A 144,179-nucleotide genomic window follows, 5' to 3' on the forward strand; every position below is an offset into this window, starting at 1 on the left:
TTACACATCCGTTTTAAGAAATTGAAGGAGGATGTTACCATCACCCATTCATCAGGCGAGATCAAGATCTCCCCTGATGAACGGGTGAGACCTTATGGGGCCCGGTAGTCAGGGCATTAAAAAACCGGAGAAAGCAACGTGTCGCCTGTATACCAGGTGAGATAAAGCTGTTGCCCTATGAACGGGCAACACCTTTCTCTCACCTGTTCATCGGGCGGCATTTTTGTCTCACTCGGTCAATGGGAAACACGTTGCTTTGACCAAATTAATTTAATTTGCAGCAGAATAGCGTATGTACGGCACAATTTTTTTGTCGAATCGTCCAGTGCCATTAGATGTTTGCGTGACATTTTGGATACCCGGATTTGACAGAAACGAAAAGTTGAGCACAGTGATTTTAATGGGAACTATGATATACACGGGCGTTACATGTACAGTACACGATCATTATAACCTAAACCAGTACCGCGTCTAAACCTAACATGCCTTAGGGAATGTAAACAACAATATTACAACATCTGATCTACTGAGTGTAACATGGGACTTTCCCTTCCTCGCTGCTTCCGATCCTAGCTCACATGCCTCCGCCATCATGCAGTTACCTTCCTCCCTCATCTTCTACTACTGTTCCTGGATACGCTTGCGCGTAGCCTCCCTCCTCTCATCGGTTTCCATCTCATGGAAACGTCTCTAAGCAGCACGATGCATTGTGAAGGAGGGACACATCCACGTCGGATTGCTTAATATCCAGCCACTGTAAGAAGTCATATAGTGGTGGCGGCAACTACAATGAAGAACAAAATATTAAGTGGTAAATCTTAATTGTTTCTGGAGTAGTTTGGCCTGATGTTATTACCTAGCGATAGGAGCCAACATTGGTGCTTCCCTAAGGTGGATCATACTTGTAGTTGCAGCACATGAAGAACCTCCTTCCATAGGTGTAGGAGAACTTGGAGGACTTCGTCACCCTACAAAGGTCTCCACACCAGCACATAGGCACTTTTACCCCCATCAGGCGTAGTATACAGCATGTATTTTTTGGGGGAATGGATCGAATGCTATTTTTGTCCAAGTTGTGGAGGTTGAGGCTACTAGTTTGGTTCTACATGTGGGTAGGAGATTTGTGTTTGTGCATGAACTAAGTCTACGTAAATCGGCACTCGAAAACAATTGATTCTACAATAAGGTGTGGTCTTATTATCTGAAAATGCTACTTCTAAAAAGCCTAGCTCTGAAAAGCCTAATTCTAAAAAACCTACATCTAAAAAGGCTACGTCTGAAAAGGCTAGTGCTGAAAATGCTACTTCTGAAAAGCCTGTATCTGAAAAGGCTAGTTCTAATAAGGAAAGTAATGAGAATGCAAATTATGAAAATGTTTGGTCTGAAAATGGAATACATGTTTAGTAATGTGACTAGTTGCAGTATTAGCCATCAATTTTATTATCACGGTTGGATATGTGCAGCTAACACAAGGTTGACAGTAATATTACATTGATGTGGATAGGAAAAAGTCTTCTACTGGGTGAACCAGGGATGTCTCCCCCTTTGTTGACGTGCTGCTTTGCGCTGAGCCTCTTCTTGCCGGCGTAGGAGTGCTTCACACCTTTTTAGGTGTTCCTCATGCCTGGGAAGTCCGGCCTCTTGCCTCCTTAGAATGTCCTATCAGAAATGATTTTCCTCCTCACACCTCTGAAGTTCCACGATCTGTCGCTTATGTTCTTGTTCTCAGTGTTGACGTTCTTGTTGCTACTCGTACTATGCCTCCAGTCACAGCTGTGCTTCCTCCATCCTAATCTCATACTCACATTTTGTTTCAACTTCTCTTATGTAGCCCCCACAGTATGGAGGCCTGACAAGGTCAATCCATTCCTTGAAATGACAAGGCTTAGGATAACAAAGCCAGAGTTAGAAGTGATGTACTAAAATTATAATTATGAGGTGTGGATGAAGGCAGAGAGAGAGAGAGATGCACCATGAAATCGTTGTCAAGCTCCGGACACATAAAGAACCTCTTACCAAAAGTCTGGACCTCGAAGGACATCGACATTTGAGCTTGATCGCCACATCTACATAATGGACACTCTTGCCATTGTGGCACTCCCATAGGGTGGTTCGTCCAGGAATCCATGACGACCTGCTTCGAGGTGGCAAAAAAAGACCGTTATTATCACAGTCTGAAAAATTTATGTCTTAAAATGGAGTACATGTTTTATTATCACGGTTGCATGTGTGTGAGTAACACAAGTATTACATCGCGGTAAAATGATGTATGCTGCTTTAACACATCTATAAAAGGCTCATGTCTCTAGAAAATGAAGCCACATTGATCGATGGAGGGTAGGGTGGGAGGGGGCGAGGAAGAAGGGGGTAGGAAGGCCAGCGGTGAGATGGGAGGGTTCGTTTGGTCCAACTGATTCATCCAAGTCACCTAAAGATTTACAAGCACTCGAATGAGCAGTGGCCTAAGTGCTCCTATAGCTACAATTGCATCATTTAGATGTATGATGGGAGCTTCCATGAGGGGTGTCGATTCTTCCGATATCCTCTTGGTAGGGTGAGAACTATATCACCATGACCATTTGTGTCATTTTTTGAAATTATACATTGTGACCTTCACACTTATGCAGGCCTCCAATGACAACCCCAACAACTTCTAGTACACGAGATGGGTCGATCCTCATCTTGTGCAGCATATCCAAGATTACGTGCACCACCCGCAAGATCAAATCTTTGACTTACAGAGGGAGTTTGATAATATGCTAAGTCCTCCTGTAATATAGCTAGAGGACACTTCTGTATGCATCGATCCGTTGTGCACCTACCTGTGCCACAATAGGGATGGTCCTCCTCCTCCCCCGTTGTTGGCGCAAGAGATCATCTTGCGCTAACAAGTACGGCAAGAGTTTCTTATAAGGAGGAAACTCAAGCTTGGGGATGAAGTTTGAGAGGAAGGGACAACGAAAATGTATTGATAGGAGGTAGTATTAGTCTAGGATGAGTATCACTATGAGTCTTTGTGTTTGTGTGTATCTCTCCTGTGCCCCTCCCCAAATGACTAAGGCCCTCTATTTATAGGGTTGTACGTAGCTTGGTGTACAAGTTATCACCATGTATAAATATCTAGGACCTGGCCAAATTACATGGTTTTATCCTGGATAACTACTTTTAACCCTACATAGAAGATAAATATCTACCATAGTAATTATTGCGGTACAAGCAACCCTACGGGGTGAGTTGGTCGCCAATTGCAGCCCGTCAGGATGTAACACCCTAATTTTCATTTTTTGCCAATTTATAAAATTTGCTAGAATTTATTTTGAGCTTAAACAATTTCAATAGGTTAAATGCTATTTTATAAAAAGGAGATCTAATTTGACATAGGAAATATTTGTATATTTTGCATTCATGTTGTTTTTAGGCACATAGGTTCTCTTCTGTTTCATTGGTTTTTATTTGATGGCTTTAGGTTTGAATTTGAGTGCTTAGTTTAAATTCAATAGCTTTTGGAATTGAAATCAAATAAAAAAACAAAAAACAAAACCCATCCTCGGCCGCCCTTCCCTTCTCTCTTCTCTCCCTCTGGCCCAGCCCGCCAGCCTGTTTTTTTCCAGCCCGCTCCTCTCTCTCCCTTGCCTAGCCTAGCCTGAGCCGAGCCGGCCTGCTCCTGCTTTTCCACCCTTTCCTTCGTGTGTGCTGCATTCCGGCCCATTCCCACGTGCGTCAGCAGCTCTCGCGCCGCGCTCGCGCCCTCACCAGCCTGCCTGTGTGCCGCCCACACCTAAGACGCTTAGCTGCTTCCCATCTTCGCTCGAGATGCCGATGTGTGGGGCCCGCCTGTTAGCTTCGTCATCTCTGAGTCGAACTCGACCGGCCACCACGTCCGAGTTGATCTCCACCGTCGCCTAAGAGAGTCCTAGTCCTCCCCAAGCCCTCTTGAGCCGCCTATAAAGATCCCCGTGACCCCCTCAATCTATTCCCGTCCCAAATCTCGCCGAGTTCCGGCGCAATCGCTGAGATCCATAGCTTTTTGCCACTGCCGCCATTGTCGTCTCGGTCGAGCTTGCCGACCCGACGTTTCTAGAGCCCCATCGCCCCAGCCGAAGCCATCGGAAGAACGGTCTGCCTTCGTTGATTGTGTTGGAGCCTTCGCCATCACCGATTGACCGCCTGAGCATCGCCGTCGACAAAGATTCGAGCCGCTCCGCCGCCTCTCCCACCGCTGGCCCTCTTTGCATGCGTCGCCGCCCTCTGTAAGGCACCCATCCGTTTCCCTGTGAGTGTGTCATCATGTTCCACCGCTCGTCATCGAGATCCGACGTCGGCGACGAGGTTTCAACCGTCCTCCGGTGAGTGTGCTGCCGCTTTCCCCTCGGTGCCGCCGTGAACTCCCTCTCCAGCCGTCCCCTTTGATCTCAGCCGTCGGATCCATCATCATCGGTCTATATTAGATCATCAAAATACCTGCTCGCTAGCCAATCAGAAACTGCCATGTGTCCACATAGATCCCAGCCAGCAAATAAGTCTGACGTGGCCGCCATGCCACCTTACCGCATCAGCAAAATAGTCCAGTCATCGTGTTGAGTCAGCTTTTCAGTTTATAAAATAATTCCTTTCTGTTTATGACATCAACATGACATCATAAATATTCTTTTCCAGTACAAAAAATAATTCTAGAAAATAGCTCTTTTGCAATTATACCCTTGTACTTTTCTATAATTACCTAAAAGCCTATGTCTTTTTACATATTAATCCCTAGACTTTCCTAAAATTACAAATAGGTCCCTCTATTTTTACAAAAGGCCCTAAACTTTCTATTTTATTTAAAATAAGCCATTTTGTTTTTCAGATTTAACCTTAAAATTGTTTTTGCCATATCTTTTTCATCATAGCTCCTTTTTCAGCGATTCTTGTGCCGTTAGATTCGTTTTTTAGTGGTCTTTCTTTCTAGATGGATTTTGTCTTTTTGTTCTAATCTTTTGTGCTCTGTTATTAGTGTATTTTGTTTATGTGCTTTGCTGATAATTGTGCGATTAGTCAACAACATCCCAAATCAACTTGAAGAACATCAAGGCTAGGAGCAAGAGTACATTGAGTAGCAGCAAGGAGAAGGCGAGTGTCCTTGATCATCTTGAACCTATGTTTTAAATGTTTTAGTTTACAAAATTATATGCAATGTCTATCAACTTGATGGGTAGTCAACTATATTTGGGTTTACCTAGTTCTTCCTTTACATTCAGCCTAAGTGGTAGTTGATATGAGTCTCTTGGATAGAATTGCTTAGCCATTCTTTTGTGATGTTGAAAAGTGTCATATACATGTTTAGTGAATATATGCAATGGTGATGATAAACTTGTTTTAGTATCATGGAACCCTAGGACTTGAACAAAGAGTTGGTTTGATAATGGTGGTTTATGTGGTGGGCTTGTGGATATGTTCCAAGCAGTATTGTTAGGTTTTGTTGGTTGGTTATCTCCTTGTTTGATAGTCTTTGCCCAAGTGTCACATATAAGGACTGGTTCGTGGAGCGACAATCCAAGAATTACCATACCAACGATGAGGATGATATGGGTAAGGCTTAGCATATTGGTTAGACACCTGGCTGGCATTCGTTGGAGTGCTAGGACCTAATCAATGGACAATGCTTCGTAGTGATCTCCTGGCGGCACACCACTACGTGTGTTAAGTGTGTCATGAACATGGCAACATGGAAATCATGACTTGTGGATAAAGTTGGACAACCTCTCCAGAGTGTAAAACTGTTATAAAGCCGTGCCCACGGTTATGGGAGACATAGATCCTCACATGATTAGTTGGTTTTGTTCATGGTCTTGTTGGTACAGAAGTTACTGGATGGTGATAGTGTAGGGATGGTTACCTTTGGGTGGATAGTTGTTGGATGGTTTGGGTTACATACACTTAACAACTGCTTAATGTTTTTAATTACATTACTATTTTATTTACTCGCATTTACACAAACATACCTTGTGTTAGCTTATTCTTGTTATAAGCTTGCATGTCATTACTTTACCACACTTACTGAGTACTCCATGTGCTCACCCTTCCTATCTTTCCTAATACATATGCTGCTCAGTGGAAGACGTTGAAGATTACCAAGATGATGACCTGGAGTTCTAGGAGCGTGTCTTCCGGTCAATGCCTGTGGAGTGCTTAGTCGCCGATTCTTTCATCTCTACCGTCATTTAGATGTTGTCATTTAGTTATTTGAGTTGTTTGGGTGAAGTCTTTAATGTATTAGTTGAACGGTTGTAAGTTAAAGTATTGCTTTTGTTACTTCACCTGTGATGTCTTTATATGTGTTAAACTTCTTGGATACACATAATCCGCACTTGGTTTTGTCTGTTAAAACCAGGTGTGACAGAGGTGGTATCAGAGCTAGGTTGACTGTAGGACCACAAGCCTACTTAGAATGGTCGTTCTGAGGTTTTTCTAGTCCGTCTAAACCCATAGAATTTTTCTTAGCCCTCATACTTGCCTCTTGCTATCCTTAAGGATAGTTCTTATATCATATCTTCTCCTTTATAGATGGTTCGCCAGCTGCTCACCACTTGCAAGTCAACTGGAGGACGTCCACCCATTCTTCAACGTGTTCCAACTGAAGAGGAGATTGATGATCCCACTTTCCGCAACATGGATCCTGTTCCCGACGTCTACGAGAGTGACAGTCTTCACATTGGACACCTTCCTCGCCTGTTGTGGGGAATACTTTCTGGACTTGGACATATGCAGAAGCCGATCTACAGGAGAATTAAGAAGCAATACTCTGGATATGTGGAATGGAAGATAGAAGTCACCATCTATGACTACGAGCAAAGCGAAGATGAAGGAGTGGACGTTCGTCGAGTTGTGGGCATTCACACAGCAATGACCCCAAGAGCAACCTTCACTGCCTGTATTCGAGATGCAGCACGTCAAGCCATATCCCGTGTTCAAGACCAATACAACAGCAAGATGGTCTTCTCTCCTTATGCATATTGGTCTAAACTGGACTAGACTAGTCTTTATATGTGGGACCTGAACAAATAAGCATCCAACATATAACATGACATAATAGATTATTCAAATTGTATACAAATATATGGACAAATCACAACCTATCATGTTACAATCTTGCACATAGTGACAATCTCAGTAATAAAATAGTAAAGTACAATGTTGTGCACATGAATATCTATCACACCATGAACTACAACATAAGCCGACGAAGCCGATGATCGACTACAACGAGGATGTTTCCCATCTGCACCAGACCCGGAAGGACCTGCTTCCACAGGGTTCACACTTGGGAGGCCAACGATGCATTTCTTGTAAGTGTGTCCTGTTCCGTTGCACTTGCTGCACCATTTCATGCGACGTCCAGCTTCTGCATCATCCATGTCATTATAGAGCCTCGTAGTCCTGCACCATCCCTTCTTCTGCTTCATCTTGTCGGGATCAGGGATCCGATTCCATCATGAAAGAACCATAAATCCCAAAAACATAGACCACATAGTTCCAGGTGTCGAACATAGCTTCCTTTTTTAAGTGGTCAGAGATGTACCTCCGGGTCCTCATCCCCGTCACAGCACACGCGGTAATCACATGGGAGCATGGCTTCTATAGTAGCATCGGCTTGTAGCAAGTGCAAACACACCTATCAACGAAGATGGTGCACTCTTGGATAACTCTCTCACGTTTGCCCCCCTCCCTTCCTTTGTCCCTGCATAGAATTTCGTATATGTGTTGTGCAGTTCCCATGATTTTCACCCGGTGCATCTTTACCTTCTCTGTCTTCTCTTCCATGTACTTGGTCATCTTCATCCCATAAATCAGATGAGCATCATTTAGCAGTGTGTGCACCATTGTATAGTGGTCCCTAAAATACTTGCAGGTCCCTTGAAGTATGAACTCTACATTCCCCACCAGCAGCAACCCCCACACACATTTCATCACCCAGTTGTAAACCTCTGCTAAATTTGTAATCTTAATGTCGTACATAGCCCCATTTGTGCCGTAGAGAAGAGCCCACTTCTCCTTCGACTCATTCTCAATCCACTCGCTAAATGACCTAGTAGATGTCATATTCTTCCGCGTGATACCAGCTTCATTGTCCATTGGCAGAGACTCAAGAGGTACTGGTTCAACCTCCAGTCCCCTCCTAGGCCCCTTTGCACGCCTATGTGTTTGCTTCTTCGTCAGTTCATCCACTGTGTTCCAAAGAGCATCAAACTTTCGCTGCTGGTTCTGACCGCACAGCCTCTTGAACATGTTCATGAGGTTCTTGTTCTTAAATTGGCAGAAAAAGTTTGCACCTAAATATCTCGTGCACCACCTACTCTGCAGATCTGGCCACACAGGTCCAATCAAGTCATTAGCTGTTCCATTTTGTAGTTCCAGAATTGTTGCGAGCATCCGATCATGCTGGTCATGTATAAGGCACACATTCCAACTACTGGTATTCTCATTCTCCACAAATGCAAAGGCCAACGATAGAACTTGGTTGTTCCCATAAACCCCAATAGCAGTCAGGATCTGTCCCGTGTACATGTCGGTAAGGAAAGTGTCGTCGATACACAGGATAGGCCAACAATGCTTGAAAGCTTTTGATACATGCTCCTAATGCGAAGGAGCATCGCTTCAGGGCATACTTGCCAGGTTTGGACAACAATGCGTACTAGTCAATGTCATAATACGTCCCCGGGTTCCTTCGAGCAATGTTCTGCAACAAGTGTGAAAGATTGTCATATGACACTCCGTAGATCTCGAACCTCATCTCAATTGCCTTCCTCTTCGCCCTCCATGCCTTGTTGTAGATGATAGTATACTTGTATTCCTCCTCAATTTATCTAATTATAGACGCTAGTTTGTAGTTCAGGTTGTCCACAATCTGGGCGTACATCATATTGGCGACAAAGGTTGAGGTGGTGTTCATGTGGCTGGGCTCAAGTTTCTCCATCATGCAGGTGTGTTCGACCACAATTGATACCTTCTAGTACTTAACCCACATCCCCTTGAAGCCGTGCATCCGCCACGCGCAACCTTTATTGACGCACTTGACACCATATTCCTTCTTACTTGGCTTAACAACATAAAACTACAAACTTAATATAATTAGCGATGAATACCAATAAAAATCAGTATGAAACATTAAATTCAAATTGGACAAACCTTGGGATCCAGCGCTCGTCAATCCTCATGAGCTCATCCGGCATACGAGATCGTAGTACCAGGAGCTCCTCAACCTGCACCGCGATGCGGTACGAACTATGCCTAACGTCGAGCTAAGGGTCAAGCAACTCTAGATGTGCCATACCTGTATGTTCACAAGTTATTTACATTTTTATATGCAAAACAAACACAAAGTAAGAAGTGTCAACCAGTGTAGACCTAGTCTAAATTAGACTAGACTAGTCTTTATTTGTAGGAACTGAACAAATAAATGTCCAACATATAACATGATATAATAGATTGTTAAAATTGTACACAAATATGTGAACAAAGCACAACCTATCGCGTTATAACCTCATACATAGTGACAGTATCAGTTCTAAAACAATAAAGTACAATGTTGTGCACATGAATATTCATCACACTACGAATTACAATATTAACTGATCTCAATGAGCCGACGAAGCCAACGATCGATGACAGAGGGCGTTTCCAATCTGCACCAGACCCAGAAGGACCTAATTCCATGGGGTTCACACATGGGAGGCCAACGGTGCATTTCTTGTAGGTGTGTCCTGTTCTGTTGTATTTGCTGCACTATTTCATGTGATGCCCAGCTTCTACATTATCCATGTCATTACGGAGCCTCGCAGTCTTGCGTCATCCCTTCTTCTGCTTTATCTTGTCAGGATCTGGGATGAACAAACAATTGGGCCCCGGTTCCTTCATGGAAGAACCATAAATTCCGAAACCATAGACCTAATGGTTCCAGGTGTCGAAAAGAGCTTCCTTCTTGAAGTAGTCAGAGACGTACCTCTGGGTCCTCATCCCCATCACAGCACACACGGAAATTACATGGGAAAAAGGCTTCTATAGTAGCATCAGCTTCTAGCAGGTATAAACACACATGTCAACGAAGATGGTGCACTCTTGGATAACTCTCTTACATTTGTCTCCTCTCCTTCCTTTGTCACTGAATAGAATTTCATGAAATACTTACACGTCCCTTGAAGTATGAACTCTACAATCCCCACCAGCGATAATCCCTCACACCTTTCATCACCTAGTTGTAAACCTCTGCCAAATTTGTAGTCATAATTCCATACCTAGCCCCTTTTGTGTCATAGGGTAGAGTCCACTTCTCATTCGGCTCATTCTCGATCCACTCTCTAAACGACCTAGTAGATAACCCAGTCCTCCGCGTTATGCCACCTTCCTTTTCTTTTTTTAGGGACTTAACAAGTACTAGTTCATCCTTCGGTCCCCTCCCAGGCCTCCCTTCACTCTGATGTGTTTGCTTCTTCGTCAACTCATCCAGTGTATTTCAAAGAGCATCAAACTTTCACTGCTGGTTCTGATCGCACAACCTCTTGAACATGTTCATGAGGTTCTTATTATTGAATTGCCAGAAGAAGTTTGCACCCAAATGCCTCATGCACCATCTACTATGCAGATCTAACCAAACAGGTCCAATAAAGCCATTGACCATTCCATTTTGTAGTTCCAGAATGTCGTGAGCATCCCAGCATACCGGTCACGTATAAGGCATATGTTTGGATGAGCACCAACAATTATCATCCTCACATGGTACAGGAACCAATACCAACTGCTGGTGTTCTCACTCTCCACAAATGTAAAGGGCAACGGTAGAACTTGGTTGTTCCCATCAACTCCAATAGCAGTCAGGATCTGTCCCGTATACTTATCGGTAAGCCAAGTGTCGTCAATGCACAGGATAGGCCGACAATACTTAAAAGTTTTGATACATGCTCCTAATGCAAAGAAGCATCACTTCAGGACATACTTGCCAGGTTTGGACAACAATGTGTACTTGTCAATATTGTAATACGTCCCTGGGTTCCTTCGAGCAATGGTCTGCAGCAAGTGTGAAAGATTGTCATATAACGCTTCGTGGGTCTCGAACCTCATCTCAATTGACTTTCTCTTCCCCCTCCATGCCTTGTTGTAGCTGATAGTATACTTGTATTCCTCCTCCATTTGTATGATTATAGACCCTAGTTCGTAGTTCAGGTTGTCCACAATTTGGGTGTACATCACATTGGCGACAAAGGCTGAGCTGATGTTCATATGGCTGGGCTCAAGTTTGTCCATCTTGCAGGTGTGTTCGACCACAATCAATACCTCCCAGTACTCAACCCACTTCCCCTTGAAGCCGTGCATCCGCCACACGCAACCCTCATTGACGCACTTGACATCATATTGCTTCTTGCTTGACTTGACAACATAAAACTATCTTCGAAGCGATGTCACCCATTGATTCATAGCATCATTCATGGCCTGACTGGTAGGGTACCTAGCACCCCGTGTCACCTCATTCTGCGTATACTCTCAGGCCATTTGATTCCCCTCATTCACCATAAGGTTGTTGAAGTTGGGATTGTTCCAATCAGTGGGAATCGAAGCACTATCCTCATCATCCTACATGTCATGCTTAGAAGATTCATCGGCCTAAATATCATCTCGCTCCATCTATTCAATTAGAGAAGGAATTTGTTCCACCTCGTCTGACTCACTGGTTGGTTCAGTCGGATAATTCGATGAATGTGCACAACCCGAATCGACATCCTCATCACCCTCCTCCTCCGCGTACCCCTCACCATGTATCTCCCCAACTGTCTCCTTATTCTTCCATTGCATAAGCAACATAGGAGGCTAACCTCTGTGCACAACATCATGTAGGTACCTCTTCCACACTTCATCTTTCCAGAGCGGGTACACCTCCCAGTACACTCCATCTCTCACTCGGTTGCCCAAAATGCTAATGGTCAGCTCTTGAACCTCGAGGTCTATTTTGAAACCCCGTATCAACTAGGCGTACAAGTGTCTGACACTCTTCTGCATAGGTTTGAAGATACCCTTGTTCATTGACTGAAATACGGATAGTACTACCCCTTCCGGACGATATACTATTTCACTGTCCTCATAAAAAATTCTAAACTACCACATATCTGACATACCTGACAACCATCGACAAAACCCTAACATTATTATGATAGAACAGCAATAACTATATAAAACTACATTTACAATGAAAAATTTATTGCAAACATAGCCTAACATGTAATTTATACTGCAACATAATAATTCCGAGTCATTACATCAAACACCTCTAAATCCTACATCTTGCACATCAATAATGACTAAAATATGTCTAAATCCTATATCTAATACATAATATATGTCTAAATACTACATTTAATTGCTACAATATACGTACAAATATGATCTGGTTGCTAAATTATATTTAACCATTATTTTAAAACTAGATTTACATTCTAACCTATGTCAAAATATAGCACTAGTATCTATCCTACCAGATTTGTAGAAAAATCAGAGAAAAAACATACATTTTTACTGTGACGGGGCTTCACCGCAAAATTTCCTCTCTCCTCCTCTCTCCTCCCCTCTCCTCTCGGTTCGGTTAGAATGATTTGGCCACTGACGTCGGCAAGCAAGGCCGGCGTGGCCGAAATATATACCCAAAAGATTTCGCCTACTGAACATGCAAGACCTTTTGGGTGGGCCCGTGCGGTGTCGCACAGATGAAGTTCTCGCCCAGTGAACGGGCGATACGTTGCTTCTGTGGGTATTTAATGCACTAAATTATCAGGGCCCATAAGATCTCACCCATTCATCAAACGAGATCTTGTTCTCTTTCGATGAACGGGCGACGGTAGCCTGTATTTGTTATTTTTTTTAAACAGACATGTAATCTTCAAAATATTAAAGAAAAAAATATATAAAAAAATCGTGCCACGAGAGCTACAGGCCTGCTGCTCCAGATGGAACGGCCGAAGTTTTGAGTCATTTCGTGGTATCTAGGGGTGGAAATGGATGGTAGGAAATCCGAATTATCCGATTCCGTATCTGTTAAAATACGAATATGGATATCCGTATCCGTATTCGTTTCTGAAATGGATACTAAAATGGATATATCCGAATTCGTTTCCGAGATTCGGATTCAAATGCGGATATCCGAATTCGAGATATATCCGATTCGTATCCGTATCCGCCAACCAGGGAACCAAATTTTGCTAAAGTTTTAGAAATTTCAGATATGAACGAAATTCCAACCCAATCAAATTGGAACAAATTTTAGTCAAATTTCATCAAATTTCAGTTAAATTTGATCAAAAATTTAAATTTCCAACATGAATTTTGAACAAAATTTCTAAAATTCCGGCCCAATCAAATTAGAACAAATTTCAGTCAAAATTTTTAAAAAATTTAAATTTCCGACTTGAATTTCAAAGATCGAATAGATATCCGAATGCAGATTCGTATTCGAACTAACCGATTCGTATTCGAACTATCCGATTCGTATTCTTATTCGAGGATACCCGAATCCGTATTCGCATTCAGATTAAAATATGGTAAATCATACTATCCGAATTCGATTCCATACATATTCGATCCGTTTCTATCCCTAGTGGTATCAATGGAACAGAAGGATTTGCCATTTGGAATCACGGGATAACGTACGAGCCCAGTTGGCACCAGTGAGCACCACTTCAGCAGGTGGCGGGAAAACGATGTGGTCAAGCAGCACGAATCGTTTCGTGGCCTGAAGCCGCAGCACAGGCGGAGCTGAGTGGTGTTCTCCGTCGGACCGCTGAAGGGCCAAAAGCCAATCATTTTTCTGCGCCGTTCGTACTACGGTATAGTATACGTACTCCAGCGGTCTCTAAAAAATAAAATAGTCCAACACATTGATGGTTGCACCATAAAATTTGCCACCACCACCTAATGCTTAACAGCTTAAGCATAGCTGGATGGACAATCAGCGTGAGCAGACATCGACTTCGATAGACGTGACAAAGTATTTGTCAATATTCTACTACAGCTGCCACAATTATTGTCCTTATTTCTATATAACTATGGTAGTTAGCGTATCACACGCTACTAGCTGGTATTATACTCCTTCCATGACCTTTCTGCCCTTCAAAGGTCGTGAAAATAAATAATGTCTCTCTCTAACATGTGCTAAGGCTGAGTACGATCCGGCATAATTATTATCACATGCTACAAGTATCAATAATGATGACCTCTCTCTCATCGAAGTCGTGAAAAACAAAAATGGCTCTAAAAGACCGTGAGTCTGATCCGGGCATCTCGCTGACAACAATTTAAACATAAATTGAGAAACGGTTGCTCATTGTTTACCTCAGTTGGCACAGTTTCTTTTCTTTTCTTTTTTTTTTTGATGGTCAAAGAGGGGAAGAGGGGAGAGCATCTCCACATGATTTCGTATTAGGAAGCCACAGCTGGCACAATTATCATCCTGATTTGTATTATAACCACATTGTTAGTAGTATACGTGATGACTTGTCCGTCATCGAAGTTGTAAAAAATAGTAAGAGATGCGGAAGGGGAATTTCAAAAGAACTTTTCCAGGTCATCCAGGGAACATGAGCCGTGGTGTAGGGTTCGATTGGGCTGAATTTGGATCAATATACTACCAGTGAGCAATAACAAACAGTATGCGGCTCCCTGAACATTGAGTTTTACACAATCATTGATCAGCATTTAACTAGTTTTGCCTGACCTTGACATCTCCTTCAATAATCTGTACGATGGTCAGGTACCAGCTGGAGGAGACGCGCTAATTCCTCGAGCGTTACTCCGCAGCCTTTGACGGGTAATCCTCGGCCGTAATGGTTCCAGGACCAGGAGTTCCACTTCGTTTTGATATGTGAATCCTATCCTGCAGTGCCTCTTTCACGTAGCTTGATTGTGCACAATAACAGAACCTAGTACTTACGTGTACTTATGTACGTACTTGCGTATCAGATGCATGTCACAGGAACTGGCGTTTCTTTATGTTCGTGCTGGCGTGTTGCTCAACCATCACGGAGCGGCTAAATAATGATCTGGTCAAGAGGCAGCGCGTTGCCACGGGCCGCCGCGGCCATGGACGGGCAGGCCCATATGCTACCATTCGTGTGCCAATAGTCTCACGGCCCGAAGCCGCAGCCCAGGTGGAGGGAAGTCGTGTTGCTCCGTCTATCCAAGCGCGCTCCGTCTATCCAAGCTTTCGCGTAAGGGCTGTTCTCGCAGGCGTAGACTACACATGGAGTCAAATTTAATTATGCGAAATTAACCATGTAACCAATGAAAAGCAAGGTGAGCTAGTGCCAGTAGGCAGTAGAGCTGGATGGATATTGGGCAATGTGTCAGTCGGCATTGACTTTGGTAGATGAGACAAAAAACGGTATTTACTTCACCTGGCACAACTATTGTCGTGATTTGTACTATTATAACTATAGTAGTTAGCCTATCACAAACTACTTGTATTATATGTGATGACTGATGACCTCTATGCTCTCGAAGTCGTGACAAAAAATAATGCCTCTAACCTGAGCTATCCAAACTTACTCTACGTAGGAAGGCTCGTATGCCATAGTTTCCTCGTTCTTTAGATGCTATCCAATTTATGGTGAATCTATACGTATATATCCATATACATATACACATATCCATATACGTATAGGTATATCTATACGCACACATGAGTGGGACCTATTGCTACAGTAGCTGCAGTAACCAAACCCCCTAGCGCGTCGATTCTTGGCCCTTTAATATATATTATAGATGAATGTTTAACATATTCACTTAATTATAGAGAAAGCAATAGAACTTTGATGCATGTTGATAAAAAGTTAAAATGTGCCTTGGCTTATATGTAATACGGATAGTCTGGTGCTTGTACTGTAATGAGCATTATACCATCCAATGTTCACGATGTTTCTGAGATGTGCCATTTCTGCGGGGATTTTGATTTCTACTGACTTGTAATGGGTTTACATGGTGTTGGAGATACTTGTTTGCTTGTCTGATGATGTGCAGGTGATGGATGCAACTTGACGGTCGACGGTGGGATATTCAGGGCCAAGCCGGGTGCTTGGTGTCGGACGACTGTGGAGGCCGGACGGAGTCAATTGTGGTCCTAGCTGTACACGAGAAAGTCAAGCAAAGCACGAGAATATTGATAAAGATGGCGTTTTGACAAAGTCAAGCGAAAAAGATGCTGGTGAAAGTGACAAGGCGACCCGAGTGATCGGGAGTGGGAGAGACTTACCGACGGTCAAGATCGCGAGACGGAGTACACGCGTCGACATTGGAGCGCTTGCTTAAGGTGTAAGCAAGTGACGGTGAGTCACATTTTGAGAAGCGTGCAAGGCGGTTTTGCGGTTTGACCTCAAAACCGTGAAAGAACGAAGTGCACATGTTATCATCGTGGAGCTCGCGTGAAGGCAAAGTTAAGTCATGAAGGTGCCACGGCCGTTCAATGGTTGAGCTAAAAGATAAACTAAAATTCCCCGGTGATAGGTAGGATTGTATTGCCAGGGAGGGGTATTTGGGAAATAAGGAAACTTAAGGGTCAAGCTACCTCTCTAGGCCTATAAATAAAGAGGTAGAGCACTGTAGAGAGGTTGAGCCAGCCATTAGAGAGTTGTGTGGTTGAGTTTTTGGAGAGGGAAAAATGAGTGATTAGCTTATGTGTAGGTGAGAGCTTTTGTAAGCAAAATACTCTTGTAATTTGTCGAAAAGAGGGCTATCCTCCAGAAATGAAGAGACTTTTTATTCCGATGCTTGTGTTCATCTCTTTATAGTTTTCTTCTATTGGCTTCGTTGCTCCGTTTGAATTTTTCCTTTTTGTTTGAGATTTTCGTTTTGGTTTTTAGGCTTAAATTTTTCCTCCATGTGAAGTTGTTCTTATTGTTGCTAGAGGCATAAAATTCCATACCAATATATACAAGTGGGTCTTGAATTCCTTTGCATCTAGATCATCGACTTGGAAAACTTCTTTTCTTGTGATCTTTCTTTAGTTCTTAAAGTTGCAATCTTTTGTGGCAATAATTCATGGACTGAGTTTTAATGGAACCTAGAGTTCACTTACAACCATGAGAGCTCTGATCTCCTTTGTGTTTTGATTGCAACTTGTTTCTCCCTATGTTGCTTCCGCTTCAATTTTTGAGGTGCGTTGGGTGATCTAAATAGGAGAAAGCCATCCAATTCGAAAGAATTTGGTAAGACGCTTATTCAACCCCCTCTAGTCGTCATTCTCGATCCAACAAGTGGTATGAGAGCAGGTTTTGATTACCAGTTGACCTTAACCGGCTTTGTGATCCGTTGGCAACAATGGAGAGACATGGAAAGATCCCTCTTTTTGAAGGTCGAGACTTTTTGTACTGGAAGGTACACATGGAGACTTATCTTCTAAGCTAAGGAAGTGCAATATGGGAGATTGCAGACTCCAACTATGAGATTTCTACTGCTCGTACTACTTAGGTTCAAATCGAACAATATGAAGCCAACAATAAGGTTAGAAATATATTATTCACAAGCCTGAGTCGTAATGAGTTTGACAGAGTACAACACCTCCGTACTGCTCCAGAGATTTGGACTACTCTTAGTGTCTTTTATGAGGGTACTAACCAAATCAAGGCTCGGCGCTAAAGCACGTACAACCAAAAATATCAGATGTTCGTGCAAGGCCCCAGAGAATTTTTAGATGCTATATTTGCTAGATTTGATGGAATAGTTAGCAACCTTAGATCCACTGGTGTTTTGCCTTACTCTGACCATGAGAGGGCAATCAAGCTTCTCTATGCTCTCAATTGTAGCATATGGGAAGTTAAGATCTTGAGCATTGAGGAATTATCCAGTTATAACACATTGATGTGTGATGAACTTTTCAGCAAACTCAAATCCACTGAGATAGCCAACGTGGCTAGAATAGGCCTAGGAAACCCCCTGTCTCAGAACATGGCGTTGGTTTCAGGAACTAGTGGTGGTAGTTCAACTGGAGTTGGTTTTTCTTGTGCTAACCCTTCATCGAGGGATTTTTCTTTGTTTTCTTTGTTTTCTATCAAAGAGGAGCAAGTGGATTTTCTTGATGATAATGATTTGGCCTTGATTGTGAAGAAGTTCATCCACTTTTGCAACAATAGAAGGGATCGGAGGAGATGTGGCTTTTGTGCTTGTTATGAGTGTGGATTGCCCAAAGCTCAAGAAGAAGGAGGATTGCAGCCATGACCACAACAAGCACAAGAAGCCCTTCTTCACGAATCGCAACAAGATAGCTAAGAAGGTGGCGAAGGCAGCATCTCGAGCTTTCATGGTGGTGCTCAGTGACATTGACACTTTCTCAAGCAAGGAGGAGAGCTCAGATGAGGAGGAGCCATCCGTTAAGAACAAGAGAAAGAACAATGACTTCACTGGCCTTTATTTCATGGTGGATGTCAACAACAGCGACACCGAGCTTGATCCTTCTGAGGTATCACCTTCCTATGACCAGCTGTCTATTCAGGTTGATACCTTGAATGATGCCCTTGTTAGCTAGGATAAATTACTTAAGAGGGTTGTTCGTGAAGTTAAGGAACTCAAGTCTAGGCTAGAATGTTCATCTTTTGAGCTTGAGTTTCTTATGTTTAGGGCAAAAGATAAGGATTGTGATAGTTGCCTTGTGGTCTGAGCGAGCTTGTGGAGCTTCAGACTTTGCATGCTCAAGTCACCAGCTGGCTTGACACTGCTGAGGAGAAGCTCCTTGAACAGGAGTCTAGACCTATTCTCTTGGGCAGTTGTAAGAATTGTCCTTTGTATCAAGGAGCAGTCTAGATTGGAGAATGCTAAGTATTATAAGGATGTGTAGCCAAACTGTTCTACCTGCATCATCCTTAAGGACAAGCTCACCTGGGTAAGAGGGCAAGTTTAGAAGCTCATTGCTGAGAATGAGTACCTCCTTTCTCTTATGGACAAGTGATCAGAAGGCAAGGGAAAAATGTCTTTCTCTTGTGGAGAAGTGCTCAGAAGGCAAGGGTAAAATGGATTTGATCTTGGCCAAGATCAAGATGTGTACTGTTAAGGCTGGGTTGGCTTTGGGTTTAAGCTTTGAAAGAATTGCTTACTCTAGTTCTGGCAAGACTGTTTTCACTATACCCACTACCCTAGAATCTGAGCAAGCCAAGATCAACACTACACAAACCATGACAAAAAAGAAGAAACTCACACCATAACCCACCAATAAGAAACCCACACCACCACTCAAAAGAGGTCCACAACCAAAGATGAGAGCCCCTGTGAGAGAACCTAGAGTCATCGGCAGTCCATCTCATGAGAGACGCTACCACTACACCTACTGCTAGAGAGGGTCACCTAGTTGGGTTTTGCTTTCGCTGTAAGAGGGATGAGCAATGTGAGTGGGAGTGGAGTACTCGGGATATGTACCACCCCTCTTTTGGTGTACATGAGCCTTTTTCTCGCTTCTACTCATGAGCTTTCGGTGCTCTTCAGTTTCCCCATAGGGTTGGTGCCCGACGTGGACTTTACCATGATTCATATGGTTTTGGTTCAAATTTAAGAGGCTTTGAGTCACAACATTTTGGCGGATCATGTTTTCCTCATCGTGGTTCTCACCCTCAGCACGCTAGTGTTGATTTGCATGCACATGCTTTTATTGCTTCAGGGCGGATGACCCAGTACTGGATTCCCAAGAGGTTTCTATCTAACCACAGTACTAAGCCATCCATCTATTATTCCTTTCATATGTAGATGGCGAGTAGAGGCCTGGAGAACAAGTGGCTCAACGACTCTGGTTGTTCACGCCATATGACCGGAGATGCATCATGGTTCTCTAGCCTCACCCCAATGAAGCGACACCAGTACATCATTTTCGGGGATGACAGGAAAGGTAGAGTGAAGGCCAAAGGTATAGTAAAGGTGAATGAGAGTTTTACTCTCAATGATGTGGCTTTGGTGGAGCATCTGGGATACAATTTGCTTTCTGTATCTCAGTTATTGGATAAGGACTTGGAAGTGCATTTCAAACATAATACTTCACGAGTTCTTGATTCCCTAGACGTTTTGATTTGTTGGATTTCTCAAGTTGGGAGAATTTTTGGAGGTGATTTTTCTAATTCTCGTGGTTCTTGTCAGTGTTTAATTGTTCAACCTTCTTCTAAGTTTTGGATGTTGCATAGAAGGCTAGGGCATATGAGCTTTGATTTGCTTTCTAGTTTGAGTACCCTAAAATTGATCCGAGGATTGCACAAGCTCAAGTTTGAGAAGAACCTTGTTTGTGCTCCTTGCCGCTTCTCACCCACTAGTTAATCTGGTGATGACTGAACGATCAGGAGAACTTCTCCATATGAACATTGTTGGTCCATCCTGAGTTTGTTCAGCATGTGGGAAGTGGTATATACTTGTCATTGTTGATGACTACTCTCACTACTCTTAGATCTACTTTGTTGTGAGTAAGGATGAAGTGTTGTCACACTTTCGGAGCTTAGCTTTGAGATTGTTCAAGAAACTCCCTAAAGCATTAAAAGCTATTTGCAGTGATAATTGCACCAAATTTAAGAACTATCTCTTTGATGTTTTCTGTCTTGAATATGGCACTAAGCATTAATTTTTTACCCCATGTGTTCCCCAGTAGAATGGCGTGATTGAGAGGAAGAATTGGACTTTTGTGGAGATGACTAGGACGATGCTCGATGAGCATAGGACGCCTAGAAAGTTTTAGGCCGAGGCTATTAGCACAGCTTGTTACATCTCCAATCGGATTTCCTTGCGCTCAATTTACTATTAGACATGGCAATAATTTCCTACTTGTTCAGATATACGTGGATGATATCATTTTTGGTGGCTCTTTTCATGCACTTGTGGCCAAGTTTGCAGAAACTATGAGCAGAGAATTTGAGATGTCTATGATGGGTGAGCTCAACTTCTTCATTGGGCTTCAAATCAAGCAATTTATCCTGTGGTATCGATGGCATAAATACCACCTCTAATCCACGTTGGAGCTCCACTAAGGATATGCTCCCAGACGGTATCCGATCACAGCTCTTGAGCCACCAAGGTCTCAAGCCGGATGAGCCACCAAGCTACCAAGGCAAGGTGTCACTACTAGCCTATCTTCCAATCATTTTTCGCCGTGATCACTTTGGAGCTTGAGCCAGAAAGCCAAGGGTCTCCACGTCCCTACACAATCGCCTTGCCGCCACTCCACACCTAGTCGAAGGGTCAACAAGCTTGTCGGTAAGTCACCAAGGTTCTAAGGTGTCGGCGTACCTCTTGGTACAAGTTAGGATCACTCATTGATCTCCTCTCAAAGTCGTAGCACCTAGCTGCAACTCTCTCTAGGCCTATAAGCACTAATCACTCTATAATCTTGTGCTTAATCACCTTTGATGATCACTTTAAACACTTTGGTGGCTTGGATGTCTTCTCAAGTATCTATGTGTTTCTCTGGACTCTAGTAGCATGCCACGCCTTCAAATGGCTGAGTGGAGGGGTATATATAGCCTCAAACTCGCGCGCTAGTCATTAATCCAACGGCTCAGAAAAATTGTTAACACCGGATAATCTGGTGAGAACAGTAGTACTAACACCTGATCATCCGGTCAGTATATCTTCAGAAACTAGCCGTTGGAACCCACTCAGAGTTATCCTGAACACTAGACACTCTGGTGTATACTTCATCTTCATTATCAGACTATCCTGAGCTGGACTGCGCCACTTCTTCTCTGTGCAAAACAATCCGATGTAATCCTCTGGTGCACTTCCTATTGACACTGGACCATCCGGTCAATTTATCTGTGTTCTTCAACACTTGGAATTACCTCCGCAAGAAATGCTCCGGTGAATTCTCAGGTGCACTAACTTCCCATCATCGGACCTTCCGGTCTGTTGTTCTCTGATCTTCAACACTCCTCTCTTCAAGAATTTCTCCGGTGTATATCCGATGGCTTCTTTAGTTCTGCTCTTCTCTATAGATAAAGCTCCGGTGCAACACCTTGCTGAGCACCTGACTATCCGGTGAAGTTTTCAGCCTTGTTTCCCCCTTTGTCAGAGATGCTCCAGTGAGTTAAAATTCTTCTTCACCGAACCATCCGGTGAGTACATTTTTCCTGGGACTTGTCCAATTCAGTCCAACTTTGTCCCGGCTGCAGTGGCTTTTCATGTAATGCATCCATGAGACCTACTAACATATATTCTTGACAAATATGTCAGTCCCAATGACTATGTTATCATTAATCACCAAAATCACAATCATGACCTAAAAGGACCATTTTCGCTATAGATGGCCACCTCGACCGCGCTTGACCCAGATGAAGACAGAGATGCGGTGGATCAGCAAGAGTACAGGAGCATGATTGGCTTCCTCCTGTACCTAACAGTGACAAGACCTAACATCCACTTCGTCGTCTGCTTGTGTGCCCACTTCCAAGCATCACCAAGGACATCTCATCGCCAAGCGGTGAAACGCATACTGAGATATCATAAACACACCCTTGAGTATGGTCTCTGATTTTTTGCTTCCCTTTTGCTTTCTCTTCATGGTTTTTCGGATATGGATTTTGCTAGTTGTAGAATTGACAAGAAAAGTACCTCTGGTACTTATCATTTTTTGGGTACCTCTCTTATTTGTTGATCTTCTCACAAGCAGTCTAGTGTTGCAAAGTCAACCGCTGAAGCTGAATATGTTGCTGCCGCTAGCTGTTGTTCTCAGATTTCATGGATTGTTGCTACCTTGAGAGATTTTAGGTTAGACTTCAAGAGTATATCACTTTTGTGTGACAACATCAGTGCTATAAGCTTAGCCAATGACGTAGTCCAATACTTCAAAATCAAACACATAGATGTAAGATTCCACTTCTTGAGAGACCACAATGAAAAGGGAGATATTGACCTAAGATACATTGACCCCCAACACCAGCTAGCTGATATCTTCACCAAGCCTCTTGATGCAATGAAGATTTTCCAATTTAAGGGAGAGCTTAGAGTGTACCATTCTTATGGCATTGTGTGAGAGACAGTTGCCTTTGTACATACTTTATCTTATTTTTGTTGCATTTGCATTGCATCTCATCTTGTACGATAATCAAGGTAGTTGAGCTTTGACTTGTATGCCTTTCTCATTTTCCTTTGCTAGACTTGAATTTGGACTAAGTTGAGTAGTCGTGCAGAGCAAACTCTTAACCTTAGGCTCCTCTTGATACTTTGACATGAAACATTTCAACCAAGCTAGCTTTTCTAAAGATGAAATTTGGCAATTTTATAAATCATGTAGACTATGAAGTGCACAATTCTTGATCACTATGTTCGTAATTGCTTTGGCTTAGTCAATGCTTGTGTTAAGACTAGTTTGATGAATATCTTGCTCTAGACTTCTTAGTTTAAGACAGTGGATTGGGGAATATTGCACTATATTTTCTGTCTTTGTCAAATGTTTAGCTCATGATAGAACCTTAGGGAACATGTGTTCCTTGTGTCGTAAAGACACTACTTGATTTGATCTAAGTAAAAACTTGATAGTTTGTGCAATTTGAATTCCATTAAGCAATCAAGTTTTTGTACTAAAATGTGTCCAATACGGTTTGTCTTGATGATTTATGTGGTTTGTCAAAGAAGTATACTCATGGTTGCTAAATTCAACTTGAGGATAAAATGAATTACAAAGAAATGCACCTAAATGATCAATTTTGTTTTAATCATTTTATCTAACTAAGTCTTGATTTTATATGTGAGCGTTTGCAAAGCCCACTATCATGAATGCTTGTTTGCCTAGTTTGAGATTGAAGTTGGCAGCTCTTAATGCTTGTATTGCCTCGGCATGAGTGGATGCTTATGTGGTGGTCACATTTAACATGATTTGGCTATGTGAACCTAAATGCGCCAACAATTCTTCAGGTTTAGCTTGTGTAGCTTCATGTTTTTGTGACACTGTATCTTTTAAGCCTTTGTGCGATTGTGAGCTCCACATTCTACTCTCCATAGCCCTTCTAATGCTTTTAGCTTTTGCAAATATTTTATGGTATACTTGTGAAAGCTCACTAGGATTACATGTTCATGCACTGCATAATATTTTTATCCTTGATGTTTGCATTGCCAAAGGAGGAGAACATGTGCACTAAATCACAAAGAAGAAGAATTCTGAAATCTGTGCATTAATCAAGGGGGAGCATTTGAGCTTTTATTGTGCTTTGAGTTTTTCGGCTTTGCTTTGCCTCTCTTCGGGCTTTTGCAATCCTTCTAATGCCAAGTGGTATTTTCTGCTCCTTTTTGAGTCTTTACTCACTTGGATGAGCTTCTCTCGTTGGATTTTACCAAACTAAAATCTTTGTGCTTTGAGAGTTATCAATGCACTCATCAAGGGGGAGATTGAGAAATCAAGTTGAAATATGTCTTGATTTATATGTGATGAGTGATTGACAAGATTATATCCTTGGTCTGATGAGTTTTGGGTTGCATGAGCATGTCTATATGTTGCAAATATAATCATGTCTGACCAAAGGTGCAAAGGGAATGGAGTTTGTGTTTTTGTCTCTGAGTCCAGCGAAATTGTACTCACTGGATGGTCCGGTGTGTAAGAAATTGTATACACTGGATAGTCCGGTGCTCAGAGGCAGCGCACACCAGAACTTTTCTATACAAAGGCCAAACATGTATTGTGCACTGGATGGTCCAGTGTTTAGGGGATGTAAACATCGAAACATTTTTCTAGAGAGGTATGTTTTTGGTGCCAGGTGGAGTTCGACCTACCAGATGGTCTGGCATTGGAGCTCAATACACACTAGACTGTTTTTCCAGAGAAGGTGCAAAATGGGTCTGGTGGAGTTACATATACCAAATGGTTCGATGTTTGAATGGGATGATCATCGAAGCAATTTTTCAGAGGAATTTTAGAACATAAAGGGTTGTACATACCGGATGGTCTGGTGCTTGTACTGTTGTGAACACCGGACCATCCGGTGTTCACGATGTTTCTGAGATGTGCTATTTCTACAGGGATTTTGATTTCTATGACTTGTAATGGGTTTACATGGTGTTGGAGATATTTGTTGGCTTGTCTGATGGTGTGCATGTAATAGATGCAACTTTGCGGTCGACGGCACGATGATCGGGGCCAAGTAGGGTGCTTGATGTTGGACGATCGAGAAGACCAAGCGGAGTCAAAGATGGTCCTAGCTGTACACGTGAAAGTCAAACAAAGTGCGAGAAGATTGATGAAGACGGCGTGTTGACAAAGTAAGCAAAGGGGATGTTAGTGCAAGTGACAACATATGTCTATAATTTTAATATGTAGACTAAAGTATTACGAACCTAACGAAATTTGTTCAATTTTTTTGAGTTTTAGATATTTTTCTTTGCATTTAGATTATTTCAGCCATATTATTAAAATAACTAATATTCATTTTGGCATTTTTTTTAATTTCCTGAAAATGAAAATTACATTTGTACATATAGATATATGTATCCGTATATATATACATATACGCATCCATATATATACATATACATATACGCATCTGTATCCATATACCTATATGTATACACATATGTATCTATATATGTATATGTATATCTATACGCATACATGAGTGAGACTCATTGCTACAATGCCGATTCTTAGCACTTTAATATATGTTATAGATTAGGTTGTTTTTCCCTTAAAAGCACCTTGAACATATATCTATTTCAGTCATGATGTCAATAAGAGTAACCAACTATGACACTACTTGAGAAGACATAAAAAATTACTATAACTCCGGCATAAACTAGCTGTAGCAGATAGGTATGTATGAACAAAATTGCAAGTGTTGGCAGAGCTGAAGGCGCACGAATTTTCTTACCTGACCCTGGGCACACAAACCTATGGAAGAAAATGGTAAACGAAAAAAAAAATCGGGTGTTGAAGGATCCTAAAATACCCATGGCGAGAATTAGAAATTCTGTAGGCACATCTGTGGTTGCCTCGCACTTAACAACATATTAATGACCAAATTGTCTCGTTGATTAGAGTATACTCTAGTTTTCCATGAGTTGCGGTATGTCCATCCAGCTAAGCAAATTAGCTGGATCGAGATGAGTAGCTAGGCTCCATCCTTTATTATTTATTGACCCATAATAATTACTCTATTTTGTAATATTTGTCTACAGCCTATCATGCATACTAACGAAGTACTCCTCTGATTGCAAATGTAGGTCATTTTAGCCTTAACAACTATTTTCTAAATATAAATCATTCTCGAACTTCTATATATTTTTTCTCTTTTGTTCCATTCTTACCCTTGTTTAATAAATACTACCACTCTCACAAATAAATACGTTATCTTTTCTAATACAGAATAAATAAAGGATAATAAGATCATTTGATCTACTTTTTAAATTTCTATGCACAAATCTAAAACGACCTATATTTGTAATTAGAGGGAGTACTAATTTAAAAAAAATGGTAGTATAAAAAGACCATGCATAACCCTATTAAATAGCATAACACAACTATTTTTCTCTTCTAAAATATTTAACTAGAGACAGAGAGTGAAAAAAACCACAATAACTACTCTCTTGGTTTCCTCTACAGACAAATATTTTGAAACGTATACTGCTGAAGCTATGGATAAACATTTTATGAAATGAAGTAATAAATTAACAGTAGGATTGAATATGCAGCAAAACAGCTTGGCTGGAAGCGAGGCAATCCACAATCATGCAAGCCGCAAACTAATTTTATTTGGACAAGCTAACTCTTCGCCTTCCCACAACGTTCGCTGAGTAGACTAGTAGTCTAGTCTACCACGCCAGGCGGCCCTGCTGCTCCTGCTGGCGTTCAAGAATGGTCGGCTTTGCTGCTCGATCGGTTGCATGCTTTCCCCGGTTAGCATAGCACCGCCCAATTAAGGTCTCACTACCACTTGAAGTTGCTTCAGCAAGGTACGTCCTGAGTAGTAGTATGTACCCATTCTCATTTCCTCATTTTTCAGAGAGAATTTTAAGCAACGCCATTGGGAATGTACCAATTCTGGCTTCTGCTCCTAAATCCTATTCAAGCCCTACACCAGCAGGGGGGCGGCCGGGAGCGACGCGAAGCTGTCCCCATGGACCCTGCAGCTGCCGAGGAGGACGCCAAGATCGTGCTGCAGCTTCCGAGCAGCCGTAGGAGATAGATCATCGCTCCCGCAGCTTCCAAGGAGGGGGAGGAGGAGGAAGAGGCGGAGATCAAGAAAGTATTAAGGTGTCCGGTTTCCCTTCATGAGAGGAGCTCTGAGCTGCTGGCCTTCATCGCGTCACATGGCGCACCTTGGCCTTCATTGAGATGGAGCTGAGACACATTGTCGTGTCATTGAAATCGAGGCTGCCGCCATTGTAGGATAATCATGTTGACAAAAGCATATTGAGCTGTCTGGACAACTTGTTTAGGTTGTCCAGAAATACCGATGATTTGCTTCAACTAGTTCATCCCTGCAGCAAAGAGCCGCACGCTACTTCCGCCGTAGGAGTTCAAACTGGTCTTTCTTTGAGATGACACGATTTTACAGTCTCGCCGAACATCCCTGCAGGCATAGCCATCTTCTTCCCGCTAGTTCCAACATTGGGCTGCCACCCCAAGCAGCCGAGGCGGGTGGCCTCCCTATTGTTGGCATCGACCGCCCTACAAAGAAGCTCCTCAGGTGGCTCACGCCCCTAGAGGAGACGGACAAGAGCCTCAGAGTCATGTCCATCGTTGGACCTGCCGGGATGGGCAAGACGACACTTGCCTTGGAGCTCCGCAAACTGCTCAGCTGCCAAACAAGCATGGGGCACTACTATTTCCAGTGCAATGTTATGGCCCAGGCGTCCCGGAATGCCGATAGAAATGAGCTTCTTCTTCGAGACATCCTCTCGCAAATTTCAGATCCGGCACCAGCACGTGCATCTGACCAACCACAACCTATGACATTGGAGTTGCTAGTTCTCTGTGTTTCGGAACGCCTGCAAGATAAGAGGTACTACTAATTAGTTGAGATACCAATTTGATCATTCTCGATATCACTGTGAGCTAACTTAATCTTTTCCACAATGCTCCTCACCAGATACGTCATCCTAATTGATGATATGTACATGAGGCGAGAATCAGAATGGGAAAAAATCAAGGGCGCATTTCCTGATAATAATATTGGTAGCCGAATTTTGATTACAACACGCTTTCCAAGTATAGCGTGGTTATGCTGCTCTGATTCTGGTGGACTTGTGCACGTGATGAAGCCTCTGAATAAGGTAGATTCCGAAAGGCTGCTTCTATTGAAAGCTTTTGGTTCTGTGGATGTTTGCCTACCAGACAATGTGAAGATATTTGTTGATAAAATCTTGATGAGATGTGAAGGTGTACCATTGTTCATAACTGGCATGGCAGACTGGTTGAAACAACAATTGCAGGAGCAGCAGCACCAACAAGAAGAAGAGGAGGAGGACGAGGAGCATAAGAAAATTGCAATTTATAGCGAGGAACAAGTCCCCGAGATACCAAAACAGATCGAACATGCACTATCCTCTACTTTTGATGACATTCCGTATGAGTTGAGGTCACTATCGTTGTATATGAGCATGTTTCCATATGGGTACAAGTTTGAGAAGGATCGGCCCATCATGAGATGGTTGTGTGAAGACCTTACAGATGATTGGGACGAGTGGCGTAATGTTGCAGATAAGGAAGAAGCAGAGAGGTACTTCTCCCAGCTAGTCGATAGGAATGTCATCACCTTGGTAGCAGAAAATTGTAAAAGCAATCCGGATGAAGCAGAGGCCTGCCAATGGCATGTGAATCATTTTATGCAGCAGTTCCTTGCCTCCAAATCAGCAGAGACAGGTTTTGCTTTCACCAGTGCAACAGGCCATGGCAACAAAACTAGGATACCACGGAGGCTAGCCCTCCACCATCCAGATCCCTGCCTCCCATCACTGTTTGAAACAATTGATTTTTCTCAAACTCGTTCGTTAGCTGTGTCTGGTGCAGTCAGCAGAATCGCTCTCGACAAGTTTAATTTAGTGGTGCTAGATCTCGAAGGTTGGGAGAATTTGAAGGATGAGGACCTACTGCAGGTATGCAGAAGCAAAATGTTCTTTTTGCAGTATTTGAGCGTTAGGAATACTCGAGTCAGCAAGCTCCCACATGAGATCAAGGAGCTGTGCAGTCTGATGATGTTGGATCTAAGAGGCACACGGATACGGCAGTTGCCAAAGCAAATTGTGGGGCTACGCTCTACTTTGCGTGCTCTGCTCCTTGGTAGTGAAGGGATGATTAATCCCATTGAACCAGCAACAACGGTGCCACACGACGTACAGCATTTGCATATGCTATCGACACTAGCCACCATCGATTTGAGTGAACACCCTGCAAGCTTCGTCGAGGCTCTCGGTGCTATGGAGAACTTGAGGGTGCTTGCAATAACATGGTCCTTTCACCAGTGCACTGACGGAGCCTACCGTAAAGCATTACTGTCATCCATCAAAAAGTGGAAATGGCTCAAGTCTCTGACCATCCACTGTGGACTCGGGTGCTCCATGGAATTCCTGGGCGTCCTGTCTGATCCGCCTCAGAATCTTGAGAAGTTCAAGGTGACAGCGGGAAGATTTGCAACTGTTCCCAAATGGATCAGAAAGTTCAAATTTCTATCTTTCGTGCAAATCACCGTATGCAGACCAGAGACAGGTGATCTGAAGATACTCAGACACTTGCTCAACTTGCAGTGCTTAGTACTAGGCTTGGACTTCATTCCCAGAGAAGATATAGTGATTGAAAGTGTGGGGTTCCGTGAGCTTCAGAGGTTCTCTGTGGACTGCCCAGTGCCATGGCTCACTTTTAGAACAGGAGCTATGCGGAAGCTCACATATCTTCAACTGAAATTCTGTGCATGCCCAGCGAGCAGCCAGACTAGTGTTCCTTCAGGTATCGGCAGCCTCCAAAGTCTTATGGAGGTAGCCTTGTGCTACAACGTAAGGTACACCAACAGCACCAACGTCAAGGTGACAGTGAAGGCAATGAGAGAAGCGGTTGCGGAGCACGATAACCAGATCGACCTTTTCATCAATGGTGTCCAAAACTACGATGTTCAAGCAGCTGACGAGGACACAGAGAGTGCAATCAGAACTCAAAGTGGAATCGATGCTGGAACCGAAGATGATGCTCAAGCAATTGATGTGGAGACAGGGAGGACAACAACAGAGATTCAGAGTGAGATTGAAATTGAAGCTAAGGCCGGAAGCGACGCCTAGCTCAAGACAAGGTAATCAATAGCTGTTGGTTGGAATGCTGCATATGAATAACATCAGTTTTGCGGAACTTTTCATACCCGTCGTTTTGCAGGTGCAATGATCTCCCCTGGAGTGTCGTCAAATCCAAGAAGGAAACATATGCTCTACTTCAGCTCAGCGGAGGATGTACAAGAACAAGAGTTACAGCCTGCCAGCCTGGCAATTGATATTACAGGATGGTATATCTACTTCTGCATTGCTGTTGTCTGCATGTGATCTGTATGTCATGTCAGAGGATGTATCTGTTTCGCCATTGCCGTGCTATTATGCTACTTTTTTAAGACTGTCACCTAGTGTATCGGGTCGGGTTTATATTGCTGTTTGCAGTTTCGTTTACATTGTTGTTTGTACCTTGCAAGGCCTGTGTGGAAATCAGGAACACTTCCAATTCCTTTGTGTTGTGGAAACCATAAGTTCCACGCAGGACCCTAAGACTCCAATATGGTGTTTGTGTTGTGGATTTGCACGTAATGTAAGAGACTTGACATGTAATGCATGCATTTGGGTTATTTGTTATATAGATGCATGCATTTGGGCATGTCATACAAAATGTTATATATATGTTAATCCGAAAGGTCGATAATCCTTCGCCTCCAATAGTTATGCAAAACTTAGTGATGAGCCTCACATAAAACAATCTCCCATGATAACTAATGAACCCATAAAAAGATCATAGTGAGATAAAAGATTTGATATTCGATCTCTAATAAAATAGAGTTTATGAGCCTTAATGACGTCTGAAGTGGAAATAAGTTTAATGTCCTAATACTTTATATGGATATATCTTATTGACTAGTAGAAAATAGGGATACACTATTTTCTTCAATTTTGACATGAAGGGTCTTAGTGATACTTCTATTATGTTTTGTGCATAAATATTCACCAATATAGGCCCAAAAGTAGTATTAAATTTATCTCAAAAGCCATATATTGATAGAGTGTTAAGAGAAATAATGCACATAACTGATATGTCATGTCTACTCCTATTATGAAGGGCAATAAGTTTCCTTCATGCTTCCGCTATAAGTATTGTATGCTTATGTTTGTGTGCACCCTTTTTTTTTTAACTTTTTTACCGGGATACTTGGTAGACATTAATTAAATCTAGATTTGTACCACTGGAAAGCCGCTAAGAAAGATTTGCATTATATGCAGGGCACTAAACATTACATGCTCACATATCAGAAGTTTGATAACCTTGAGATTGTTGGTTATTCAGACATTGACTTGCAAGGTATATTAATTCTAAGAAATCCATGTCAGTTTACATCTTCACCCTTGCAATAGGAGCATATCGTGGAAACGCTCTAGACAATCTTTTAGGCATTATTAATGATGCAAGCTGAGTTGTGGCATGTGATAAAGCTATTGGATAGTCTGTATGGTATAGAAACTTTATTCCCAGACTTGGAGTGGCACAAAGTATTTGTAAGCCACTACCATTATTCCACATAATGCTTTTTTTCCTTTAGAGTAACAACAAGTCAAATGGTGATGTCAAACACATTGACATTTGATATCATGTTGTGAAAGATTGAATCCAAGATCAAATAATTGATGTTCAGCATAGAAGTACTAAGTATCATGTTCAACATATAAGTATTAAGAATCATGTTCAGCTAAGGCTTGTCTCAAAATTAATGCCAGGATGAGACTAATTGTAACCCTATCATTCAGGGACAAATTGTGTTGGTGGAAGAAAAATGTCTTCCATGAACGAGGTGCGGCGAGAGCCTCTTCTAGATAGGAGACTCAAACTTGGAGAAGAAGACGAGAGACAGGATAACACCAAATGTATTGATCGTAAAAAGATTGGTCCCTTGGCCTGATAGCCATGGTTTGGTATTTATAGTGCTCTCTGAGGTGTAGCATACAAGTTGCTTCTATGTAACAAGGAACTAGGACCGACCGAATTACAAGGCCCGGACGTAGGTAAAAGTACTTTTATCCTTGCCCAGAAGATATTATCTACCACGGCAGATACATGGACATCTAGTGGCGGCAACCTTGATCGTTCGTTGATGCGGCGCTGACCCTATCTTGTGTGTCAAGCTGGTTGCCGGAGTGACCGGCATTTAATGCAGGTCACTTCGTAGTAGGCGAAAGACGACCGACGAACTCCCTCTGGCTGCTAGTGGCGGCAACCTTGATCGTTCGTTGATGCGGCGTTGACCCTATCTTGTGTGTCAGGCTGGTTGCCGGAGTGATCGGCATTTAATGCGGGTCACTTCGTAGTAGGCGAAAGACGACCAACGGACTCCCTCTGGCTGATCTTTATGGAGACTTGATGACTCCCCCCCATGCTTCGAGGGTAGGTAGGCTCCAGGGTAACTCCAGAGCCTAGAAGCTCCAGAGGCTTCGTAGGTCTAAGGGCCCATGAGCTAACGCCATCGAAGGGCGCGATACTGAGCTGGTTGTCAATTGCGACATGGCGCCGCACTATCACAGATGTCAGGGTGCTCACCGCTTGTACTGGAATCAACTGCCGGTCACTTCGTGTTAGACCAATCGCAATGAGTGTTCTCCTCTTGCAGAGATTCTCCGTGGAGGCCAGCTGCTTTCCCTGTCTCGAGAGGTAGTGGCTTAAGGAGCCTCATGGTCTCCGGAAGCTTGAGTCTTAGTAGAGAGTTTGTAGCCCTAGGGCTTTGGAAGAGCACCTGATAGTGACTCCCTATTAATACCTATGTGATGGGGCATTTTCCCCACCAGTACCCCATCATCTGCTGGTCCTGAGGTTCTGAGAGGTGAGAAGATGTAGAAGGAACTAGCTCCAGCCCAGCCTCATAGTCAAGATGTCATAAACAGCCTCTCGCCATGGAAGGGCCTCTTAGCGATAACCGCAAGCGATGGTGATGAAGTTTGATGGAGACGGTGTGATTTGAAGGAAATTGCATGGTCCAAAGCCTGTGCTGAGGCCAAAGGCATAGAGGCGTTGGAGCCGAAGGTCGTCGAGGTTCGAACCGAGGCAATGCACTCCGGAGCCCATGCTGAGGCCCGAGGTGAAAAGGCGTTAGAGCCAAAGGTCATTTTGAAGCCCTGCGGTGGTCAGAGAAAGCTTTTTAGCTTCTCTTATGGAGGGCATTTTCGCCTTTTGAATCGTCATAATGGAGATCGTATGTAGAGGCGAGATATTCTCCATGTTTTTTGTTACAAGTACTTAATGATGTGTGGCAGTGTCAGTGTATCTGACAAATTAATGTGCCGGTTCTCATGGAGTCTTGTGCCGATTGCCCTTCCATGCGCCGAAAGGGATTCAAATAATAAATGCGATGGGATATGTATGCAAAAAACTAGGGCGCTGCTGCAAGGAGTTGTTGTGTGTGCATAGGTTTGACCGAGATGTGGCCACGACCCCTCAAAATAATAACTGGGAAGGCCATGGGATGGCACCCGTGGTGGTTCTGTTTCCGTCCCTAGGCATCCACAAACGATTGGCGCAGCCATAAAAGCTAGGGTCTACCTAGTTGATCCTTTATTGCTGTGTAAGAGAGCGATTCTTCTTTGGCCTGATCATGGCATCCTCCTCTTAATCATTGTCGGAGATGTCAATGATTTCGATCGGCTTGACTGGGGCAGGGTCACCTCTGGTGCCAGCTCCAGTTCCGCTTGCTGTGGTGCCTCTGGGGGCGAGCGGTCCTGCGTGCATTCTTGCAAGGTTGGAGCTGGCAACCATCGTGCTTCCATCCTTGCAGAGAGCTGCCCCCACTACCCCGTCCGGATCTCCAGTCCGATTGGCCACTCCAATCGAGATTATTGATATGTACAATGATGGAGAGGAGGTCAATTAGGATCTTTTGGAAAAGGAGATCGACGAGGAAGAGAAGGTGGAAGCGGAGAAGGATGCAGCCCAGGCGGAGTAGAAGAAGGCCATGGAGTAGGGAGAGAAGGTCGTGGAGGAGTCCTCTTCGTCCTGGTCCCCATCTTTTGACAACCGGGGGGGGGGGGGGGGGTTGGCTACTGCATCAGCTTTCGCAGTGGTAGGCCGCAGATGAAGCACATACGTTGCTTCATGCGCCGCTGTTAGGGGTTGTAGTTTTTTTCCACACCCTTTGCCCATGCTTTTTTTTGTTCCCGAGTAGTCCGGATACTATGCGCTTTTTGGGTGTAAAATATTACCAATATAACTATATCCTTGTACCCGCTTAATGTTTTTTTCTTCCTTTGATCGAAGTGTATAGTGACCCTCCGAGCGTGTAGCCAGACATGTGTTTTTTTTGTGCACACCTAAGCCCTAGTGCTTCACCTTCCTTGGCCCCCTCGCACACTGCGGTTGTTGGTGTTCAGATAGTGCGAGTGCAGGTATGTTTTTAGAGTTTTAGGGGCAATTGGAGGCTTACACCTAAATGCGACCGAGGCAAGTGCCATCAAAGTGTGGAGGGGTTAGGCCCAGATACTTTTGGTGGAGGAGGTGTAGCCCATAGTGGGGCCAAGATACGAGTTCTTTAACGGGGGCGAGTTAGTTTTGGGGCCTAGCGGTGGTGGCCAGAGGAGAAGCCGATGATTAAGGCCGGGGGAGGCAGTTTGTGACCCCCTCAGCCCTGGCCACCACTAGGTTCTAGCATGATACATCATTCTTCTATCCAATGCCGGTACAAACTCCTCTCCAAATTTGTTCTAGATTTCCAACTCAAAGCAATCTATTCGGAGCCTGGTGGTAGTCAGAGTTGGTGAAGCTGATGGTTAGGCTGAGGGAGGTAGTCCGCGACTCCCTCGGCCCTTAGCCACAGCGAGGCTCCGGGGCAGGGCCATCCGGAGTTCAGCGGGGGTTGCCGGAGGTGAAGCTGATGGATAGGCTGAGGGAAGCAGTCCGCGACCCCCTCAACCCTTAGCCGTGGGAGGCTCTAGGGCAGGGCCATCCGGAGCCAGCGACGGTTGCTGGAGGTGATGCCAATAGCTAGACCGAGGGAGGCAGTCTGTGACCCCGTCGGCTCTTGGCCATGGTGAGGCTCCGGGGGGAGGGCCAACTGGAGCCCAACGGCGTTTCCCAGAGGTGAAGCCGATGTCTAGGCCTAGGGAGGCAGTCCGTGACCCCCTCAGCCCTTAGTCGTGGTGAGGCTCTGGAGGCAGGGAAATCCAGAGCCCAGCGACGGTTGCAGGAAGTGAAGCCGATGGCTAGACTCAGGGAGGCAGTGTGCGACCCCCTAGGCCCTTAGCCGTGGTGAGGCTCTGGAAGCAAGGCCATCTGGAGCTCAGTGGGGTTGTCAGAGGTGAAGTCGATGGCTAAACCGAGGGAGGAAGTTTGTGACCCCCTCAGCCCTTAGCTGTGGGAGGCTCCGAGGCAGGGCCATCCAGAGCCAGCGGCAGTTGCTGGAGGTGACGCTGATGGCTAGGCCGAGGGAGGCAGTCTGCGACCCCCTCGACCCTTAGCTATGGCGAGGCACTGAAGGTAGGGTCATCCAGAGCCCAGCGACGGTTACCGGAGGTGAACTCGATGGCTAGACTGAGGGAGGCAGTCTGCGACCCCCTCGGCCCTTAGCCGTGGCGAGGCTCCGGAGGCAGGGTCATCTAGAGCCTAGCGGTGATTGCCATAGGTGAAGCCGATTACTAGGCCGAGAGAGGTAATCCGTGAGCCCCTCAGCCCTTAGCCATGGTGAGACTCCGGAGTTAGGGCCATCCGAAGCCCAGTGACAATTACCGGAGGTGAAGCTGATGGCTAGACCGAGCGAGGCAGTCTGCGACCCCCTCGGCCCTTAGCCGTGGTGAGGCTCCAGAGGTAGGGCCATTCGGAGCTCAGCGACGGTTGCTGGAGGTGAAGCCGATGGCTAGGCCGAGGGAGGAAGTATGTGACCCCCTCAACACTTAGTCGTGGTGAGGCTCTAGAGGTAGGGCCATCCGAAGCCCAGCTACAGTTGCTGAAGGTGAAGCCGATGGCGAGACTGAGGGAGGCAGTCTATGACACCCTCAGCCCTTAGCCGTGGTGAGGCTGAGGCAACCTTTTGGTACTCGACCAGTGCCTTCGAGTTACCAGAGGGTTCCACGCCTCTATGTCATCGAGGCTATGCCTACCACATGTCAGAGGGTTTATTTGTACCACTACAACATCAGGGCTTATGCCTATGACCTGTCAAAGGGTTTTCAGTACCTCTACGATATCGGGGCTTTCGCCTACGACCTATCAGAGGGTTTTCAGTACATCTACCGCATTGTGGCTTTTTCCTACGACCTGTTGGAGGGTTTCAGTACCTCTATGGCATCGGGGCTTTATGCCTACGACCTGTCGGAGGGTTTTCAGTACCTCTACGGTATCAGGGCTTTAGCCTACGACCTACCGGAGGGTTTCTTTGTACCACTACAACATCTGGGCTTACGCCTATGACCTATCAGAGGGTTTCCAGTACCTCTACACCATTGGGGCTTTATGCCTACGACCCGCCGGAGGGTTTCTTTGTACATCTACAACATCAGGGCTTTACGCCTATCACCCGTCGAAGGGTTTTCAATACCTCTGCGGCATCAGGGCTTTTGCCTACGACTTGCCGGAGGGTTTTCTTGAGGTTTTTAAAGCATCTCCGCTCGCAGAGTTTTTTTGAGATGTCTCTACCACCGAGTCTAAGCCATTGGTGGCGATGTTTTTTAAGATTTCTCCGCCACAGAGGCTAAGCCATTGGTGGGGAGGTTTTTCAAGATGTCTCTGCCACTAAGGCTAAGCCATGGGTGGGGAGGTTTTTCAAAATGTCTCTGCCACTGAGGCTAAGCCATGTGTGGGGAGGTTTTTCAAAATGTCTCCGGCACCGAGGCTCAGCCATTGGTGGGGAGGTTTTTGTAAGACATCTCCACTACCGATGTTGTACCATTAGTGGGGAGATTTTTTGTGAGACATCTCCATCACCGAGGTTGTGCCATCGGTGGGTAGGTTTTCTGTAAGAGATCTCCCCAACCGAGGTCGTGCCATTGGTGGGGAGGTTTTTGTAAGACATCTCCACCACCGAGGTTATGCCATCGGTGGGGAGGTTTTTTGTAAGACATCTCCCCCACCGAGTTGTGCCATCGGTGGGTAGGTTTTTGTAAGACATCTCCATCACTGAGGTTGTGCCATCAGTGGAGAGGTTTTTGTAAGACATCTTCACCACCGAGGTTGTGCCATCGGCAGGGAGGTTTTTTGTAAGACATCTCCACCACCAAGGCTATGCCATCGGTGAGGAGGTTTTTTGTAAGACATTTGCACCACCGAGGCTATGCCATCGGTGGGGAGGTTTTTGTAAGGTATATATGCATTATTTGAGCAAAGGTATAACTTAAGTCTTGATCATAGATATAACTTAGGTTTTACTGCCTACTATTGAACAGGGATATAACTTAAGTCTTATGGTATACTGTTGCTACCTAATCATTATCTATCATTGAAACTTCCAACAACTAGGCAAGCCATTTTCAATGTATGCTAACCTTGCAGAAAAAACAAACAGCTAGGCAAGCTATTTCTAGGTGGTCATAGATGGGTGTACCTTTGCAAAATTTGGGCCTCCACAGTAAGGTTAGAGTCCAGAAAAACTCCGTGACCTAAAGGCGGTGGAAGGGTCGTCTCCTTCGACCCGGGTTGTCTGCCGAAGGGTCTGGCTATGTGGGCATCCGGAGCACCCAGAGCCAAGTCGGGGGGGGGGGGGGGGGCAACCGCTTCGATGGCTTAGGCGGGGCTCCCTACGTCTGAGGCCTTCTGGATTCTGTGATGGTCGGAATCGTTTGTACGACTCAGTCCTCATCGCTGGGGTACTACACCATTGGTGGTAGAGTTGGAGGTGGCCTAGCAGGTCAAGGGGGGTTTGGTAAGGCCCGGTCGCCCGCCTGGTGGCCCATTGCAGGATTATGGCCCTTAGGTCGCCTGTCGCAGGCCTTTTCCCTTGTCGGGCGCCCCGTTTGCCTTTTGATGTAATCCTCCTATAAGGTTATGAGGGTTCGGCAACCATCTATATTGTGGCCATGTCCGGCCCCATGCAGGATGCATTGTACCCTTCTGGTGGTGTCGAAGCCAATGGTCAGCGCCGAGGGCGCCGATGAGATCTACGCGCACTGGAGCCTATAGTCTCCCTGAAACCCCCTTCCGCCAGGGGTTGCCAAGGAGGCTGCTGGGCAACCAGGCCTTCGGAGAAAACTGGCTCGATAAAGGTGCCTTGGACATCATCATATGAGGTGTCTAGGGGCTGGGCCTAGGCATGCGTGCCCCTGGGCTCGAGCTCCCAGAACTAATGGAGGGAAGCTTGTCTGACTGTGGCCTCAGCCATAACCTTTTGTGGTGCGGCGAGGTCCTTGCTGCGCCATTGTTGGAAGGCATTTGCACTGTCTTGGGCCTTCATGCTGACCCAAGCTGTTGGGTCGGTGGTGGCCGGGGTTGCCGTTCCACAAAGCTACAGAGCTAGTGGGTGCACAGAGTGTGCCTAGTCACAGCTGTCATGCATACTTTTGCATGGGTGCGGCGACAGAAATGGTTGCTCGGGCTAGAGCCTTGGTGGTCTTTTGGTGGTGTCGTAGCTCTCTAGTACTTCTATGTTTTCTCCCCACGGACTATGCACTATTGGTGGAAGAAAAATGTCTTCCACAAATAAGGTGCGGCGAAAACCTCTTCTAGAGAGGAGACTCAAGCTTGGAGAAGAAGATGAGAGGCAGGATAACACCAAATGTATTGATCATAAAAAGATTGGTCCCTTGACCTGATAGCCATGGTTTGGTATTTATAGTGCTCTCTAAGGTGTAGCATACAAGTTGCTTCTATGTAACAAGGACATAGGACCTGCCAAATTACAAGGCCCAGGCCTAGGTAAAAGTACTTTTATCCTTGCCCAGAAGATATTATCTACCATAGCAGGTACATGGACATCCAGTGGAGGTAACCTTGGTCAGTCACCGATGAGGCATCGACCCTATCTTGTGTGTCAGGCTGGTTGCCGGAGTGACCGACATTTAATGCTGGTCGCTTTGTAGCAGGCAAAAGACGACCGGCAGACTCCCTCTTGCTGATCTTTATGGAGACTTGATGACTCCCCCCTCATGCTTCAAGGGTAGGCAGGTTCCAGGGTAACTCTGGATCCTAGGAGCTCGAGAGGCTTCGTAGGTTTGAGGGCCCACGATCTAATGCCATCGAAGGGTGTGGTACTGAGCTGGATATCAATTGCGGCATGGTGCCACACTGTCACAGATGTCAGGGTGCCCACCACTTGTACTGGAATCAACTGCCCTTCACTTCGTGTTAGACCAATCACAATGAGTGTTCTCCTCTTTCTGAGATTCTCTGTAGAGGCCAGCTGCCTCCTCTATCCCGAGAGGCAGTGGCCTAAGGAGCCTCATGGTCTCCGGAAGCTTGAGTCTCAGTAGAGAGTCTGGAGCCCTAGGGCTTCGGAAGAGCGCCTGATAGTGACTCCCTAGTAATGTCTGTGTGCTGGGGAATTTTCCCCAACAAATTGATATCTCAAATCTTGATTTTGGAACAAGAAAGTTTGTTTCTCCTTTTCAAAAGTGCACATGATGATCAATGAAAAACAAACTATTATGAGGACCATAAGAAGGGTGTATGACTGCATACGCATACAAGTCCCAAATTACATAGTAATGATCCATAATGAGGCATGATTATTATACTATAGATAATGGGTTTTATAGATGATTAGACAATCATTGTAACCACATTAACTTGGTGTTGTGCTCTTGTCAAATGAGGAATAATGCTATTTGGCATACTGTGACGCCCCAGATATCTACATACATGGAGATCACCCACTGATCCAAAATTCCTATCGATTAGACTCATTTTGGGAAATTTTGACAGGGTTTCCCCTATATCTACCACATTCCTGGACAAACAAAAAATATACATAATTTCCACAGGCATAATATTCATAAGTAGGAAATAAGAATCACGCTTAAGCTAGAACCCGATAAAACTCATAGATTTGATACATCGACCAACTCAAACCTAAGAGGTTAAACTAACCAAAATAGCATTTACAGATCTAATGCATTATTGTAAAGACTAGGAGGTGGTAAAGGTGGGATGAGATGTGTTGCTACTCCCTCCCATGCATGTTGCGATCACTGCGTACCCAAAAAAACCAAATGAAACACAAGAGTGAGTAAAAACACTTAGCAAGTACAATATAGAACCTGAAAGAACATACACATTAACGAAGTCAATGAAGAACAAGAAATAACATGGTTTTCCTTTTTCTTGAAAACAACAATGAAATTGTAGTTTCTGTCTAAAATGGACAAACTTGAATACACCCTTAGCATTTACAGGTAAAGACAAGCAAGTGGGGCCAACACCTACTCACAGGAACATGAATATAAGAACCAAATTGCACATTCAGTGTTTTCAGAAAAACCCTCGGAACATGAATCATATGAAATGAACAACTTGAATCTTGAATCATCTTTGAACGGAACATTATCAGGAAACTTGAATCAAACCAATACATGAAGATATGAAAATTGAAATAACATAATCTAACAAGTCGAGAAAACAACCAACAAGCAAACCATAGCATCACACACAAGTTCATCATGCACTTGCATTAACCGTGACGAGAAGTCAGTTGCATGGTGTTAGCACCAACACTTCCAAAACCTGAGGAGCAATATTGTACTCATAATCTATCCTAAGATGTCCACGTGACTATATGTTGGATGTCAGTACTACTCTCTCTAGTCAAACCCCAAAATCTCCAATTCCATCATTTTCTGGGAACTCGACCAAGGTTCTGAGTCATTAGCTGATCAAGCCATAAAATTCATTCTACTTAAATGATGACAGATAGTTAACACATTTAGAGAATCTATGGGAAATAGCCTTCGACTTGCGCTTTAATCGCAGAGCCGTATCTGGCTGCAATAATTTCTAGCTTTTGAGTCTGCTAAACAGTCAAGCTTCCAATCGAGTGTCCAATGACAAAATCAACCATTCAAATATATCTGTGAATAGCTAGGGATTATGAATATGTTACCCTCGACGAGTGGATCACGAGTTAATGATGAATCTAGCGAAATCCTTGAAAATCCCCTTCTTCCTCCTCTCCTTCTGTCATTTCTCCTTTTTCATTCATTTTCCCTTTTCTTCTTTCTCTTTTCTTTTCTTTCCTTTCCTTTTTCCTCTGCTCATGCCTTGCTCTCTCTCTCTCTCTCTCTCTCTCTCTCTCTCTCTCTCTCTCTCTCTCTCTCTCTCTCTCTCTCGGCAGCTCCGAGTGACAGCGAGTAGAGCACGTAGCCCCGGTGGCTCCGGCGACTCCGGTGGCCAGCGGCGGCGAACTTTGACAGAGGCAGCTGGTGGCAGAGCCGGGTGGCCGAACAGCACGCAGCACGAGAGGTGGGTGGCAGTGCAGTTGGGCGAAACCAAATGACGGCAACTGTGGGTGGGGATGGTAGGCGATGGCGGCCAGAGGCAGAGTGGTGACTCACAGTCAGGAGCGATGGTGACGATGCCAGTTTGGCGATGGCGCAACAACCACCGGTGCAAGGGCAGGGCAGCGATGTGGCATGGTATGAGGTTGAGAGGTGGCGGCAATGACTGTTAGTGCTGGCGACCTCGGACGGGGATGGTTGGTGGCGAACGACCCAGAGGATGGTGGCGAGGGCTGACGGAGAAGTGGCAACCAATGGCTTGGCGATGGTTTGTAGGGTCTGGGGTCAGGTGTTTGTGTGTGGGTTCGATCGGGATCGGGCTCGGCCCGTTTTATGCGGCGGCCGACCAACTGACTGAGTCAGTCAGTTGGGATATTTATATATTTTTTCTTTTATCTAATGGTCTAAATTTATTAGGGTCACTACGGATCACCTGGTGTCCAAATGGGGCATTTCAATAATCAAACAGATTCATTTCGACGAGACCTACACAACCGTGGTCTCCAATCGTTCATCCGAGCTACGTATCGAACAAACCACTTTTCGCCCAATTGGAATAACACGCGGTAAATGTCCTTTCTTCCATAATTTTTGTAGTACACTAAGCACATTACATTTCTCAAAACTCGAGTATTACACATACGATCAAGTGAGAGAATATTAGACTTAATGTGATCTATGGCACGTACACATAATTAACCCATTAAGGGGAAGCGTGACTAATTATATGATTGAGCTATCATTGGGGGTTAATTAGTTAATATGCATGTGATTGGTAGGCTAAATGTTAAAAGGGATAGGTCCAAGGCCAGATTTTGCAACTTGATCCTCTTCCCCAGGGATCCCAGATGAGGGAAGCCTAGGAGAGCCGCCGACTCCATCTATCGTCCATGTACGATCCATACTAGATCTGACCAACTGCCCATCCTAACTCCTCTACCTTTTTGACAGCCCATCTTTTTGTCTCAGGATTTAATCCTCTTTTTGGAGCAAACGGTCGAATATTCCCCTATTCCTTCTTATTTTAACTCATTGTATTCCATATGGAATAAGAGGAGAAGAAAAGCATTCCAACTGCTTCAGTTTTACCATCTCCTGCAAGTCCATTGGATAGCACATCTTGCAAATAGTTGAAGTGAATTTTACGAAAGAAAATAAGACGGATTATGGGAGTGTGACTTGAATTATTGATTTGGCCATGCAGATAGAGAATTGGATCTGCCATAGCAAATCCTCTGTTTCTATCCAGAGTCCGGCGCTATATTAAGAGGGTACATTCCACCATTGGAGACTAATCACGCCATTAGTAGACTGCCCCTAATAGAATACCTCCAAAATAATCTAGACAGCACTCAGTTGGCTTGAAGACTGATCCATGCAGCCGGGGATCTCACTAGACTCTGATCAAGCATCTACAACGACTAGAATGGGATAACTTCACCAAATTCAGGTTCTACCTCTTAATTCTGCAATTAATTAGTGCATTGATCATGTGATTAGCGAAGTTCCTGCAGCTAATGGCGGGACCCCCATTTCAGGGTTCCACTGTGCATCTATATTAGTCCCTGGATTAATAGCTTATACGCATATGTCAATAGATTAGCACCATAACCATACAATGATTAGAATAAAATGCTGAAATAAAGCCTTACATGACCAAGGATAGAACACCAGAAGTTGGCAAGCTAAAAATAGAAGGCACATCAAACAATGGAATGGTAGATAACACATTGCCTACAGACAACTTGGGGGGTGGATGTAGCCTTAATCTTCTATGCTTCCTCGACATTCTTCAACTTCTCATCTGAAGGCAACAAGTGTATTTTGAGTACGAAAGGCACTAAGCAAGTCCTAACACTACTTCAAAGGGGTTGATAGATGCTTAAGGGAATAATCAAGGGATCAGGCCATAGGGCTTAGTTTTAGCGAAAAGCCAATTTTTATGCAGAGGTGTGGTTGCAAAGCATAGTTCAAAACATTTGTGAAAAGGCAGGTTTAGTTGTCAATATTAAAGGTTGTTGGCCATGGGGGAGATGCAACCCATCTCGCCAGTTCCCAAATTTTAAAGTTGGTGGAATCCTTGTCCTCACCAACTCACGGCATATTGCCGGAACTTTTCCAAAACACAGGAATACTATGAAGCACCTGGGTCATCATCGGTGCTAAAGGACTTTATTATACCAGTCCCTGGACCAGTCACTAGTAAAAAATAAGTCTTACAACAGGTGATATCACAGTTATACAACAAAGAGGATGGTCAAATAGATCTACCAAACTAGTAAAACATAAAGGGCACCACAAAGACACACTGTCGTCATAGCCAAACCACCAAAGGGCACAACAGGGAAAGCATTAGGGCATGCCAACACCATAGGCAACTCGAGTGTGGATGCAACTAAACTTATTCGTCTGCCTCACCGTTGGTGTCAGTGAAATCCGGATCCTCCTCTATAATGACAAGCAAGGATGAGTACAAATTTACTCAATAAGTTCCAACCCTTGAGCTGTAAGGTTTAGTTTTGCAGAAATGCCAAATTTTTCACATGCAAGCATTTATTTTCATAAAGAAAGTTTGCAAAAAAATAAATCATATTAAATTAATGAATGGGGGGTTCAGCTGTGGTGAAAAGTCACCAGGGCCTAAGTTTTAATGTCACCGGACACCCTGTCCACGGCAACCCACAGCTCATGGCCGAACCTATTTCCAAAAACAGGCACACTTAGCCTACTCACACTCCAAGGGAGCACATGCAACCCATGCTAGTTGTTGTGTCTGAACCATAGTTTGTCCATGACCATGAGCACGACTATTTGAATACTTTTACCTCTTCAGAGTGGTACACTTTACCCACAAGCTGAGTTTAGCAACATACTACCGTCGTGGCAATGCGACTCTATAAATCCATTACCCACCTTAGCATCGTCCCACTAATTGCCGATGGGAGCTATCCAGGGGAATCTGACCTACAAGCTAGGCCTCCAACTAGGTCCACAAGCCTATACTTGCTCCATGGCCTCCCGTTACACACCTACCTCCGGACTATTAGCAGACTAGCTAGTGGGGTTTAGACTAAGCCATGTCGCATACAGGGTCGAGTTGTTGTACTTTATAGACTAGATAGGATGTCACACCAACTCAGTCCATAATCGATCCAAGGCAAACATCTCCATAATAAGCCTGCCACATAGGTAGCACTAAAATTTTCAAGGCATTCCATGTGGGAGCCCTAACTTGACTCAGCTCTAATAGGTTCTCTTATTGTTATTAATTATCCAGAAATTCTTCCCATCCCAAAAATTCACGCATCACCAAGGCACCAAGTTTTCACCCATTTCACAAAACTAGGTATGATAAAAATGAAATAACAGTATAACACATAGTCCTAAACATGCTAGTAACAAAGGGTTTGTCTTAGCGTAATTCATTTCCGCCGAGATGAAATGCCCTAGGTTTACCAAGGTCATGTCTAGAAAAAATTGTAATTAGGCTGGGTATTCTACATTAGGTCACAACTAGGTCAATGATTTAAAGTATGCCGATAACTATTATCTCATGCAATAATCTTTAGAAAACTGCTGCTACGGGTTGTGGATATAAAATCCGAGGTCAACATGATCAAAGAGGGAAACAAATCGGAACTTGCCTCCCTAAAGTCCTGAGGGTCATCCTACTCGAAGTTATGCGTTCCCGGCTCCTCCTCGAGCACTCTGGCTTCTAAAACGTTGGCACATAACAAACCAATAAAACAAATAAATATAAATGAAAATAAAAATTAACTTAAAAAATTATGAAACTATTGAGAATGGATAGGATTTGAATTTTGATGAATATTGGTGAAAGAATCGTTTGAACCGAAGTAGAGATGGAGGAGAAATGAGCTTCAGAAGTTTAAATAAAAAGGTAATAGGGAATTTTTCTTTTTCTCGGATTTATCGAATATTACTGTTGGGCTGGGTACTGATGTTGAGCCTGTTACTGTGCATTTAGGTTGGCACTGTGTTGGTGGACTAGCATTGTGCTGGTGGACTGACTACTGTGTAGATGGGCCAGGAACTGTGCTAGTGGGCTAGTCAGTGGGTCGTGGTAGTCTAGCACCGGCCCGGGGGAGGGGGTGAATGGCATCAGTGGTCAGGCCCACTTGTTAGATTTACAAAGGGGGGTTAACAGGATGGGGAATGGTGTTGGGCGGCATTGGGATCGGGCAGCGCCACTGCTCAGTTTTTGGCCCGCGATGGAGAGCTCATCGGGAGGGCCTCCGGAATGGAGCTCTGGCTCACCGTCGGTGGCGGTGAGGTCACCAGGAGGGAGCGAAGGAGATGGGGAACCCATTTTGGGTGATGCGGAGGTGGGACATGGTCCGGTGGTAGTCGGCGACGAGCCTCCATGGCTTCCATGGGGAGGCTTGGTGAGGCAGAGAGGAAGGGGGAAAAGGAGATAGGGAGGTGACTGTGATGTTGGCTAAGTTCCCACCTGGCTTGTCCACGGCAGTGGGACGATAGAGAGGGAGAACAAGGGGGGCTCTTAGCTTGGCCGTGGGAGAGGGTCGGAGTGAGTGAGAGCAAGGGAGAAGGGGGGCTACCTTGCACTGGGCGCCAGTGGGATGGAGGTGGCAATGGTTTGGGCAGGGCCCTTATATAGGCGGAGGCGATTGGTGTGGTGGTGGGGGATAGGCATGCTCGGGCTAGGTGCCAAGGCGCGGGGTGCTTTGTGTGCATGCAAAGTGCGGCTCACCAACGAGCAACACTCTGTCATGGCTGCATGGTGCTATGCTGTCGGCCAGAGCAGGTGGATAGACGGTAGGGGCCGGTCGTGATGCGTCAATACTTGACGTGCCTTGACAATCGGAAGAAGACAAGGGAGGGTGCTGGTTGTTGTGCGCATGATAAAGAAGAAGGGGGTAGCTTTTGGGCTGGGCCAAGAGGGGATAGGAGATGGGCCGGAAGGCCAGGTTGGACCACTGTGGGATATGAAGAGAAGAGGAGAGAGTGGGCAAGAGAGGGAGAGTTGGATCGCGAGAAAAGAAAAAGAAAAGAGGGAGAGAGAGGAAGAGATGGGCCACGGGAAAATGGACCGAGGAGGGGTTGGACCAGATTGAGCCCAAGGAGAAGGAAGGGAAAAGGAAAAGATTTTGGAATTTTTTATTTTGATATATTTTTCTTTGTTTTTGATTGTTGAAATTTGATTTCTCTGGAAATTGGGATGTTACAAACATACTAGACTTAGAATGAATCTTGTCCTCAAGATTCGAGATCTTCCTCGAAGAGATGGGGAAATTCCTTCCTTAGGGCATCTTCTCGTTCGCACGTGGGTTCTGCATCGGTGTGCCTACTCCATTGTACATGACACAAGCGTACTATTGATCCTCTAGTTTTTTGGGTGACCACATCCAAGATCCTCACCGAAACTTTCTGATAGCGGAGGTGATCCTGGAGATCCAGTGTTTCCACGGGGACATTATCATATGGTATTCTCAAATATTTCTTCATCTAGGAGACGTGGAAGACATTGTGTACATCAGCCAGTTCTTGTGGCAGTTGTATTTGGTAGTTCCCTGAAATGGTGAGACCTTAAGGTATATATGATCTCCAACCTTGAAGTATAGTTCCCTGCTTCTCTTGTCTGCGTAGCTCTTCTAATGGGAATGAGATACCTTAAGCTTTTCTCTTATTTCTGTGACTTGGTCCTCTACCTCTTTGATGTTTGAGGGTCCCTGCAAGGTACGCTCTCTAACTTCAGACCACATCAGGGGTGTTCTACACTTTTGGCCATAAAGGGCCTCGAAAGGAGACATCTTTTGGCTGGCCTTGTAGCCATTTTTGTATGAGAACTCTGCATAGGCCAAGTTTTTCTCTCAATCTTTTCCATAGGTGACAGCAAATGCTCTCAGCGTGTCTTCTACGATCTAGTTGACCCTTTCGGCTTGGCCTTCAATCTGCAGGTAATAGGCAGTGCTAAAGTCTAGCTTATTTCCCATTATTGTATGTAAGCTCTTCCAAAACCTTGAGGTAAACTTCATACCTCTGTCAGAGATAATTCTACTGGGGACTACATGAAGCTTTATTATGTTGTCAATGTACAGCTGGGCTAGCTTATCTCCACAATAGTTTGTTCATACTGGTATGAAGTGAGTGACTTTAGTGAGGCAGTCCACTATTACCCATATCAAGGTATACCCTTTCTTTGTATTAGGGAGTCCAACTATGAAATCCATGCCTATTTCGTCCCATTTCCATATAGGAATTGGTAGGGGTTGAAGTAATCTGGTAGGTTTCTAGTGCTCTGCCTTGACTCTCTGACACGGGTCGCACTGGGTAACAAACTTGGCCATGTCCGCCTTCATCCCATTCCACCAGTACTTTCTTTTTAGGTCCATGTACATCTTTATGGCACCGGAGTGGATGGAGTATGCCAAGTTGTGGGCTTCATCCAAAATAACTTTCTAGAATTTCTCGTCTTGGGGCACATGAAGTATATCCTTATACCATAAGATTCCCTTCTCATCTACCTTGAAATCTGGAGCCTTATCTTCCTCGATGTGCTTACGGATCTTCATTAATTCCTAATCCTTGGGTTAGGACTGCTTGATTTGCTCATCCAGGGTACGTTGTACACTTAAGTTGTGGATATAGGCTTGGGGTTCTATCTATAGGTTTAGCCTTTTCATCTCTGCCTACAGTGGGGCACTCTTGACCTCTAGGTGATGGCAGTAAGCTTTTCAGGTTAACGCATCTGCCACAACATTAGCCTTGCTTAGGTGATAATGAATTTCCAGATCATAATCCTTAATTAATTCCAACCATCTCCTTTGCCTTAAGTTCAGGTTTGGTTGAGTGAAAATGTATTTCAGGCTCTTATGATCCGTATAAACCTCACACTTGTTTCCGATCAGATAGTGCCTCCAAATATTGAGGGCATGCACTACTACTGCTAACTTCAGGTCATGGGTCAGGTAGTTCTGCTCATAGGGTTTGAGCTGCCGAGAGGCACACGCTACTACCCTACCATCTTGCATTAGGACACATCCTAAGTTGTGTCTTGATGCATCACAGTAGACCACAAAGTCTTGGTGGATGTTAGGTAAGACCAGCACAGGTGTAGTTGTCAAGTTATCCTTCAATTCCTGAAAACTCTCCTCACATGACTTTGTCCATTCAAACTTCTTTTCCTTCTTGAGCAGCTCGGTCATAGGTATGGCTATCTTGGAGAACCATTCAATGAACCTGCGGTAATACCCTGCTAAACCAAGAAAGCTTCTGGTATCAGTCGCATTGGTCAGTTGTAGCCAATGGACAACTACTTCTACCTTCTCGGGGTCTACAACAACTCCTTCTGCTATCAGGATATGGCCAAGGAAAGCAACCTTCTCAAGCTAGAATTCACACTTGCTGAATTTGGCATACAGCTTATGGGCTCTGAGTTTCTCCAGAACTACTCTCAGATTCTGCTCATGCTCTTGGGCACTCTTAGAATAGATCAGTATTTTGTCAATAAAGACTACGACAAACTGATTCATGAAGTATGCAGGTGCATTGATTAATCTGAAGGACATTATGGTAAACTCGTATTATCCATATCTCATCACGAAGGCTATTTTTGGGATGTCCGTTTCTCTTATTTCCAGCTGGTAGTATCATGATCGTAGGTCGATCTTGGAGAAATACTTGGTCCCTTTTAGCTGGTAAAAGAGGTCATCTATTCTGAGCAAAGGGTACTTGTTCTTGATGGTCACTTCATTTAGGGATTGGTAGTCTACACACATCCTCATACTTCCATCTTTCTTCTTGACAAAGAGAACTGGTGATCCCCACGGTGATAAGCTGGGCCTGATATATCCTTTCTGCTGGAGTTGTCTCAACTGTTCCTTTAGTTTGGCTAGCTCTCCAGCTGTCATGCGATAGGGCCTTTTGGCTATGAGGGCTGTTCAGGGATGAGATCAATGATGAACTCAATATCTCGGTCTGGTGACATACCAAGTAATTCCTCCAAAAACACATTCGGGTATTCATTTACCATAGGTACCTCCTCTAGGGTCTTAGCCTCCAGGCTATACACTATAGGGTCTAGCTTACTTCCAAGGGTTTAACAAGTTACTCGTGTACCTCCATAGTTGATCAGGGTCACTGTCCTAGCTGCATATGCTATGGTGTCGTCATGTTGGGTTAACCAATCCATTCCAAGGATTGCATCTATCCCTTTGGATTTAAGCACCACCAGGTATGCTAGGAATACTACACCACTTAGAGTGATCCTTGCCCGAGAGCATCCCAAATAACACTTAATGTTAGCTCTGGGTGATCTGGTTATCAAGGGGCTTTTAAGTAACAATGTAGGTATATTATGCTTTGCCACAACACTTGATGATATGAATAAGTATGATGCTCTAGAATCATACAGTACTATTTCAAGCATTGATTTAACTAAAAACTCACCAAGCACAACTCCAGGTGCATCCTGAGTTTCCTGCTTGTGGATATGGTTGACACAGGCTCAATCAAAGGACTTAAGCGACTTCACGGGCTGGCTGAGGGTGTGGTAGGTCCCATGGCTGGACCCAGACATCATGGGCTGGGGTCCATTCATTGTGTTGGATTGGATGGACACAGCCTTTTTGGCCTTGCGGGGGCAATTTATGATGAAGTGCCCGGTCTCGCCACAGTTAAAGAAGGCCTTAGCTGAGTTGGTCACTTGCCCATTGTTGTTTTGTTGAGTCTTGATGTTGCTCTGACTGCGGTAGGAAGGGTTTGGGCTGGTGCGATGTAGAGGCTGGAGTCCTGAATTGCATGGTAGCCTAACTCTTGTGTCCTGAGAAAGTGGGACACTTGAACCTTTGAAACCTTTCCTATTGTTGAACTTTGTGAGGAGAAAACTTGCGCTTCTTATCTCTGTACAAATTTTCCCTAGCTTCCTCTAGCAGAATGGTCATGTTCATTAGGGTGTTGAAATCTAGGTAAATGTGGGGAGTCAGCTGTGCCTTCATGTTGCTATCTAACCCTTTCTTGAACCTGGTCTGGTTCTTCTTATCAGTTGAAACTTCTTCTGGTGCATATAGAGATAGTTTGATAAACATGTGAATGTACTCATTCACACTCATGTTTCCTTGCTTCAGTCTTCTAAACTCATCTACCTTGATCTCCATAGTTCCTTCTGGAATGTGATACTGACAGAACTCTTCCACAAACTCTTCCTAGGTGATTGTCACAACATTGTCTGCGACTTCACAATAGTTATACCGCCAGGCTAGTGTTGTCCCAGGGAGCTGATGGGGATGCTAGGAGGACTCTATCCCTCCCTACACAATTAATAACATCAATCTTCCTTTGGATGTTCCATAACCAGGGTCAGCTAAACCTTCAAAGATGGATGGCTTGATCCTGATGAATTCAGCCATCTTGTGGGGAAGTCCTAGTGCTTGATGTCGGGGTTGGTTGATTCCTCGTGCCAAGGTAGCCAACAAATGGGTCTGTTCTGTAATAACTGCCACCAAGTCATTTGCAAGAGGGTCGGGTAGTTCTTGATCATTCTCGCCTCCTCCTTGGTTTTCACCTTCACTTTCTCCTTGGTTCACCTCTTCTGCTGCTTGGAGCTGGCGGCATCGTTGGATCCTGATGGAGTTCTTTGGTGCCATCTATTTTAAGAGATGAGAGGGAATATCATGAGCTGAGATTGGAACCTAAGGTGCTTTTGTGTCGTCTTGTTTAGTTTGTTATTTTTAAGAAAAGGTCACAAGGCTTCAAGCCTTGCTAGTACACAAGGGAAAAATTCACTCAATTGCAAGCCACCCAACAACACTTAGCACAAACAAGCTCGGTATAAAGGTGGGAAAGGGGGTGAAACACTGGCAGTTACTACACGTGACCATACTATGGTACATAAGAGGGGTACAACATTAGCGGGCAACTACTCGTCATCACAACACTAATACTAAGAGAGGGGGGTACATTTTCCATAGCTCTATCTTGAACTGGGGAGGGAGGGCGGACCATGATGCTTCATTCCTCCTTTTTGGGACTCTGGACCTCCAAAGTGCTGGTTGGGTTCTCATTCTCCTTGGTGAGGGGATTTTTGGGTGGGGTGAGAGGAGTGTACTCTTTGTCTTCTTCCGTGCCAGGGGATCGCTGGTTCAGAGGGAGAGGCTCTTCTTCATCGGCAACCTCGTGAGGTGTGGACAGTTGTGGTGCAAGAGTAGCTTTTGAGAACTTCCTCTTGATGCTCCCCATGGGGTATATAAGGATCCCTTCGAGTATCGGACGTCCTCCTAATCCAAGAATGTGGAGAGTCTTCCTGTGCATGACTGGTGAGGTAGGCTACGCTCATCAGCTTGTTCTGGTGCTCTTCTGCTGTCTTCGTTGCTTCTTCAGCTGCCATGGCACAGCTTTCGGCTTCTGTGACTTATCCCTTGGCTTTGGCAAGCTGAACTTGTAGGATCCTTCCACATGTCGATCTACCTCTTCTACTCGGTGGATACACCTCCTTAATTATGCCTCCTATTTGTCATACAGCTCGTTTAGGGCTACTAGATAGCGTGTCATGGCCACTATAGTTGGGTCACTATCACGCATCCCCAAGCCCTCCAAAGTCTTCATCAGTACCAGCCAAGTGGGGCGGTTTTTTTCCATTGGAGGGAAAAATACCAGTCCCAAGTTTTGTGGCACCAATGTGAATGGTGACCATGTACTGCTCGGTGCCGCACTTCTCCTACTCCCTGCCAACATACTCTGGGTGCTCCATGATACCAGTCTGGTCATGGCAGCATACAGTACCTTGGGAAAACCAAGGTTTCCATGCAGTACTCAGTTACCCATCCATCTTCCTCCATCTGCAGAAAAAGGAGAGAGGCACTAGGGAAAAGGTTTTCACAATAGAAGGGAAGGAGAGTAAGAAGCTTTGAAAAAAATATTTTAAAGAAATTTTTATGTCCAGGTCTATGGTCTCGTCCTACAGCTAAGTACAACTCTGATACCACCTGAAGCACCTCGAGTCCTCCCTAGTGCTAAATAACTTTATAATACCAGTCCCTGGATCAATCGCTGGTAAATACAAGTCTTACAACAGGTGATATCATAGTTATACAACAAAGGGGGTGATGAAATAGATCCACAAAACTAGTAAAACATAAAGGGCACCACAAAGACACACGGTCATTATAGACCAAACCACCAGTGGGCACAGTAGGGAAAGTATTAGGGCATGCCAGCACCACAGGCAACTCGGGTGAAAATGTGACCGAACTTGTTCGTCTGCCTCATCGCCAGCATCAGTAAAGTCTGGATCCTCATCTGTAACCACAAGCAAGGAAGTGTACAAACGTACTTAGTAAGTTCTAACCCTACATCAAGGGGGTATAATACATGCATACGGTATTGACAAGGCTAAAATTGTAAGGTTTATTGTGGAAATGCTAGATTTTCACATGCAAGGATTTATTTCATAAAGTGAGTTTGCAAAAAATAGATCATATTAAATTAGTGAATGGAGGGTTTGGCCATGGTGAAAGGTCACCGAGGCCCAATTTTAATGTCACCGGACACGGCAACCCATGGCTCACGGCCAGACCCATTTCCAAAAACGAGCACACATAGCCCACTCACATTCCAACGAAACACACACAATTCATACTAGTTGTTGTGACCAAACCATAGTTCGTCCATGACTGTGAACACTGCTATTCGAATAGTTTTACCTCTGCAGAGTAGTACACTTTACCTACAAGCTAAGTTTAGCAATATACCACCATTATGGTAGTGCAACTCAACAAAGCCATTACCCACCATAGCATCATCCCACTAATCATCGATGGGTGCTATCCAGGGGTTCCTCACCTACAATCTAGGCCTCCAATCGGGTCGACAAGCCTATAGCTGATTGTACCTGCTCATTGGCCTCCTGTTGCACACCTGCCTGCGGACGATTAGCAGACTAGCTGGTGGGGTTTAGACTAAGCCATGTCGCATATAGGGTCAAGTGGTTGTACTGTATAGAGTAGGTAGGATTTCACACCAACTCGGTCCTTAATTCGAGCCAAGGCAAACATCTCCATAATAAAACTTCCACACAAGCAGCACTTAAACTCCCAAGGCATTCTCGGCAAAAACCCTGACTTGCCTCAGCTCTAACAGGTTCTCTTATTGTTATTAATTATCTAGAATTCTTCCCATCCCAAAAACTCATGCAGCGCCAAAGGCACCGAGTTTTCACACATTTTGCAAAACTAGTTATGATAAAAATGAAATAAAAGTATAACACATAGTCCAAAGCATACTAGTAATAAGGGGTTTGTCTTAGTGTAATTCGTTTCCACCGAAACAAAATGCCCAAGCTTTACCAAGGTCATGTCTATAAATGATTGTAATTAGGCTGGCTATTCTACATTAGGTCATAACTAGATCAATGATTTAAAGTATGCCGATAACTATTATCTCATGCACTAATCCTTAGAAAATGACTGCTACGGGTTGTGGTTATAAAATCTGGGATCAACATGATCAAAGAGGGAAATAGATTGGAACTTACCTTCGTCAAAGTCCTCGAGGTTGTCTTGCTCAAAGTTTTGCATTCTCAGCTCCTCGTCCTCCTCCTTGAATGCTCCGAATTCTAAAACGCGGGCACACAACTAACAAAAAAACAAATAAATATTAATGAAAATATGAATTCACTTTAAAAATTATGAAACTGTTGAGAGTGGATAGGGTTTCAATTTAGATGAATATTGGTGAAAGAATCGTCAGAATCAGAGTTGAAACGAAGGAGAAATGAGCTTCAGAATGTTTAAATAAAAAGATAAAAGGAATTTTTCTTTTTTTGGGATTTTTTGGATTTTTTTTTTGTTGGGATGGGAATGTTGTTGGGCCTGTTATTGTTCATTTAGGTTGGCACTATGTTGGTGGGCTATCACTGTGTTGGTGTTTTGGCACTGTGCTGGTGGATTGAGTACTATGTAGATGGGCTGGGCACTGTGCTGGTAGGCTGGCTAGTGGGCTATGGAGCACCAACCCAAGGGGTGCGAATGGCACACTGGATGGCATCAGTGGTCGGGCCCGCTTGTCAAGTTTACAGAGAGAGGGGTTGACAGGGCAGGGGATGACATTAAGCAGCATCGGGATCGGGCAGCGCCGTTGCTCTATTTTCGGCCCGCAATGGAGATCTCACTGAGAGGGCTATCGTAATGGAGCTCTGGCTAACCGCCGACGGCGGCGATGGCACCAGGAGGAAGCGAAGGAGATGGGGAACCCATTTTGTGTGGTACGGAGCTGGGACAAGGTCCGGTGGCAGCCGGCCACGAGCCGCCATGGCCACGGGGTGAGGCTTCCATGGATAGGCTTAGTGATGGGGAGAGGAAGGGGGAAAAGGAGCTCGGGAGGTGGTGGTGATGTTGGTGAATCTCCCCCGTGCTTATCCATGGCACTGGAACGATGGATTACGAGATCAAAGTGGGGCTTTCAGCTCGACCAGGGGAGAGGATGGGTGAAAGGATCTTGGAGGGCCATGCCCTAAGACGAGGGTGAATTAGGACACATAAAACTAATCGGCTCCAAAAACTTCACAAGATAAACCAATTTCTATCTAAATGTGCTTTAGGTTTATCTAGTGTGTCTACTCCACCGCCCAAAATGGTTTACAACCTATACCCAATCCTAGCAAACTACTTTATGAAGGTAAACACGCAAAGATAAGTTGCAAGTATGTAAATGCGGAAACATAAATAGGGTAGAGAGAGTAAACTCAGCATAAATGATTATTTTCTGTGGTATCAATGGCATAAATGCCACCCCTAGTCCACGTTGGAGCAGCCACCTAGGCTATTGCTCCCGGACAACACCCGGTCATGACTCTTGAGCCACCTAGGTCTCAAGCGGGATGAGCCACTAAGGCAAGGCCTCATCACAGGCCTCTCTTTCGGTCACTTGCCACCGCCTTCACTGCAGAGTGTGAGTCACCGAGGCAAGGGCCTCTGCCTCCCCGCACAATCTTCTTATCGTCGCTCCACACCAAGTCGGAGGGTGAACAAGCTTGAGCCACCAAGGCTCAAGGCGCCAGTGAGTCACCATGACTAAAAGACACCGGTGTACCACTTGGTACAATGTAGGATCACTCCTTAATCCCCTCTCGAGGCACCAATACCTAGCAACAACTCTCTCTAGACCTAATAGCACTAATCACTCCCTAATATCGTGCTAATTACCTTGGATGATCACTTTAGTGGCTTGGATGTCTTCCCAAGTGTATATGAGCTTCTTTGGACTCCAGTGCCTTCAAATGGCCGAGTGGGGGTTATTAATAGCCTCAACCCCTAGAACTAGCCATTACTCTAAGCTCAAAAAAGACTGTGAACAACGGATGATCCAACGTTAACAGTAGTACAGACACAGGAACATCCGGCGTGCATAACAGCAGCAACTAGCCGTTTGAACCCAACTCAATCTCATTGTGAACACAGAAGGTCTGGTGTTACCTTGAACTCAATCACCGAACTATCCAGTGTGGACTTAAGCCAAACGAGCCATATCTCTTCAATGTGCATTTGTCCAGCGTGTAGATCTTCAAAGCGCTGGACCATCTGGTGTGTACAACCACATCAACACTAGCCGTTGTAATTACTCAGGTGAAGCATCTGGTGTGAGCAACGGAATATGCGGTGTGTACCAGATAGCCGGATCATCCAGCATGTACAAGACAACCGACAAGAATGTTCCGGTGTGTACAATCGCCTCTACGCCGAACCATCCAGCATGTACATTTTTCCTATGACTTCTCCAATTCAATCAATCTTTGTCCCCAGATACGGTGGATTCTTCATGTATTACATCCATTAGACCTACTAAGCTATATACTTACAAACATGTTAGTCTCATTGACTATGTTATCATTAGACACTAAAATCACATATATGCCCTAAAGGGGCCATGTTCGCTACAATCTCCACCTTTTTTGTAATTGATGATAACACAACCAAAGCAAGAGGCGAATGATAAATGATACCAATTGAATAATAAATGATTCCAATTGAAAAGGGCACAATGCCTTACCTCTTTGCTTGGATGCATGATCAGAACAACTAATGATACTAATTGTAAGGGAAAGATCCCATCTTTGTCATACCTTGTTCTTACCTTCACTTTGTCCCCCTTTTGTTGTGATTACCATGGAGATAATTCTCCCCCTTCCTCTATCACCACTATCTCCCTGGAACAACCTATGCAAGAGCTCATGCTTCATGCTTCTCCCTTTGTCAACAATCTTGCATCTTGCTTCAGCTTGCATCTTGCTTTTGTTACAAAAATTCTCCCCTATGTCAACAATCCTAAAAAGGCTACAAACACATGTTAAACTCAAGGGAAAATATTAGAGCACACGGGAGAGAGCTTTATAAATCATGATCCATTTGAATAGTACCACTTATGATATGAAAGGGTTATGTGGATACCAATTGAAAGGGATATGTGAATTTGAACATGGATCACAATTCATGAAACTCGCATAGTATGGTCTAAACTCCTCCTAAATGGCCAAATGTGTGCATACATATGATGAGACCCACTTATGACTACCACTTGTAGATATGTAATAATATATGCACAACTAGACAATATGTAGATATAGGAAGTTTAAGTCATATTATGCATGGAGGTAGCTTAAATGTATGAATGAATTGACAATAATATCAATTGACAATTAAGCATTGCATATCTCTGGGGCTTTATAGATTACTCTATAAGACTATAAAATATACCACTTACAACAAATGCTAGTTTCAAAATTACAACCCATAGGATATGCTCTCTCCAAAAGTGTGCATATAAGTGTTAAATCTTATGAGAGATATGGACTTATCATTGATAACAATAGAAAAATTATCCTATAGATTAGACTCATATCACATAAAGGATACCAATTGAAATATGCCACGAAAAGAACCAACAACTAATAAACCATATAGGTTGCTTATGGGTTAGAGAGAAACACATGCAACATATCATATAAAAATATACACTACACATTGCAATAAATTAAAATATGCACCTGTAATCCTAAACAAGACAAATGTACTAGATACAAAACAAAAATGCATGAACAAAAATCTAGATATCATTACCTCTTTTCCCTCAAAGCTGCGGTTCGGGCTTACCATCGGAAGGGGAGGTAGGTGGACGGCGTCGGCCTTGTGTGTTGGAGCCGGAGAAGCGTGGCAGGTGGAGGAAGAGGACGACCAGGTGATCCGCAACTGAACAGTGCACGGGCGGATCTGGGTGGCCTTGAGCCACTAAATATCGACGACCGGAGGTGTGGATGGGGTGATAGATAGGACAACCGACTATGTGGAGGTGCTAACGCAGGCGTGGTCGTCTGGCGACACAAAGGAGTGAGTAGAGGCCGTGTAAAGCGCGCGACGGACGGGGGCAGCGGCGAGTGGCGGACGCAAGAGGACGTCAGCGATAGGGGGACAGAGGTGGGGGAGCTGCAAATTGCAGGGTGAGGACGGATTAAAAGGTGGTGCAGGGAATGGAGGTGGGTACGATGGGGGTGGATCTTAGGGGTGAGGGGTGGAGTGGAGCGGAATATGAGCAGGGAGGCGAGGAGCGAAATGTGGTTTCGGGCAGAATCAAGGGTAGAGCGAAACACGCTGATGAGCGAAACTTGCGGACGGGTGGATGCGTGATCGGATGGAGCGGGTGGATGGGTGAATGATGGGTGGACTATACATTCGGGGCGGATGAAGGGCGGGAGTTGACGTTATGAAAAATAAAGATTGATGATACATAAATTAGGAATTTTTTAAGTATGATAATGGATTCCTTCACTTCGCCTCACCATACTACACCGCTCCGCAACAACCCCCACCTCAGCACACACCGCAGCGACTACGGCGGTGACGACGACTAGTAAAACGCCCACCTATCTTCCGTTCCACCGCAGCTCCTCCCCAAACGCATCCCTCCATCCCCCTCCATCCCGGCTCCAGAGACGTACGAAACCGCCGTTGGTCAGCACCAGTAAACACTAAACACCACTAGCTGTCGAATCCGCCGTACGAGCATTTCTTGGTGTCGACTTTCTTGGGCAAGAACCGGCGGGGGGGAGGAAGGAGCCATGCATAACCACAGGGCGGGCGCCGACGCCGCCGGGGCCGGCGGCGGCAGGGACATCGTGGAGATGGCGTCCGCGGCGCCGGGCGCGCAGGAGAGGGTGATCCCGCACAGCGGGCCCCGGAGCAAGAAGGCCGGGCCGCGGAACAGTGAGCGGTTCGGAGAGTCCGTGTCCGCGCTGCTCGCGGCCCCGCCTCAGCGCGCCGCCGCCGCCCCCTCCGCCTCGAACAACGAGGAGTACGTGGAGATCACCCTCGACGTGCGCGACGACTCGGTGACGGTGCACAGCATGAAGCCGGCCGCGGGCGGGGCCGGCGGGGACGAGTCGGCCGTCAGCAGCGCGGGCCCCCGCGTCGACCGGTCCAAGTCCGCCGCTGCGCACACGCTCAAGGGGTTAAAGTTCATCAGAATGGCCGACGGCGGCGCTGGGTGGCCCTCCGTCGAGAAGCGGTTCGAGGAGCTCTCCCAGGAGGGCCTCCTCCACCGCTCCAAGTTCGGCAAGTGCATCGGTAACAACTAGAAAATACTCGTCTCAGACAGAATTAACCGCTGGTTCATCTATGATTATTCTTCAATCGACTGTTCGTCTACGTGGTGCACATGGGGTTGATGGCTTTGCAGGGATAAGGGAGGTGGAGTTCGCCAGCGAGCTGTTCGACGCGCTGACGCGGCGGCGGAACATCTCCGGCGACAGCATCCGCAAGGCGGAGCTGCGCGAGTTCTGGGACCAAATCTCTGATACCAGCTCCGACGGTCGCCTCCAGATCTTCTTAGACATGTAACTCCCCAGCCATTAATCTTTTTCCAGTCGTCATCAAACGTTAATTACTACTTAGTTACTCACTCGTTCACAAATAGTAGACTATTTTTTCTTAGTCTTCAAAGTTAAATTTTGACTAAATTTTTTTTTATTAAATATATTATTTTAATTACAAAACCTATATATTATAAAATTATTTTGAATTGTAAATCTAGTTATATAATTTTTATATACTAAACATTCTTATAATTTAGTTAAATGTTAATAAAAATACATAAAATTTGATTTTTTTTAAAAAAATACGACTATTATTTGTGAACGGAGGAAGTATCTCTAAACAGCAATTAACATCGCCTTAACTAACCAACCATCGGTTAATTAACTAATAACAGGGTGGTCAAGAACGCGGACGGAAGGATCACCAAGGAGGAGGTCAAAGAGGTAATTTTGCCATCACCCTTTCACCTGTTCGTTTGGTCGTTAATCCAAGAAGAGCAAAGCTGAGTCTAGAAATGTGTTCTTGAATTCTCCTTTGAACTCTGGAGTCCGGACCAGTACTATGCTCTGCCATTACACGTCAGTGTCATCGGCATCAACTAGCTTGTGCTTACTACCCTGATCAGTCGAACAGCACGTTCCAGAGACTTTGATGCAGCCTTCTCCTTCAAGTTCTCATTTGTGCCATTGCATAATATGTCATGAATGATCAAATCGAAGTTTGTTTGACCAAAAAAAAAGGATTTTTGAGCAGATCATCATCCTGAGCGCGTCGACGAACAAGCTGTCGAAGATCATGGAGCAGGCGGAGGAGTACGCGAGTCTGATCATGGAGGAGCTGGACCCCAGGAACCTGGGGTACATCGAGCTGGAAAACCTGGAGATGCTGCTGCTGCAGGCGCCGAGCCACTCGGTGAGACAGATGCTGAGACAGAGCCTCCGCCCCACGGCGGAGCCCAACCCGCTCCGGCGGTGGTACCGCCACGCGCAGTACTTCCTCGAGGACAACTGGAAGCGCGTGTGGGTCATGCTCCTGTGGCTCTCCATCTGCACGGGGCTCTTCACCTGGAAGTTCGTGCAGTACCGGCGCCGGTACGTGTTCGAGGTGATGGGGTACTGCGTCTGCGTCGCCAAGGGCGGCGCCGAGACGCTCAAGTTCAACATGGCGCTCATCCTGCTGCCTGTGTGCCGGAACACCACCACCTGGATCCGCAACTTCACGTTCGTCACCCGCGTCGTGCCGTTCAACGACGATCTCAACTTCCACAAGGTGATCGCCGTGGGGATCACCGTCGGCGCGGGACTGCACATCATCTCCCACCTGACCTGCGACTTCCCACGGCTGCTCCACGCCACCGACGCCGAGTACGCGCCGCTGGCGCAGTACTTCAGCACGAGCCGCGACTGGAGGCCGCCGAACTACCGGTTGTTCGTGAAGGGCACAGAGGGGTGGACGGGGCTCGTGATGCTGGTGCTCATGGCGATAGCGTTCACGCTCGCGACGCCGCGGCTACGCCGCGGCAGGCTCCGGCTCCCCGGCCCGCTCAAGCGCCTGACTGGGTTCAACGCGTTCTGGTACTCGCACCACCTGTTCGTCATCGTCTACGCGCTACTCATCGTGCACGGGCACTTCCTGTACCTCACCCACAAGTGGTACAAGAAGTCCACGTGGATGTACTTGGCCGTGCCGATGTTCCTGTACGCGTGCGAGCGGCTTACGCGGGCGCTGCGGTCCAGCGTGCTGCCGGTGAAGATCCTCAAGGTGGTGGTGTACCCCGGGAACGTGCTGTCGCTGCATTTCTCCAAGCCGCAGGGGTTCCGGTACAAGAGCGGCCAGTACATCTTCGTCAACTGCGCCGCCGTCTCGCCATTCCAGTGGTAAGCACACGCATCTTTACGCTCATCAGAAGGCTCAGATTTATCCTTCATTCGAACATACGTAATAGCGTTTTGCTTTCACATTGGCACTAAACTTTTTCGAAAGGACGGTACGATATTAGAGAAGAAGTAAAGATGGAAAACAAAGGTCCGAAAGTTCAGTACTACATGCCGGCCTCGCACAACAGATTCTTTGAGGAAAGATAAATCTAGAGACGGGAAACAACCGAGGCCCTAATCACAACAAAATTAAGTGAAGAGTACGCAACAGCTAGAGGGCCATAACATAGCTGCTAGAGAGGACCAATTAACTCAACTGATCGTAGCCAAGCGGAAGGTCTGCATCTGTTCTTTGGTCCGCTCCGCAACCTGCTGCACAACACTTTGCACGTTATGGAAGGTTCTACAGTTCCTTTCCTTCCAGGTGTTCCACCAAAAAGCAATCACTAAACCATCGAAGGATCTCCGGTGTTCTTTGTCGATTCTTCTCGATGCTGCATTCCACCATGCCATGATGGTGCGGTAGGGCGAAAACGGTGGTAGGGTGGGCAAATGGAACCAAATATATAGTTGTGACCAAACTTGTCGCATAAAGATGCAATCTTTGCATAAGTGAGTAGGTGTTTCCTCCTCTTGGTCACAAAGCCGGCATGTTTGATGTCGAGGCCATCCTCTCTTTGCAAGGTTGTCCGCAGTTAGAATTTTGTTTTGCAGAAGCGCCCAGGAAAAGGTTTTGCACTTTGTTACAACTTTGGCTTTCCAAACCGCTTGCATCTTGTATTTTTTGATTTGGCCCACAAATTGCATCCTGTAAGCACTTTTTGCAGTGTACTTCCCGCTATTTGTCCAACGCCAAATTATCGGTCTGTCATGTCCGGTTGGAGCTATTGGTCCTTCATCGAGTTCCAGAGGTTTGAAATTTGGAGAAGCTCTTTCTCGGTTGCAATTTGGTTTAAGTATCGAAGTTATCTATGTTCCGAAAGGCCTTGTTTCACCGTGAAATTTTTCCTCGAGGGCATAGCAAAAATGAGAGGCGCTATGTTTTTGGGTGATCGCCCATCAAGCCAACTCGAGTGCCAAAAGGATGCTTTCTCTCCATTGCCAATTGTTACTTTTGTTGAGGCATTGAAAAGGGCAATATCCGTTTGATCGCACGGCACCGGGAAGCCACTCTAGGGTCTATCCTCATGCCATTGGAACCATAACCACCGAAGCCTCAGTGCTCTAGCTAAAAATCCGAGATCCATGATACCAAGGCCGCCTAAGTCTTTTGGTTTGGTCACTGTTAACCAATTTACAAGACAATGACCTTCGGGGACTTTGTCAGGATCCTCCCCCCTCCATACGAAGCTTCTCTGAAATCGATCAATCTTCTTAAGAAGCCACTTTTGCAATGGGAGAACGGTTAACGGGTATGTTAGTTGGGAGGAAAGAACCAATTTGATGAGAGTTTCTCTGGCGGTGAGAGAGAAGAATTTTCCTTGCCATCCTGGAAGCCTATCCGCAATTTTGTCTATGAGCGGTTGGACATCCAGTCTCCTTACCCTTCTGGTGTGCAGGGGAAGATCCAAATATTTGCATGGAAACGAGCCCATCCTTCCAGAGAAGCCCTCCAAGATGTGGTCCATGGGAATTTCATCGCAACAAATCGTGTAGATTTCAGTTTTGGCAAGGTTTGTCACTAGCCCTGAGCACTCTCCAAAAACCTTTAACAGGGTTTGTAATGCTAGGAGTTCTTCCCTATCTGGATTTGCGAAGATCCCACATCCTCTGTAAGAGGTTGATTGCAAGGATGAAAAGCATCTGAGAAAGCGGATCACCTTGTCGTAGCCCTTTAGCATGATTAAAGATCGGGCCTGGCACTCCGTTTAGAAGGACCTGGGAAGAAGAAGACGCAAGGATGGCCGAAACCCAGTTTCTCCAAGTCTGACCGAAGCCCAAATTTTCCATAACCTCAAGGAGGTATGGCCAGCTCACCGAGTCAAAAGCTTTGGAGATATCCAATTTGACGAAAAGCGCAGGCCGCTTGCTCTTGTGAAGGCTCCGGATAATATTTTGGACGTAAAGGAAGTTATCATATATGCTTCGTTTCTTGATGAAGGCACTATGTCCTTTTTGGATAAGCTCATCCAGGAAAGGAGCGAGTCTGTTAGACAAAAGTTTTGTGATGATTTTGGATAGGCTTGAGATCAAACTAATTGGCTTGTAGTCTAACACAACCTACGCATCTGATTTTTTGGGAAGCAAAACAATGTTAGCCTTGTTTATAAGATGCAGCTTATCAGAACGCAAGGTCAAAAAATCATTGATAGCATCAAAGAGATCTTCCTTTATTGTGTGCCAGCAGTGCTTGAAAAAGAGGCCAATATACCCGTCTGGACCAGGTGCCTTTTCTGGGTGCAATGCTTTAATCATCTCCCAAATCTCATGCTCCTCAAAAGGGGTTTCAAGGCTAGACAGATCCATAGGATGGTAACTGAAGGCTGACCAATTTAGGCGTATATGCTGTTGGATTGGGGTTCCGAGCTGTCGCACAAAGCAAGAAAAGATCTCTTGTTCTTTGTTAGAGTGAGTTGTGGCTATACCAGATTCGGTTCGGATGCAGTGGATGAAGTTCTTTCTCCGCTTACCGTTCGCCTTGATGTGAAAAAATTTTGTATTTGCATCCAATTTTCTAATCCAGGTGATCCTGGAGTGTTGGCGTGCCCGATTTTTCTCAAGAGCTACAAGAGCAGGAAGCTTTTTTTTCAGCATCTTTCATAGGTTTAACTCATCGCTGGATAGTGGTCTAGTTTCCTGGACGACTTCAAGCCTAAGTATCACTTCTCTTGCAATTGCAATGCAAAGCTTAAGGTCGTCGATATTGGCTTTCCTCCAAATCTTGATGGCCTTCGCGGTTCTGTTCAGTTTTACGTGAAAACGCAGCACGATGTCGGACACATACACAGGTTAGGCCCAAGCTTTCTGAACGGTTTCAAGGAAACTTGGCACAGCAACCCAGAACGACTCAAATCAGAAGGTCGTCGGATGGTGCACTAAAGCTTCACCAGTTAGGAAGAGAGGAGCATGGTCAGAGTCAATAGAGGAGAGAGCTTGAAGATGGGCGGCTAGGAAGAGCAGATCCCAGCCAGTGGTGCTGAGGAATCTATCGATCCTGGTCATGGTTGGCTGATCTTGCTCCTTACTCCACGTGAAACGATGGCCATTAAGATCTATGTCTTTTAGCTGTAGATCGTCAATCATGTTATGAAATGACGCATGAGTCGTAGATTCAATCTTTAGTTGTTTTTATCTGCTGCGGAGGCAATGATATTGAAATCACCCACAACTAGCCACTCCTCACGCATGTGCGGTCTCAGCTCACATAGCTCTTGCAGAAATTCCATTTTTTTCATTGTCCGTTTAGAGCCCATATACCGATGTTAACGACCTAGAAATGTTGTCCGCTAACATTGTCAAGGTCACCAAGATGGAGTGCGCCATGGTTTCTTGATTTGAAAGATGAAAAAGGGTTTTGTTGGCAGCAATCAGAATGCCTCCGTTAGCACCAGCAGCAGGTACCTAGGCGAAGTTGTCGATGAAATCAGTGCCTAGAGTCTCCATGATCAGACTGTCAGACCAAGACTGGATTTTTGTTTCCTGAATACAAAAAACTGTCACTGCGCACAATATGACTAGGTTATGCACACTGGAACGCTTGGCCGGAGCATTGAGACCACGGACATTCCAACATAAAACTTTGCAATTATGTTGTGACATTCTTAAAATACTGATCATCTAGAGATAAACTGACACTTCAACAACAGCGGTACAACTCTTGGAAGCACAAGGTTCTTGGAGGGTCTGGCTGAGAGGGGGGTAAGCGGTGAAGTGCGCTATAAGACCCCTCACTAGGCAAAAGCAGAAGCCAGTCCATTGGACCTTGAACATAGATAGCACACAGGGACACCACGAGACACACTGGCGATACTACTAGCAACAACACTAACATAGACTGGACAGAGGTAGATAAATGACCACAATCTGGTGGAGAAGGCGCAACAACATGGCTGGAGTTGGTCGGTGGATGGCCGTCGAATCATGGCGCCAGATGACGACGACGTGTATGCTGGAAGCTGGCGCATCATGCCGTGCTGCCCTCCCTCCTGGCCGGCACGACAGGCGTGATCCTGGCTCCTCCTTTCTTCTTCAGCAGTTGTTTCCCTTTCTCAACGAGCGCCTTGATGACGTCGCAGGCTTCGTTGGTGAGAGGCTGTTCAAAAAGCTGCATATAAGAGGTGAGAGGATTAGACTCGGTGGTTTGAGAAGGTTGCAGCGCCCCAAGCCACTTAGCAAGGACCTCCTGCAACACCTGCAATGGGTTCTTGCCCAAGTTGGCCTTTGCGGCCAGCCTGCTGTCACGCATGTGGGAGTCTGGTGTGCACGGCTCAAATTGAGAGGTGGGAAAGGGCATGGATCACTCAAATTGAGAGGTGGGAAAGGGCATGGATCAGGGGCGAAACCGATAATGGGGGGGGAGCTGTAAAGGTGTTGTGATTGAATCAACAAACTCAGCCGCGGTGGATATCTCGGTTGGTACCTCCTACAACGTGCTCGGGCTGGGCTCATAGGCCTCCAGTGTTTCACTTCCTCCCACCGCTGCGTCTTGATGATGGAGGCACCGCACGTCCCACCGAGATCAGGCATCGTGCTTGGATTGGGCTCAGGGACCTATAGTGCTGACCTTACACTCCATCTTGGGCGATGTAGTTGCTGTGCCTTCCACCGAGGCCTCACATGGTGATGTTGATGGCCACTGGGGAAGCCTGCAGGGAACTGTGCAGGAGAGGCTGGAGGGTGTTTTGCAACATCGGAGATGGAGGCTAGTTCATCAAACATAGGGTCGTGCTCAGAGGGAGCTGGTATGGAGGACCTGTTGAGAAAGGCATCCAATGACGACCCATCACCTCCAGGAAGCGGGATAAGAGTTGTGTGGTGATGCGTGGTGCAGATTGTGGCGATCGATGTTGCGAGGGAGACCCTTTTGCGTCATTCCTTCTTCTGGATGCCATGTTGATGACGACGCACCAGGCTTCTTGGTGGTGATGCGGAAAACATTGTTCCGGCTCTGACTCCTTGGCGCCTGTACTGCCCACCCCGGTCACTGCCTCGCATAGCGCTACCCTCATCGCGACACGGCCGTGAGAGCCGCGACCCGAGGGAGAGGCTGCAGTGGCATTGTGGGCTGTGATGATGTCGATCTTCATCCATGTCTCCATCCCGGTCCCGGCGACCAGAACCATCACGACGACAGTGTCATTGAGGGAGGTGGTCCGGCTATACACCTTCATCTGGGACCCTGTAGTGCCAATCTAGGACACGCTCCCATCACCTATTGCTGTGGCGAGGGTCCGGCGGGGTGTCGGTGACGAAAGCCAAGTCCTGGATGACCTCGAGGTGGATGAACAGCCTATAGGTCTGCCCTCTCTTGACGCTGGTCGGTCTGTCATGGTGGATCTCAACCTACAGAAGAGGGATGGAAATTGGTGGTAGCTCGTGGTTAGCATCAGAGACGGATAACCATACTATCTTGGGGATGAGATTGGGGTTGGAGCACCAAGCCCACAGATCATAGGTCTGAGAGCGCTCCCTTCTCCTTGATTGCTCTTCGACATAGTGCAGGGAGCATTTTCTTCCGATGACCAGCGTCGCTACCTCATCGAAGCAAGCATGAGCCGGGATGCCTTCGATCTGCAAGCGGACATGGAAACCCCAGCCAGTGGCTTCGGCATATCTTCTCTCGCTCCACAACGCGAAACGAAACTCTTGGCCGCGATATGGAGATCGGTGAGAATTGTGACTGCGTCCCTGGTGCGCCTACTATCAAAGATAATTAAGAAGTCCTCCATGTGGTGTTTCACTACCTGGCATTCATGGAAGGTGATGCGAAACTCAACGTTTAGGGCGTTGGCCAGGACAGAGGGGTTAGTTTTCGTCCGAGCCCCAGCCAGCCAACACATCGCAACCCTATCCAAGAGTGTCTCCCTCCGGCGCGCGATGCAGCCTATGGCTATAACTGTAGCCACCTCCTCCAGCGGCCGGCCCACCGGATCACTAGGAAAGTTGGGCATTGTGGTGGAGGAGTAGGGAGGCAGCGGGTTGGGAGTTGAAGTGTGTGGAGAGACAGCAGGAGAGCTGGGAGGAGGACGTGGAAGTTGGAGACTTTGAGGAACTGGTTGGAGCTGCGCCTTGTGGAGTTTTGCTTTGCAATCACTCGAGCGGTGGCCAGATCGATCACAAAGCCAGCATTTAGTAGGGTCCCTACAGGAAGCAACATGGTGGTCCGAGGAGAGGCAATTGAAGCACCTCCCCTGCATTCTTCTTAAATATCCAGCTGATTTCAGGCGATGTCTCACAACGGGCTTGCAGGAAGGGGATGACCTTGAATGCGCACCATTCTTCCTCCACCAGTACCTCGGCTTCACTTTGTTCCAAACTTTGAAAGTAGGAGAGTTTTCTCGAGCCCAGCGCTCTGACATAGTGGTGGAATCATCGCCCGGGCGAAGAAGCAGGTTGTTGTTGTCGCAGATTGCAGGAATAACTTCATGCTGCTTGCCGCCTTGCAGGTAGGAAGGTGGGTGGCTATCTTCAATGTGCGCGGTGCGGGATGTCTCAACAGTCAGGTCCTTTCCGCCATTCCATGCAAATTGAAGCTCATTGTCCTTGAGTTCGAAGGTTTGGTGGGGTGAACACTGAGATCCGAGGTGTGAGATATGAAGGTCTCTATGGTAAGAACATCTCCCCTGCTTTAGCCTGTCTTGGGTCTGCAGGTGAGCCAAAGGTCCTCCGCTGGGGCTTGGAAGAAGGAGAGATGGTTGAACTACTGTAGGGGTCTTCTCCCACGCCGGGTTGTGATCAATTGCCTGTGAAGATGTTGTTGAAAGGCTCAAGGCCGAAGCATTTACTCCACTGTGGCTGGATGACCTTACTGCATTGATCTATCTATCTTCCACTTCACCAGAGGAGTATACGCAACCTGAGGATACAGGGCACGATGCAACTGCTATACTTCCATCACCACTACTATGACTTGCTGGAGCGCAGACATCACATCTTGCTCGATAACTCGTAGGTGGCTCAGAGCACTCTTGAAACCCATGGCCGGCGACATTGGCGGAGTGGTCGTTGCCCTTTACTACCTCAGCATAACTGCGGCTTTTAGGCACATCATGTCTCTGCCCGCCTACGAATTGGGGTTTGTAGGCAGCAGATCTGCATTCCTTGGAGTTGTTAGCATGGAACTGAGGAGTGAGCGAACTGCATGTGAGATGCACAGCGGGGAGGATGCCAGTGGTGGCCTAAGGACCTACATCGAGTAGAGGACTAAGGGAACACAGGGAAAATGGAGGTCTATCTGCTAGGGAGGAGCGGATCTGGGCAATGGAAGGTGAGAGCGGTGGAGATTTGGGAGGGATTTCGGGGATCTCAGGGATTTTGGTGGAAAGAGAGGGAGGTGGGCAAGAGTCGCCAGAGCGCCGCACGGGAGGGGGTTGCAACGGCTCCATTTGAATGCGATGGAATCACTCCCACACTAAACTTGTTAGCATGAAAATGCAGCATATGTAGGATGCAGTTGTTACTTATGCATGGCTTGGATTAAATAAGCAAAGGTAGTTAAATGGAGATGTTTTAGGGCATGTTTACTGTTGCCGTGCTACGCTGCGCTGTGGAATCTAGTTAGAGGGAGGAAGATTTGCCATGCCGAGTGTGATTGTTGCTTTTACATATTCTTAAAAAAATGCTTTTACCTAACAACTGCACCTGAAAATAGCAATAAATAAACACTTTTACAAACCCACCACAATGCCAAATGGTACCGTAGACTAGTTGTTAAATTAGAGAAAGCAAAAGAAAAAAAAGCACGTATGCTAACGACTTTGCGCATTGCGATGGAATTGGCGGTGCAGGCACCCGTTCTGCATCACGTCGGCCCCGCAGGACAACTACGTGAGCGTCCACATCAGGACAAACGGCGACTGGACCAGCGAGCTCAAGAACGTCTTCTCAAGGGTACACTCCGGCTGCTGCTACTTGGCTCTTGCTAATATAGGCACATCACAGCTCGCCATAAAAATAAAAAGAGCTGGTGAGCCCAAGTGTCTCCTGGAGCCAGCTCTCACGCCGGCACCCCGGATTCTATCCCCGGGGCTGGCGGCCGGAGGCGCCCTGTTGAGGGTGTGGGCCTCCCTTAATGAAATAAAAACATCTCGCCATCAATTCTCAAAGTGTTAACGCTGAATGATGAACGACTGTGTTCATCGTCTCTCCAGGTGTGCCGGCCGCCGACGGAGGGGAAGAGCGGGCTGCTCCGGGTGGATTACGACCGCGACGGTGGCGCCATGTCGAACCCGAGGTGAGAAAGCGAGAAACATTTCTATTTTCTTCAAAATTTTACAAATTCTTTGTTCCGCCGCGCAATTTCCTCGCATTTTCGTTGTCAATGGCACTGCATGCATTTCCCTTCCTGAGATTAATCGACAAAATGTGATGCACGCCTGTGCGGCCACGTCACCGTTTCCGTGGTCCAGTTCAGCCACGGGTGGGTGGGTGAGTAGACGTGGACGAGTCGGACCTAGCTGGAGGGTCGGGTCGGGTAAGGTGAGGTATAAACCAGCTCAACAGGCACCTGAGCTCTCAAAATAATCAAAATATAATACACCAGATCGATGCCAAACTGAGCAAAATGGAATGCATCACCCATCAGAAACTTATCCTACTGACAAGAACCAGCACAACAACGCAATGCTTACTCCAGCAAAACAACAGCCATAAACTCTACATTTCGCTTCAAAAAGAGAAGCTATCACAATATAAATCACACTACATCATTCAGAAGCTATACACAACAAATTCCTTGTGGGCTTAAAAAATAGATGTTCAGCGGATAAATCATTAGCTGCAAGTAATTTGGTCACTGCTGTTGCTTGAATGTCGAGGAGATTGTCTCCTTACGATGCTAAAAGCAATGGCGATTGACAATCTGTGATGTGCTTTGTTCTTATTTTCTTGATAACAGTATGTCCACTTATGTCATTTTGCCATCCGTTACTCTACAGATTATTGCCCTTCACTCTGCTCTACCTCTTGCTGGTATATGGTGCTAGATCAAACTGCTAATATCTTTTATTCTGCCAATCAACCATCCTGGATGAGGTCTTGTCATCCTTTACGGGTCAATGGGTCCCCTTCCCTCTAACTTATCTGAGCCTACAACTAACCCTTGGCTGCCTTCGATTAGTCCATGTCGTAGAATCGAGAGTGGTGATCAGAGAGAGGTGAATAGATATCTTTATAATTTCTTGTAAAATAGATAGTTTTCTCCTATTTTAATCACCTAACGTATCTTAAACTTTGAGCGGAAGCAAAATAATCAGATAGACAAAGAAAAATAGAAAGTTAAAAAGTAATATGACTCTATGGATAGAATATGAACCATATGTTTTATTCATAACCATTCCATGTGTACTTGTGCTAAAAAACTCATAACTTTGAAGAAGACAAGATCATCGGGCAAGTAACCTCTTCAAGCTAGAGGCAAGAGAATTCAAGACCCCGTCACATATGCATGTGTATGTGAATTCTATACCTCTAGCATCAAGACGAACAACTTTCCAAGGTGATAAAATTTTAGGCCAAAAGGAAAAACGAAAATCAACAATAAAACACCAAGAATCTCGCAAACTGGCAAAGGAACCAATAGAAGAAAACTAGAAATAGGGGAACTCAAGCACATGCAAAAACTTAAACTTCGTTACTCAAAGAGGTCAGCGCTATTTTAGGCAGATTACAAAGATTTATTTTTCAAAACTCTCACCTATTACATAGGCTAAGCACTCCTCTCCCTCTCCTCTAAAACCCTAGCACAAGGCTCTCATGTGGATGGCTCAAGAGAAGCAACCATCAACCAGTCATACCCCTCTATTTATAGTCTAGAAAACTTGATCTTTAAGTTTTCTTGACTGTTCCCAAAATACCCCTCTCTTGTAGTACACTCCTACCTGCCATTAGGGTCATTTTGGTCCATTTTCTCCTTCATCCATCGGACGGCCGTAGCGCCTTCACGACTTAGCTTCGCCTCAACGTAAGCTTCGTGATGATGCCACATAGACCTACAGTCCTCCCACGGTTTTGAGGCCAAACCATGAAACCCTAGCGCGCTTCTCAAAGCATGACTAGCCGCCACTTGCTTCCACCTGAAGCAAGTGCTCCGATGATAACGTGTGTTCTCCATCTTGTGATCTTAATCACCGATAAGTCTCTCTCGCTCCTGATCCCTCGGGCCTCCTTGTCACTCACACCGGCATCCCCTTCGCTTGACTTTGTCAACACATAGCCTTCATCAAACTTCATCCTTTGCCTTGCCTGACCTCCACGTGTACCGCGAGGATCATCCTTGACTCTGCCCACCTCTCTGATGGTCCAGCACCAAGCACCCTGCTTGGCCCCGATCACCCGTCGTCGATCGTCAAGTCGTATCCATCACCTGCACACCATGAGACAAGCAGACATACATCTCTAGAACCATATAACATCATCACATGTTAGTCCAAATCAAATTCAAGTTGAAAAAGATTAGACGAAACAAAAATATGAACACCAGATGGTCCGGCGTTCACACCAGTGCAACACTGGACCATCTGGTGAGTACAACTCCACGGAGCCCGATTTGCAACCTCTCTGGAAATATTCGTTCAGTGATTATATCCGGTACTCATACTGCCAGCACTAGACCATCCAGCGCATTCAACTTCTTCTCTGTGCTGGAAAAACTGCTCTCTGGAAAATATACTCCGGTGAATCCTCCGGTGTTTAACTTTGCACACGGCAGACCATCCAGTGAAACCATTTTACCATACATCACATTTTCAACCTTCTCTGGAAAAATTAGTACGGTGAAGCCTCCGGTGATCACCTGTGTACACACCGGATCATCTGTCACATTCTTAGAATTTTGGCCCAAAAATCCTTCTCTACAAGAATTAGTCCGCACTCTCTGACCAAAAGTACCGGACTATCCGGTGCTCAATTTCATTTTTGCCTCAGAACCAAAAATGCTCCGGCGCTCATATCTACCAACTACCGGACTATCCGGTGAGGTCAAAAGACCCTCACACTGGACTATCTGGTGAGTGAAAATTACCTGCACCCGAGACAAGAACTCCACTCCAATTTTGGTTAGCCATAAACATAAACTCAAGCAAAACAACAAACCAAATCAATACAAGAGTCAATCACTCATCACACACGATAAACCAAGGCACATCTCTACTTGGTTTCTCATATGTTTAGCCGATCCAAGACAGAGCACTAGCATGGCTTTCAGGTTGGCAATGCAGGCTTCTCAATCCGAGTGGCCATCGAGTTTTGGTGTGGTCGGTTTTAAGTTCTCTTCCTACTTATCACCTCACTGCCCTGAAACCACCTAAGAAGTTCATCAAAGATATTGTCAAGATCCAATGCCGTTTCCTATGGGTAGGGAACCAACAGTTACATGGAGGCAAATGTAAGGTCAGTTGGGCTCGGGGGTGTGGACCTATCAACCGTGGCGGCCTGAGTATCTCCAATCTTGAATTTTTCAGTCAAGCTCTTAGACTGCGATGGTTCTGGTTTCAATGGAAACAACCGGACAAACTGTGGAATGGCATAGAACTCCCGGTCGATGAGGTGGACCTAGCTCTGTTTGAAACTACTGCCCATGTTCAGGTCAAGAACAGCAAGACGACGAAATTCTGGTCATCAAGCTGGCTTGCGACGAAATTCTGGTCATCAAGCTGGCTTGATGGCCACTCACTGGCCCTCATGTTTCCAAATTTATTTAGGCACAGCAAGAGAGAAAACCGGACAGTAGCAAAGGCGATGCATAATGAACAATGGATCTGAGACATTTCCCATGACCTTACGGTTACACAGATCTCATGATATATTCAACTATGGTCTCTTGTGCATGAGGCCATGTTTGATCCTGCAGATACCGAACAAGACTAGATCATTTGGCCGTGCTCTGCTTCGTGTGAATACTTAGCCAAGTCTGCATACCAAAATGCAATTCGAAGGTGGGATGTTCTCTTCCTTTCCGGTGACGGTGTGGCACATCTGGGCTCTGTCAAGATGTAAGTTTTTCCTTTGGTTGCTACTACAAAATCGAATTTGGACTGCTGAGCGCTTACTGCTCAGGGAGTGGCCCAATGCATATTTCTGCCCTCTATGCTATAGAAATTTAGAAACAGCACACCATCTCTTTGTGACTGCCCCATGGCATGTCAAATTTGGAATGCCATCAGTATTTGGGTCGGCTGCCACATCATTGCACCTACATCTTGGCGGGCATCAGACACTGTCGTAGAGTGGTACTACAACCTAACTGGTTCCTCCACGTCCTTTGCCGCTAAAGTTTTGCGTTCTTTAGCCATCATAGTCAGCTGGAGTCTCTGGAGGGAATGGATAATGAACGGATTTTCAACCAAAAGGAGAAAACAGTTGCTCGTATCATCTCTGAAATATAGGAGGAAGTGCGCACATGGAGCACGGTTGGAGCGAAACAGAAACCTTACTTATCTCAATAATTAGTGAGTAATAGCTTTGGTTTTTTTTTTTTATGGTTGTAAGTCAGGAGTGGAATGCTCCAACCGGTTTCAGTATTCCATATGACCAGAACTTCTTGTGCCTATAGCGCATATAATTGCTCTTCTTCTTATTAATATATATATATATATGCCGGACAATGTTCCGGGTCTTTCGGAAAGAAAGAATCCTCCCTCAGCCGGGTTAGCTAATGAAGCAAGGCCATTCCGGCTGTGAAAGTTGGATGGAAGCGTACACCCATCGCCCAGGCTGCATTGTATTATATAGGCCGAACCAAACGTCGGCAAGATTACAACAAAAGGAAGATTAGGATACATCTAAGATATACATCCATGATTTGCACGATACAATTAGAAACTACAATATCTATACATAGATATATGAGACAATCTAAACAAACTCCAGAGATTATGTTTTAACATTCCCGCTCAATCGCAATGCATGCAAGTTGAGATTGCTCTTGGATTAGCTAACGTCTTATATTCAGCTCCAGTGCTCGATCTTGAGACCGTTTCTTGTTTGCATGCACTTCATGACACAAGATTTGACCAAAAAAAGCTGCAAATGCTCCTATAGATCTTCTATCATCGGGATACCCTGCCCAATCTGTATTAGAAAAAGCACTAAACACCAAGGATGTTGATTGAGTTATACATTCCAAGGTTGAGGTTACCACTAAGGTATCGCAAGATCTTTTTTACTACCGCCCAGTGCACAGTAGTGGATGCATGTAAAAACTAGTATACCTTATTTATAGAAAAATATTGCAATTAATTATTTTGCTTGGAGTACGGTTGATAAAATAGGCTGCAGTTAGGAAGGCTTCATCCCAAAACTTATGTGGCATAGAAGCACGCGCAAGGATAGCAAGACCAACTTCAACAATATGACGATGCTTCCGTTCAACAATTCCAATTTGCTGATTTGCATGAGGACAGGAAATAGGTGAGATATTCCAATGCGCTGCAAGAAGGAGTTCAATCTTTGATACTCCCCTCCCCAATCAGTTTGAAAGTGGTAATCTTCCTATTAAAGAGTCTCTCAACACAATGCTGAAAATTCAAGAATACTAGAAAGACATATGATTTGTTCTTAAGAAGGTAGACCTAGGTATATTTGCTGTAATGATCAATGAAGTTTACATAATGTAGGACCGAGAATGGTAACTAGAGAGGGATGAATAGGCGTCTCAACCAATTTCTTCGAAACAGATAGCCTTTTTCTATTTTGACACCCAACACACCTCAAAATACACACGTGGAAGCAAATAACTAAGAGAAACAAATGACAACAACAATCCTCGAAGAAAGCATGGCTCGCTTGAATGTATGTGAACACTAGGTTCCATAGGAAATCATTCCAAGAGTCATTGCCATAAAAAGATTACAACTTGGGAAAGAAAAAACCGGTCAAGAGAGATAGCCACCTGGTGAAGAAGCTCTTCAAATTGATGTTTTAGAGGCAAGAGAGTTCAAGACCCAAGAGTATACATTTATATATGAATTTTATGCTTCTAGCAACAAGAAGAATAACTTGCCATGGTGAGAAAATTTTAGCTCATCAATAAAAACGAAAATCACAACCACAAAGGAAAAATTCGCAACAAAACAAGGGAACCAGTAGAAAGAAACTAGAAGGAGATGAGCACAAGAATAGGAGGAAACGTGCATTTTATTTTTTGCAAAGGTCAACCCTCTTTTTGATAGATTACAGAATATTTTCCTTACAAAAAGCTCTCACTTATTACAAAAGGCTAAGCTCTCCACTTTCCCTCTTCAAAAACCCAACCACATAACTCTCTAATGGCTGGCTTAACCTATCCCAACAGCCCTACCCCTCTATTTATAGGTCTTGAGAGGTTCCTTGGAAGCCAAGTTTCCTTGTTCCTACACTCATACCTACTACTGAGAGTTTTGGTCTATATTCTCCAATCATTGAACGACCGTGACGCCTTTATAACTTAGCTTCGTCTCGATGTAAGCTTCGCAATGATACCACATGCACTTCGTACTTCTACGATTTTGAGGTCAAACCGTGAAACCTCCTTGTACGCTTCTCAAAGCGTGACTCACTACCACTTGCTTTCACCTCAAGCAAGTATCACGATGTTGACACATGTACTTCATCTTGCGATCTTTACCGTCGGTAAGTCTCTCCCGCTCCCGATCCCTCGGGTTACCTTGATACTTGCACAAGCATCCCCTTCACTTGACTTTTTCAACATGTTGTCTTCATCCATCTTCTCATGCTTTGTTTGATCTCCATGTGCATAGATATGATCATCCTTGACTCTGTTCGGCCTCCTTGATCGTTCGACACCAAGCACACCACTTGGCCCGATCATCCTACCGTCGACCGCCAAGTCGCATCCATCACGTGAACAACACTAGACTAGCAAACACATATCTTCAATTCCATTTAACTCAATCAAAAGTTAGTTGAAATCAAAATCTCTATTGCAAAGAACATCCCAGTACAAAATGTGAACGCCGAATGATCTGGTGTACGCTCCTCCTGAGCGCTAGACCATCCGGCGAGTTCAATCCAACATACCGATCATTTTGCAATTTGTCTGCAAGAAATGTTCTGGCATATCCATCATCTCATTGTTGGACTATCCGGCGTGTATTTCTTCACTAGACCTGCCATCTTGCAACCTTTCTGCAAGAAATGTTCCGGCGATCATCCCTTTGAGCGCCGGACCATCTGGCGAGTTATAGGACCAACAGAGCCAGTTTGCAACCTTTCTGCAGGAAAAGCTCCTGCATTCACTTTACTCTATCGCTGGACCTTCCGATATACACTTCAATTTTTGCCTCTGGCTTGAAATGCTCCTACGTGAAGACTTCGTGAGTGTCGGACCATTCAGCTCGTTGAATTGTCCCAGTGTCGGATCATCCAGCGTATACAATTGTTGGATGGAAGCATACACTCATCGTCTGTGCCGCATTGTATTATATAAGCCGAACCAAGCGTCGGCAAGATTACAACGGAAGGAAGATGAGGATACATCTAAGATATACATCCATGATCTGCACGATACAATTCAATTAGAAACTACTATATCTATACATAGAAAGATATATGAGACAATCTAAACAAACTCTAGAGATTATGTTTCAACACCGGTGTTCACCTGACCGTCAATCTGTCGTCGAGCCGCCAACGTTATCACCAGACACGTGCACAGCATGCAAGCATGGATTCTGACGTGTGTTCCTCGCGTGTCAGTGTATGTGTTCAAGTGTTGAGCGTGTGTGCTGCCTTTTTCAGTGCTGTAATCAACACCCTCTTGCGAGGGTGACCATGTATCTTAAGTTTATCTAATATACTATAAGTTATCAAAAAAGAAAACCAGAATGAGCTGAGTCGGTAGCCACCTTCTCTGACCTCCAGCTTCCAAACATCTTTTCTTCTTTTCCCTGCAAGGGAAGAAGAGAGAAGAGAGAGCTCCGCTGACCGGCACAGCAGACATAATAGTATGAGATCATTCCTTGCATCAGGGTTCAGGGTCAGACATGCATGCACACACAGTATTCAGCAGTGTTACGTAGAATACAGAGACTTTTTAAAAAAAATAATAACAAGAATACGGAGACCCGTTTCACATGGCAAACATTCTGCATACTAGATGTCGGTTCTCGGTTGAGACTCGTGGGTAGCAGGCATTGAGCCGTTGACCACGTGCAGGATCTTTGTCATTGAGTGGTACGAGTGTAATTCAGTCGGTGAACGAATGGTCGCCAGTGATAGTCCCGGTCGGAGAAGAGATTTTGTTTGGTTGTGTGCATTTGAGAAACGGCTAGTAGTTGGGGATAAGGTGAAGGATGCTTTTGTGTGCCATTTCCCCCAAATATTCCATCACTTGTCCGTTATAAAAAAATTGGAAGAAAAGACATTTTCTGCTCATGATCCATCTGTACCTTTAAGAAAAGAAGTAAAGAAAATGTGACTTGTGAGTGTGGGTTAGGCTCTTCGATTTGTAAAACTCTGTATGATTGACTTCAGAACTTTCCCACAAATGAACTATTGTCAGTTTCATTTTTTTTCACTACGGCAACCGCGCTCGATTGTGGATGATTGATTGAGGTCGCGGGTAGCGCAATGCTCTGCAAATATTTTAACTTTATTTAATTTAACCATGTGAATTTATCTATGCTGGTTTTCTAGCTCATTACGCATTGTTGCACTTGCACGCAAAAAAGAGAGAAAATTAACGGTTTTTTGCGTTGAAAATTAAAAATTGCAGCTTCCCGAAGGTGCTGATCGACGGCCCCTACGGCTTGATGGCGCAGGACTACAAGCAGTACGACATTGTGCTCTTCATCAGCCTCGGCATCGGCGCCACGCTCATGTTCTCCATCATCAAGGACATCATCAACAACATGAAGCAGCTCGACGGCGACCTCCAGTCTGGGGACGCCAGCAGCAACTCCGTGTCGTCGTCGTTCTACACGCGGCGCGCCTACTTCTACTGGGTGACCCGGGAACAAGGGTCCTTCGACTGGTTCCGCGACGTGATGGACGAGCTGGCGAAGACGGACAAGAAGGGCGTCATCGAGCTCCACAACTACTGCGCCAGCCTCTACGAGGAGAGCGACGCCCGGTCCACGCTCATCGCCGTGCTCCAGTCGCTCATCTACGCCAAGCACGGCGTCGACGTCGTCTCCGGCACCCGCATCAAGACCCACTTCGCGCGACCCAACTGGTGCAACGTCTACAAGCGCGTCGCGCTCAACCACCGCAACCAGCGCGTCGGTAAGTCTCATACTATGATATATTGCTCCCCGCCAAGTGCTGACATGGTAGAAAGGCCGAGATATCAGCCATTGGAGTCGCATCTCGGAGACCGTGAAAAGTCGGTATGATGGTTTATGCCCGTCACACTTCTTTCACAGTGAAAGGAGCAATCTCCTAAACATGATGCTAGCTACATTCACTATTGCTATTAGCAGAAGAAACTATCTTCCACGAATAAGATATAACGAGAGCCTCCTCTAGAGTGGTGACTCAAGCAAAGCAAAAGTACTATAGAGGAATGCAAAACTAGACCACCCCCATGGGGCGGTGAAGGAAAAGCCCCCATTGGTAAGGTATTGATCGTAGAAAGATTCAGCCCCTGGCCCGATAGCCATAGCTTGGTATTTATAATGCTATCTGAGTGTTGGAAAATGGGCAGGCTACGCTAGCTTAAAATAAAAAATTTCTACTGCATTTATCTAGAAAACCACACTAGTTTGAGATCATAGATCGCTACTGCTCGACGCACAGTACAACAGAAGAAGAGTTGGAGTAGACCAATCCAACGTCGTGCACGTCAAATTCCTCGAGCAGCTTCTCGATCAGTTACGCGATCAGCCCCGCGCAGGTGGTCATGCTCCTCAACCAACTCCGAGCAGGTGGTCATGCTCCTCGACCAGCTCCCGATCAGATATGTCATGTCATCGACTAGTTCTGAGTTGTCGTGTCGTGCTGTCCGACCAGATCCGAGTGATCACGTTATGCTCTGCGACCAGACGAGCAGCTATATCGATCAGTTCATCACGACCGGCGACCAGTCCCGAACACGTCACAATCAACTCACCGAGAAGATCAGTGCCGCGATAGTAGCATCGCCTTTACAGTATCCACACGTACTAGGCAGAAACGCTGAGCGATGATGTACTAGCACTGCACGTGCGGCTAGGGTTTTGGGAGATCGTGTGGAAAGCTGCGGTTAGAGTTTTGAAGTGGCTCAACCTTTACATGCCATACCCACATATGTCCTTATATAGAGCTTCGTCAATAGGCTTCCATGTTGGAAGCCTTTTAGAACTCTAACTTCTTATGGATCACAATCCAATCAAAACCCGTATGATTTGTTCCAACCCATTACGATTCAGAAATCCTTTCCAAATTGAAATCAATAGTGACCCCTAACAGGACATGTTGACTCCTAAGTATACACAAAAGATTATATCGATTGAACCTTAATATACACATGCATCGATCCCTTCACCTCACAACACCAGTTAAGCTCAAGGCGAGATACGTGTCACCCTTATGATAGCTTGACCATTCACTCGATCAAGCATTGGATTCATCATAATTAACTCTTTAATCATATTAGCATGGCCATGCACTACCTCGAGTGGTCCAGAGATATCTCTCCCGTTATCAAGAAGGGACAAATTCCATCTTGATCGCTCACACCCCACGACATATTTCATAACAAACCCGAAAATTACCTTTATGACTACCTAGTTATGGAATAGCGTTTGGCAGCCTCAAAGTATGTCACTATACATTCTGGAAATCAATGACGATCTCAAGTCTAAGGATCCTGCAGGTACACCATTTGAGATAACAACTGATGGTACATCATAATAACAATCCCAGCAGTATTTCAAGGTGAGTCTATCCAACATTATGTTCTCTAACATAAATATACACATTATTGATCTGGTATCTCTATACCTATAATCTATGAAACGTGATTATCAATCAATATATGTGCTGGTCTTTTGTATCATCACAATGATATGCGACCACGGATCGACTAAGAATAACATCATGATATAAACAAAGAGTTTCATGAACAATCACACATTTGCCAGTCAAAGTAAATGATAGTCATTCTTGAAATAATATATTATTCAGAAGTACATTAGCATAGATGTATGATACAATCGTCTTTATGATTGCCTCTAGGGCATATCACCTTCAGTGAGGCGTGATCTACAAGTTATTACTATATAATAATAAACTAGGACCAGCCAAATTACATAAAGTAGTTTTAACCTTGCCCCGAAGATATTATCTACCACAACAGGTACATGGACATCAAGTAGTAGTAAACTTGGTCATTTAACAAATACGGCGCTGACCCTATCTTGTGTGTCAAACTGGCTACCGAAGTAACCAGCATTTAATGCTGGTCACTTCATAGCAGGCAAAAGACGATTGACGGACTCCCTCTGGCTGATCTTTTTATGGAGACTTGATGACTCCCCCTCCCCCCATGCTTTGAGGGGAGGCAGGCTCCCGGGTCCAAAGGCTCGAGGCAACTCTGGAGCCCAGGAGCTCTGGAGGCCTCATAGGTCTAGAGCCCACAAGCTAACACCAGCGGAGCCATAGGTACCGGGGGTCCTTAATGGCGATCCCCAACAGTAGCCCATCGCAAGAACGGCCAGCGGAGCGGCCGGCCCCGCGGTATTCGGGGCAGGGGCCTCCGGTAGTCCTGGCTCCACAGCCGGAGGGCCTATGGTCCTTTGTCTTTCTTCAAGTTGTTCTATAGGTCCATTCCGACGGTTGAGCTAGATGCTTGACTAGACCTATGAGAGAGGGCATTTAATGTGACCTGTGGTTAGTGGGACAGTCACATCCTGCCAGGTGGTAGTGGGACACATGACACCTTGTTGTTTGAAGGGACGGGGCGTGCATGCTCGCCTCTAGAGGCAATGACTCATCCCTTAGCTTTATAAAGAGAGGGTCCAGTCCAAGCGACAGCCTTGTTCTGCACCTATGCTCTAGGCTGTTCTTGCTTTAGCACATGTGCGTGATCACCGTTCACCGCTCTGCCATCTTTCATCATCATTTAGCGGCGTTCATCATCATTTAGCGCTTCTCGCCGCCTCCTAGGGACCTTCATGGCTAGTTCTAGTGCTCAAGGCCACGCCCGTCGATGTGAGTGGGCGGCGAACACTTAGGCGGTGCTAGTTCCTCTGCCACTGCCACGAAGGCTATGGCTTCAATATGGCAGAGGGTCCACATCTCTCCAACAGATAGGCTAGGCCTTAAAGATGCTAGAGGGTTCGACCTCTCCGTCATGAAGGCTATGCCTTCAAGATGGTGGAGGATCCACATCTCTCTTACATATAGGCTAGGCGTTAATGATGCTGGAGGGTTTAACTTCTCCGCCACACAGGCTATGCCTTCAAGATGACGGAGGGTCCACACCTCTCTGGCACGTAGGCTGAGCCTTAAAGATACTAGAGGGTTTGACCTCTCCGCCACGCAGGCTATGCCTTCAAGATAGCGGAGGGTCCACTCCTTTCCGACACGTAGGCTAGGCCTTAAAGATGCTGGAGGGTTCGAACTCCGCCACGGAGGCTATGCCTTTAAGATGACGGAGGGTCCACACCTCTCTAGCACATAGGCTGGGCCTTAAAGATGCCGGAGGGCTTTTCCTCTCCGCTACGAAGGTTATGCCTTCAAGATGGTGGAGGGTCCACATCTCTGTAGCGCATAGGCTTAGCCTTAAAGATGTCAGAGGGTTCAATTTCTCTACCATGGAGGCTATATCTTCAAGATGGCAGAGGGTCCACAACTCTTCGGCACATAGGCTGGGCCTTAAAGATGCCAGAGGGTTCTTAGTCTCTGCCACGAAGGCTATGCCTTCAAGATGGTGGAGGCTTTTTGAAGAAGGATACAACTCTAGCTAGGTTTTGTATGTACTGTTATGAGCAAATAGCTATTTGCAGTAGATAATGTCCCTAGCTTCAGATGGCTATTCTCAACATGCGTCAACCTAAGGCTATTTGCAAGCCATGTGAAGGTCAAAAGTAAACTTAAATGCTGAATTGGAGAGGTGAACGATGGGGCGTACCTTATATGGATTTAGCCTATGTGGGAGGCCTGAGCCTGAGGACCCCTAGACTAGCCCGTGGTTGGTTGCCGTGACAGGGGTAGTGTGGAGGATTTCTACACATAGTACTAGCGAAGGGTCTCTGTGGTCCAACTATGGTCGAGGGGGTCCCTTCTTTGTCTACGAAGCAGTAGGTGCCAGGCCTGTTGGACTCGAGGACTAGGTACGAGCCTTCCCATTTGTTGCGCAGTTTTCTCGGAGCCAGGGCGCGCTGGAGCACTAGGTCTTCGGGTTCAAAGCTTTGTGGAACGACCTGGGGATTGTACCAGGCCTTGGTTTCGGCGATTCAGTGATCGAGATTCTGGACGGCATGGAGCCACATGTCTTCAGCGAGGTCTAGGGAGAGCTCTCTTTCTTCGGCAGCCTATGGCAGTTGAACTTGGAGTGAGCGTCCTTTGATTTCAGTCGGAGTCATTGCCTCATCACTATATAGGAGGCGGAAGGGGGTGAATCCTGTTGGTTGTGTGACCATGGTGCGAAGGGACCACAAGATCTTTGGAAGCTCTTCAACCCATATGCCTTTAGCTAGACCTACGAGGTGTCGATTTAGGCTTGAGAGGATGTTGTCGTTGGCACGCTCAATGGCCCTGCTGGATTGTGGGTGACAGATGACAGCGAAGCATAGCTCGATGTCGAGTTCGGCGTACAATTCTCTGAACAATCCGGAGTGGAATTGCATTCTGTTGTCGACTGTGAGTTATCGTGGGACACTAAAGTGGTAGGTTATATTTTTCCAAAAGAATTTCTGGACATTCTTGGATGTGATTGTCGTGAGGGGCTCGACTTCGAATCATTTGGAGAAGTACTCCAATGCCACCACTGCGTACCAAAGGTTGTCCTTGGTGCTTGGGAACGATCCGATGAGGTCCATTCCCCAGCGTGTTAGGGGCCAGACGGGAGCGATCGGCTGTAGGGGGGTCGGGGCCTGTGGCTTCGGCGTCCCATCCATTAGCATCATTGGCAGGTGCGGATGAGTTCCTCCACATCAGACATAACTGCGGGCCTGTAAAGCCCTTGGCATAGTGCTTTGCCAGCCAAGACATGGGGCGCTAGATGATTACCACAAAGTCCTGCATGAGTTTCCTAGAGGAGGTCGGCCCCCTCCTGCTTGGTGATGTAGCGGAGGAGGGGGCGAAAACCCCTACTTTACAAAGGGACCCGTCAACCAGGAGGTAGCCCCTAGTGCGGTGTTCAATGCGACAGAGCGCGACAGGGTCGTCCGGCTCCGCCGTTCCGCTTAGGAAGGAAAAGAGGGGGGCCCTCCAGTCCGGGGGTCCAATAGGGAGGACGGCGGCGACTGTCCCGTCTGGGGTACCGGTCGTTGGCTGGTGGAGGACCTCGAAGAAGGCTCCACTGGCATGTCTCCGCTCCTAGCAGTAGCTTTTGCCAAGGCATCTACCAGTTCGTTGTCCGTTCGCGGTATGCTTCGTATTGATATGCTGCAGAAAGACCCTCCAGTCTTGCGGATGGCTTCGAGATATCTTGCCAGATCTGGATGCCAAACTTGGAATCTCTTGTCTACGTGCCCAGTGACTACCTGGGAGTCAGTTTTGATGATGAGTCTGGCGGCTTCTAAGGCCTGGGCCTTTCAGAGGCCCAAGAGGACAGCTTCGTATTCAAAGATGTTATTGGTTATATTTAATTCCAAGCGGGCGGCTAACTCAGTCTGCTGACCTGTAGGGGAGATGAGGACCACACCAGCCCCTGCACCGGCATAACCATACGCTCCATCAGTGTATATTGTCCATACATTTTGAGGAGGGGTTGTGGAGGGTCTGGCGGGTGCTAGGGTCCATTCGGCAATGACGTCAGTCAAGACCTGTGACTTGATGGCCATACGGGTTACAAACTTTACCGCGAAGGGGGCTAGCTCCACAGCCCACTTGCCGATGCCTCCGGTCGCCTCTCGATTGTGAAACATGTCGCTGAGCGGGTATGAGGTTGGTACTATAATGTTGTGGGCGAGGAAGTAGTGTCAGAGCTTGCGCGAGGCCATCAGGAGGGCATATGCCATTTTCTCCGGCTATGTGTAGCGCGTCTTGGCCCTAACCAAGGCCTCCGATATGTAGTATATGGCCCTTTGTGTGGAACATCCGTTATTCTCCTCCTCCTATATTAGTGCAACACTTATAGCAGAGGTAGAGGCGGATAAGTACAGGAGGAGCCCTTCACCAGGAAGGATTATTGTGAGCGTCTTGAGGTCAAAAAGGTGGACCTTGAGGGCATTGAAAGCGACCTGGCACTTCAGAGTCCATCTAAAAGGTTCGGAGCCCCTCAGCGTTTTGAACAATGGAAGGTTATGTTTAGTGGATTTGGTGAGGAAATGGCTAAGGGCTGCGAGGCGGCCAGCAAGGCGTTGGACCCCCTTCGCACTGGTGGGGGTGACATTTTTGTAATGGCATGGATCTTGCCGGGGTTAGCCTCGATGCCCCTCTAGGAGACAAGGTATCCCAGCAACCTGCCGGCCTTGGCGCCAAACATGCACTTCTTAGAATTAAGCCGCACACCTGCAGCCCAGAGGCTATCAAATGTTTCTTGAAGGTCGGTAATGTGGTTGGCCTCGAGTTTGCTTTTCACAATGATGTCATTTGCATAGGCTTCGACATTGTTGCCCCATTGTTGCTCCATGATTTTGTGTACCAAATAGGGTAAAGTGGCTCCGGCATTTCGGAGGCCGAAAGGCATCCGAATGTAGCAGTATACCCCGAAAGGGGTGATGAAGCTAGTCTTGCCCTCATCCTCCATAGCCATCAACACCTGGTGGTATCCGGAGTATGCGTCCATGAAGCTCAGCAATTCATAGCCAGCGGTGTAGTCTACTAGCTAGTCGAAGTAAGGGAGGGGTACGGATCTCGAGGGTAGGCTTTGTTGAGTGATGTGAATTCGATGCACATGCGTCATTTCCCATTGTGTTTCTTAACCAAGATGGGGTTGGAGCACCACTCCTAGTGTATGACCTCTCGGATGACGCTAGCCTCCAGCAACTTCTGGACCTCCTCTTTTGTGGCCTCCGCCCGTTCAAAGGAGAGCTTACAAAGCCCCTGGCGCACTGGCCTGGCCCTTGGATCAACCCGGAGGGCATGTTCGATGATGCAGCAGTCCACTCCAGGGAGGTCTTGCGGGGACCATGCGAAGGCATAGAGGTTGCCTTACAGGACGATCAGGAGCTGGGCTTCCTGCTCCAGAGTGAGGTCTACCCTAATTTGGAAAGTTTGGTTGGGTTGGCCCGAACATGATGGAACATGTTTTATGTCCCCCTCCGGTTGTGGCTTTGGAGAGTCGTATTGTTTGGGGTGCGCCAAAGGGAGGCCTTGGAAGCTTTCTTTGGCCACATTATTGATGTGACAGCCGTTAGAGGAGCGAGGTTCCCGTACTCGATGCATCTTGCCAAGTCTTGGTCACCCTGGATGTAGATTATCCCCTAGGGTTCGGGCTTTTTTAGGTAGAGGTAGTTGTGATGGGGGACGGCTCCGAACATGTTCAGAGTCCCCCGACCCAAGATGACATTGTAGGCGTAGGGTACGTCCACAATGTCGAAGGTGATCACTTCGGTCCGTGCTGTGGAGCCCTCGCCGAAGACGATCAGAAGTTCTATTTGGCCTAAGGCGTCAAGGAGGGCCCCGTTGAACCCCTGCAGGGGCCTACGGGCAGAAGAGAGTCGGTTCCATGGAATGCGAAGCTGGTTGAAGGCAGCATGAAGAGAAGGTTCGCCGAACTGCCTCCGTCGACTAAGGCGTGCATGAAGAGAAGGTTCGGCGATGATGGTAGAGATGACTAAGGCATTGGAATGGGGGAACTTCACTCCCTCGGAGTTGTTAGAGGTGAATGTTACGGGGGCGTCGGCCCACCCAAGGGCCTGACGATGGATGCTGGTTGCCCCGATGTGGTTGACCTCACACGTGTAGTCTCGCTACTGATGTTTTGATGAGCAGCTAGAGCTGCCTCCCTTGTTATGGAGAGAACCACCTACCTAGCCCTGTCCCCCCCCCCCCCCCCCATTGTTATAATGCTCCATGAGTGGCAGAGGCGGAGGAGGCAAAGTCAGCTAAGAAGGGTTCTGCAAGGCCAGATGGTCAACCTGACCTCCTGTCGCTGGTCTATGGCCTTCGGGTCACTAGTCGTTGGCCTCCTCCATCATTGTGAGTGCTAGTTGCCTCCCGAGGTACTCCTCTCAGAATGTTATGGCCACGTCTGGTAGTCTTCAATGTTATTGCCATGTCTGGCTCTGTGCAGAGTGCACCAGTATCCTTCCTCAGGGGGCCAGCCCAGGGCGTGATGCCGCTCAGGGAAGGCTCTGGAGTGCCCTAGGCTGCGGCCCCTAGAACGATGTGGGTTCAGAGCCCCTCGAACTTGATTAATATTGTAGACGCCATGCCGCTGTTGTAGCCGTGCCTTGCAGACTCCGGAGCCGTTAGCCTCTTCGGAGCCCCTTTTTGCTGATGGAGGAGGGGCGTGTGAGGACCCTGCTTCCGAGGTCGACTTCTCAGGCTCAACGGTGGGGGTCGTGGTGGCCTATACGAGCCCCCGACAGAGCCACTCTTTCTCCGCACATGCATATTCCTCGAATTTGAACATGAGGGCCTCCACCGAGCGCACAGGGCGTCGTTGCAGTCGATCGAAGAGGGGCCTGTTGGCCAGACCCTATGTTATAATGTCGATGACCGATGACTCTAAGATGTCTTTAATCTGGGTCTTGGTTTGGGAAAACCTCCGGAAGTAATCCCGGAGAGTCTCGCCTGGCTGCTGCTTGACATTGAACAGGCTCCCGGAGGTCACCGGTTCGACGAAGGTGCCTTGGGATTGTTATAGAAGGTGTCTTGGAGCTGGGCCCACACGTAAATGGTCTTAGGCTCCAAGCTCCAGTGTCCAGAACCATCGGAGGGCTACCCCCAGAGCGAGAGGGAAACACTTGGCCATGGTTGCCTGTCCGCCTCTGCTAGCCTCTATAGCGAGGTCGTACAGGTGAATAAACTCATCTAGGTTTGAATCTCCCATCAATTAGGTAACTTCGGGGTCCGGAATTCCACTGGGAAGGGTAGGGCCTGCAGTTATGCCTATAGGGGAGGTCACGGTCTTGCATCGGAGCCTCGCACTGGCAGGCCCGACATCCCGAATCCTGCACATTGACCGCAGGGGGAGCTTGGCAGTGATGGACGTGCTGACAAAGCCCTCATCACCCCTCGGAGCCTGGGCCAGGACGATGCAGGCTATTAAGGGGGTGGCGGTGGTCATCCTGGCGAGTTGTTGCACGGCCAGCAGAGCCGCCTGCAGCTCTGCCAGCTGAACCTGGAGGGCCACCACGTGCGATTGCTATTCGGCTGAGGCGACGTTCACAGCAATGGCGCTGGTTGTAGCCCCTAGGGACACAGTGGGCCCGCACTATGCTGCTGGGTCTCCGAGGCGGGGGGGCCCTTATCGTCAATCACAGCTAGGGGTGTGGCTGGGCTGTTGGTGGCCACATGGCCCTCATTCCCTTCGGTTGGGGGGCTGTCACCGGCATAGCGTGCGCTTGGTCGTGGTGGTAGTGTGGACCTTCGCATCGGCATGGACGGGAAGTTGGCCACCTATGCTGCGGCCCTGGTGGCCTTCTTTTTGGGTGGCATCCTACCTCTCTAGTACTTATGTTCGCTCCCCACGGACGGCGCATTGTTGGTGGAAGAAAATGCCTTACACGAACAAGGTGATGCGAGAGCCTCCTCTGGAGAGGTGACTCAAGTTTGGAGAATAAGTATTAGAGAGGAAGGCAAAACCAAATGTATTGATTGTAGAAAGATTCGGCCCTTGGCCTGATAGCCATGGCTTGGTATTTATAGTGCTATATGAGACATGGCCTACAAGTTATTACTATGTAACAAGGACCTAGGACCGGCCGAATTACATGACCTGGGCCTAGGTAAAGTGCTTTTAACCTTGCCTAGAAGATATTACCTACCACTGCAGGTACATGGACATCAAATAGCGGTAAACTTGGTCGATCGCCGAATGCGGTGTCCACCCTATCTTGTGTGTCAAACTGGCTACCGAAGTGACCGGCATTTAATGCCGGTCACTTCGTAGCAGGCAAAAGAAGACCGACGAACTCCCTCTGGCTAATCTTTTTATGGAGACTTGATGACTCCCCCTCCCCGCATGCTTCGAGGGTAGGCAGGCTCTAGGGTCCGTAGGCTCCGGGGTAACTCCGAAGGCCTCGTAGGTCTGAGGCCCACGAACTAATGCCAGCGGAGCCAAGGGCGTCAGGGGTCATTAATTGCGAACCCCAACAACTACAAAAAGGGCATTCACTACTAGTTCCATGGGGCCTGATGGATGTGGAACCAAGAGTAAAAGTCAGAACCCCGTCATTGCGCCCCTCACAGATCCCATCACCGGGATCCCGTCACTGGTGGTGGATTTGAGGTGGCTCAAAGAGAGAGAAGGAGAGAGAGAGGAGCGGAGAAATGAAAATTGTGGCTTGGCTCGACTCTTATCTTAAAGATCTGGTTCACTTTGGGACTTAGATAAATATGAGGTGGGTTTGGTTCAGTGTAGTTTTCTATAAAAACCGATAGTGATAGTGACACTATTATTGTTGGTTTTTTTTAAGAACCGATGGTGATAACTATTATCATCGTCGGTTCGTGTCCTAATGGGCTATCACTATTGGTTTTTAATGGGAATCAACAGTGATGAATGTATCGTTGTCGGTTCTAGCCAAACCGGTAGTGATGAAGGGACATGGAAAGGGGGTTCCTGTGGTAGAGACTGAGATGAAAGTGCAATGTGGCTAACAAATGTTGCCAAATGGGTGGCCTGGCCCAGCACGACATGTGCCCATTTAGGCACGGCCCTGCTAGACCCGTTATCAAAACGGGCCGTATCGTGCAGCCCACGTGTCACTGCTCCAGCCCAGCCATGGCCCACTTAAGATCGGGTCATACCGTGCCGGCCCGCGGTATGGTAGGTTGATGGCCTTTTTGGTGTGTCAGCCGAAAAATTGGAAAACATCACAAAAACTCGCACTTACCAAGAATCAAACACGCAACCTTTCACTTAGGATTCAAGCACACTACCATTACACTACATATCCTATATGATATTAGATCTAAACAAATTATGTAAGATATTAAAAAATAGAAAAACTTAAATAGGTCGTACCTTATCAGCCCAACATACCGTAGCTCCAGCCTAAACACAACCCAGATCATTGTGTCATGCCAACCTAACCCGTTAGCTACCATGCCTAAGTATCGGGCTATTTTACCTGACTCACTTAGCCATCTTCAGTGGCTTCATCCCAGAACCTAAGCTGGCGTTAACGTTGAATAGATCCTACTTAGGTTAGGTAGGGACCAACCACTCACTGTTACTTGCTGATAGCTACAACCAATAAAGTGAATGATGAGACGACACCAAAGCTTGCACTAGAGACTAGACGCATGGCAGTGGCAACCGGAAATATGTTACAGATTAGGGACCAGCCAATCATTGTTACATATGATGATAACTAGGGTGAGCCTACGCCGGCGTCCTTTTTTTACATAGCGCATGACAAAAAAGTCCTTTTTTTTTTCATAAGCATGACAAAAGAAGCTAAAAAATTAGATTCAATAATTTTAGACATCTCAATATTTATTTATAAATTTATTAATATTTAACACATTCACTTAATTATAAGGAAAACAATAGTACTTTCGTTCATACATATAATTTTAACGTGTAGATAAAAGTAATACAAACCTAACAAAATTTGTTTCATATTTTTTTGAGTTTAGAAACTTTTCTTTGTATTTTAGATTATTTCAGCCGATTTATCAGTATAACTAATATTCCTTTCGAAATTTTTATGAAATTTTTTGAAAATAAAAATCATATGTATACATATAAATATACATATACATATATTTATATATATACATATACATATAATTATATATATATATACATATACCTATACGTACACATAAGCGGGGACCTACTGCTACAGTATCTACATCAACCAGACCCCGGAGGCCGCCGATCGCAGGCCCGTTAGTATATAGGTATTGACTAGAACCAAAAAAAAAGTTCTGAAATGGTGAGCATGGTCAGTCTAGTTACAGATATATAGTCAAACATGGGTATAGAATTTTTTTCAATACTACAAAGTTAAGTCAGATAGACAGCAGATTTGTGCCCATATTTTCAAGTGGTGCTCTCTTGCCTAACTGTGTCAAATCAGGCATGATCTTACCAGCTCAATCTTTACGTAAAAAGGGTTTAGAACAGCAGGATCAGTCAGCATCACTTCAGTACATCTCCGAATCAAACACTGATATCTGCTTCTCGGATGTTGCAGGAGTGTTCTACTGCGGTACCACGGTGCTGGTAAAGGAGCTGCGTGAACTCGCGCAGGATTTCTCGAGAAAAACCACCACACAGTTCGAATTCCACAAGGAGAATTTCTAATTTGAGCAACCGACCGGTCTCGAGAAGTTTCAGGAGGAACTAAGTTACCAAGAATCACTATGCCTGGCACATTTACTATGAATTTTACCTGAAATGATATGTTATCTCTTTGCATAGATGAAAATGGGACACTGATTTTTAGCGTATATTTGTGGCCATATAATCATGTGATTTCTGGAGGTACAAATTCCGTATTTATTGTTGCAGCTGCTGCTAGTGTTAGTGCTGGAACACGTGTTAGCTCTTGACCAATATTAGAAAAGAAGACCAATTCGATACTTTTTGGATCATCTTTAGAATAGTTTGCTGGGTCTACTGCAATGATAGCAATACGATGCCTGTTCAAGTTGGTAATATATTTGTTACCTTTTTGGAATAAAAAACTTGTATTTTTTGCAAGGAAAAAGGAAAAATAAATTGTGCTTATACATTGGTTCGGCAGGTATTCCAGTGCATTTTGGGCATCTATAATGATCGCCCTCTTTGAGAACTCTTTTATGACATGACGTATAACCAAGATACCACCATGGCTGATCTGATTTGTTGTTTTTGATTATAACATCAATCTAATATATGTTTCCCTGAACAGAGCATAATTCAAAATTATTGCTAGATATTGCCTTGAGGGAAAAAATTGGTAGTTGAATGTGTGTTATTAAATTTGTCAAAAGATAGATTAGGATACATATATCTTGTGTGGATTGGTTTCATCTGCGAGCTCACTGACCGTAGTAGCTATGATTTCTATACTTGTGACTGGTGTACCTAACCATGATACTTCATGGGGAATTGTTTTGAACCTGTGTAAATCAATAGATAGCATTTTGATTTTATTGTCATAATATTTGTCTAGAGGGAAAGGGCACAGAGATAGGTGTTTACTTGTCCTGCAGTGCAATTGCTTCAGGAATAATGGGGTTGATATGCCATTGACATGTGGTGCTTCCTTGTATCTTTAGCTGACCTGTGGAAAATAAACATTTATAGATTTTTTTTAGTTTTATACATATATATATCTATGTATATTTTACTACTTTACTGGTCAAACTAAAATGAGATATATGTAGTTACCATCACGTGATTTACTAGTCATCCCAAGAAGCAAAACAATGATTGGGTTCCTTTTACTCACGTCAATAATTTGTTCAGTTGGAAATTCTGCTGCTTGTCGTCCCCAAAGAACAACTTCAATGGTTGCCCTAATTGATTTGCATAAGACATATAATGAAGGAATAATCTCCATTTTTGGAACTCATACCAGCATTTTCCTGTTTTATAGTGTCAGCTAACTATACCTTCCATCTGTTACGTGCAATTGTCAGATTGGCTTTCTTATGCCTTTAACATATGCTGTTGTGGCATGCCATACAGAGGTGACTCGACCTATGACATCTGTAGGTTTGATGCCTAATGTTAGTTTCCATTTATCTTTGCTAAATTAAAAATAGTAGCACTAAGAAGACTATAGCAAATTATTAAAGCTTTAGATATAGAAGAAAAGTACCTAACATATCATCGGTGCAATTTATTCTACCCTTGAGCAAATCAAAAGAGACCAGTGAATATGCAATCTTTGGAAATGTTGGTGGCACTGTTGGTAATTCATTCACTTCAGTATACCTAGTGAATCTATTCATATACATATGATCAATTGCTCGATAACTTGCTCTTGGTGGGAAAATATGAAAGAACTAGATAAAGTAAACCTCTCCTTCTCTGAGCAGTTATTTGTATCCTTCTACTTGATGTTTAGGTACTTGTGCTTCTATAGATTTCCCGTGTGTCAATATAATAATTGTTATTCTCTTGTATAATTTGAAAATTGTGGAAAATGAGAGACATAGTACCTCTTCGTTTAGCAGAATGAAGTATAATCTTTGGATTTTTTCAGGATTCTCATCGAGTTTATATTCTGTTAATCTTGTGATTCTTGCACAAATCATTGCTTTGTACGATGTTTGATTAATATTTTTCACTGGAGTACACTTCATCTGCAACAAATGTAAAATTTCAATGAAATATTAGGTAAAGCTGTATATCTGGATATATGTACTAAGCCCAAGTGTTTTTGCAACAGTTTTGCAATGATACATAAAGAAAATAGAGTTATTAATAAGATCAAAGTGGTCTGACATATTAAGTAGGATAAAATAGCAACCCAGTTTTTGGAATCTAGTGAGCAGAATTCAAGAAGTCCAACAAATTTTCATTGATGTAAATTGCAAGAAGGGCCAAGTAAAAAATTAAAAATAACGAATCAAATAAATATATATAGCAGTGATGCAAATCTTTGTTGATATCGACTTTGAAACATCATGAGCAAAATTATACACTGATGTCCACCGGTACATTGTTGAAGAATATACATATATATATATATATATATATATATATATATATATATATATATATATATATATATATATATATAGAGAGAGAGAGAGAGAGAGAGAGAGAGATACACGGCGAAGCTATTTTGCACCTATGCGTAGCTATCATTCGCGTTGCGCACATCCCGCAACTGTCAGTTATAATCCAAAGAATTACGAGTTACAACTTGTTACATAGACTAGTTATAACTCGGCCTCCAACATGCACCAAACAACATGAGCCAGCCAACCAGCTTATGCCACGTCATCCATCATCCACCCACCAGAGCATTGCATGCGGAGAATCTTTTCTTGATTCGAATCGTTAAAATGCAATATCTCTAGAACCACAGATCCGATTCTCGATCCGTTTAATGCATATTATTGAAAAAAATATGCTTAACAAAATAATATCCATCAAGACTATATTTTGATGAAGTTTTAGAATCATAAAGGAGTTATGTCCATATAATTACAACATAGTGAACATCACAATTACAACATGGTGAATATCGTAGTTACAACATGGTAAACATTGCGGTTATAACATGGTGAACTGCAGTGTTCTCTGATGATGGTAGGCACTTTAGTTATAATATGGTGAACTCTTTAGTTACAACATGCGGGGGGGGGGGGGGTTCTCTATCCCCATCCCCGTGGGGAATTTTGCGGGGATGGGGTCCCCAATGAGGAGGTAAAATTGAATTATATTTCATTATTTCTATATATTAATAATGTGCATGTTGTATAAATAAGTAATTTATTGATGCATACGAAGTTAATTAATACAAGATTCATTAAATATCGTAGGTTAAACAAAAAAGAATAAGAATAATTTATTATTTACTCTACGTAATGTAATATTTGTACATTTATATACTAAGAAAAACGTATATATATGTGATATGAGGAATATAGCAGGGAGCGGGAACGGGGAGCGCCTTCCCGTCCTCGTTTCCATATGAGTTCACGGGGGACAAAATCTCTCCATCCCCGTCCCCTAATAGGGGAATTCTCCGAGGAAAATCGAGAATCAGGTCCCCATTGACATCCCTATTTTGATGTCACTCCTGATATAGCAATATTGAGTTGCCCATGTGTAAATAAGGCATTTTAGACATATGCCAACTATGTCAAGTGTTTGTCCTTGACATTTGTTAATTGTGAGGGCATAGCAAATCCTGAAGAGGAATTGTCGGCGTGCCAAAGTGAAGGGCCATTTTGAGATTGTTCCATGTAGAACAATTCGAGGCATACAGACTTGAAGGTTAATGTGAGATCATGTAATGATTTTAGCTTCAATGACATGATTATCTAGTCTTGTGATGATGAGCCGAGTTCCATTACACAATCCTATTGGTTGATCAATATTTTGCAGGAGAACCACAGGAACACCAATTTTCAAGACTAATGTATGTTGTGGAAAATTGTTTAGTGATATATGGAGTTTAGAATCTCTGGTGGATATAATATTGGAAAATCATCTGGTTGTTCAATGGAATTCACAATAGTGTCATAGCTCAAGTAGCTTCTATTTTCTTCTGGGACATTCTCTAGCATTTTGTCATTGATTTGATCAATAGTTGTGTTCAAAGGACATACAATGGCTCTTTTACTAAGATATTGAACATAATTGTAGTTAGATGTAAAGTGATCATAAACAGCATCTATAATTGCCTCAATATTGTTGTTATTAGTTTGCAATAAAAGATCAGAAGGTAGGGCTATCCATTTTTCATCGTTAATCTCATGACCATCATGTGTTGGAATTTTTCCTTCACCAACATCTAGAACCCATTGTGCGAAATAAGCCATTTTGCTTTTTTCAGCAGCATCTAAATTTGGATTTTGAAGACGCATGTTGATAGTGAGATTAATACCGTGAAATGATACCATAGCGGAGAACTACTTAAAGAAACTGCAATTGCATCAGTAGATGCTGCAGTGTTTACTACGGGTAATACATGTCTGAAATCTCCTCTTAATAAAATATTCATACCACCAAATGGCTTAGATTTATTATCAGGATTTTCAATAGAGAGTATATCTCTTAAGCTTCAATGCAATGCTTCAAAATAGAATCTATGAATAATTGGTGCTTCGTCCCATAATATTAATGCGGTTTTGTTGAGGAGTTCTGATAGATTAGTGCCTCGACGAATATTACAGGTACTTTTCTCATTTATATCTTGTGAAATTTGGAATCTTGAATGTGTTGTTCTATCGCTAGATAATAACATAGCAGCAACACCACGTGAAGCTATAGCCAATACAATTTTACCTTGGGACCGAAGTTTGGAGATAATGGTTCCGCATAAATGTTTTCCCAGTCCCTCCAAAACCTGTTACAAAATATATGTTCCAGAAGTTCTTTATTTACTTGCATATGTGCAATTGAATATATCACATTGGACACATTTGGAAAGGAGACAAAAAAAATAAAAATAAATACCTGATACAAAATAAAGGAAGCTAGTGTTGCTTTCGAAATTAGCCATGATTGCAGTAAAGACATTTTTTTGTTGGCTATTCAGGGCTTGGTACGTATTATCTGCTTCTTGTTGAACAGAGTTTCTGTCATAAGAGAGTTCCTCAATGACCAGTCTGTTCCTAGAAGAATTGATAGGCATGTCTATTAGGACTGAGAGATTGTGCACTGATAAAGATATCCCCTTTTTGGTAAACATTGTCTAATTCTTACAGCAGTAATACCTTTAGATGTTCCATAAGTATTCTATAGGAATTGTTGTTGAGTGTTTTACGAATTTGGTATACAATATTATCAGCCATGTGCTACCAATATTTATCAAATAAAAGTTGTATGTCACTGACACTACATTATACAACAATTGCCATGAATAGATGTCTTAGCTGATAAGTTGTAGCCCAAATGATTGCTTCTTTAGATAAACTAAAAATTCAATGTCATCTCCAATTAGGTCACGGGCCTTACATGCCTCATGGAATGTGGGATGCGTTATATTTTTATAAGTGCGGATATCTTCATAGCATCTAGCACCACGAACGACTATAAGTAGTATTCGTAGGTAAAAGGCTTCACCAGTTCTAAGATGTATGAATCGCAACCTACCTATTTTAGGTGTATGTACACCTCTTTTGGTCCATGTTTTTGTATCTGGGTGCCATATCCACTTTGTTGGAAAATCACAATAGGTTAAATCTCTTGCATTAGGATTTTATTGATTAGTAGCAAACCATTATGTGAGCATTATTTTCTGGGAATTAGGATCATCTACCACATCTTGTAAATCTTCTTCTTCATGACATATAACAATATTCATCCCAGGCAAATGAACATAGAGGCATTCGATAGTAGGAATCTTACCATGTATTTCAAATGTGAAATGTCTCCAGAATGCTTCACATGTTGATAAATATCTTGATTTGATGTATTCAACAATTTTATCTACTCCATCATTGTTCTATGGTTGATCTGTGTCTCCATGTGAAGAATCATTTGATGATGAGTTAACTAAAGAAGCTTTAGCGCAATCTGGTCCTTTCATTACATACTTGAATAAATATTTCACCAAGTTAGTATTGTTACAAGCTTCAACATTGATATGAGCTTGGTGTTTTTTCAGCAGGATCATATTATAAGGAACTACCCAACGATTGTCTAGTTTGATTCCATTCTTGACAATACTTCTACCATCATTACGACGATGGTATATTGGAAAACTATCTTGGTCAATATATGCCTCTTTACAAATTGATTTTGGGTACCTTTTACTGCAAACTCCATTTTTCATACATGGAGAATTTGGATTATACCTTCCACATGGTCCATGGGTCAAAAATTCCTTGAGCAGATGAAAACCCAAAGGATCTCTTTCTTTATCAGAGATTTTAGCACAAACAAATGAATCAATAGAACTACATGAAGACTCAAATCTCTCATGAGCTAACCATGCTAAGATATGTGAATGAGGAAGGCCACGTTTTTTAAATTCATTAGTGTGGATGACTGCAATAAAATTTTCATTTTAATATTCATTGGGGAAAAGAAAGTGCAGCTATATATATAACAAATCCTTTGGAAATATCATATATTTCCTTATCTTATGGGGCAAAAATATGCACGAATGTCCTACTTATGTGTAATAATGGTAACAATATGGATTACTTGCTAGAGCTAGTCCAAAAATAGAATCTCGTTTGATATCATCTAGCATCTCATACAGTGTCAGGTGGAAGACCCAAACAATAATGTCATTTCAGTGAGGTTTTTGACTTGGTTCATATTTGATGGCTTCCACTATCTGAGGCCAGTTGCTATTGCAAGTATATATGATGAAAAGTTATGGTGCTCCACAAACACTACAGGTAGCCATACAGTCATGGTAATTTTTTACTAAATATCTTCTGCTACTAATAAAACTTGAAGGTAATGTTCGCTTTACACCTACGCCTCTTCCTATTAATGCACTTCTATTCATAGCCTCTGTAATGCCTTGGTAAGTTTTAGATCTTATTTTAGATTGATGAAAAAAATGAAATGTTAATCATTTGCTCTCAATGTAAGAATATGTATTAACAGAAGCTTATCCATTAACAGAAGCTTGGTCAGATAAACGCCCACAACATATGTAAGGGTTAGGTTGATCTTTCCGATATTGAGCATAATAGCAATAGTATTCAAGCATAGTAACTTTTTGTCTACCAGTCAATGGTTGATCATGGGATTTTTTGTACTTAATGCACAAATAAAAGCTTGGCTCTCCATACGGAAATAAAAGAGGATACTGAAGAGCCATAAGTGCTGGATGAATAGGCTGAACATGTTTGAATTCACCACTATGACATTCAACAACGATATCAAATTCACTGCCTCCAGAATAAGAATTGCCAACTATTAAAGCAGCTAACTAAGATGCAACTGGTGAATTATATCTATCGGAGGTGAAATAGATTGCTGACGCGCACGGCGTTGTGTGAGAGATCTACTGCTCGACGACATGCATATAGCTAATGAACATGGAAAAAAGGTAAATATATTATCGTCGGTAATAACATGCTATAGAATAATGTGATGATTATACAATGCCTGGTCGACTAAAGAAAACAGAAGACAGAGAAAAGAACAAAGAAGCAGTAATGGTGTGATGAACTTAAAGCAAAAAAAAAGGAAGCAGAACAGTAAAAGGGCCAACTTGAAGGGTCGAGAATTTAGGGAACCAAATCACTGGAAATTAACAACATAATCAATATGCTAAAAAAAAGCTGGCAAATCATGGTAGCAAAGGAAAGTAATCCTAAATACTGGAGATAGAGAATCACATTCATGATTCGACTACTAAAACCCTATAGAGCTGTTTGTGACCTGTACAGAATAAAAATCAGGGTCAATGCTGACAACAGCTGGAGGAGGGAAGCAAACCGGGGGGGGGGGGGGGGGCGGTGCGGAAGAGCAGTTGGGGAAACAAATAAATCGGGAGATTCAAAGGAAGGATGTGTCGTTGATTTACCTCCGCAGCTGATTGCTTTATGGACCGGCAGAAGGGGCAATGGTGAGAACGCCAAATGTGGGGGTGACGGCTGTTGAAAATTAATTTTGTTTTATTGTAGGTTTAATTTTGATATTTATGAGAGTTCATGTCAAAGTTAAAATAGTATCTTAATAGGAGTAGGATTAGAGACTGAGTAGGAAAATAATTGTATCGAAGTAGGATTCAGAGTCTAGTACTTAGCTTCTATATAATAAAGGGAGGAGGGCACCTTATAATATGTCTCGGAGAAGAGAAAGGCTATGAGAATAAAATCGATCAAGTTGTAAGGTCGAGAAGCTCGACAGTACTTGGTTAAGTACTGAGTGAGCTCAAATCAAGAGGAAAGTAAAGGCTAAGTTGTCGCGGCCTTGAAAACTCGTGTGTTCTTATGTTTCTATAATTATTCGATCTTGGATATCAAAACCAATAATATGTATCAGAGCCTAGTTGAAAATTAGAGCTAGAATTCGTCGAGAAACTCAGAAGTACTTGGTTAAGTACTCAGCGAGCTTGGATCTACTCGGCGAACTACTCGGCAAGTTTGTAAGTACTCAAAAGATACATACTCGGAGAAACTAGGAAATCTCTTGTGTGCGGTCGAAGGGTAGCAGAGGTAGCAAATCAACATCGGTGATGATGTCTGGATTAGGGGCACTGGCAAAAGAGAGTTCACTGGTGTCGCTACACTATCCAATGCTCACGAGGAGCAACTGCACAACATGGGCAATCAAGATGAAGGTGTTCATGCGTGCACAAGGCGTTTGGGATGCTGTCGAGCACGATGACCCAAAGGAAAAGGTGGACATGAAGAAGGATCAGATAGCGCTTGCCGCCATCTATCAAGGCATCCCGGAGGAGACACTGCGGGTAGTATTCGAGAAGGAAACTTCCAAGGAGGTATGGGAGTGCATCAAGATGATGTACCAAGGTTCCAAACGCGTCAAGGATGCTCGTGTTCAAACCCTCAAAGAAGAGCTGGATGGCTTGCGGATGAAGAGCACGGAGTCGGTCAACGACTTCTTAATAAAAGTGAATTCCATCGTCAGCACAATTCGTGGGCTCGGCGACAAGATGGAGGACTCATATGTAGTAAGGAAGATCCTCAGAGCCACACCAAACAAGTTCTTGCAGATCGTCTCTTCAATCGAGCAATTCGGTGACCTTGAGACCATGACAGTCGAGGAGGTCTTCGGCAGACTCCGGGAGTATGAAGAAAGGTTATGTCGACGACATTGACATCAATACTAAGCATGTGTTACTCACCAAAGCCCAATGGAGAGCTAAGGAGAAGGATGAAGATAAGCATCTATTGCTCACCAGAGAACAACGGAGAACTAAGGAGTAGAAGGATGGTGGTGACGGCTCCTCCAATAACGGTGGATGAGGCAGCAAGAATCGAAAATTCGACAAGGCTAAAGTGAGGTGCTACAAGTGCAATGATTATGGGCACTTACAGTGGGAATGCGAGAAGTTGAAGAAACAGGAGAAGACGTTGTTTATGGCTGCAGAGGAGGATGACCACTTGGCGCTACTCTAACGTGAAGAAAACAAGATTAAGGGGGAATGTTGGAAATTAATCTTGTTTTATGGTAGGTTTAGTTTCGGTATGCATGAGAGTCCATGTAAAAGTTAAAATAGTGTCATAAAAGGAGTATGATTAGAGTCTGAGTAGGAATATGATTGTATCGGAGTAGGATTCAGAGTCTAGTACTTGGCTCCTATATAATGAAGGGAGGGGGCACCCCATAATATGTCTCGGAGAAGAGAAAGGCTATGAGAATAAAGTCGATCAAGTTGTAATGTCGAGAAGTTCGAAAGTACTTGGTTAAGTACTCAGCGAGCTCGGATCAAGAGGAAAGCAAAGGCTAAGTTGTTGTGACCTCAGAAACTCGTGTGTTCTTGTGTTCCTATAATTATTCGATCCTGGATATGAAAACCAACAATGGCAACGATGATGAGAGGAAACTGGAGATGACTCTCGTTCAGTTCTACTGGAGGAAAGGGTTAGGAGTTTAGCCGACTGATTATTAGGAGCTGCAGTTGCGGCAATGGTAGCAAACGGGGGGGGGGGGGGGGTTGGATGGTGAGAGCTGGTGAGAAAAGCGAGGGGGCGACGATGAGAGAAAGCCGGAGAACACTCTAGATGAGGAATCATGACTGGGGAAGGCGGAGGGGCGAGGAGGAGGCGGACAGAGCGAGAACGCAACGATTTTTAGGTCGGTGACTAGAGTCCGCAGAGGAAGGTGATGGAATTCTCTGGAATCACATGGGACGGGAGCTGGAGCCGAGGACAGGTTTCACCTAGTAGAGATGGCGCTACAGGAGCTACAGTGGCTTGGCGCCCTGGGAGCTCGCCGATTCCTGGCTCTTTAGGATATAAGTTATATTCTCTCCTTTATAGCCAAAAATAACTATTTTATTTGGTACGGTGTCATAGAGAAAAATCCACATATCCGTTGTGTTCCAAGCAAAATCGACCAATGTGGTATTTTCGAGACCAAACTGCACTCCTTTAGTTTCCTAAGACAAATTTCTATTATAGAGTGATTTGAATTTTGAAATTTTACGCCAATCTCGAGGCATATTTGATGGTCCTAATAGTACATGTACCTAGGGCCAACCCCGAGGGGAGAGGCAAGCGGGGCAGCCGCCTCGCCCCAAAAACCCAAGGGCTCTCTGTTGGGAAAATGCCCCAGTCCTGAGATATTTAGACGACGTACAGCGGCATTATTATAGCAATTCTAGTATCCCAGTTATCACATAGTATATAAAGGAGTGAAATGCACAAAATACCCTTTATGCGCATAGTTGTAACATCATATTTTAGGAGCAGACTAGTGATTTCGTCTACCCCTTCTCTTTATAAAATAAGCCCTCAGGATTAGGCAGAGGGGATGAAAGTTCTTCCCCTTGCATCACAAAGACGCTCAATCTATCTTCCTCTCCAGAAGGCTTTTCTCACATCTCCAAGCTTGAGACCTCTCTAATGAGAAGGGCTCTCACCTTATTAGGGGTGGAAATGGATGGCAGGAAATCCGAATTATCCGATTCTGTATCCGTTAAAATACGAATATGGATATCCGTATCCGTATTCGTTTCTGAAATGGATACTAAGATGAATATATCCGAATTCGTTTTCGAGATTCGGATTCAAATGTGGATATCCGAATTCGAGATATATCCGATTCGTATCCGTATTCGCCAACCAGGGAACCAAATTTTGCTAAAGTTTTAGAAATTTCAGATATGAACGAAATTCCAACCCAATCAAATTGGAACAAATTTCAGTCAAATTTCATCAAATTTCAGTTAAATTTGATCAAAAATTTAAATTTCCAACATGAATTTTGAACAAAATTTCTAAAATTCCGGCCCAATCAAATTAGAACAAATTTCAGTCAAATTTTATTAAATTTGAGTCAATTTTTTTCAAAAATTTAAATTTCCGACTTGAATTTCGAAGATCGAGTAGATATCCGAATGCGGATTCGTATTCGAACTATCCGATTTGTATTCGTATTCGAGGATATCCGGATCCGTATTCACATTCAAATTAAAATATGGTAAATCGTACTATCCAAATTCGATTCCATACGTATTCGATCCGTTTGCATCCGTACAACTTGTTCTGTCCGGATCATGTTTTTTTTCCCCAATAGATAGCACCGGTCATAGGGATCTGAACAAAGGATTTTGCTGAAAAGAGGGAGCAAGAGAGTAGGAGGAAGTGCTTCTTCCAGCTATGCACATTCTTTGGTTTTCTTGCAATCATGTCATCCGTGCATCTCTCTTTTCATAAGAACGGCATCGAGCTACACGAAGCAAGGCACAGCAGCGAGCGAATAGACCACCAGGATGTGACGTGTCGCTGCGGTGAGCAAGGCAACTGTAGATACAGTGCGCATAGCGAGCTACAGAAGCACCTGCACAGCCTACCCACCAGTAGTGCCATGTTCCTCGCCAACCAGCGCCACATGCTGGTATGCAGATCGTCTCCAATCCAAGGGTGTCGCCGATCATGTGAGCGAAGTGCGGCTTGACCATGTGCATGTGCGTGCCAACTCACACCTGGTCACGCCTGCAAGCGCGAGTCAAAAACATGTCCTCGCATACCCTCCAGAAGAAACGTGAGGACCTCTTCGATTCCTCCGGTTAGACACCAGATATGCCTTCTGGTATGTTTCGACTTCTTGTTGGGGAGCATTCACAAAGCAATAGTGTCGAGCGGGTGACCAGACCTGTCTTAACAGACTGACACGTTTTGACTAGTCACGAACAAGATAACTGCTCTGGTCACCCGTACATCATGTAACCAGGACAGGCCATTAAAGATAAGACAAGAGTATTAATATATGCACACCATATTTTTTTTATCTGTAAAGGACATATTCACTTTACAGACATAACTTACTAGACTCACTAAGTCCTCAGTGGCACGTGTGGTTTATTCACTGAGTGAAAATCATCAAAACACAGCAGAATAAAATAGATACAGTAAAAAATAGTGACCCTATCTTTAGCTTTGCGACTGCTGCTGATGTTGCCCGATGTACCATGCCAGGCCACATGGCTACAGCACGCCTAGGCTGCTATTCTTGTGGAGCTGCGTGGCGCAGTACCACAGGTGCGGTGAGCTCAGCTGAGGCAACCTATTGCTCACTCCCATGAGCCATTTAAGGTAGGGCAATTGCTCGAATGATTTGAATGGACTTTTGTATTGTGACGGATAAAAATATTTTATCATAATTAATATTTTGAATTTATCAAAAACTTTTCACCACTAATCATACCTTATAGATAAGGACATTTCTATCAACATCTATCTTTTCTTCTTAAAAATTCACTTACACTTAATAGTTTTAACACTATCGGGTGGATCAACCAAATTCTAAACTTAATTATTGTGCACAGATTCTATCTCGGATCTCATCGCTACAAGCCATCTCTCAGAGTCTAGTCCCACCATCGCTTTCAAGTAGGTCTTAGGTTCATTATTATCTAACAATAATATATCACGCTACTCTGTGGTTAGGAACCTAAACCGTTTAGGTGCATGACTGACCCTTTCCGACTATCATGGGGCTGGTGTCTCCACAACATATTCTGCAACATTTAGTTGTGGTTCAGTAGAAGTTGAAATGATTTTTGATGGTTCTCGAATCTCTTCGAGTTGCACTATGCTCCCACTAACGTTCTTTGAGAGAAACTCTTTCTCTAGAAAGATACCATTCTGAACGATAAATACTTTGTCTTCTTTCCTGTTATAGAAATAATACCCTTTGGTTTCCCTAGGATACCCCACAAAGAAACACTTATCTGATTTGGGAGTGAGTTTATCAGACGTCAAATGTTTTACATAGGCTTCACAACCTCAGATCTTAAAGAAATACAATATGGGATGCTTCCTAGTCCATATCTCATATTATGTCTTCTCTACAACCTTAGATGAAACCCGATTTAAAGTGAACACAATAGTTTCTAGAGTGTATCCCTAGAAGGATAATAGAAGATCAGATTGACTCATCATAGACCGAACCATGTCCAGCAAAGTCCGGTTCCTTCATTCGAACACCCCATTCCATTGAGGCGTACCCAGCGGAGTCAACTATGGAACAACTCTACATTGTTTTAGATGATTATCAAATTCATGGCTCAAATATTCATCTCCACAATCCAATCGCAGGAATGTAATTATCTTACCCATATGATTTTGTACCTCATTCTGAAACTCGAACTTTTCGAAGAATTTAGACTTGTGCCGAATACCACTTTTGAATATAGAGCTCTTCAGCCCACACACATATGTATGTACAAGAGCTAATAACTAACAATGCCAAATATAAGTGGGTCTCAAATCAATAGATACACATATCTTCAAAATCCATTCAGCAATGGATAATGACTAGACCAAGTTATTTGGAAGCAGTGCAACAATTGTCCGCACTCCTCTACATCCAATGCAGATGTTATGAACTTAATCAAGTTAAGACTAGAATAACACTTATTCCATTCAAATTCTAAGGATAAAATGAAGCTAAAGTGCCAGTCAGCCAACACAATAACTATTTTCTATATTGCCAATGCATGTAACAACTTCACCTCTTGCCAAAAAATCTAGTTTAATTTTGGTATCAACTACCCCAAGAGTTACATGAGAAAATAACAAGATTTAAGTCTATATCATTTGTATCTAGGGCCAAAAATCATACTTCTTTTCTTTCCAAGTATTCATGGTTTTCCTTTGAAGATCACGGCTCTTTTAGTGCGATACATGGTATCCAATGCCCCACTTTTTGAACATGGAAACAACTGAGGCTACCAAGATCAAGTATCTTTCAGCCAAGTTTGGTTCTCCACAATGCAATATGCCCTTCAATCATATTGAAGTAATATTCAATGCGAGACAGTTGTCATAAAGTGAGCAATCATGGTGTTTCTCACAAACTCAGTGAGTTACAAGATAGCACCTCACACCCTTTGCATCATTGATTGAGAACAATTCCCAATTCAGTCTCATATCAATTATCACAATTTAATATGGAATTATTAAGGGAACTAGTTTCCAAGATCTACAATAAAAATATATGCAACACTTCAATACTACATTTGTATGTATCCTCCAATAAACAGTCGGTCAAAAGATACTCCCATTATATATTTTGAAATCGTTTCCCTCGAACAACATATGAAAGGACAATATCCATATTCAACTAAGTTCTAGTGAGCTTTGGCATCACTGTTAGAAACCTAATGACATAGGTAAGCAACACTTTGCTAATCATATCATATATGACTCTTGTTTGTTAAGTGGCATCCAATGTCTCGGCTTACAACTCTATGCCCTAAAGCCCAAAACTATTTTGATAGCTTTGTTAAGTAAACCAATACTATGCATGTAAATATCCGACATCCACCCTAGCTGGTTAAGATAAATGATGGCACCCTGCTTTGGCAGACTTACCATACAATGATCAAAACCTATGTAGGTGCAGCTATTGGAAGGGCATCAATTACTCTTAATTTTTTTGAGGGAAGCTATTCTATCATATAAAAGTATCTATCTCATAGTAAACATGAACAAAATAGTGTGACAGGAACACATAAAAATATCACAGGCAATCATATTAATTGTGATATAGTATGGCCCCTTGATATGGTGATCTCCATCACCATGGTCCATGTCCTTCGTGTCATCATCCTACAATTCTCCACGATCATATGCTAGACTACTACACTAATAGCTAGCAACGAATTACATGAGAAATGAAGCATCACAAGTCGGCACGCAGACCATTATACAATAACATGATAGCCTTTGGCTGTAATTAACCATGACACGAAGGCCATGATAATTACACACATGCATTACATACATAAAGGCCATACTATTCAAATCAATCCCTGCAAAAACAAGTTAAGCGCAGGATCATATTCTAACAGCACGATGTGAACATATTATCCTTAAAAACCCTAGGCTTAAACAGCACGGTAGTTCCACTAGCCTGTTAGCTGAAGGTCATCGATCAGCTGAATCTCTAAGCTGAAGGTCATCAATCAGCTTTCTGAATCATTACATCATTGGAAGGTTTAGCTTAGAGTTGTTCTTGTCAGCCGCGCTGCATATGATGTTAAAATCCCCCACAATTAGCCATTCTGGCCGCATCAAGTTTTTTAGGAGAGTAAGCTCTTGAATAAACTCAATCTTCTCTTGATCGAACTGAGGGTCGTAGACTGTGGTAAGGGACCAAGCATTGTTGTCAGTCATGTCACGTCCTAAATTCCATAATCGCATGATTAAGCTTAATCATGAATCATTAGCCTCATAATTAAATTCGAGATAAAATATTTTGGCACATTAGAGTATTTCGTTCTGAGTGAATTGGATGAGAGAAAGAAATTCGGGAGAGAAAAGAATTGAATTTGGAGTTGAAACAAACTTTTTCTCTAACACGTGGGACCCACCGGCTGGTCCCACACCTTACCTCTCTCTCTCCCTCTCACTTGGCTGCTCCCACCAGCAGCCCCACCGTGCCTCTCCTGTGCTCCCTCTCCACCCAAGCAAGAAAGGGGAGCAACCCCCTCTCTCCCTCTCTCTCAAACTCTCTCTTTCTCTCTCAAATCCGACCTCTAGAGCAAGATTCGAGGTGAGTATGTGGTACCATCGTGATCCTTAGCTCATAAGCTTCCTATCCCTCCAATTCGTTTACTCTTTCCCAAAGGATTTGGGCTGGATTTGATGTCTTTTATTGTTTAGGGCTGAAACACAAGGAACACCGGCGTTCATCCTCCTCCCGAGCGATTTCCCTACGTTTCCTCCTGTACCCGGTGGTCCCCAACCTCGGTAAAGCACCTTGAGTAAGTCCCCTAGGCATACATGTAAAGAATCCATGTTTTGGTTGGATAGATTTTGAATTTTGAGCTAAGGTTGTGAAGTTCTAGTGTTCTTGAGCATTGAAGGCAATAGCCGAGTTTTGGTCGATTTCGGCTTATACGTGTGGTCCTATGTGTTAGAGGAGGTCAAGAGGATGCTCTAGGTCCAAAATACACACCCCAAAAGCTACAGAAATCATTACTGGTGAGCTCACCAAGTGCCTCCGGCCGCTCCCAGCGGTCTGACCGTGATTTTCCATGGTCTGACCGTCGTTCCAGGGGTCCGACCGCCCCTCAGGCCGGTCTAAACACCAAAACCCAAACCTCTCTGCACACCGGCATTCTGACCGCAATTTCCGATAGTCTGACCATGACTCCCGGCGGTCCGACCACCCCTTTAGCGGTCTAACTGCGGTCAACTCAGATAGAACCATTTCAGCGCAGTTCACTGTTCGCTGAAACTTGTAAAATTCATAATAAATTCTCTATAGCTCCAAAAATTTTGAAACCAAATTTTTGGTTTCATAATACCGTACTATACCTATTAAAAATTTCCCAAACATAAAATAATTAATTAAAGTTCTGAGATAAATTAATTTGATTAATGCTTTATTAATTCACCGTTAATTCTTTACAAGTCCAAAATTAGTAAAACCAATTTTGCTAGTTTTCTTATGATTGTTCTAACTAGGAAAAAATATTTTCATGCATTATGAAGCATATTTTGTAGCATTTTATCATGCTTATTGTGATGTATTATTTTCTTTAGTGACCGTCGAACCGGAGAGTAGCGGGTTATCATGATGAGGCTTTGTGGTTGATCTTGTTTTGAAGAAGAGCAGCAAGGCAAGTATCTAAATATATTGTACCATTAATTTAGATCATATATATCTAAATTGATAAATTACGCTTTATGTATGTTTGCATATTAGTGATTCATCTGTCAGAAGATATGGGCAAAATCTATGTTGATGCATTACCTCTACCTTGTATTATTGATGATCCGTAGCCCTTGTAGCTGGGTTTTAATATGATAATGTCTAACTTAAAAGTGCTACTAGATGCTTAGCAATACATAGGTCACCGGTAGAAGTCGAGTGGTGGTATGTTCCATCGCTCGCGAGCTTTAGGTTTATTTATTGTTCACAATGACAATGTCAATGGTATTGGTTAGATGAGTGGTGAGGATGAGACGAGATGTGGGCGGTGTTAGGGGTGTATTCTGCCCCGGAGGAGTTCCTCAGGGTAGTTCGGGAGAGGAGCACGGGCACCATAGATCGTTTTGCATCGTTTAAGCACCGATTATCAGTGTTGTTGGCTTTAGCACTTTTCCGTACTCACCACATGCTGATATAATGGTAAGGTAAGCCAAGTACTGTAAGTCACCACGTTTATTTGACTCATGCGCCCGGGGTGTGAGTAAGGGCTTGTAGAGGCACTGAGAAGAGCTGGTAAATCGTAGTACATTCAGGGTCTCGGTGGCGTTCACATACATCGGGCACGGGCACAAAGGTTCGGGGTCTGGACGTGAAAGGTCAATACGTGAATCATCACTCGCGACTAACGGGTCGTGTGGGCGGTGGTCTCATGTCGTGTGGGTCCAGGAGTACTACCCTGCAGGATGTAAAATCAATTTGAATTGCCGCGCTCTTGGTTATCGAGCAAACTTCTGTCCATCTGCATCGGACGTAGAGTCACGATTGTGGGATGATTGGTATGTTGGGAGGTGGTTGGTCGTTACTTTTGTTAGTCTATTGTGGTCCCATTTACAATATTTGTTATATTATGTTGTTGGTTACAGAATAGTTTGATATAGGGGTTCTAGTGTAGATGCTCACATAGTTGTATCAAGTTTTGCTTTCGCATAATAAGTTACTTAACCTTTGCCTTTTTTCCTTGCTAATAGTTCAATGCATAATAATCCTTGGAGTCGGGCTATCTATATGTGAAGTTTTTGGTCAAAAATTGATTTTCTTCAATTTATCTGAAATTTTTTTGAGATATAGTGCTACATTTGAAAGTTAGTGCTGCATAGATGTCTCATCAATCAGAGTTACCAAACTCATGATAAAAATATTTAAATTTATAGTTTTCAACTTTGTGCCCTATGTGTGGCTTTTTCAATCATTTCTACCAGTTTTACACTAGATCTAATAATTTAGTTTGTGATCAAGTGTGTGGTTTTCTTCGACAGTCTTTAGACGTTTATTTGTAAGTAAATTTAACAGACCCACCAATACTTAGAGCAAACTATCACAAACTCACCAACTTTGGTGCCTATTTTGGAGACCCACCATTAAATATTTATTCCTTGATTTTTTGAATTTATTTGGGGCATTAAAAATTACTGTAAGTTATAAAAGTAAGCTTCTTTGAGAATTTTAATTAAGTATTAGCTTATGCTTTTTAGGTCAAACCAATTAAAATAGTTTGCTAGTGAGCTCTAGTTTCCTCATAAAAATATTTAAAATTTTACACTCCAACACAAAATCGAGAGTTAAATAAAAAATATGAACACACATGTAATACGAGTATGTACACATGAGCACAGCTGACCAAATTCGTTCATGCTCGTGCTCATTCGTGCTGTGGTCAATCATGCTCATGTGTACATATATCTATATGGCTTCAAATAAAAATCATCAACTATAAGTTATAGATCTCGTTGAAAGCTATAATTTTTATATAAAGCTTGTTGTCATTGGATTTTATATGAAAAAGTTATGAATTTTTTAAGATGAGCTGTCATCTATTATCACTGTCGGTTCATAGCTACAACCGATAGTGATTAGTCAAGTTTCACTGCTAATTCATAGTTACACCGATAGTGATAGTCAGTTATCACTATCGATTCTTTTTAAAAGGATTTTTAATATCAATTCTTAATATGAATCATCAATGATACTATGTTACTATCAGCTCATAAAGAAGCAACAGTGATGAGCCGATATATATATAGAGAGAGACTGCAGACCAAACTTTTCGTGTAGTGGGATAGGCCTATCATCTTTCACGTGAGAAGGGTCTATCTTGGCAGAGGAATCTATGCCTTGTTCACGACGTCCAAATCAACTTTGAGATGAAATAAATTTTGGAGCAAAGCCACCACGTCCTGCATGACGAGGTGCCAGTGGGCTAGATAGGGCAAAGGCCCAAAGCCATGAGGACCCGCATTGCTGTCAGCATGGATAGGAGCAACTGTCATCTCTAGTTTAGCTTTGACAAATAGTTGCTAGATGACTCATTACGTGAAAAACAGATAAAAAAGATACTATATCTCGTTATTTATGATAAAAGTGATAGGTCGTAGTTGTGACCCATCACTAATACCAGTCATTGGTGACGGGTGAAAATTTGACCCGTCATCCATGACGACTCATCACTCATAGGTCATCGTAGGCCAGTCATTGGTGATGGGTCAAATTTTGACTCGTCACCAATGACTAACTAATCGGTGACGGATCTCATAGGCCTGTCATAAGTGACGGGTCAAGTTATGACCCGTCAGTAATGATGTTATTCAAAAATACAGAAAATGATCCTAACATTAAAAAAATTATTTTTATTTTATTTTTCTCTCATTTTTTCTCACTTTAGAAGCACTAAAATATGAACTATTGTACATTTCTGCTCAAGTTTGATGTAAGGGGTAACTGCTATGGACACAAACGCTCGTTTCGAAAATAGTGCAGAAACTTCCGGATGCGAGAACTCAATCTTCCAATCCGTTTTAGGCCTCAAAAAATCGTTGAACAGGACAAAGTTGGGGAGAAACGGATGTAACTTTTTTTTAGATATCCATAGTCAAAAAATATCGAAATTGGAGTCCGTATGCAAAAGTTATGGCCATTTAACCGAATGCACTCCGAGTCAACTGTTTTTATGTCTATTGTAAAATTAATATTGGTGACGGGTCATAACTGAGACCGGTCACTTATGACCCTCGACAAAATAGTTAAAAAGATCTTTTATCCGAGTCCCTTCAGTAAGCACGCGAGATTGAGGTGGTTAGGCAGCTACGCGCGTGAGGGGCTATCGCGAGTTCAATTCCCACGGAACGCACATTCTAAAAACAGTCGAAAAAATAGGTAGAGACACGTGGTGAGTGGTGATAGGCCTGAGTTGGATTGACTTGAGTGAAAAAAAAAATTGATTTTTTTTCTCGTCCAAAAAGCACGAAAATCGTATATCAGTCATAAGTGACGGGTCACAAATAAGTCATAAGTGACGGGTCACAGTTATGACCCATTACCAATAACCTTAATAAGTGATGGGTCAAGTTTTAACCTATCACCAATAACTTTAATAAGTGACGGATCAAATTTTAATCTGTCACTAATACCCTTATTATCCATCACTTATTATATAACGGGTCACCCCTATCTATTTTTTATGTAGTGAATTCTGTTTGGTGATAATGAAGAAGCCTGTGACCAATTAGTTCTTCACAGCTTACGAAAGCTTAACAATTGTCTTCGAGCTCCCAACGGTAGTACGAATGGAGGATGGCAGCCTTCCCATCATGGCTGAAAACCGGTGTGTCGCCCTAGAGAGCATCTTGATTTGCTTGTTGCATGCAGATGGTCACACAATATGTGGTGATATTTGGTGTTTTTGTCCCCAAGGAGACAACATTTGACCTTCCCTATCTTATTCCAATAGGAGGCGAGCCGAACTACTTGACGCTAGCAGGAGGTGTGAATCATCTCCCTCAAAGGTGAACCCGGCGTAGAGAGAGCACATGATATGTTCGTCGCTATGATCCATCATAGCGATAATGAGCTTGCAATTTTGGAGCACCACATCAAGCGGCGAAGAGTTTTTGTCAGATGTATCGATAAAATAGATAATATACAGAATCTATATTGCAAAAATAGATAACATATTACCATATTTGCAAATATAGCATGTGTATTCAGCATTTATTCACCGAAAATGAATTTTCGATACATCATGCACCGAAAAAGGGAGGGCCCAAGTGTTTTCATCACCTTATGTGTCGAATACGGCACTCACTACATGAAAAAGGGATATTGATGACGGGTGATAATGTCACCCTGAACACGTTACTGATAACTAGTCATTGGTGACAGGTACGTACCCGTCACCAACCAACGATGAACAAAGGTAACGGGTAATAATTATTACCCGTCACCTATGGTCGTCTCCCATGTGCTAGGGAGAAATTTATAGGTGACGGGTGAGCTCTTCATCCGTCACTTATAGATTCTTATGACCGTCTTCCATGTGCTGGGGAGGAATTTATAGGTGACGGGTGACTTCTTCACCCGTCATTTATATTCTTTATAAGTGATGGATAACTATGTTACCCATCACTTATGGCTTTCATCCATGTATTGAGAGAAGTACATAAGTGATGGGAGACAGTTTATCTATCATTTATGTTTCTCTTGCTCGGTAGAAATGAGTTGTTTCCTGGTTGCATCCTGGAACGTAGCCAGGATTTGGCAGCCGTCTTCTCCCTGCAAACGGTAGCAACGCGTCCAAATACATATCGACAAACACACTTGTAGGAGTACTCGCTTCATCATAGAATTGCAAATATTACAAAGTTCAAATATATTCATTATAGAATCACAAATATTACAAAGTTCCGATCAACTCGTAAATACATAAGACTTCACAACTTAGGGCTTCTATAGTGGAACTCACCCTGTGGACTGATGACTTCGGACACCATGAACTCAGCGATCCATCATCGAATATCCGGGAGTGCACCTGCGTCGAGAAACCTACACTTGTATTTCTGCATAAGTTAACCCATAACCAACGTTATGTTATCATGAAATTAAACTAATTACCAAAATTAGTTATGAACAATCTTGTATTGAACTTACATCGGGGGATTTGATATTCTTAGCTCGGAGCGTGAAGAGCATGTTCCACGCAGCATAGAATCCACAGGTGTTGTCCGGTAGTTGTTGGTGGCACTGCTGAAAAGAAACTTTACTATTAGATGAAAAGGAAAAAAACAGCACCAAAGAATATTTGGTAATCTGTTTAGTAGCACTTACCGCGTACCCGGTCTTGTGTGTCAGCCTGTGGCCGGCTTTCGCATCGTAGTCAGGTTGAGCTTGAAGGTATCTGTCAAAAGCCCTGTATAAACATAGATTGATTATGGAGCCTTTGAATGTTAAAAAAGTTTAATATGTGAACTAAGACTGGCAGAATGTATGTGTCAAGGAGTTGTTTAACAATGCTGTAATCACATGATCTAAGTTTGCCTTTTGCAGATATTGGTCTTGACGAGTCGACGTAGAACACCAAGTCCCACTCAGGTACTTCACTTTTGAGTATTGTTGCATTGACCTCGCCACATGATTCGCAGCGTAGTTGGGTAAAGTTGGATGACCGATATTGTAATGGCCTCAGGGTCAAGAAATACGACGGGATCCTTGTTCTTCCTTGTTACTTTCATCAAGTATCTACAAATAAGGACAAAGTTAGATTCAAGTCTTAACGGTATGAATTAATGAATATCCAGTATCAAGGAACTTATAATGTGAAGACCTGTAATAACAATACGTCCAGACCATCAAGGTTGAAGAGGTCGTATAAGTCGTTGAAACCCACAATGAAGTAGCCGTCTTGATCACTTAAAAAGTGTCATCGTTTGTACTGTACGACTATGGATTGAGCATTGCTGTCTCTACAAGCCTGTACGTAGTAATTATGCAGGTCGACACATACTTTCCCACCCTTGCTTGCTCATCTATCGTCATCAAGGGCTTCCCATATTTGAATTTCATGTTGGCCTGAGTCCACGCTGGTGCAATGTCTGTGGACTGCTTCACCGGTACAATGGCCTTCAACTTCACTAGTACAATGGCCTTCGACATCTCCGGAAGGGGCTTCTTAGAGCCTTTCTTCTCGACCTGATTGTCCTTCTTCTTTTTTGGGCTCTCTGGGGGAGACAGTATTGGGTCTGGAAGCTAGGCTACCGGATGCAGAGGAGAATGCGGTGAAGCCAACCTCTCTGGAGGAGGAGAAGGCAGTAAAGCTACCTTCTCTGGAAGTGAGCGACGCGGCGATGGTGCACTTGGAGCTCGTCCAGACTAGGATGCACTGGAGACCATGATGTCGCCCCTCTTCCAGTGGATCCTTTGATGAAGAGCTTCACCGAGAGTTATGACTTCCTCATTGGGGGGGGGGGGCCTCCAACACGTAATCGGTGGCATTGTTATGTACCATGTCCATCGTAACCACGGCATAGGTTGCACATATCGGGACCGTATGTAAGATACGGATGCCTGAAAGCACCTGGTCCCTTGCAACCTTGATGTGATATCCGCCAGGCTTGACTACAAGGCTGCAGGACGTGGGCCCTTCTAGCAGGTCAATTGTATCCGGCTCAGTCTCGGTAGCAGCTACTTGTTGCTCAACCTCCCTGGAGGCGTAGCTACTCTTCCCTGTAGCTCCAGGCTAAAGTCCTGTGGCATGGAAATCTCTATTCCCTTTGCTGCCCCATGATGCTTAAGTAAACTTTCTGGGTGATGTCCCGTGTCAATGCATCCACATCCACTGCATCCGACCTCTTCCTCTTCTTGTACATCCTGATGTCTTCGGGAAAACCGTATTTCTAGCCTTGGGAACTTGATACACCTCGCACTCGACCTGGGTGCTCCGGGTTTCCCAGCACCGCTGTGAGAACATCACTTTATCTGACCCCGGTGAAAGAACCTTGGCTGGCTTCGGCTGCCTTTTCTTTCACTTTTTCTGCGACTGCCTGGGTTTCGCTGTTTCTGAATGTGATTTCCCCGCTTTCAGACAACTCACCCCTTGCACGCAAATATGACCGCGATCGTCCCGGGAATTGATTCCAAGGATTCTCGCAACCTTCTCTGGCTAATTTCTTGTCCTCTGCCTACCATTTCGCCCTTTTCCCCGCATACCTGGCTGCGTCGGTCCTGTGGTCATGCTTGTTCTTAGCCCGAAGCTACTTCTTCTTCTCACTCTCTTTCTTGAACTGCTCTGAGTTCTTCATCTGCACAAAAGCATCCCAATCTTCCCCTTTTGCTAAGTACCGATTCACAAGCTTGCTCTTAAAGCTTTGGTGAAGTTTCGCAATCACTTTCATTACTGCATTGACCGTGGTGTTCTTTTGACGCTATCTCATGTTTAAAAGGTACTCTAGATACTCCATGTCGATATTATTGAACAAGCCCCTCTTCGCTTCATCACTGAGGTCATTGAACTTAGTCGTTATCGGCACCCTCTCCCGAGCAATGAGTCCTGCGACCCTCCGGAATCTATTTAGGGCCTTTTCATCCGTAGGCAGCCCATCAACATCAATTCCTATGATGGTAACCTTGTCTGTCGATCACTGTGTTTGTGTCCTTGGCTTTCAGGTTTGTGCAACACTACAAGCTGTCTGGAATGGAGACTGCGCTGCTACCATCTAGAGAGAAAAAAGGGGAGTTGACATAAACAAAGAATATTCCTCCATTCAACAAGTATAAAATGTATCTCATATCAGTACCTCTTCGGTGGAATTGTATTATTTTTCACTTGCCCGACGTCAGCTCACCCAATTCGGTGATGGGTCAGGGCTCGGGCTGTGATACTGGCTTTCGCTGCTGCTAGAGGAGGATGCCATGTGCGGGCTTGGGCTCATATCCTCCCCATTTTGTGCCGGGGGGCCCCTCTAGTGCTAGTATCCTCTGTGCTTTTGGTTTCTCAAGGGTGACAATCTTCTTCTGCCCTATGGAAATCGAGTGCAGTATATTCTATTCTCAATAGAGGAAAGAAAAGGAATCAAAGTTAAGAACTGGGTAGCATCAGTCTAACTATAAGAAGTGTAGAAAGGCAGCTAATTTTGACAAATTTGTCCAACTACATGACATCAAAGTACGCTCAAGTACAAAGTGTTAATCCCTTTGTTTCATCAAAATATAAGGTATACAGTTGTTACACCTGTCAAACTGTAGACCTTTGAGCATATCATACAATGAATGCTCTTTCCTAGTTTTGCAATAGTTTTTTTTGTTTTTGAGCTAAAAGCTCTCTTGCCTGCAGCAACATACAATTTTCAGGAAGGAGTATTCCTTGGAATAATCTTATAAATATGGTGTTAATTTGACAACATGACAACAACTATCTGGTATAGTAAGAGCGCATGCAATAACATAGTTAAGGATTTAGGATGCACAAGTCAGCCAAGTTATTTAATAACCATCGCTGTCTAGAAATGTCACATGTGCACTCAACATAGATTCAATTTGTGAAGATTGTATGTAAATCACAGTTTAACAAATGAGTTCGAGCAAATTTGTATATGCAATATAGTTCTTCGGATTAGTGGCTGCAAATGATGAACTACTTCTAAGAGGCATTTGTGCAATAATAAGAGCATGAACATTAAAATTCCACAAATAATATAACAAGAGCAACTTTGACAGCAGGTTGACAAACAAAATATTGCTCTCAGATGTTTATTAATAGCTGGCCCCAGAATAACTATGATTCTGCTCCCTAGCTGTTCTTTATACATATCACAGATTGGTTTAACAAATTGACATCACACCTAGATGAAGACTCTGAACAATATTTCTCTGAATTTACTATTGCATCCTGGACAGGGCTGCTGTACAAGAGAGTAAACACTGAAAGAGGAAACAAGGTCCTGAATAACCAGATACTAGCAGCACATACCAGCAAAGGACATCAATTACTGTATAATCAAATCATGCTGCTCTTCCAAACATCAACCAACAGGTTAATCTCGAAAAACAATTAACATCAATACATGTCCAGGAGACAATGCAATTAGGCAGTGAACTGAAAAGCCACAGAAACCCAAAAACGGTATACAATAACCGATCAAAGCACAATACCAGTCACTGCATATGCCATCCAACAATCAGAGAATCAACCAAGACTTCATCTATTGTACTCAATAATCTAGACCAATCTCAACATATTTAATCATCACAAAGCATATTTAATCAGAGAATCCAAATTTTTGAAAGTTGCCACATGATGCCCAGGGAGAAGGAGAAGGGGGAAGGAGAGAGAAGTACTTGGAGCTCGGGGTTCTCGACAACGGCGATGGGCGATGGGTGATGGGGTGACGGTGGGGACGGAGATGGGTCAAGGGGTGACGGCTCGTGGCGACGGTGACAGGTGGACGGTGACGGGCGACGGGGCGACGACGGTGACGGGGAGACAGGTTGACAGCAATGGGTGGAGGGCAATATTGATGGGTGGATGGCGACGGCGGGTGGAGGGCGACGACGATGGCAAACCCTAGCTTGCGCAGGCAAAAAGACTTAAGCAAAATGAGACTACGCGCGCTGGGACTAGCTAGGGTTATATACAAACAAGTCATAGGTGACGAGTTATAAATGTCACCCGTCACCTATAAGTATCACTCGTCACTTATTGTAATTAAAAGGTGATGGGTTAAGAATATCACCCGTCACTTTTTACTTCGACTCAGCCTGCACATATAAGTGATAGGTGACGGGTTATAAATGTAACCCGTCACTTATTGTAAGTAAAAGATGATGGGTTATTAATATCACCCGTCACCTTTTACTTCGACTCGGCTTGCACATATAAGTGATAGGTGACGGATTATAAATGTCACCCGTCACTTATTGTAAGTAAAAGATGACGGGTTATTAATATCACCCGTCACCTTTTACTTCGACTCGGCCTGCACATATAAGTGATAGGTGACGGATTATAAATGTCACCCGTCACTTATTGTAAGTAAAAGATGACGGGTTACGATTCATAACCCGTCACCTTTTACTTTGACTCGGCCTTTAAGTCATAGGTGACGGGTCATAAATATCACTCGTCACCCATGAGTATGGCCCATCACCTTCTAGAAAACCTAATATTACAAATTCAAATTTGATACTAATATTAAAAATTCAAATTTGACATTAATATTACAAATTCAAATAACTTGAAACTTAAAATTCAAATTTGACATTAACATTAACAATTCAAATAACTTAAAAGTCAAATTTGCCATTAATATTACAAATTTGACATTAATATTATAAATTTGTCATTAATATTAAAATTTGACACTGAAATTCAAATTCGTTGTTTTCATGCTTTCTTGACATGGATCCCTTCGTTATGGTCGGGGCGGATGTATGAAGTTTCCTCGATCGGTGAAAGGCGTGGCACAATTGCAGTAGCAAAAGGGAAAATTTCATTGAATTGATTGAACTCCTCATCAACGATGCGTCTTTTCCCAGTGAGAACCACATGGTGTTTCTTCTTTGTTGTGTCAGTCACATAAAAGACTTGGCGAACATCTTTAGCGAGTACAAAGGTTTCAGACTTGTATTCGACATGTTTGAGATCAACGCTAGTGAACCCATACTTGTCATTAGTGACATCCTTTGCCCCATGTACCCAACGGCACAGAAACAGGGCTTCCAGATCTCCTCTATTTGACCGTAGTATGTGCCCCTCTGCATATTGTTGTCATAAGCATCTATACGGATACCACTGTTCAGGTATATGCTCTTCTCATTTTTGGCAACCGTGTAAAATGTGTATCCGTTTATATCGTACCCTTGATATGTCATAATTGTGTATATAGGGCCTGATGCCAGTTTTTTTTTATCAGATCACTTGTAGGAGTACTCGATTGTCTGATTCGATCTCGGAACCAAGTCATAAACCTTCGCATATGTTGCCTCACAACCCAAGCTTTAGTCTGCCCTGGATTCTCTTCAAGCAGCATCTGCTTGTGCTCATCGACATATCGGCACACTTTGCTCATTTGTTGCAGCACGAGGAAATTAGCTTGGTCATAAGCCTTCGGATTAGGAGTTATTGCCATCTTCCCCAGAACTCCCATACCTACGAGCCTCACCTCATGGCGAGACTTAGGCACGCCAATTGGGTTATTTGGGTCAATGTAATTAATAGACCACTTCAATGCCTCCTCTGTCGCGTAACCCTGCATGATGCATCCCTCGGGAAAGGCTCGATTCCTTACGTACGACTTGAGAATGCACATATATCTCTCGTATGGAAACATGTGATGCAGGAACACGAGGCCAAGGTAGTGTATCTCCTTCACAAGGTGAGAAGTGAGATGTACCATGATATCAAAAAATAATGGTGGAAAATACACATCAAGAATACATAGTCTCAAAGTGTCTTCTTTCTTGCTCCTCCAGCGAGTCCGGATCGAACACCTTTTGTTCAATTGCATTGAAGAAAAAGCACAGGCTCAGGATAGCCTCGTGAACCTTTATTGGGAGGATGTTCCTAATTGCTATCGCAAGCAGTGACGTCATCATCACATGGCAATCATGGGACTTCATCATGGTGAAATTCATTTTTAGCTCTTTCACCGAGACAAGTCTTGCGATGTTGGACGAGTAACCGCAGGGAACTTTCACACTGTGCAAGAACTCACAAAATTCTTTTTTCTCCTTCCTAGAGAGAGTGATAGCTGCTGGGGGTAGGTGTTTTCCTTTGTCCGTATCTTGTGCATGGAGCTCCGGCCTTAAGCCCATTTCTTCAAGGTCAGCTCATGCGTTCTCATGATTATTTCCTTTTCCCTTCATTTGGAGCAATATACCTATCAGACTCTCGTAGATATTCTTCTTTACATGCATGTTGTCGAAAGAATAATGAACATCTAATTTTTCCAAATACTCTAGCTTGAATAGTATTGATTTCTTGTTCCATATTCCTAACTGTTCATCATCCTTAGAGGATTGATTTCGCTTGCCAAGGACAACATTGATATTCTTAATCTGATTGTGGACATCTTTCCTGCTAAAATGTCTCGGAGGTAACACTTTCTCCCTTGTACCATCGAATTGCTTGTCCATGTTTCGGTACGGGTGTTTCCTAGGAAGGAAACGTTGATGCCGCATGTATACTGTTTTCTTTGAGTTGTTCAACCTCAAACTGCATGTGTCGTCTAAGCAATGGGGGCATGCTTCACCTTTTCTTTTACTCTGACTTAACAAGTTACAAAGTGCTAGCAGATCATTGATGGTGACGAACAACATGGCGTGCAAAGTAAAGTACTCTTGCTTGTATTTATCCCAAACCTCGACGCCTTCCGACCAGAGTTTCTTAAGATCATCGACTAAAGGTCTGAGGTACACATCTATATCATTGCCAGGTTGTTTCGGTTCTGATATCAAGATCGACAACATAATGTATTTCCGTTTCTTACAAAGCCAGGATGGAAGGTTGTAGATCGCCAATACAACAGGCCAGGTGCTATGTTAGGTACTCATGTTACCGAATGGATTCATGCCATCTGTGCTCATAGCAAACCTAATATTTCTCAATTCTTCAGCGAACCAACCAAATGTGGAATCAACGATTCACCACTGAGAGGAATCTGCTGAGTGCCGTATCATTGTGTTGTTCTTATGACCCTCCTTATGCCAATGCACCAATTGGGCCTCCTTTCTGTTAGCAAACAGACAATTCAGATGGGGAATTACAGAAAAATGCCACACCACCTTCTTAGGACCACCTTTATTTTTCTTGCCTTCGTCCCGGTCACCATCGTCATTTCTACGCTTATGTCAATGGGTTCCACACACGGGGCATTGATCCAGCTCTGCATACTCTCTACGAAACAAGATACAATCCTACTTACATGCATGTATTTTTTTCTATTTCCAGTCCTAAAGGATAAATTATCTTCTTCGTGTCGTAGACACCCTCGGGCACTAAGTTTCCCTCTGGTAGCATGTCCCTTAGCAGATCCAACAATACTTCGAAACTCTTGTCAGTCCAACCCTGAGTTGCCTTCAGCTGCAGAAGCTTTAGGTTCCCAAAGATCCACGTGTACTTCTCCTTACAGTTGGGATAAAGGGGTGTTTTGGAATCCCGTACAAATTCCTGAAATTTAGCAAACTCACCATTGTTATACTCATCGTGCCACTCAACATCTCGCACCATCTGGTCCACATTCTCCACAAAATCCTCGAGATCATTATCATTCAAACCTAATATGTCATCATCCCTGAGATCATGATCCATTTCATCGGGTGCAAGTCCTTGATCCACACAGTCGGCATGGAGGGCCCGATCCATCTCTCCCTCGTTAAAGCCTTTTTCACCATGATTGTTCCAACATGTATAATTCTCTTTAAATCCACGTGTGACCAAGTGTGCATGGATATTGTCTGCTTTCAGAAACTTCTTTTCATTCCTACAGTCGTGACATGGACAATACATTGTTGTTATACCACGATCTTTCATATCCGCCAAGGCAGCACTCATAAAATGCTTCACCCCCCTCAGGTACTCCGGACAAGTCCAGGTCTCAAGGTACATCCAACTTATGTCCATCATCTACAATTAATGTAAAAACATTCATTCTTCATTAACAATGGCCTTAATTTTGTGGTTAAGCACGCGATTGAAAATTCCCAACAAATACACTAGATCTGTGGCATCTCATGGTAGATCGGACAAATATAGTACCAAATCTAACATAAATACAACTCACTTGTACTAAGATTTTGGATAAAGATGCAAAATGACCGATTACAACTCAAAGCACAACAAATCTACCAAATAGGGATTAGAGGAGAAGGAAAGGGGGAGATACAAACCTTCAAAGACCTAGCACAAATTTAAACTTAAAATTAACAAAATATTTGAGAGTCTCTAGTGGAACTAGAGAAAATCGTCAGAACTAAGCGCGCGGTACTGTTGACAACTGTTCGGCCCGTACAGTGGCTAGCTAGCTCTTATAATAGATCTAAGTAATAAGTGACGGGTGATAATATTACCCATCATTTATTACTTCTCATAAGTGACGGGTCATATTACGACCTGTCACTTATTACTGGCCCAGGGAGACCTGTCACCTATGCCAAGTCATAAGTGACGGGTTGTACCATGACCCGTCACCTATGACTGGTGCGGGGAGACTTGTCACTTATGACCAGGTTATAGGTCATGGGTTTATTCATTACACGTCACTTATGTCATAGGTGACGGGTATATACCCGGTCCCGACTAGAGGCGACATAAGTGACGGGTAGTGTAATGATCCATCACTAAATTGTGTCTCCTTTATCCGTTTTTCACGTAGTGACTGTGTACTGTATTTGGAACATGAGGTGATGAAAACCAGCTGTATTCGGCACATGAGATGCCGAATACGGTGCACAGTGCAGTATTTAGCACATATGATGCCGAAAACACCTGGGCCCTACCGTGTTGTCGCTGCTACTGCTTTCAGTGTCGTCTCTTGTCGTGTGTTGCTGCTTTCAGTGCCTCTCACGTGCTGCTTTCCCCGCACTCATCTTTGTAGCCAGTGCTATAAAATGAAAGCTGGCTTAAGTTGACTAACAGTAGCGCGAGAAGAGGAGTAGCAGGACGAGGAGAGGAGGAGCAGCGGAAGAGGAACAACACGAGGAGCATCAGCACGAGTTGAACACTTTGAGAGCACTCCATTCAGTTGTAGTAAGTACTTAGATTATGTATTAAATTAATACTTAAATTAGTAAGAGTAATTGGAGTAAGTAGATTGTTTAATCCGTTCAATTATTTTTTTAATTATATTAAGTTGATAAATTAGAGTACTTAGATTATTTTCTTAGTTTGGTTTTATGAATTTGATTGGTCAGTGTAATTAGATTATTTACTTAGTTTAATAATATGAATTTCCTTAATTTGTAATAATTAGATTATTCCCTTAGTATAATTGTATGAATATCATTAACCAGTATAATTAGAGCGTAATTTAATCAGAGTTATATGATTAATCAGATTAATTAGTTTAATTCAACTAATTTTATTAACTAACTTAATCATTTAGGTTAAGTAGAGTAATATGATTAATCGAATTATTTAAACAGGGTACTGTGAATTTATTTAATAGTTGTCAAATAATTATGCCACGTAACTTTAAATATTAATTATGATGTTTAATAGCTATTTATTATTTATTATTTATTCCGGGATTTCTGTTGTTTAATGTTTATGTAATGGTTATTCAGTAAATATTTATTATTAATTTTAATGTTCCTTAAATATTTAATCATAATAGTTGTATATTAATACTTAGTTAATGTTTATTAAATATTTTAATTCATTTTTAACTATTAATTATTTCATTTGAATTTAATATTTATGATTTAATTAGCATCGTTAATTACTTAAATATTTAGCATTGTTAAGTATTGTACTATTTAATTTGCATTGTTAGTTTACTTATTATTTATCGAGTGGCGTAATTAGTTGTGTATCATACATATATCTAAGTAGTTATTTTATTGCATGTACATTTGTTTAACAAATACGATATAACTATCCATATTTATTATGAAGAACGTCCTGCTATTTTGCATAGGAGGCTTCTAACAATTCAGAACTGCCAGCACATAGAGAGTACGGTTGAGCTACCAATTGACCTAGATGGTCTGAAATCACATGTTATGAGCATTTTGTGTGTGAACTAGCAGTCCCATATTGTTGTCCTAGAGGGTATGCGGCCACAGCTTGTTCCAAATCGCTCAGTCGTTGTCCATACATTGTTTGAGATGAGAAGGAACAACACAAAGGATTTGTACTCACGCAAGGCATTATAGAACTTTGAAATAGGGTGTACATAAATATAGTACCACGATTGGTGCAATGTGATGCAGTGACTAGCGTGCAAGGATCAGGCCAACAGGTGATGCATGAAGAGGAGGGAGGATATGTTGGGGAGGGAAGTTCCAGTACAAAGAGAGCTGGAGTAGACCCTTTTGAGGTAGATGCAGGATGCATAGATGATGAAGTCGGTGGTAACGGGGATTAAGAAGCTACTGTCAATGATGACCCGGTGCTGGCGATCGAGTACTTTCGTGGTGCTGGGCTGCTGGATTGTGCCAGCATTGAGTATAACACCTTATCTAACTAGGGATACCAAAATAGCGATATCCAAGTCGGACAATGGTTTCATAAAGGGAGGAGGTCATCCACTATATTAGCAATTAAGCTGTAATCACAAGAAGGGACCACAAGTGCACCTGATCTAGCCCTATAGAGTATGAGGTTAGGTGTATCAAGCATCCGAATTGTCCTTACTTTTTACGAGCAAATAAGCTGAAATATGAGAACTATTTTATGATCAGTAAACACACCCCACACACATACAGTGAAGAGAATGTTAGAAATGTGAGCCACACCGTTGATGCGTGGTTTATAGCCCAACTCCTTATCACTCTTGTTGGCATGGACATATGTTTGTCGCCAAAATTAATTATGGAGGAGGTATAGACTAAGACGGGTATGCTGATCAATTACCACACCGCATGACGAGCGAAGCAGAAGGTGTTGAAGATGCTATTTGGAAGCTTCAGAGAGTTACAACTATGCTCTGAGGCTACAGCAGAAGATTGCCATGACGAATTCAGGGACTCAGTAGGCCATGGCGGATGAGCCAATCAAGCTAGAGGATGGGTCATACAGCACCCCTCATCGATATCTCATTAGGTTATTCTGGTCCTTTGAAAAAATGCATCGAAGCTTTCAGACATTGCAGGCCGGTTGTATGTGTGAATGCAATATTTCTAAGCATCAAGTACAATGGTACCCTTATGACAGCGATGGTAGTGGATGTAAATAATAAGATCATTCGTCTCACTTTTGTAATGGTTGAGAGTGAGAACAATGATAGCTGGATGTGGTTCCTCATCTTGGTGAGGACACGTGTCGTAGGCAATAAGGAATAAGTTTGCATCATCTCAGACCGCAACAAGGACCTTTTGCATGCGTTGGACGTGCTACATGATAGCACAAACAACTCCATTGTATGGCCTGATATGGAGAGAATGTGGTGCATATGACACTTGGGCGCGAACATGTACAAGGTACCACAATAAGTCTCTTGTAAAGAGATTCCAAGGGTTGTGTCTTCAGAACTAGCAGGCGAAGTTCAACAAGATATGGAGAGAGTGAAATGAGACCACTCACAAGATGATGATAGAGCAACAAGCACATGAGTACCATCTGCGGGCGCAAATGGTAGGGGGCCAAACTATCGTTAGCCGTTCACGTGCTACGTTTAGCCAGTGGATAGCGGGGAAGCCGGCGAAGCGTTAGGCCCCAATATACGATACTGACAGTACCAGGTTAGCACATAGTATTTTAATGATCATATTTCACCCTTTCTTATGCAAATAGCCCTTCTAAAATTATTGTATCACATGTTAGGTATACCATCATGACAACGAATATAGCGGAGTCATTCAACAATGTCCTAAAGGGTGTACAGGACCTCCCGTTATGTGTCATCATTGAGCTCACATTCTATAGAACGACCGACTACTTTCGAGATCGTGGTAATGCTGCTGTAGAGTGCAGCACGCGGTTCTCACCTAAGATGGAGGAAATCATATCCAGAAGGAGAAACAAGGCACATTTTCATCGGACTAGTATCTATGACATGGCCAACAATGAATTCAAGGTCATGTGCTGCCATAGGTATGCTTTAGGGTGCTAGAAATCACTGTCATGGCTCATGGTAGTCTTTCTGAGATTCATGAGCAGCGGTACGATGAGAACCATAGGGAAAGAATGATTTTCACAGTGCAGCAAGTACCACGGTTATATGTGTTTTTTAATTGCCGTAGTAATTTGTTACTTACTCAGTACATGTATTGGATAGCTTTGTAGTTGCTTACGATGCGTGCCTGGAGTGTCCACACGATTAAGGAGTTAGAGCCTCGATTCCACGAGCCACTCGCACGGGCAGGACTACTACCTTTTGCTCTTATGATGGCTGGAGCTCCTATGGCGCGCGGTGGCATGACACCTCTCCTGCCGATTGAGGTGGCACTGCTCGCAGGTCTCGTCAACTGGTAGCGTCCTGAGATGCACATGTTCCACTTTTCTTTTGGTGAGATGGCCGTAACATTGAGGGACGTGGCCATGCTGACCGGGCTGTCGATCAGGGGCGCCTCGTTAGTAGTTTTGTAACTAGCAAAGAAGTAGTGGAAAGGTTACATTAAGGATAGGTAATTATTTGTTATGTAATGTACTTCAAATATTTTAGTGCTATTCAAGCTTCATTTACCCTCTGCATTTTGTAGGTTTGGTGTGCAATATGACATGAAGGATGCTGGACTCTTCATGTCCTGGATTCATGGGCTGCTACAGTTCGGTCCATGCCTATCAGATGCAAACGAGGCTACAGTTATGCAGGACTATGAGGTGTACATGTATATCCTGTTGGAAGGCACCATGTTCTACAATATGGTAGGTGATTATGTCCTCTATCATATTGTATGGTTAGCGAATCAGCTCGTGTCATGTCCTTATGAGCTGACATCTTATAGTTGGAGATCTGTTGTGCTGATTGCAACCTACAGAGGATTATGTGTTGCAACACAGCGGTTAAAGAAGAAGGGATATGTTACAGGCTGCCTACACCTCTTACCGTAATGGAGCTAGGAGTACCTCTCGGTTTGTCGGCCCTACGGGAGCAAAAACTACTATCCAATCTCCATCTCGATGGCATTGCAGATGACATGAGACCTACGATAGGGTATCGATGGATTCATGCCAGGTTGAGATGGAGTCAGCAACAAGACCATGGTAGCTACTCCCGGGTGATTAGTGATCTGGACGTCCTCAGCACCAATCTCGTGGAGTGGGATCTATGGCGTATGACACAAGTAGCCGAAATTGCGACTAGAGTGCTCATCGCATCCTCTTGTTTGCGTGACTCAGACTTGTGGATGAACAGATACTTGTTGTTATACATGAACAACGTGGAAGTATATTCTCCTAAGTGTGTATAGAGGGAGTTTACGTGCCCAGCTCCGAGTTAAAACATTAAACCTATCTTGAGAGCCCAGCTTGGAGTACTTCCCAGAGACTCCGAGCTGCTATCCAGAATCCGAAGTATCCGGTCCGACCCAGAGACTCTAGGATCAGACAAAACAGTACTTTCCCGGTGTCCGTGGATTATTGTGTCTCTCAATTTTTGGTTCTAAAAGGATATCATGAGTACTAAGACACCATCAAAACTATCAATACGCGTCCCTCTTGATAGAACGGTATTCCTAAACTCAAATTCAAAAATAAAGCGAATTAAAACCTATTGAGTAATTACATGCCACTTCTCTTTTCTTTTCTTTTGAGGGACATAATCGTCATTTAACTTCTCCATCAGGACTAGAACCTATTCATAACCTCAATAAACACGTTAGTCTCTTAATCGTTTGTCATCAATTAGCCAAAACCCACATACGGGGCCTACATGCATTGTCAACAATACCGAGCGCCAGACCATGCGACGTGTAACAACTTCGGCTCCTTCTGGAAATGCTCCAGCGTGCACCATCTTCATTCGCCGGACCTTCCAGCGTGTACATAAAGCAATCTTTCTTGAGTTTGGCTTCGGTGGTTTCTTCATGTATTGCATCCCATGAGACCTACTAAACATATACTTGACAAACATGTTAGTCTCATTGACTATATTGTTATTAATCACTAAAATCACATACATGCCCTAAAGATATCGCTACTATCTCTCAAAGGTCATATTTGCTATAATTGACGGCAACACAACCAAAGCAACAAGCAAATACTAAAATATGTAAATGGCATAAGGTCTTACCTACTTGCTTGGATGCATTGTTCTTACCTTCACTTATTGTTGTGGCTGCCATGGAGACAATTCTTCCCCTTTCTCCATTGCCACTATCTCCCTTGATTGACCCATGCAAGAGTTTCTCCTTTTGTCAGCCTTGTTCTTGCATCTTACTTTAGTCATCAAAATTCTCCCATTTTGTTAACAATCTCAAAAGGACTACAAATACATATTAAACTCAAAGGAAAACATTAGAGCATTTGGGAGGGAGCTTCATAAACCATGAACCAATATATGGTATCAATTGAATGGATCCAATTGAAAAATATGATATCAATTGAAATACAAACATATGGATCATAATTCATGAAAACCCCCTATATGTGTACATACATATGATTAGAGTAAAACGTATGCACAACTAGACAATATGTCAAGATAGGAAGTTTAAGCTATATTATGCATTGATGTAGCTTAAATGTATGAATAAATTGACAATGATATCAATTGAAGTCTTTAAACATTGCATACCTCCGAGGACATATAGATTACTCCATGAGACTATAGAGTATATCACTTGGAATATATGTTAGTCTCAAAATCATAACCCATAGGATATGCGCCCCTAAATATGTGCATACAAGTATTGAATACTTGTGAGAGACAATCACTTATCATTGATAACAATGGAGAATTTATCATATTAATTGGGCTCATGTCACATAAAGTATTTCAATTGAAAAATATGCCATGTAAAGAACCTACAACTAATAAACTATATAGGTTGCTTATGGGTTAAAGAGAAGCATAAGCAACCTACCATATGAAAAACCTGCACTAGGCGTTGCAATTAATAGAAATATGCATATGCAATCCTAGACAAGTCAAATGCATTCAACAATTGAATTGATTTTGTATTTAGTACATTTACCTGTTTTACCTTTGGATAGGGGACTTGGGTATATGATGATCACGATCTTCATCAATACGCCTAATATTTGCTTAAACCTTCACTTTATCTTGTACGTCAAGTCTCCAAATCCCCAGAAGACCCGTAGATTTTAAGTCTTCTTTGGTGCCTAAATTTATTGGGGTCCCTTTATATTGGTGATAACTTCTTTGGCATCCAAATAGTTTTACCTCTGATTCTTTCTCCTAACCATGTGTGCAACTACCTTGCCATTGTCCTTCTTCTTGAGCTTGTAGTAATTGCTCTTGGTCTTGATATTGTATTTGGGCTTATTGTAGAGGTTGGAGGTCTTATTGAAGGAGTCCGTGATTTTCTTCTCTTTAGTCTCCCTCTTAGCTTGCTTACATTGGAATGACTTGTGGCCTTCTTAATGACACTTGAAGTATGTCACGTTGGACCCCCTCTGTGAGCTTCTTCACCATGGTAGCACGGTTATCATGAGGAGATTGGATATAGTTCTTGCCCTGTAGACTTACCAAGTCCTTCTTAGAAGTGGAAGAATCTACCTTATTGTTGAAATTAAAGAGAGAGGTGGATTGCTTCAAAGAGGCCTTAGGTTGAGATTTAATGCCCTCAAATTTTACCTTAAGCTCTTTATGTTGCTTGTTTAGCAATTCGAATTTGCTAAATAAGTATCTATAATTAGTCATAAAGGTAGCATGAATGTTATTAAGGGCATTGAATTTCTTAAGTTCTTTATATTATTTCTTTAAGACTTTTTGTTACTTATTAATCAAATCAAGGAGCTCTTCTTGGGAGGGTGAATCCTCATCAGATTCATCATCACTTATATCACTTTTCACACCTTTAGCTATAAGGCACTTGTGTGATGACTTGCGCGATGATGACTTGCATGATGACGACACTAAGGAAGAGCTTCTCTTGGAAGAGTGGGTGGTGCAGATCTCATCACTTGAGCTTGAATATGCATCTTCATTCACTCATCTTCGTATACTTGCAAATGCTTTATCTCTATCTCTTGTTTCTCACTTATTGATCTTAGTCTACTTCTCCTTAATATGATCAATTATTTTGACCAAGTTCTTCATGAAAATTGGATGATCAATCTTGGTGTTGATCTTCTTAAGGTTCTTCTCCACTTATGAGATGAGCTTGGCGATCTTGGGATTCATCTTTTCATCACTTGATGTGCTTTACTCATCTTCTTCATCACTCTTTTTATCATTATCATCATTTTCGCTTGAGCTTGACTCTTGCTCTTGCCTCCTCATCTTAGCTTTCATGTGTAGGCATGGCGTTTGCTTGCTTGTGAGAGCAAGATTCTTGATGTCGGATGAGGAAGAAGCTTCAACCCCATGTTCATGGTCATCTTATGGGCGGTGATCTTGCCGAGTACTTAACCTAGAGTCATTTTTTAATGTCATTGTTATTATAGATGATAGAGAGTATCAATTTGTGTAATACATAGCACATGAAACATCTGAATATGCACATAACACAAGGAGACCTAAAGTTTACTGCAATGATCTACCAATGCAGGAGTCAAGGCCAGAACTTCTTACAGAGATGCAACATCTGAATCTGCACATAACACAGGGACAAATTCACACTCTAGTGGTACATCCAACGCTAGAATATAAAATCCATGAGGCCCAGTCAGAAGATGAAGATATTCTAGAAGTCAAAAAGAATCTCGGATTTGATAAAGCACCTGGATTCAGAGTAGATCAGCAGGGGACGATATGGTACAAGGATCGGTTATGTGTACCAGATCGGGAAAACCTTAAGGAGGTAATCACTGGATGTACTAAGATGTTCACAGATTCGAGGGTCAAATACTGGTGGACAGGAATGAAAGTTGACATAACAGGGTTTGTCACTCGATGTGACACCTGTCAGAGGGTCAAAGCAGAGCACCAAAGACCAGCAGGATTACTGCAGCCACTACAAGTCCCAATTTGGAAGTGGGACGAAATTGGTATGGATTTTATAGTCGAGTTACCCAGAACTCAGAAGGGTTACGACTCCATTTGGGTTATAGTGGATTGTCTGACTAAAGTAGCTCACTTCATACGGGTCAAGACAACTTATAGAGGGGACAAATTGGGAGACTTGTATATTAACAATATTCTGAGGCTGATGGAATACCTAGCAGGATTGTCTCTGAATGAGGACCCTAGTTAACCTCAAGGTTTTGAAAAAGTCTACATACCGCTTTGGGGACTAGACTAGATTTCAGTTCTGCTTACCACCCACAGACAGATGATCAGACTGAAAGAGTAAACCAGGTCTTGGAAGATCTTCTGAGAGCCTGTGTGATAACTTATGGGAAAGACTAGGAGAAAAGTTTATCGTTTGCAGAATTCTCCTACAATAACAGTTATCAAGCCAGTCTAAAGATGTCCCCCTTGAGGCCCTGTATAGAAGGAAATGCAGAACACCTCTGTTATGGTCAGAAGTAGGAGAGCATACGATCTTCGGGCCTACATTGATTAGAGATGCAGAAGATCAAGTTGCCAATATAAGAGAGAACTTGAGAGCAGCTCAAAGCAGACAGAAAGATTATGCGGATAATCGAAGGAGAGATTTGACCTTCGAAGTAGGAGACTACGTTTACCTCAAGGTATCCCCAATCAAAGGCACTCGGAGGTTTCAAGTTCATGGAAAGCTAGCACCGATATATGTGGGGCCTTGTGAAATACGGGAAAGAATTAGGGCAGTAGCATATAGGTTAGCTCTTCCAGAGGAGATGTCCGACATACACAATGTGTTCCATGTTTCACAATTAAAGAAGTGTCTGAGAGTTCCTGAGGAACAAGTTCCCTTGGAAGTTATGGATCTATGGCAGGATCTTCAGTATGAGGAAAGACCCATCCGAGTCTTGGATGTGGCAACTCGTCAAACCAGAAGAACCGTAGTCAGGTTCTGCCGAGTACAATGGAGTAATCACATAGAAGCAGAAACTACATGGGAGCGTGAAGAGGATCTGAAGAAGGAATTTCCAAATCTCTTCGGTGAGCTTTCCGAATCTCAAGGTCGAGATTCCATTTAAGTGGGGTAGGTTTGTAACATCCTGAGTTGAACATGTTTATTTAGTTGCAAATTTAGCTTCAAATTAAAACTTTTTAGGGTTAATTAATCTAACTAAGGTTAGGAAGATAAGTATGTGGATGTATATATATAGTTTCATGTACATTAGATGTGCTAAGTCGAATAAGTGTTCCAAATATCACAAGAGTCAATTCCAAAGTAATCTCTATATTAGGACGGTTCATATGCTTTGGTTGAGATTCTTATGGTTCTTTGTGTGGTGGTTGAATTGGAATGTCTCTCAATTTTAAAACCTACTCTTAAATTCGGTTCAGCTCAAATCCAATCCGAATTCAAATTCTTGGATTCAAATCATCTTCAAAAAGTCTCAAAATTCAAAGATCAGATATTCTAAATGAAGTTGATATAAATTCAAAATCAAATCCAAATTCAAATACCTTAATTAAATATAAACTATATCCTTATCCCAATTAATTCTTTTTCCCCTTCTCGGGCCGAATTCATTTTCTTCTCTCTTTCGGCCCAGCTAGCTCGGCCCAGCTCCTTCTCTTCTCCCGCCCGCGCGTAGCCCAGCTAGGCAGCCCACCAGCCATTCTCCTCCCGCGCGTCACACGCAGCCCACGCGTGCCCACGCTGGCCATCCCACACACGCGATCACGTCGTGCGGGTCGCCGCTTCGCTCCGGGAAAGATCTCCCGATCGGCTCATCATCCCTCGCTCTCTCTCTTCTTTCTCGCGTGCGCATCCTCTCTCCTCCCATGCCCTGCACGCGCGACTTGCACAACCCTACCCATGCTTGGCCGGCACAGACATCCCATACCCCAGAAGAAAGATGGGCACCGTCCGCCACCTCACTGGCGACGTCCCTGTGATGCCAACCCACGTGCACAGCCTCTCTCCACCTTTCCCTTCCCTCTATAAATAGCAAGCCCGGTCTCTCTCTCACCCCTTCCCCGTTTTGCCATCCACGCCACTACCGCCATTGCCATTACCGCTGCTGCGACCTCGCCGTCATCAATCCACCAACCACGTGCTGCGAGGAGCTTTAGGACCTTGCCACCATCCTTGTGCCGCCGTCCAATCGCTAGAAGCCCAACGAGAGCCCACCCGAGCCAGTAGCCGAGTGCCGCTGCCACCGCCTCTTCGACAAATCGCCGGTCACCGTCCCGCCTGTGGCCATTCCTGCGCTCGGTGAGCCTCCCAGATCCCTCTTGTGTCTGCGTAGGTAGCGTGTAGGTGTCCCCAGGTCTCTCATGTAGCTTATCGCGCTGACATGTGACTGGCTCCGCCGTAGTAGCTATTATCACCGTCAGCGTGCTTCCTCTCCATAAGTGTGGATAGTCGTTGCACCGTGATACTTAGAGGCGCTAGGACTCTCTGCTATACAGGTTGGCCCCTCCCCATATAGGGGAGTTGCTGCCCAGCTCTGGCCGCATCATTGCCCCTCTTCGATCGCCCCCTGGTGGCGCTCTTGCCGCCGACCACCATCGACGTGCTCCCCACCACATCCGTCGTACCGCGTACAAGTGAGGCGTCAACTTCCCGTCACGAAACCATGATGGAATCCTAACGCCAGCGAGCTTCCCCGTGCGCGTCGCCGTGAATTTCTCGCCGCCAGCCGTTCCTTCCACTCCCTTCCACCGCTCGCGCTGAACAAGCGCACCCGCGCGCTCGCGTAGCTCGGCCTGGCTTGGCCAAGTGGTCGGCTAGTCGGCCTAACCGCTAACAGGTCGTGCCCCATGGGCCGACCCAGCTCGCTTAGCCCAGTAACCACCAGCCCAAGACCCGAGTGCTCTAGCACTGTGCAGCCCAGTACTGTGTATACCAAGCTCGACCCAGGCCTATTTAGGCCCAGATTTAGCCCATCCAGGCCCATTTAGGCCCGGATCCAACCCATCCAAGCACATTCGGCCCAAACCTGTACTGTTCATGTGGGTCCCACTGGTCACTGTTCATGTGGGAATATATTACTGTTCAGTAGGCCCCACCCGTGAGCCCCACCTATGAACAATGCTATTTCTTATTTTTCCCAATTTAAATTCTGATTAAATCTTCCGAAAGCCATAACTTCTCTGTTCTGGCTCTGATTTCGACGATTCTTTCGCCAAAATTCATCTAAAATCGAGATCTACTCATCTGTCACGTTATGGTATCCATTAGGGCTCATTTGGCTTTCTATTTGATGTTAATTGATTCTTATTTAGTATCACCGTTATTGATCGTAGTCGCGATTTCAGGGCAACTAGAGTTCTGCGAGTGCTGCGCAGGAAGCATCAGGAGCGAGGAGGATCCCGATTACAATCAAGACTTCGAAGAAAATTCGGGAGAAGGCAAGTCCTATCTCCTTGATCATATTGAACCTATGTTTTCAAAATAATATACATGATCAACTAAAATCGGATTTATTATTGTATGTGCTATGTATTATGCTTTTACAAAACTACTTGTAATAGTTAATCCTATCAAACACATGCAATGTCTTGAATATTATCATCTAGAATACATATCACACTAGGATTACCTATTGTTATCTATATTAACGTCGGACAACACCATGATATCTATCATGCCTAGGATTGAATACGTCTCCTTGGAGATGTCGCTTTTAAAACACCTCTCCTCGGAGACAAGATTTACTATTATCAATGGCAACTCATATGCCATGAATCCTTGACGGTTGTGAATTCTGTGATGGTTGTGAAATCCTTGATGTCATGTGGGATATGGAAGGTGATGTGTAAAAATGGGTGAAAACAGTTTTAGCGCGGGCAGGTAGAGTGATGCTCCAGACAGGATGCTCTTGGGGGCTTGAGTTACATGATGGTATTCATTGCCCATGAAGATGTCTAGCCCGGCTGCTTAATGACCGAGTCTTGCGCCATCATGCTTAGCAACCCCGTGCAACCATGCATCCTGTATGGGCAGGACTTGACTTTTCTTTCACTGGACTGAGTTTGGCATCATACCAGGAGGTTGAGAGTAATAGGCAGCCAATGGCCCAACTGTCCCACTGTTTGGAGGTTTCAGGGACTGGCTTAGGCTTAAAAAGGGATGCTGGCCTTCAGAACATGCAGCTCTGGGACTTGGCGTGTCTCGTGGAAAAGCCCAACAGGAAAGGTGTTTGGAAAGTCTCGGTATGATTCGCTCCTTCGCTAGCTACGGATGGGGGCTGAGCATATCGCGTGGGTAAAGTTATACAACCTCTGTAGAGTGTAAATCTATTCAAATAGCCGTGTCCACGGTCATGGACGTGCGAAGGTATGGTCACGCTTGAATAGACTTCGGGTGCATGAGTCTTGATGAGTGAGTGTGTGGACTAGATGTCCGTGTGATGAGGTTCCTGGCTCACTCCGCCAGAAGCTGTGTAATACTAGAGATACACCAGATGTGATAAAAGGGATGTGGAGTGAGGTATAGCCCCTCCCAGGACCGAGAAACCCCAGATATAGCTCGTTGCGGATTTTTGAACTACTTAAAATGTTTTGAAGTCAACCATAGTTAATACAATTGGTAATCTGCATAAACTGCTTTACGCTTAAATCTAAACCGTAAAGCTTATCCTTGAATAAACCCTTTATGCATTTATCAACACCTTGAAGTAGTATAGGGCTTGCTAAGTATCTTCCGTACTCACTCTTGCTATCGTGCAGATGAAGATCCCGATGCCAACTTCGTCACAGGTGAAGCCGGAGACAAAGAATAGTCTCTAAAGTCGCATTCGCACCCTCGCTGCTTGTGGCTTGGGCTTTTGCTTCTGTGGTGTGTTTTGATGGCTGCTAGGCCAGACTTGTAATATTTGGTGTGGTTTGTAAGCCTTTTGTAACTAGAACCTTACTATCTATATACGAAGTTTGACTATAATACCACAACTGTTATACTATGCATATCAGCTACGTAATCCAAGGGCTGATACATGTAGCACAGGAGATCCCGGTAATGAGGGTCTTACAGGAATGGTATCAGAGCCATGCTTGGTTGTAGGATGTGACCTTAGGATAGACTAGCTAGTGTCTGTTTAATACATGTTGTTTGTACTCTTGTATAGTGTTGCTTCTTGTCTGAATCTTGTTGCGTGATTGGCAAGGATTTCCCTGCTCCTATCTTGTTTGCCCTCATCTTATAGCTGTATCTCAGCTCTTGCTTTCTCTCTTATCTTCAGAGAACAGATGGAATCGTCCAGAGAGTCCTCTCGCCACCATCAACAACGTCAGATCGTTCCTTTCAGTGGAGCCCGCGGGATGGGGTCTCAAGCAGGAAGAACGATAGGGTCCCGAGGAAGGCACTCCGAGGACCAAGGTAGAAGAAGAGATAGGGGTACTAACTCTCAGCCCAGTCATGAAGTCCATCAGAGCACTGTAGCAGTCAAAGAACCCCACTGCCCCCACCACCAGAGAATGATTTAGTGGCAGTAATGACCAATCAAACCCGCCTACTGGAGGACATAGCTCAGGCAGGAATCAACAATAGAGGTTATGGACTTCAAAACAAGATGGTAGAATATATGAGGATCAGGCCCCCAACCTTTGATAGTACCGACGACCCCATGGAGGCTGATGATTGGCTCCAGGCAATCACTAGGAAGCTCCATGTCGTCAACTGTGAGGGTCAAGACAAGGTTAATCTTGCCGCCCACCAACTAACCGGGTTAGTAGCAGAATGGTGGGAGAACTACTGCGAAGCATCAGTGAATGCCGATGCCATCACTTGGGAAGAATTCTACGAGGAGTTCAAGAAATACCATGTACCGACAGGGATCATGGAGATGAAGGCTGATGAGTTCTGTGACCTAAAGCAAGGGTCAATGACATTGAACCAGTACATTCGAAAGTTCATCCGTCTTTCCCGCTGTGCACTGGAAGAGGTATCAACGGATAAGAAGAAGCATGAGCGCTTCAAGAAGGGATTGCAACGCATCTTGTATGTTCAGCTTGTGCCTATTATCTACCCCGACTTCAATACCATGATGAAGAAGACCCTCCTACTAGAAGAGGCCCGTGCACCCATAGAGGCGGAAAGAAAAAGAAAGTTCGTTGATCGAAAGTCGCAGGGCAGTAGGTCCCAGGGAACCAATTCGAACCAAAGGCAAAAAACTCAGTATCCGCAGCAGTCAACCATGCACTACCCAACTCTAAAATTCACATCCCGCACAACAGTATCTACTCATCGCAGCTCCAACCCAGGACAATCTCAGGAGAGCAGCGCTCAAACTCCAACAGCTACACATAAGACATGTTTTATCTGCCATCAGCCAGGGCACTACATGAACGATTGCCCCAATGCTAATCAGAACAATGTACCAGCTTGATCAGCCCCAGCAGCAGGGGCAGGACGAGGAGGAAATCGATCAGCAGGACAATCACGGAACTATGGACGAGGCCGCGTCAATCATATTGGCGCTCAGGAAGCCCAGGAAGCACCAGAAGTTGTACTTGGTGAGTTTTCCATCAACTCCACCCTTGCAACAATTTTATTCGATTCTGGAGCTTCGCATTCATTTGTTTCTTCAAAGTTGGTTGCACTGCATAAGTTACCTTCTATAATACTTAAGAATCCGAAGCTAGTTCGATCTCCTGCAGGAAATATCATGTGTCGTCTAGGATGCCCCCGGGTTAAACTCCATTTAAGTAGGGTAGAGTTCCTAGCAAACCTGGTGATTCTGAATTCAAATGGAATAGATGTCATCCTAGGAATGGATTGGTTAACTAAGCACAAAGGCAATATAGCCTGTGCTAGTAGAAGAGTTGCCCTGGTCAACCAAGAAGGAATCAAGGTAGAGTTTGAGCCCAAAGGACCCAAGATTGACCCAATGGTATGCAACTTGTCTACCCAGCCAATAGAGGACAAATTCACACTCTAGTGGTACATCCAACGCTAGAAGATAAAATCCGTGAGGCCCAGTCAGAAGATGAAGATATTCTAGAAGTCAAAAAGAATCTCAGATTTGATAAAGCGCCTGGATTCAAAGTAGATCAGTAGGGGATGGTATGGTGCAAGGATCGGTTATGTCTACCGAATTGGGAAAACCTTAGGGAGTTAATCATGGATGAAGCCCACAACTCTCCCAACTCCATTCATCCTGGATGTACTAAGATGTTCACATATTTGAGGGTCAAATACTGGTGGACAGGAATGAAAGTTGACATAGCAGGGTTTGTCACTCGATGTGACGCCTATCAGAGAATCAAAGCAGAGCACCAAAGACCAATAGGATTACTGGTCTTCATCGTCTTCTACGCAAACTAGGTATCACACCCCCGCTGAAGAGCATATGCATCACCAAGAAGTGTGGGATTCCTTTGTTGATCAACTCTGCATCTTCCGGGAACACCTAACGCAGAAGAGGAGCATTCAAATCAATGATAATAAGATAAGTAGGGTGACCAAATAGAAAATGATGAACCTATATGTGGGATGTATACTGGTCAGGCAACATCGCCATCCTTCTTTGCCTCATACAGAAACCTAGCACATAATGATGGTTGGCTAGTTCGCGCAACCTGAGGTATATTTGGCGGCGCCGTGTAAGAGGGCCCTAAGGTCGTCGATTGTTACATGTAGGAGCAGAGCAGTCAATGCAGAACAGGACGGTCTTGCATGCAATTTGGACACAGCTTGGATTAGGTTGCTCTCATTGAAAGGATCATCATTCCCTCCATGCACAACCTGCAATGAGGTATTTAGTGCTATATCGATCGTTGTAGATGTCTATAGATAGCTTGTACTAGAATATCCCGCCATATATGTATTGATCTTTGACTGCAATGTTCTTACTCTGCACCAAAGCACAAATCGTTGATTATTTAATAAACATTAAACAGGTATTAAATATCATAATTAATATATACAAATGCCTAATGAATAACTCATAAATAAGTTATGTGTCCTAATTATTTGATAAAGATTATGTAAATTAAACGTAATTACTTTAACACCACAGTGTATAAGACATAGTACCGATGAGTACACAATATAGTAAATAACACGTGTCAGTAACAAGTGCAAGTGCACCAAACAACTGCATTGGATCATTAACGACGACGATGCCGCACGCAATTGCTAGGAGTGTAAGCATCTGGCGGGTGTGTGGCCCTCATTCCAGCGGCCTGCGCTGGCCCCTGCCACGTGTTGCCTTGCACGTCCATCATCATCTTCGTGTGGTGTTGCACTTCCACCGAACGTGTATCTAGAACCGCTAACTCGGCCTTGTATGTACCATGATGTAGGATCCTCATACGGAAGTGTGGATGCTAGTAGTACGTGCTCCAAAAGAGTTCGGAATGCCAAAGTCTCATCACGCTGGTACCACTGTGAACCCCCAGGTGCATCGAGATATTTGGGTACTGGCCGCTTAGTAGCTCGGTGAAGCTGCTCGCCTGCAATGCAGCAGCCCAGTCAAAATCTTGTATGCCACTCCAGGTTGGTGTCTGCTGCGTGTAGTCAATAACGTTCTCGTGATACATTGATACTACTAGTGGAGGTGTCTGCATAGTCTAAGGAGGTTGTGTCCACTGAGGGGGCTGGGAACCCAGTGTACGCTGCTTGGGAGCAGGAGCCTCCGTGAACTCCTCGGCTTCAGCACAAGAACGTGGCACATGATGGGCCACAGATGAAGGTGCCTCCCGTGATTGTGCCTCACGGGCATTGGATGAGCGCCTGCTGTGGGAGGCACGGGACGGGTCCATGGTTGGTACGTCGTACCCCCTCGAACGCGGGGCACAACCACCTAGACCACGTAATGCGGACAAGAAGCGAGACCCTCTCGTCCTCATGTAGTCCCGGAGTGGGTTCCAATCCCTCCGTGTTGATGACTCGCTTCCCCACATGCTTGCTCCGCCTGCATATGCATTTCGTACCCCGCTTCGGTCTGTATTTGTTAAGGGTCATATCAGTAATACGGATGTGTAACTAATGAGCTAGTGGTGGGCCCCGTAGGGCAACTTCTGCCAAAGTTCTTTTCACACCCAGCGCTGCCACCAAGATTCATATGAAGGACATGTATTTCTTAGAAAAAAAAATCGCAAATACCATAGAGTAGTAAGTAGTACACTCTACACGGCATCGTCCCCGCAGCCGTATGTATACAAACACCAAGTCATGCATGTACGCAATCTAAGCAGTTTACGTAATCGGTAGTCACCGAAAACACAGTGCGATCAGTAAAATATTTCTATTTGTCCACGTGCTAGGCCCTTCGTGCCCCCTTTATAAGTTTTTTCTAACTTTTTTGGAAAAAGTCATAAGCTATTTAGAGGGTTATTTTTGTCTCAATTTTTAGTGGTTTTTGATAGGTTAAAAATGTCGAGGAACTGTTGCTACCGAGTGTAGTTCAATGGTTCCTCGAGAGAACAATTGCAAAAAGGAGATACAAGTGTAGGGGAAAACTGTATATTTTTTATTTATCTATTTTTCTGTGTGTTACAATGAGGGGTCTTCCCTAGTATATAAAGAACCAAAAACCCCTAAGAGTTGGACTCCAATCCTACTAGGATTCGAGACGGGCCCATTTTAATACATAACCTGCTAGGTTTCCTAACACTCCCTCTTGAGCACTTCTCGCGGAATGCATGTCTCATCAAAACTCTCTAAAAATCCAATGGGAAAAATTAGGAGAAAGAGTACATAGCTCACGACATGGTCACAGGAATTGCCTCATTAAAAACATTTTTCATGAGAAACTTCAGCAAAACTCATATAAGGGAAAAAGAGTACAATTCACCCAAATGCTTCAAGTAATCCTTATGATTAACCTTGGGTACTTGATCTTCTTGACTAAGATTTAATTCTCCTTACCGGTGTTATGTGAAATATCTCCCCCTGAACTGTGCAACTCTCTAAGCCTCATCATCCTAATACCACGAACACATCTTTCAAAACTAGATGCAGGGAGAGACTTAATAAACAAATCTGCAAGATTCTCACACGACTTTGTATGCATTACCTTTATTTCATTCATCTTATGCAATTCATGAGCATAAAAGAATTTGGGATTGATATGCTTCGTTAAGTTGCTTTTCACATATCCCGTTTGCACTTGTGCGACACATGCAGCGTTATCTTCATAGATAATGGTAGGGGTGTTAGTAGTGTTCAAACCACATGACTACTGGACGTGATTGATCAATCTTCTAAGCCATGCGCATTCTCGTGCAGCTTCATATAGAGCTATTATTTCCGAGTGGTTCGTCGAAGTCGATACAAGACTCTGCTTTGACGATTTCCAAGAAATTGCAGTTCCACCACATAGGAAAACATAGCTAGTCTATAATTTCGCTGTATGCGGGTCTGACAGGTACCCAGCATCCGCGTATCCAACAAGACTTAGATCCTGATTCTTTCTGTAGAACAGGCCTAGATCTTTGCTACCTTGCAAGTAGCGCGGAATATTCTTCACGCCCTTCCAGTGTCTTTTAGTGAGCTCTGCACTGCACCGTGCAAGTAGGTTTACCGCAAATGCTATATCTGGCCTAGTGCAATTAGCCAGATACATCAGTGCACCTATTGCACTTAAGTATGGGAATTCCGGTCCCAATACTTCCTCCCCCTCTTCACTAGGTCTATAGGGATTTTGATCTGCTTGTAATGACCTTCCGACCATGAGGGTTTTAGCAGGAAATGATTTTTCAAAACCAAACCGCTCTAACACTTTCTGAGTGTAGTTTGACTGATGTACAAAGATTCTATCTGCCACATGCTCTAGCTGCAGGCCCAAGCAGAATTTCGTTTTACCCAAATATTTCATTTCGAATTCAGACTTCAGGTATGAACTTGCTTCTTCAATATCTTCTTCTGTACCGATGATATTCAGATCATCTACATATACAAATATTATGCAAAATCTATTCTGGGACCTTCTTATGAACACACAGGGACAATCCGTGCTATTTGTGTGGCCTCATTTTTCAAGAAATTCACTCAAACGATTGTACCACATTCTACCTGACTATTTTAACCCATACAGCGACTTCTTCAATTGTACACTATAAAGGTGTCTATTTCCTCTATCCTGATTCGGCAATGGTATTCCTTCAGGTACCTTCATATAAATATCCGAATCTAGGCTCCCATAAAGATATGCGGTCATAACATCCATCAACTTCATTTTCAACTCTAGGTTGACTGCCATCGAGATTAAATATCTAAAGGTAATTCGGCCCATCACCAGGGAATAGGTTTCTTCATAATCAACGCCTGGTCGTTGAGTGAAACCTTGTGCCACTAGTCGTGCTTTGTACCTCACAATTTCATTCCTTTCCTTCCTCTTACGAACAAAACCCCACTTGTATCCCACTAGTTTGATGTGGGGAGGTGTGCGGCATACTGGCCCAAAGACCTCTCTTTTGTTCAGGGATAACAGTTCAGTTGTTATTGCCTTTTGCCAGTCTTTCTAATCTAACCTTATTCTATATTCATCGAGTGATGCAAGCTCAGGGTCATGATCTATGACTGTGGCAATTTTATTTGCGAAGTATGTGTCGACTATCGTGGTTGCTCTATTCCAGGATTCCCCTGAATTCATATAGTTTATTGCTATTTCATCATGGGCTGCACTTTCAGGTGCTTCTTCATCTTGCTCTTCATGATTTGGGGCAAGGTCCTTTAGTTTACCAGCGTCGATTTCAGTGCGCGTATTTTCGCTGGTTTCTTCTTGCGTGGAAAGATTCAAATCTGGTATGCCTACTTTCTGAGGTTTCATACCATCGTCAGGTCTCAACTGACTCCCCTTCTTTTTTGTTTGGGGCACTTTTGTGATCGGCCATGGTAAGCTCTCATTTCCCACTTTCGCCGGATGTCTCCGGCTATTTGGGACTTGAGTAACCGGATTTCTTGTCCTTTTATTATTTTTCAGAGCTCCTAGGACAAGATGAGGGGTACCTTCTTTTGGTACTTCCACCCTCTCCAGTGCATTGTGTGCAGGCACATGCGACTTAGTCGCGCTCTTCAAATCACAAAAATGATCAGACAGATTGTTTGCTAATTTCTGTAAGTCGATGATTTTCTGTACTTCATCATTTGCTTCACTAGTGCGAGGATCATGTGCCGCAATTCCTTCAGCCTGCCATATAATTTCCCGGCATTTCTCATCTAAGGGTTTATTTCCTCCCCCTAATGACAAAAAATTATTTTCATCAAAAATGCAATCAGCGAAGCGGGCCGTATGCAGATATTCAGTTGCTGGTTCTAAATATCGGATTATGGATGCAGTCTCATAACCGACATAGATTCTAACTTTTCGCAAAGGCTCCATAGCAGTCCGTTGTGGCGGCGGTATGGCACATAAACCATACATCCAAATTTGCGTAAATGGGAAATCTTTGGGATCACCCTTTGCACTAGTTGCATAGGTGAATGGATGTTGTAAGAGGAGGGTCTGTAATTAATGAGGACTGCTGCATGCAAAACTGCGTGTCGCCAACATGTAGCAGGCAAATTACAGTGCTGCAACAATGGTCTAGCAATGAACTTTATTCTCTTAATCAGTACTTCTAGTCCATTCTGGGTGTGGACATGCGGTACAGAATGTTCAACTTTAATCCCCATGCCAGTGCAATAATCATCGAACGCTTTTGAAGTAAATTCTCCAGTGTTGTCCATTCTAATGGACTTCACTCGATGATCCAGAAAATTATTCCTAATTTGTATGATTTGCGAGATAAACTTTGCAAAGGTGTGGTTATGGGTAGATAATAAACATGCATGCGACTACTTCGAGGACGCGTCTATTAATACCATAAAGTACCGAAACGGACCAGAAAGCGGCTAAATAGGACCACAGATATCCCCCTGTATTCTGTCCAGGAATGCAGGGATTTCATCCTGTACCTTCAAGATAGATGGTCTCACTATTAATTTCCCGGTAGCACATACAGGGCATACAAAATCTTCATGATTCGAAAAATTCTTCACATTTATGCCATGACCTTGTGAGTTACTAATTATGCTCCTCATCATTCTAAGACCAGGGTGACCTAGTCTATCATGCCATAGAGAGAATAATTCCGCACTATGGAATACAGTCTTTAAGGTAGTGAATACTTCAGGTGCCCTAATACGAGTGTAGTACAAGTCACTGCTCATGGAGGGAAGTTTTTCTAATATTCTTTCTTCACTATCACGCTTAGTGATGTATAGGTACTCCATATCATTTTCTTCACCAGTTTCTACATGAAAACTGTTAGCGTGAATGTCTTTAAAACTTAAGAGATTCCTTGTAGATTTAGGGTACAACAAATCTTCTTCAATATGCAAAGTAGTTTCCATAGGTAGTGTGACTGTAGCTCTTCCAGATCCAACTATGCATTTATCACTACCAGTGATTGTCATCACTTTTCCAGGGCTATTTCTGATAGAATGGAAATACTTCTTTTCTCTTAAGATTGTATTTGTGGTTCCACTATCCACAATACACAC

General features: G+C 44.1%; 2 protein-coding genes across 2 annotated transcripts; both read left to right on the forward strand.

Annotated features, from left to right (window-relative positions):
* The first annotated feature begins 26,772 nt into the window (after positions 1-26,772).
* Positions 26,773-30,759, forward strand: LOC133886988 (disease resistance protein RGA5-like). The gene is made up of 3 exons (XM_062326899.1): positions 26,773-27,956; positions 28,044-30,233; positions 30,314-30,759. The coding sequence occupies exons 1-2, from the start codon at positions 27,493-27,495 to the stop codon at positions 30,220-30,222; spliced, it is 2,643 nt and encodes an 880-aa protein (XP_062182883.1). The 5' UTR covers positions 26,773-27,492; the 3' UTR covers positions 30,223-30,233; positions 30,314-30,759.
* Positions 30,760-58,416: 27,657 nt separating this feature from the next.
* LOC133886087 (respiratory burst oxidase homolog protein B-like) lies at positions 58,417-91,315 on the forward strand. The gene is made up of 8 exons (XM_062325815.1): positions 58,417-59,177; positions 59,290-59,446; positions 59,821-59,869; positions 60,180-61,303; positions 69,250-69,352; positions 69,613-69,695; positions 78,174-78,682; positions 90,865-91,315. The coding sequence occupies exons 1-8, from the start codon at positions 58,673-58,675 to the stop codon at positions 90,972-90,974; spliced, it is 2,640 nt and encodes an 879-aa protein (XP_062181799.1). The 5' UTR covers positions 58,417-58,672; the 3' UTR covers positions 90,975-91,315.
* Positions 91,316-144,179: the final 52,864 nt, after the last annotated feature.

The sequence above is a fragment of the Phragmites australis genome, chromosome 12 (genome assembly GCF_958298935.1).
Source record: "Phragmites australis chromosome 12, lpPhrAust1.1, whole genome shotgun sequence".
NCBI lineage: Eukaryota > Viridiplantae > Streptophyta > Magnoliopsida > Poales > Poaceae > Phragmites > Phragmites australis.

What these genes read in the sequence shown, in the direction of transcription:
- LOC133886988 (XM_062326899.1), top strand. Translation starts at nt 27,493, where the DNA reads ATGACACGATTTTACAGTCTCGCCGAACATCCCTGCAGGCATAGCCAT. An exon ending in GAACGCCTGCAAGATAAGAG is followed by an intron (nt 27,957 to 28,043) that starts GTACTACTAATT and finishes GCTCCTCACCAG; the next exon opens with ATACGTCATCCTAATTGATG.
- LOC133886087 (XM_062325815.1), top strand. Translation starts at nt 58,673, where the DNA reads ATGCATAACCACAGGGCGGGCGCCGACGCCGCCGGGGCCGGCGGCGGC. An exon ending in CAAGTTCGGCAAGTGCATCG is followed by an intron (nt 59,178 to 59,289) that starts GTAACAACTAGA and finishes ATGGCTTTGCAG; the next exon opens with GGATAAGGGAGGTGGAGTTC. An exon ending in CCACCGCAACCAGCGCGTCG is followed by an intron (nt 78,683 to 90,864) that starts GTAAGTCTCATA and finishes CGGATGTTGCAG; the next exon opens with GAGTGTTCTACTGCGGTACC.